General features: G+C 39.1%; 7 protein-coding genes and 1 long non-coding RNA gene across 19 annotated transcripts; 4 read left to right on the plus strand and 4 right to left on the minus strand.

Annotated features, from left to right (window-relative positions):
* Nucleotides 1-6,473: 6,473 nt before the first annotated feature.
* LOC110531525 (zinc-binding protein A33) lies at nucleotides 6,474-15,797 on the plus strand. Of its 4 annotated transcripts, XM_090183650.1 has the most exons (8): nucleotides 6,533-6,635; nucleotides 10,431-10,492; nucleotides 11,033-11,071; nucleotides 11,375-11,419; nucleotides 11,640-11,657; nucleotides 13,038-13,159; nucleotides 13,701-14,048; nucleotides 15,610-15,797. In XM_090183650.1, the coding sequence occupies exons 6-8, from the start codon at nucleotides 13,042-13,044 to the stop codon at nucleotides 15,660-15,662; spliced, it is 519 nt and encodes a 172-aa protein (XP_090039776.1). In that variant the 5' UTR covers nucleotides 6,533-6,635; nucleotides 10,431-10,492; nucleotides 11,033-11,071; nucleotides 11,375-11,419; nucleotides 11,640-11,657; nucleotides 13,038-13,041; the 3' UTR covers nucleotides 15,663-15,797. The 4 variants fall into 4 exon arrangements, with proteins under 4 accessions (XP_090039775.1, XP_090039776.1, XP_090039774.1 ...); XM_090183648.1 differs by having other exon boundaries at nucleotides 13,701-15,797; XM_090183651.1 differs by lacking the exon at nucleotides 13,038-13,159.
* Nucleotides 15,798-25,185: 9,388 nt separating this feature from the next.
* Nucleotides 25,186-26,996, plus strand: LOC149980785 (uncharacterized). Its single transcript, XR_016483127.1, has 2 exons — nucleotides 25,186-25,571; nucleotides 25,953-26,996. It is a non-coding gene; the product is annotated as an uncharacterized LOC149980785 (long non-coding RNA).
* Nucleotides 26,997-27,116: 120 nt separating this feature from the next.
* On the minus strand, nucleotides 27,117-36,359 carry LOC110531523 (butyrophilin subfamily 2 member A1). 4 transcript variants are annotated; one of them, XM_036989179.2, is made up of 12 exons: nucleotides 36,129-36,156; nucleotides 33,294-33,373; nucleotides 32,511-32,849; nucleotides 32,078-32,365; nucleotides 31,700-31,795; nucleotides 31,434-31,553; nucleotides 31,205-31,231; nucleotides 30,987-31,022; nucleotides 30,832-30,879; nucleotides 30,710-30,736; nucleotides 28,882-28,908; nucleotides 27,117-28,501 (listed from the first exon to the last, which is right to left on the minus strand). In XM_036989179.2, the coding sequence occupies exons 6-12, from the start codon at nucleotides 31,540-31,542 to the stop codon at nucleotides 27,696-27,698; spliced, it is 1,080 nt and encodes a 359-aa protein (XP_036845074.2). In that variant the 5' UTR covers nucleotides 31,543-31,553; nucleotides 31,700-31,795; nucleotides 32,078-32,365; nucleotides 32,511-32,849; nucleotides 33,294-33,373; nucleotides 36,129-36,156; the 3' UTR covers nucleotides 27,117-27,695. The 4 variants fall into 4 exon arrangements, with proteins under 4 accessions (XP_036845074.2, XP_036845069.2, XP_090039727.1 ...); XM_036989174.2 differs by lacking the exon at nucleotides 31,700-31,795 and having other exon boundaries at nucleotides 36,129-36,359; XM_090183601.1 differs by lacking the exon at nucleotides 31,700-31,795 and having other exon boundaries at nucleotides 30,667-30,736; nucleotides 36,129-36,291.
* Nucleotides 36,360-41,207: 4,848 nt separating this feature from the next.
* On the plus strand, nucleotides 41,208-51,954 carry LOC149980786 (butyrophilin subfamily 1 member A1-like). Of its 2 annotated transcripts, XM_090183626.1 has the most exons (8): nucleotides 41,208-41,333; nucleotides 43,008-43,088; nucleotides 43,334-43,489; nucleotides 43,794-43,841; nucleotides 47,816-47,848; nucleotides 48,928-48,960; nucleotides 49,766-49,783; nucleotides 50,902-51,954. In XM_090183626.1, the coding sequence occupies exons 2-8, from the start codon at nucleotides 43,019-43,021 to the stop codon at nucleotides 51,453-51,455; spliced, it is 912 nt and encodes a 303-aa protein (XP_090039752.1). In that variant the 5' UTR covers nucleotides 41,208-41,333; nucleotides 43,008-43,018; the 3' UTR covers nucleotides 51,456-51,954. The 2 variants fall into 2 exon arrangements, with proteins under 2 accessions (XP_090039752.1, XP_090039753.1); XM_090183627.1 differs by lacking the exon at nucleotides 48,928-48,960.
* A 244-nt stretch (nucleotides 51,955-52,198) lies between these two features.
* Nucleotides 52,199-61,447, minus strand: LOC149980787 (butyrophilin subfamily 2 member A1-like). The gene is made up of 11 exons (XM_090183613.1): nucleotides 61,343-61,447; nucleotides 58,520-58,599; nucleotides 57,759-58,097; nucleotides 57,316-57,613; nucleotides 56,605-56,724; nucleotides 56,379-56,405; nucleotides 56,153-56,188; nucleotides 55,998-56,045; nucleotides 55,876-55,902; nucleotides 53,871-53,897; nucleotides 52,199-53,582 (listed from the first exon to the last, which is right to left on the minus strand). Exons 4-11 carry the CDS (start codon nucleotides 57,407-57,409, stop codon nucleotides 52,777-52,779), a joined length of 1,185 nt encoding a protein of 394 aa, XP_090039739.1. The 5' UTR covers nucleotides 57,410-57,613; nucleotides 57,759-58,097; nucleotides 58,520-58,599; nucleotides 61,343-61,447; the 3' UTR covers nucleotides 52,199-52,776.
* A 5,306-nt stretch (nucleotides 61,448-66,753) lies between these two features.
* LOC118966141 (putative E3 ubiquitin-protein ligase TRIML1) lies at nucleotides 66,754-78,964 on the plus strand. Its single transcript, XM_090183657.1, has 8 exons — nucleotides 66,754-66,828; nucleotides 68,503-68,583; nucleotides 68,829-68,984; nucleotides 69,289-69,336; nucleotides 73,304-73,336; nucleotides 74,414-74,446; nucleotides 76,264-76,281; nucleotides 77,833-78,964. Exons 2-8 carry the CDS (start codon nucleotides 68,514-68,516, stop codon nucleotides 78,393-78,395), a joined length of 921 nt encoding a protein of 306 aa, XP_090039783.1. The 5' UTR covers nucleotides 66,754-66,828; nucleotides 68,503-68,513; the 3' UTR covers nucleotides 78,396-78,964.
* Nucleotides 78,965-92,809: 13,845 nt separating this feature from the next.
* Nucleotides 92,810-101,498, minus strand: LOC149980788 (butyrophilin subfamily 2 member A1-like). Of its 5 annotated transcripts, none has more exons than XM_036989173.2 (12): nucleotides 101,336-101,450; nucleotides 100,993-101,112; nucleotides 98,808-98,887; nucleotides 98,023-98,361; nucleotides 97,590-97,877; nucleotides 97,251-97,370; nucleotides 97,025-97,051; nucleotides 96,799-96,834; nucleotides 96,644-96,691; nucleotides 96,522-96,548; nucleotides 94,646-94,672; nucleotides 92,810-94,358 (listed from the first exon to the last, which is right to left on the minus strand). In XM_036989173.2, coding segments are annotated over exons 2-12 (1,800 nt in total). In that variant the 5' UTR covers nucleotides 100,995-101,112; nucleotides 101,336-101,450; the 3' UTR covers nucleotides 92,810-93,552. The 5 variants fall into 5 exon arrangements, with proteins under 5 accessions (XP_036845068.2, XP_036845073.2, XP_036845067.2 ...); XM_036989178.2 differs by lacking the exon at nucleotides 100,993-101,112 and adding an exon at nucleotides 99,228-100,065 and having other exon boundaries at nucleotides 92,810-94,288; nucleotides 101,336-101,430; XM_036989172.2 differs by lacking the exon at nucleotides 100,993-101,112 and adding an exon at nucleotides 99,228-100,065 and having other exon boundaries at nucleotides 101,336-101,430.
* A 24,146-nt stretch (nucleotides 101,499-125,644) lies between these two features.
* Nucleotides 125,645-127,585, minus strand: LOC110532994 (endonuclease domain-containing 1 protein-like). Its single transcript, XM_021617133.3, has 2 exons — nucleotides 127,233-127,585; nucleotides 125,645-126,274 (listed from the first exon to the last, which is right to left on the minus strand). Exons 1-2 carry the CDS (start codon nucleotides 127,533-127,535, stop codon nucleotides 125,774-125,776), a joined length of 804 nt encoding a protein of 267 aa, XP_021472808.3. The 5' UTR covers nucleotides 127,536-127,585; the 3' UTR covers nucleotides 125,645-125,773.
* Nucleotides 127,586-128,333: the final 748 nt, after the last annotated feature.

Here is a 128,333-nt window from a genome sequence, read left to right on the forward strand (position 1 = left end):
AGAAATGCTCACCAACAGGGATGTAAACAAATGTGTGCACAAAAGCTTTGTGAATATCTAACATTTCTGGCGTATTTTATTTCAGCTCATTAAACATGGGACCAACACTTTACATGTTACGGTTATATTTTTGTTCAGTATATGTACAACTATATACAGTTGATGCCAAATATATTAGTACTATATTAGCATTTCTCTTAAATAAGTCCCTGTTTCTTCTAAAATACTATTTATGTGTAAATTGAAATATACATTTGGTCTTCAGACATAGTTATTGGATTTTTAGCATTTCAGAACCAATTTAGGTTTTTGAAACTTAAGTTTATACTTTTTATTTATAATAGGGAAATTATTAACCCCCAAGACTCCACACAGATTTTGGCCAAGTTAACTGCTGACAAACACTTCTTGTAGCCATCAAGGAGCTTGCAGCATCCTTCTACTGGACGTTTGGATCACTCTTCAGCCGCAAACTGATCCAATTCTGCAATGTTTAAGGATTGCTCTCAACCATCTGCTGTTTTCAGATCTTATCATAGGTTTTTAGATTGGATTCAACTGTGACCATTCCAGAACAGATGGTTACAAGAAGCTTTTGTCACCAGTTATCTCAGGTGAGGGCTGTGCAACCAAGTATAACATGATGACCACACCACCCACGTTGCTTGTGCGAGCGTTGCAAAATAAATGTACACACGTTATTCACTAATTTCATCCAAACTGCTTGCGCTCATCAACGAGCGTCTACATAGCCAGGCGCTAAAATAGAACTTGATTTTATTTTTGATGCATGATGCTCTGCAAGCCCCGCCTCTCTCATCTGCTCATTGGTTTTTATGAGCATATACCCATGTGGGTGATCGAAAGATGAACTGAGGTCCCTACTCCAGTCCAGTTGGTGGCCGTAATGAACCTTAACGTTGGTTGTCAACCGCCATTTAAAATCTAGAGAAAAATAAGGCTGAAGGAGGATAGATTACTAGAAACAAACTACTTTTCCCTTTTTATCTGTGGATTAATTGTTGGGGTAGAGAACAAAAATTATTTTGTGTGACTCAAAATGGCTGAAAATTCTACAAAGATCCTGAAAAAAGGACCTTGTGCATTTCAGGTAAAATAACAACACAAGGTTTATATCCCAGGACAAATGAACTAGCAACAGCAAGCTAGCTAGCTAAACGTCCATGAATGTTTCATGTGTTTCGACCTGTCCCAAAATGAATATAGTTGCTTCAGAGTTAATATTGATATTTCAAACTGTGAGTCCCAATCTCCTCTGATGTGGATGGACAAAACCAACATGCGCGCAATGGCGTGCCCTGTCTAGCCAGCATATAAGCTCTTGGGTGCTAATTTTTTGTCCATGCCATTTGTTTTTCCATTTCTAAATTAAAATGGTAAACTTATGTTTTAAAAAACTGCTTAAAATAGTTTCTATAATGATGTCGAAAATATAACAATGTGGACCAAAACCTTTTTAAATTTCAACTTATTTGAGAAGAAATATAAATGTCCAAGGGTGCCAATTTACTTGGCCATCACCGTATATAGCATAACTAGGTTTGCATTCAACATTTAGGTTTTGTCTTTGTCTTAGTAGGACAACTAATTTATGTCAATTGTCTGCCTCAACACTCATAAATGTAAAGCCAAAATTAGGATTGCGTTTATATTGTGTAAAGGAATGTTATCATTCGATTGGTTAATGATTATCATAGCTTATGAATTACAACATGCAAAGGTCAGGTGTAGCATGCGACCTTTGATCAAGGACGTCTATTCCTTAGTTTGCCTCATCATCTTTTATCCCTGTTTATTGTGCTCCCGAGTGGCGCAGTGGTCTAAGGCACTGCATGTCAGTGCTAGAGGCGTCACTACAGACACTGTTTTGAATCCAGGCTGTGTCACAACTGGCCATGATTGGGAGTCCCATAGGGCGGGGCACATTTGGCCCAGCATTGTGATGGTTTGGCCAGTGTAGGCCATCATTGTAAATAAGAATTTGTTCTTTGCTGACTTGCCTAGTTAAATAAATGTTTAAAGTAATCTTATACAGCCTTGCCAAGGCTGTGACTAAGGTGGTAGTTTCACCTGATGTTAGGCCTACATTCTTGGCTGCGGACCATTATTGTGTCCTCTTTAATCTGCCTCAGTGTCTCCCCCACTGTTGAACATGTACAATGTTAAAATTAAGTGCTTTGTAATATCAAAACTAGAGGTGTGCCGGGTGGCACAGTGGTCTAAGGCACAGAGATTCTGGGTTCGAGCCCAGGCTCTGTCGCAGCTGGCCGCGACCAGGAGGTCCATGGGGCAGTGCTCAATTGGCCCAGTGTTGTCTGGGGTAGGGAGGGTTTGGCCGACAGGGATATCCTTGTCTCATCCTGCACTAGCGACTCCTGTGGCGGGCCAGGTGCAGTTCAAGACTGTAACTACTACCAATTGGATACCACAAGATTGGGAAGGGAAAAAGGGGGTGAAAAAAAAATATATATATAAATGTATAACAAAAAACGGATGGCCTTGAGATAGAAGCTGTTTTTCAGTCTCTCTGTCACAGCTTTGATGCACCTGTACTGACCTCGCCTTCTGGATGATAGCGGGGTGAACAGGCAGTGGCTCGGGTGGTTGTTCTACTTTATGATTTTTTGGGCCTTCCTGTGACATCGGGTGGTGTAGATGTCCTCAAAGGCAGGTAGTTTGCCCCCGGTGATGCGTTGTGCAGACCTCACTACCTTCTGGAGAGCTTTATGGTTGTGGGTGGAGCAGTTGTCGGACCAGGCGGTGATACAGCCCGACAGGATGCTCTCGATTGTGCATCTGTAAAAGTTTGTGAGTGTTTTTGGTGACAGGCCAAAATTCTTCAGCCTCCTGATGTTGAAGAGGCGCTGTTGTGCCTTTTTCACCACACTGTCTGTGTGGGTGGACCATTTCAGTTTGTCCATGATGTGCAAGCCGAGGAACTTAAAACTTTCCACCTTCTCCACTACTGTCCCGTCGATGTGGTTAGGGGGGGTGCTCCCTCTGCTGATTCCTGAAGTCCACTATCATCTCCTTTGTTGTGTTGACGTTGAGTGTGAGGTTATTTTCCTGACACCACACGCCAAGGGCCCTCACCTCCTCCCTGTAGGCCGTCTCGTAATGGTTGGTAATCAAGCCTACCACTGTAGTGTCGTCTGCAAACTTGATGACTGAGTTGGAGGCGTGCATATGAATAGGGAGTAGAGGAGAGGGCTGAGAACGCACCCTTGTGGGGCCCCAGTGTTGAGGATCAGCGGGGTGGAGATGTTGTTTCCCACCCTCGCCACCTGGGGGCGGCCGGTCAGAAAGTCCAGGACCCAGATGCAAAGGGCGGGGTCGAGACCCAGGGTCTCGAGCTTAATGACGAGTTTGGAGGGTACTATGGTGTTGAATGCTGAGCTGTAATCGATGAACAGCATTCTTACATAGGTATTCCTCTTGTCCAGATGGGTTAGGGCATTGTGCAGTGTGATTGCGATTGTGTCATCTGTGGATCTATTGGGGCGGTAAGCTAATTGGAGTGGGTCTAGGGTGTCAGGTAGGATGGAGGTGATATGATCCTTTACTAGTCTCTCAAAGCACTTCATGATGACGGAAGTGAGTGCTATGGATCGATAGTCAGTTAGCTCAGTTACTTCAGCATTCTTGGGAACAGGAACAACAGTGACCTTCTTGAAGCATGTGGGAATAGAACACTGGGATAGGGATTGGTTGAATATGTCCGTAAACACAATCAGCCAGCTGGTCTCTGCATGCACTGAGGACGCGGCAGGATTTCTTATAAGCGCCCAGATTAGTGTCCCGCTCTTTGAAAACGTCAGCTTAGCCTTTAGCTCGATGTGAATGTTACCTGTAATCCATGGCTTCTGGTTGGGATATGTATGTACGGTCACTGTGGGGACGACGTCGTCGATGCACAATGCCATTGGATGAATCCCGGAACATATTCCAGTCTGTGCTAGAAAAACAGTCCTGTAGCATACCATCTGCGTCATCTGACCACTTCCGTATTGAGTGAGTCACGGGTACTTCCTGCTTTAGTTTTTGCTTGTAAACAGGAATCAGCAGGATAGAATTATGGTCAGATTTGCCAAATGAGAGCTTTGTATGCATCTCTATGTGTGGAGTAAAGGTGGTCTAGAGTTTTTCTTTTAAAAAATCTTCTCTGGTTGCACATGTGACATGCTGCTTAAAATTTTGTAAAACTGATTTAAGTTTGCCTGCATTAAAGTCCCCTGCCACTTGGAGCGCTGCTTCTGGATGAGCATTTTCTTGTTTGATTATGGCCTTATAAAGTTGGTTGAGAGCGGTCTTAGTGCCAGCATCGGTCTGTGGTGGTAAACAGATGGCTATGAATAATATAGATGAGAACTCTCTTGGTAGATAGTGTGGTCTACATCTTATCATAAGCTATTCTACCTCAGGCAAGCAATATCTCGAGACTTCTTTAATTTTAGACATTGCTGTTATTGACTAAAACACACACACCCCCACCCCTAGCTTCTTCGCTGTTCTGCCGGTACATGTAAAATCCCGCCAGCTCTATATTATCTGTGTCATTGTTCATCCACGACTCAGTGAAACATAAGATATTACAGTTAATGTTTTGTTGGTAGGATAATCGTAATCGTAGGTCATCAATTTTATTTTCCAATGATTGCATGTTAGCCAGTAGAATGGATGACAGTGGGAATTTACTCGCTCGCCTACGGATTCTCAGAGGCAGCCTGCCCTTTTTTATTTTCTTCATGCAAATGACAGGAATTTGGGCATGTTCCCAGGAAAGCTTCTTCCAGTTTGTGGTGAGTAATTGTTGTTCTGATGCCCAGAAGTTATTTTCGATCATAATAGATGGTAGCAGAAACATTATATATACAGTAAGTAAAAAAAGAAGTTATAAACAACGCAAAAAAACTAACAAAGTTAGTTGGTTAGGCGCATGTAAAATGTCAGCAATCCTCTTAGGCGCCAGTAGAGCTCCGAGACAGGATTGTGCCTCGGCATAGATCTGGAGAAGGGTACCAAAACATTCTGCAGTATTGAAGGTCCCCAAGAACACAGTGGCCTCCATTTTTAAATGAAATAAGTGTGGAAGCACCAAGACTTCCTAGAGCTGGCCTCCCTGCCAAACTGAGCAATTAGGGGAGAAGGGCCTTTTTCAGGGAGGTGACCAAGAACCAGTTGGTCACTCTAATAGAGATCCAGAGTTCCTCTGTGGAGACTGGAGAACCTTCCAGAAGAACAACCATCTCTGCAACACTCCACCAATCAGCCCTTTACGGTAGAGTGGCCAGACGGAAGCGACTCCTCAGTAAGGCACATGACAGCCCACTTGGAATTTGCCAAAAGGCACCTAAAGGGCAATGACCATGAAAAACAAGATTCTCTGGTCTAATGATAACCAATATTAAACTATTTGGCCTGAATGCCAAGCGTCACGCCTGGAGGAAACCTGATACCTTTCCTACGGTGAAGCACGGTGGTGGCAGCATCATGCTGTGGGGATGGTTTTCAGCTGCAGGGACTGGAGCTGAAACGATGGAAGGGAAAGATGAACAGAGAAAAGTACAGAGAGATTCTTGATGACAACCTGCTCCAGAGAGCTCAGGACCTCAGACTGGGGCGAAGATTCATCTTCCAACAAGACAACGACCCTAAGCACACAGCCAAGACAATGGAGGAGTGGCTTCGGGACAAGTCTATAAATGTCCTTGAGTGGCCCAGCCAGAGCCCGGACTTAAACCAGATTGAACATCTCTTGAGAGACCTGAAAATAGCTGTGCAGCGATGTTCCCCTCCAAAGCTGATAGAGCTTGGAAGGATCTGAATAGCGAAAAGCGCTTTTATTAATAAATGTGATCTAGCAGAGGTAAATGGCAAGTACGAACCATGTATGCTGTCTATAGTGCTTATAATTGATTTAAGTCAACATCTAAGTATTGTTATTGTTATGGCAGTATTGTTTTTAAAAACCCAATAATGTTGTGGGTCCATCAGACCTGCGAACATTGGGTGAATAACAAAAACATTACCACCACACGTTAAAAATGGAAAAAGTGTCTCCGCCAACAAAAGTGGTGTGAACAGTTTGTGTCGTGGACGAATGGGTCCTGAGGTGTTTTTTTACTATGCCAATAAATGAAAAAATCCATCTTGAGCTTTGCAACATAGAACATTTGTGTGACTGGACCGCTGACGTAGTACCACACAGCTTTATATTAATAATACAGTATCCAGATACCTTGCTTTTGGTTAAACAGTAATTAGCTGAAATGAAGTGATTACTTATCTCCAGCTTTTGGTTATCATATGACCACTTCCTAGCATTAAGAAAAAGTATAAGATATCAGAGGATGAAGTGATTAAACTCTGTATGTGAAAACAGGTTGTATCTCTCCCAAACTGAAATGCATAAAAATTCAACACTATAAATCAGGTCATGAAAACATTAGCACAACTGCTCGCTGTATGGTGTTTGGGTCATTGTGGACTTTGTGCACAACTGTAATGGTGCTGTCAATCTGTTAGCTGCTATTAATGATTACCTCCTGAATCTGAGTAGATTCCCTTCCGAGGGCACATTCATGAACGAGACACTCGTATCAGAGAGAACCAAGGTAAAGCCTTTTTGATTATTATTACTGAACATGACCATGTTTTATAACAAATCCCTTGAAATATCAAATCAAATTGTATTAATCATATGCGCCGAATACAACAGGTGTAGACCTTACAGTGAAATGCTTACTTATGAGCCCCTAACCAACAATGCACTTAAAAAAAAATATATGAATAAGAATAAGAAATAAAAGCAACAAGTAATGAAAGAGCAGCAGTAAAATAACAATAGCGAGACTATATACAGGGGGGTACCGGTTCAGAGTCAATGTGTGGGGGCACCAGTTAATTGAGGTAATATGTAGGGTGAGTTATTAAAGTGACCATGCCTAGATGATGACAACAGAGAGTAGCAGCGGTATAAAAGATGGCGGGGGGGTGACAATGCAAATAGTCTGGGTGGCCATTTGATTAGCTGTTCAGGAGTCTGGCGCTCCGGTACCGCTTGCCGTGCGGTAGCAGAGAGAACAGTCCTTGACTTAGAGCTGGGCGAAATCGCCAAAATTTCATATCATGGTATTTAAAAAATGTATCACGGTATTTGACGGTATTTTATGTTTTTGATTAATACAAGTTATACATTTGCTTCATGAGTAGTGTGTGACCCTAGGCTGGCAACACGTAAACTCAGCAAAAAAAGAAATGTCCCTTTTTCAGGACCCTGTCTTTCAAATTTAATTAATGAAATTCCAAATAATTTAACAGATCTTCATTGATTAAACACTCTCTTTAATTACACATGTTTATTTCTTAACACTAAATCATTATATCACTATATCAAAAACATTTTATACCAATTCATTCAGTTATTATCTAAACCATTTGCGCCAAATATTGCTCACATTTGTAAGCATTATGGCGATTGCCTTAATTCCACAATTTCATCTCTCTGCCATTGGGTTTGAAACTACAGTATTATATCTCAGAATAGCATACAGAGTTTCCTGCAATGATACTTTCTTATCAATATTTTATGGTCAGCATTACCTTCAGTACAATCCGTGTTTCAGGGTATTACAATGATTATCTTGTCTTTTCACCTGAACAGATGCAAAGAATGTGCCTTCAGAAAGTTTTTCACAACCCTTGACCTTTTACACATTCTGTTGTGTTACAAAGTGGGATTAAAGTGTATTTAAGTCTCTAACAGCCTTTTCACACCTGGATTGTACAATATTTGCCCATTATTTCAAAAATTATTCAAGCTCTGTCAAGTTGGTTGTTGATCATTGCTAGAAAGCCATAGATTTTGAAGCTGATTTAAGTCAAAAGTGTAACTAAGCCACTCAGGAACATTCAATGTCATCTTGGTAAATAACTCCAGTGTATATTTGGCCTTATCTTTTAGGTTACTGTTCTGCTGAAAGGTGAATTAGTTTCCCAGTGTCTGGTGGAAAGCAGACTGAACCAGATTTGTGTCCTGTTTTCCGTTTCTATTTATCCTAAAAAAGTCCATAGTGCTTGCTGATAAAAAACATACCCATAACAGCCTATTGCTTGACAATATGAATAGTGGTACTTCATGATGTGTTGTGCTGGATTTGCTCCAAACATAACGCTTTGTATTCAGGACGAAAAGTTAATTTCTTTTGACACACCTTTTGCAGTGTTACTTAACACTAGGAGCAGCGCAATTCCATAACTACTAGAACGGTCATGACGGTCATCATGACCGTTACATTTTCAGTTATGTAAATATTCGATAATAAATAATAAATGGCTAAATTTACCATGGCTCTGTGTGAGTTCCTCATGGGAAAAGGCTACAGGTGATGATCAGCAATAGCCATTTGGGAAAAATATATTTTCTTCTGTTAAATTCCATTATATTTTTACTGTAAAATATGTGTGTTGACTATGGTAGGGCAGGGACTGTGATGCTAAATTAACAAGTTGATTACATTGACATGGTGCAGCATCTAAGCACAGATAATTGCAACTCAAAACATGCTATTCTGTTCTTTTTAAATAAATAGTCTTGGATCTTGTATATGTCCTTCCTGAACAAAAAATGAATGGTTTTCTTTGTGATTGTGTATATTAACACTAGAAAGACAGAGAGCATCATAATGTAGCAAAATTAATCGAAATGTTTAAGTGCTCTGCCATTTTTAAAGTCATGTCCCCCTTATCCTTGACTTTCCCCAAATACACTACATACACCTGCTTGTCGAACATCTCATTCCAAAATGATGGGCATTCATACGGAGTTGGTCCCCCCTTTGCTGCTATTACAGCCTCCACTCTTCTGGGAAGCCTTTCCACTAGATGTTGGAACATTGCTGTGGGGACTTGCTTCCATTCAGCCACGAGCATTAGTGAGTGCAGGCACTGATGTTGGGTAATTAGACCTGGCTCATAGTCTGTCTTCCAATTCATCACAAAGGTGTTCCATGGGGTTGAGGTCAGGGCTCTGTGCAGGCCAGTCAAGTTCTTCCACACCGATCAACAAACCATTTCTGTATTGATCTTGCTTTGTGCACGAGGGCATTGTCATGCTGAAACAGGAAAGAGCCTTCCCCAAACTGTTGCCACAAAGTTGGAAGCACAGAATCACATAGAATGTATGCTGTAGCGTTAAGATTTCCCTTCACTGGAACTAAGGAGCACGAACCATGAAAAAATAGCCCCAGACCATTATTCCTCCTCCACCATACTTTACAAATGGTACTATGCAGTCGGGCAGGAGAGTTCTCTTGGCATCCGACAAAAACCCAGATGATTCATCACACCAGAGAACGCGTTTCCACTGCTACAGAGTCCAAAGGCGGCAAGCTTTACACCACTCCAGCCTACACTTGGCATTGCGCATGGTGATCATAGGCTTGTGTGTGGCTGCTAGGCCATGGAAACCCATTTCATGAAGCTCCCGACAAACAGTTATTGTGCTGATGTTGCTTCCAGAGGCAGTTTGGAACTCGGTAGTGAGTGTTGCAACCGAGGACAGACAATTTTTACACGCTATACGTTCAGCACTCATTGGTACCGTTCTGTGAGCTTATGTGGCCTACCACTTCACGGCTGAGCTGTTGTTGCTCCTAGACGTTTCCAATTCACAGCACTTACAGTTGACCGGTGCAGCTCTAGCAGGGCAGAAATTTGACAAACTGACTTGTTGGAAAGGTGGCATCCTATGATGGTGCCATGTTGAAAGTCACTGAGCTCTTCAGTACGGGCCAATCTACTGGCAATGTTTGTCTATGGAGATTGCATGGCTGTGTGCCTGATTTTTTTTTACACCTGTCAGCAACGGGTGTGGCTGAAATAGCCGAATCCACTAATTTGAAGGGGTGTCCACATACCTTTGTGTATATGTAGTGTTTGTCTATTTATTAACACACTGCCGTTTTTAGAATCTTAATATCACGACAGAACGGGAGATATAACCAGTTTTAGGAGGGCATGTCATTTTTTAAATGGTTTTCCCTGTTAAGCACATTTTTGGTCAAACTTATTTATTAAGCTTGCCATAAAAAAGGGGTTGAATACTTTTGTTCTTATTTTCTATTAATTTCCCAAAAATTCTACAAACAAAATTCCACTTTGACAATCTGGGGTACTGTGTGTAGATCAATTTGACAAAATCTAAATGTAATACATTTTAAATTCAGGCTTTAACAACAAAATTTGGAAAAAATCAACTTGGTGTGAACACTTTCTGAAGGCACTGTATGTCTCTACTTAGTGCAAAACTTGTAGTTGTTTTGCCTTAGCTAATTTTTGGTCATTTGTCCTACTGCTTGTTGAATTTAGCAGTATCTCTCCTCACTTCTTCCCTGTGTTTTTATCCACAGAAGAATAATACAGTACACAGCTGTTTCTGAACTTGGTCCCCATCTACTGTTAGCTATAATGGGTAAATCTGCTGCACAGATTAAACTGTACACTCTTAAAATAAAAAAAAGCCAATTAGGGAGGGAGATATATTTTGGGGTTATACATTTCAGTCCCAAAAATGATATAGTCCCAAAATGTTCTATATGTCAGCAATCAAGTTTAAGAAATGTAACTTTCAAAATACAGAAATCTATCCCATATGATGCATTTTCCATCATGTGATGCAAATTACATAATGCAGGCCAGATGTCTGTGTTTAGAAAGTTACATATCTTGAAAACGATTGCTGACATATAAAACATTTTGGGACTATATCAACAATTTACTAATGAAATAAATACTAAAATATAGTTTTGGGTGGAGTTTTCCTTTTAATAATGTAAAAAAAGAAATGTATAACCCAAAAATATATCTCCCACCCTAATTAATATCATTAATCAACTATTACTAATATACTCATGTATGAAGAAAGAGATGCACACATTTTGAACTAAAGAAAGTACATACTGTATATCTCTTTATCAGATCACGATTACACTGCAATTTCTTCCTTGTACAGGTGGCTTTGTCAGTAGAAGAACTGTTGAAGACGACACAGGTACATTAAGTTGATTGTATTTGCTGCATTAAAATCATAATGGTGGATTTAGTAATTGTCTAGTTCAAAAGAGCAAAGTAATATCTTTGGACATTTGGTCATAACTATGTGATTTGAACAACACGTTGTACAGGAGCAGACATCCAAAATAACTATAGTGAACATTTTTTTACTTCAAAAGTAGAGAATCCCCATGTACATTTAAAATATGATTTCTAGGATTTAAGTATATCAGATGAAAACTGTTTTATCAAATTATGAGGAAGTCTTTTTTTTTTTTACATGATTCATATAACACCGCAGTTATTAAACAGCCAAAGACGTCTACCACATCACCCCGTAAGCAAGGTACTGTAAGGAATGTAAACTACACACTCATACATGCACACTCATAAGACATACATTTAAATTAAGATGTACCATACAGTAAGTACAGCATTATAGGAATACCTGTTATTTACTGTGTATTTCCAGGTTAATATATTTGAATTATGTTTGATTCACTTGTAGATGCATCAGTGCTTTGCTATTGCACTTCTCTGTTTTCAATTTCTTATTTTTTTTTCAGATGAGAAGTTACATGAAGGTACTAAGATATTTACTATCATTTTTCTTACATGTGGCTATTCATATTTTGTCACGTTTTCTAATCAACAGTCAAACGTTTTTGACACACCTACTCCAGGGTGATTCTTTACTTTTACTATTTTCTACATTGTAATATATTAGTGAAGACATCTAAACTATGAAATAGCACACATGGAATAATGTAGTAACCAAAAAAGTGTTAAACCAGTCAAAATACATGTTAGATTTGAGATTCTTCAAAGTAGCCACCCTTTGCCTTGATGACACCTTTGCACACTCTTGGCATTCTCTCAACCAGCTTCATAAGGTAGTCACCTGGAATGCATTTCAATAAACAGGTGTGCCTTGTTAAAAGTTAGTTTGTGGAATTTATTTTCTTCTTAATGCATTTGAGACATTCAGTTGTGTTGTGACAAGGTAGGGGTCGTATACAGAAGAAAACCCTACTTGGTAAAAGACCAAGTCCATTTTATGGCAAGAACAGGTCAAATAAGCAAAGAGAAACAACAGTTCATCATTACTTTAAGACATGAAGTTCAGTCAATCTGGAAAATGTCAAGAATTTGGAAAGTTTCTTCAAGTGCAGTCGCAAAAACCATCAAGCGCTGAAACTGGCTCTCATGAAGACCGCCACAGGAAATGAAGACCCAGAGTTACCTCTGCTGCAGAGGATAAGTTAATTAGAGTTATCAGCCTCAGAAATTGCAGCCCAAATACATCCTTCACAGAGTTCAAGTAACAGACACATCTCAACATCAACTGTTCAGAGGAGACTACGTGAATCAGGCCTTCATTGTCAAATTGCTACAAAGGAAGCACTACTAAAGGACACCAATAATAAGAAGAAACTTGCTTGGGCCAAGAAACACGTGCAAAGGACATTAGACCGGTGAAAATCTGTTCTTTGGTCTGATGAGTTCAAATTTCAAATTTGAGGTATTTGGTTCCAACCGCCGTGTCTTTGTGAGACGCAGAGTAGATGAATGGATGATCTCCTCATGTGTGGGTCGGCAGGCACCCTAGTGGTTAGAGCATTGGGCCAGTAACCGAAAGGTTTTTGGATCGAATCCCCGAGCTGACAATGTAAAAATCTGTCGTTCTGCCCCTGAACATGGCAGTTAACCCACTGTTCCCCGGTAGGCAGTCATTGTAAATAAGAATGTGTTCTTAATTAACTTGCCTAGTTAAATAAAGGTTTAACAAATGTGAAGTTGCAAGCATGGAGGAAGAGGTGTGGGGGTGCTTTGCTGGTGACACTGTCAGTGATTTGTTTATAATTCAAGTCACACTTAACCAGCATGGCTGCCAAAGCATTCTGCAGCGATACGCCATCCCATCTGGTTTGCGCTTAGAGGGACTATATTTTGTTTTTCAACAGGACAATGACCCAACACACCTCCAGGCTGTGTAAGGGCTATATGAAGGAGAGGGATGGAGTGCTGCATCAGATGACCTGGTCTCCACAATCACCCGACCTCAACCCAATTGAGATGGTTTGGGGTGAGTTGGACCACAGAGTGAAGGAAAAGCAGTCAACAAGTGTTCAGCGTATGTGGGAACTCCTTCAAGACTGTTGGAAAATAATTCTTCATTAAGCTGGTTGAGAGAATGCTAAGAGTGTGCAAAGCTGCATCAAGGCAAAGGGTGGCTATTTTGAAGAATCACAAATATATTTTAATTTGTTTAACACTTTTATGGTTAATACATGATTCTATGTGTTATTTCATAGTTTTGATGTCTTCACTCTTATTCTACAATGTAGAAAATATAAATAATTAAGAAAAACCCTTAAATGAGTCGGTGTCTCCAAACTTTTGACTGGTATTTTTTTAATCAAATATGATTTCTAATTGTTGTACCTTTTAAATGGGTCCTACAACTCTAAATCAAACAGCTAAATGATCCATGGTATTACCGTCTTAAAACAATGCCATATGTTAGCTTAGTACCCTTCCCCCTCCACCCCAACGGCTTAGAGGTTTTTAAGATCAAAATAAGAAAAATGTTTCTTCAACATTATGTATGTGTTTTCTTTCCTCAGTGGATGTAACTCTGGATGTGGACACAGCTCACCCTAACCTACTGATAGATGGGAAAACAGTAAGCTGGATAAAGGAAACACCACAGAGACTGTGTAGTGAGAAGATGTTTGATGAAGATCCCTATGTGCAGGGCATTATGGGCCGTGCTTGGAGGGCCTACTGGAAGGTGAATGTGGAGAAGAAGGATGACTGGGTACTTGGTGTTACCAAGGTAACATCTAACAGGAAGGGACAATTGGTTCTCAGCCCTGCCAATGGCTTCTGGGTAATCAGGCTGTCCAATGGGGGAACACTGAAAGCCATGGATGATAAGGAGCATGTTCTTGACAGGGACAAAGATATTCCAGGTAAAGTCGGTATCTATCTAGATTATCAGGAAAGGAAGGTGACTTTCTTCAATGCAGAAGAAAGCTCACTCATCTACTCATTTACCAACGGACCAAGTTATCAGGATGAGGTCCGCCCACTTTTCTCACCCTGCAACAATGATGCAGATCCAATCAAAATATTGTCCATTGAAATCTGAATCATCTAAAGCATGAAGGATCACCTCTGCATCAATCAATAGGGTACTTTATTGTGATGGAGAGGTAAACTTGACTGGTCTTAACTACACTAATGATGATTAATATGCCATACATGAATAGGAGTAATTGTCACTACAGTAATATTTAGGCATTTGCTTTATGGATATAATTGTATGATTCTTTGTGCTGCTCATCAAAATGTGTCTCTTCGTCACATCTAAAAATAATTGCAGACGCTCCTCTCCAGAGTGACTTACAGTACTGAGTGCATACAGTTTTATATGTTTTTTAACTGGTCCCCTTTGTGAATCAGACCCACAACCCTGGCATTGCAATCACCATGCTCTACCAACTGAGCCACACAGGACCAGCAAGGAATTGACTTTATATTCTTCGTCCTAATATAATGGACAGCTATTTCAGTCGTATTTTTTCCAAACCACACGGATGTTACAAATACAAATCATAGTGAACAGGTCATGTTACGCCTCCCTTCATGCACATTTACTGCACGCTGTATTGAATAGTGAAGAAGAAAATATTGCTTTTAAGACTTGGATGTGTATCAGTTCATGTCTTGGGATCATGAGGATCAATCAGTTTATGCCAGCTCTTACATAACAAAGTATGTATTTGGAGGGTTTGTAATAAGCTATAATAAGTAACCATGTACAAGCAAAGAAAGGCTCATAGAAGCAGGAGCCTATCTCCTGTTTCTGTAGCGAAAAGCAGCATGATGTACAAGTACACCATCTAGACTGGACACAAGTCTATCGCAGGGCCTTGTCCCAAATGCATCGCCTTGATGCTGAGAGACAAGTAGAGACGCATCAGGTCTCATTTTAAAAGCCTTTGGTAGGACTTGGTCGGATATCAAACCACAATATTAGCCATAGGTAAGCACACATTATAATGTCAAGACTGCTGTTCTGCGATCTAATACATATTTTAAAAATACATTTGAAGACAGTGTCACACCCTGATCTGTTTCACCTGTCCTCATTAATGAGTAGGCAGGGTAGTTAGTGGTTAGAGCGTTGGACTTGTAACCAAAAGGTTACAAAAAGGTTGCAAGTTCAAATCCCTGAGCTGACAAGGTACAAATCTTTCATTCTGCCCCTGAACAGGCAGTTAACCCTAGGCTGTCATTGAAAATAAGAATTTATTCTTAACCGACTTGCCTAGTAAAATAAAAATCTCTCCACCCCCTCCAGTGTCACTTGCTTTTTCCAGTCTATTTATCCCTGTATTTCCTGTCCCTCTGTACAAGTGTATTTATCTATGTGTTTCCTGTCTCTCTGTGAAAGTTTGTCTTGTATGTTCCAAGTCAACCAGTGTTTTTTTCCCCGTACTCCTGCCTTTGCTATTCTCCTTTTTCTAGTCCTCCTGGTTTTGACTGTTGACTGTTTCTGGACTCTGTACCCGCCTGCCTGACCATTCTGCCTGCATTGAACACGAGCCTGTCTGCCACTCTGTACCTCCTGGACTCTGAACTGGTTTTGACTTTTTGCCTGTCCACGACCATTCTCTTGCCTATTCCCTTTGGATTTATTAAACATCTTAAACTCCTACCATCTGCCTCCTGTGTCTGCATCTGGGTCTCGCCTTGTGTCATGATACACAGATTTAATCATAAATTGTTTGTTTAAAAATATTGTAACAAAGTGATTTTGAAATCATGAACTAGACATGGAAATATGCAATTCAAATAGATTCTGCATGAAATGTTGTGATTTATAAATTAAACATTATTTTATGTGTGACTAAGGGCAGGTTTCAATCAGTTGCAGCATTAACCTGCGTTGGCCAACAACTGCATAGCTCTGTTTTGGCAGTGTTGGAGGTGTAACTGCGGTAAGAGTTGACAAATAGGTGAGCTGCTGCTCTTGTGGATCTTGTCACAAACCACTCCCCTCCTTATTGCGTTAGTAGTATATCTGAATATATATCCCTGCCGCATTAGTAGTTTAACCAGCTATATATATCCCTACCGTGTTAATAGTTTAACTGGCTATATATATATCCCTACCATGTTAGTAGTTTCACTGGCTATATACAGTGGGGAGAACAAGTATTTGAATCACTGCCGGTTTTTGCATGTTTTCCTACTTACAAAGCATGTAGAGGTCTGTAATTTTTATCATAGGTACACTTCAACTGTGAGAGACGGAATCTAAAACAAAAATCCAGAAAATCACATTGTATGATTTTTAAGTCATTAATTTGCATTTTATTGCATGACATAAGTATTTGATATGTCAGAAAAGCAGAACTTAATAGGTTGGTACAGAAACCTTTGTTTGCAATTACAGAGATCATATGTTTTCTGTAGTTCTTGACCAGGTTTGCACACACTGCTGCAGGGATTTTGGCCCACTCCTCCATACAGACCTCCTCCAGATCCTTCAGGTTTCTATTGGGTTCAGGTCTGGAGATTGGCTAGGCCACTCCAGGACCATGACATGCTTCTTACGGAGCCACTCCTTAGTTGCTCTGGCTGTGTGTTTTGGGTCGTTGTCATGCTGGAAGACCCAGCCACGACCCATCTTCAATGCTCTTACTGAGGGAAGGAGGTTGTTGGCCAAGATCTCGCGATACATTGCCTCATCCATCCTCTCCTCAATACGGTGCAGTCGTCTTGGCCCCTTTGCAGAAAAGCATCCCCAAAGAATGATGTTTCCACCTCCATGCTTCACGGTTTGGATGGTGTTCTTGGGGTTGTACTCATCCTTCTTCTTCCTCCAAACACAGCGAGTGGAGTTTAGACCAAAAAGCTCTATTTTTGTCTCATCAGACCACATGAGCTTCTCCCATTCCTCCTCTGGATCATCCAGATGGTCATTGGTAAACTTCAGACGGGCCTGGACATGCGCTGGCTTGAGCAGGGGGACCTTGTGTGTGCTGCAGGATTTTAATCCATGACGGCGTAGTGTGTTACTAATGGTTTTCTTTGAGACTGTGGTCCCAGCTCTCTTCGGGTCATTGACCAGGCCCTGACGTGTAGTTCTTGGCTGATCCCCCACCTGCAAAATCGGCAGTGTATCTAATACTTGTTCTCCCCATTGTATGTATATATATAAATATATATATATATATATATATATATATATATATATATATATATATATATATATATATATATATATATATATATATATATATCCCTACCGTGTTAGTAGCTTAACCGGCGATATACTGTGAAGTGATAGAAATGACACTCAAATGTAAAATCGTCAAAGTAAATGGCAGCCTACAAAAGCCACTTGGCTATGTTCACCTTAGGCTATTTGTGCAGATGAAAAGCACCAACGAGGCTATATTTTCTCAACTAAAATTGTCATACATAAAACATAATAAAAAAATATGAAAGATAATAAAAATTATTTCTAGCCTATATTCTTTATGGGTTCTTTAAATAAGCTATGGCTATCCAGCTAATGATCACACTTGAAGAAGCAAGTAGCCTAAACGGATGATTACATTCCCCAGCCACAAACCAGGATTTTATGAGGGCTTGTGAAAGACACTCATGGGGGTGTCCACTGAAAAGTCACTAGCAACAACAATTCAGACCTGAAAGACACCCACACGTGAGCGCCCACTAAATCGGCCCAATAATAGGCAAACCAAATTAAAAAACACTAACAAAACTTAAAGAGAGGGAGCAAACCAAAAAGTGGAGCAAATTGAAAACAGGAAAGACTAGATAAAGGATTGTTTTTCTAGAAATCAAATATTGAGCGCCATCTAAACCCTCCTCATCCCTCAAACTGGACCGTTTTATCTCAATCTCTTCATTCAAAGACTCAATCATGGACACTCTTACTGACAGTTGTGGCTGCTTTGTGTGATATATTGTTGTCTCTACCTTCTTACCCTTTGTGCTGTTGTCTATGCCCAATCATGTTGGTACCATGTTTTGTGCTACCATGCGTTGCTGCCTGTCACGAGTCCGACCGAGGGTGGCTTCCCTTCCCAGTCGGGTGGCGCTCAGCGGTCGTCGTCACCGGCCTATTAGCTGCCACTGATTGTCTTTCTTCCCCCTCCTTGTATGTTTATTGGTAGCACCTGTTTGTGATGATTAGTTGGGCTTCTTTAGACAGCCTGCCGCCTGTTTGTTGTGCGGGATTATTCATTGTAACCTTCGGCTCTGTAGTAGAGGAACGTGTTAGTGCCTGGTCGTGCATTTTTCAGTTGTACATTTTTCATTCCCTGTGTTTGGGGCCGTTATTATTGTGAGCACCCTGTTGGTGCAATTAAAGAGCACAGCATTGCACTCTCTGTCTCCTGCGTTTGACTCCACACTCACGACACCCGGAGCATTTCACTGCCTTGCTATGTTGTTGTCTTAGGTCTGTCTTTATGTTGTGGTGTCTCTCTTGTTGTGATGTGTGTTTAGTCCAATATTTATATAATATTTTAGTTTTTATCCCTGGACCCTGTCCACGCAGGAGGCCTTTTGCTTTTGGTAGGCCGTCATTGTAAATAATAATTTGTTCTTAACTGACTTGCCTAGTTAAATAAAGGTTAAATAAATTATAAATAAACAAAAATCTAATTTCTTCAATTGGGTTACAAGCAAAATAAATAAATATTGACTCTAAACACACATTGGCCATGACAATCAACCATTTGTGCCTCTTACAAGTGCTAAAATTATACCAGCTAAATTACATTTACATAAATACAATCACAATTTGTCTTCAAAACTGGTAATTAAACCAATGTGTTTTACACCATTAATGCTGTAGATAGCACTGTATTGTAGATAAAATGCTGAATGATACTGTTATTAAGTGTAATTGGAAGGCTCCTGTAAAAATTACTCTAACATACTATATTTCTTTACAGTAAAAGCATATGCCTACTGTTGATTCAAATTATCATTTTCATGCACCAACTTCATTCTATTTTAGAAATATTTTCTTTAGCGGCTGTGAAGGGGAGGAATATTTCCAGCAGCTGCTGGTAAGGTGCCTTGACTTGTTTCTAGCCAATGTTGAATTACTGCATATTTTCTTATCTAAACTAGCTATCTGGTTGGCTAATGTTTGCAAGCTAGCTAGCTAGTTAGCTAACTTAAGTTGACACAGCCATTTCGGTCAAATCTAAATTGCTTGTAAATATCTTGCTGCGCAACGTAGAATCCAATCTGACAGAGTTTCATATAGAGAATGAACTGAGTGCAGATATGTGCATGTTATGTTTTCACTACTGAGAAAATGGTGTGTTTCTAGTAGTTCAAAAGATAAGACCCATACTGTATTATTACTATCACGAAATTGTATTTACAGATTGACAGGCTTAATTTGACATAAAACCTTGTCGTGGTCTGATAAACTACTCGCGAGCCACTAAATCCAATGTGAATGACGAGTGGACCGGTGTTGTATCAGGTGCCTGTCGGCTATAGGGTGCTTGACACTGGGCAGCTGTAACAGTGTCGCTGGCAGTAGCTAGAAATGTGGACAATATTTTTCCCTCCCAGGATTATATTTCAAATAGTATTGCAGTTTACAAAATAAATAAATAATATTAGTATCCATCTAGATGTCATCGTGATACAGTCTACTCAATGGGGAGGCATGAATGGCAACAACACCATGACATAGTGTCCTCCTTAGCTGTCACAACCCTGTGTGATTCGGTTCACTCGGCTCTCAGCTGTGCTACATATGCCATTGTTTTGCAGGCCAGGAGTGTCCGAATAGCCTCATCCCGCTAAACAACATTTTCCCATGATGTTACAATATTAACACTCTTCACTTTATTATTCGTATGCAAATGTTTGGTGGCACAGAAAGAAAGGAAAATATTATGAATCTGGTAAAATAATCTGTGGTATTGTGTATGCTATAGCAATGTTTTATTAGTTAGCTGTCTTATTTGTATTTATCAATGCCTCAATTGATTTCATTAACCTTACTGGATATATGGCTGTACAGACTCCTGGTCCACATCAACCCAAGAAACAAGAAAGAATCCTCCTTAGCTGTCACAACCCTGCGTGATTCGGTCTGTAGCCATGAACTGCTTTGAAAGACTGGTCATGGCTCACATCAACACCATCAATCCCAGAAACCCTAGACCCACCCCAAAAGATTTACAGATGATGGAGTCTCTATTGCACTCCACACTGCCCTTTCCCACCTGGACAAAAGGAACACCTATATGAGAATGCCATTTATTGACTACAGCTCAGCGTTCAACACCATATTGCCCTCACAGGTCATCAATAAGCTAAGGACCCTGGGACTAAACACCTATCTCTGCAACTGGATCCTAGACTTCCTGACGGGCCGCCCCCAGGTGGTAAGGGTAGGTAAAAACACATCCGCCAGCTGATCCTCAACACAGGGGTCCCTCAGGGGTGTGTGCTCAGCCCCTTTCCTGTACTCCCTGTTCACTCATGACTGCACGGCCAGGCACGACTCCAACACCATCATTCAATTTGTCGATGACATTAACAGTGGTATGCCTGATCACCGACAACGATGAGACAGCCTGTAGGGAGGAGGTCAGATGCCTGGCTGTGTGGTGGCAGGACAACAACCTCAACCTCAACGTGATCAAGACAAAGGAGATGATTGTGGATTACAGGAAAAAGAGGACTGAGCACGCCCCCATTCTCATTGACGGGGCTGCAGTGGAGCAGTTTGAGAGCTTCAAGTTCCTTGGTGTTCACATCACCAACAAACTAAGATGGTCCAAACACACCAAGACAGTCGGGAAGAGGGCACGACAAAGCCTATTACCCCTCAGGAGACTGAAAAGACTTGTCATGGGCCCTCAGATCCTCAAAAGTTTCTACAGCTCCACCATCGAGATGGTTGCATCACTGCCTGGTATGGCAACTGCTCGGTCTCCGACTGCAAGGGTAGTGCGAACGGCCCAGTACATCACTGGGGCCATGCTCCCTGCCATCCAGGACCTCTATACCTGTCGGTGTCAGGGGAAGGCCCTAAAAAGGTCAAGGACTCCAGCCACCCTGGTCATAGACTGTTCTCACTGCTGCTACTGCACGGCAAGCGGTACTGGAGCGCCACGTCTAGGTCCAAGAGGCTTCTAAACATCTTCTACCCCTAAGCCATAAGACTCCTGAACATCTAGTCAAATGGCTACCCCCCCCTCCCCCTTCACACCACTACCCCTCTCTGTTGTCATCTATGTATAGTCACTTTAAAAACTCTACCTACATACTACCTCAACTAACCGGTGCCCCTGCACATTGACTCTGTGCGGGCACCCCCCTGTATATATTGTTTCTGCTGCTCTTTAATTACTTTTATCTCTTATTCTTATCCATTATTTTTTTTAACTGCAATGTTGGTTAGTTGCCTGTTGTATTCGGCATATGCTTGGTACTTATGGTCTGCACTTTAAGAGATCTTCTGTACATCAATCAAGCTGCATTATGATTATTTTTGAAAGACCTCAAAGGTGAACCGGAGTACCTTTGGATAGTTCAAGTTAGAGCATACATGTCAGCAAACAGCATGGCACCCATTACACTACCATATCTAAGTACAGTTACTTTAAGTGATTTATACTGAACAAAAATATAAACACAACATGTAAAGTGTTTGTCACATGTTTCATGAGCTGAAATTAAAGATCCCAGAAATGTTCCACATTCACAAAAAGCTTATATCGCTAAAATGTTGTGCACAATTTTGTTTACATCCCTGTTAGTGAGCATTTCTCCTTTGCCAAGATAATCCATCCATCTGACAGGTGTGGCAGATCCAGAAGCTGATTAAACAGCATTACACAGGTGCACCTTGTACTGGGTACAATAAAAGGCCACTGTAAAATGTACAGAGTGAAAGAGACAACATACTGTATCACTGCGGTTTAAGAATATCAAGGTGTCAGATAGGGGGCACTACAATGTCAAGGTGTCAGATAGTGGGCACTACATTGTCAAGGTGTAAGATAGGGGGCATTACAAATGCCAAGCTAGCTACTTGGATTGGATTCAAGAACCAGCCGTTATGCTACAGGTTACACGTAAGTTAAGACAAAGTATTTAGCAAAGCTAAACTTCTTAATTCAGTGTGGTGCTTACTGTAATTCAGTGTGGTGCTTACTGTAATTCATTGTGGTGCTTACTGTAATTCAGTGTGTCTGGTACACAAATCATCAACAATGATCCGTTATGATATGGTAATACTGTTCTTCTGCCCATCTTGAGCAGAGTAGGGCAGTGTCCCCAGGATCTCCATGAGGAAGCACCACAGAGTGTTCATCCAGCTCAGCTGTAGCTCAGAGAACTGGTACCCAGAGCCTCACATGCTGTGGACGGATAGCAGTGGGAAGGAGATCACCTCAGCAGAGACAGAGAGACCCAAACAGAAGGAGGGGGTGACCTGTACTTCATCACCAGTCACATGAGAATAGGGATGGACCAACTGGAGGGGGTCACATGTGTGGTGATGTCAGAGTACCAGGGAAGCAAGATGGAGTCTGCGCTGCAGATGACTGGTGAGTTGAGGCACTGGATTGTATTGTCAGCTGATACCCCTAAACAAATTATCTAGGTCCTTTTTGTAATGAAGTTTGTCATGCTTAAGTTTGGTACATGTGGTGGTACACTTAGTTGTCATTTGACCCTGATTGTTTCCTATGGAGGAGCTTTACCTCAGCAGTCTGCCTGACTGGGTTTACAGTATGTTAGGCCCCAATATGTTCAGTTACAGATAAAGGCCTAGAACATACCGTAGGTTCACTTAGAATCTAAATTGACACACACAAACCGCACCTCGCAGACATTGTATTTGGACAGTGACAAGAAAATCACACAGATTCTACAGTGACGTTTTTCTTTAATGTATTCAGTTAGGTATTTCACAAATGTCGATATTATTACTATTATTACATTATGTCATTGTTGTGTGCCATATTTCGTCTAGAACATAAACATATATATTTCTTCACTTCCAGTTTGTCAGGAGAAAAATAAGTAATTCAGTAAGATCTGGCAGATACTGTACATGATGCAACACATTTGTGATTAATTTTGGGGACAAAACTCCCATTTCTATTTGTGTTACAGTACATGCAAAGTTAATTACGTGAATTAACATGATTTTTTAAGCAATTGAGGCTTAATTTGTTTTTTTAAATATTTATTTCACTCTTTTCAATTCCAAGAGTTTTCACTAAATCCATTTTCTGATTAGATATCATTAAAGATGAAGAGAAAGCAAGTTCTTGCAGAAATCACCAAAAAAGATACAGTCCTTGTTAAAAACAATGCTATGAGTATACACAGTATTATAAATGATAGTTACCATCATTTCTTACATCAATGCCCAGTACTTATTTATATAGTATTGAGCATTGATGTAAATATGATTATGTATAGAGGACTTATTTAAATAGTATTGAGCATTGATGTAAATATGGTTATGTATACAGGACTTATTTATATAGTATTGAGCATTGATGTAAATATGGTTATGTATACAGGACTTACTGGAAACATTTCTGGCTTTTATGTTATTTGGAAAAATAAATGTTATTTATCATTTTGTTTACCATACCATTTAGATGAGCAATTGTCTTTTCCATCATAGTTTGGAGTCTATTTGTTGATCATGCAGTTGATTTCAAACCAACCACTTTCTTTTCACACACACACACACACACACACACACACACACACGCACAGCACGCACGCACGCACGCACACACACACACACACACGCACACGCACACGCACACGCACACACACACACACACACACACACACACACACACACACACACACCAGTGTTTTATAAATATATATATAGTTTTTTTTTCAAAATATTACTTATCATATTTTATTATATGCTTTTTAAATATATAATAGTTCTAAAGACACTAAATATGTTTTTAAGCATTTGGATTACCAGTTTATGATGGGGGGTGTTGAATCGCAAAGCATCTGAAACTACTTTATTTCAGTGGATCGACCCTGACATTGCGCAACCCCAGTCTCACAGTAAATCAGGACAGGACAAATGTGTGAAGTTTAAAGAAAAACACAAAGAAGAGAGTACTGGGACACCTGGGAAGAACAACGAAGAAAAGGGTCCTGGGAGAGGTTTTTGGGAAGGAAGTTTGTCTTGGGAATGGAGGGATATGATACAGGTAAACATTAGTGGGAGGTTGACTTGGGGAGGAAGACTCAGTGAAGTGTTGGAGTCACACAGGATCCAGAGAACAGCTACTGGATGCTATATTATCCAGAGAATGGCTACTGGAGCATGTTATCATGGAGAACTGAGAAGTGTTGATGAGCTTCCCATAGAACTGGAACCTGAGAAGCTGTGAGTGTTAGTGGACTAGTAGGGAGGACAGATACCATTTTTCAACGTGGAGAAGAGGTGCCACATCCACTCCTTTTTGGAACATGGACTAAGATAGTCTATCTTTCTTTGGCCCTAATGAAATTTGTAAAGAGTAACTCAAAATCTTTGCATAAATGCATAAATGTATATTGGGAAACTTCATCCAAAGATGAAAATGTAAATTGTAATTTATGCTCATCCATTAAAGCTACACATCTTTAATTTGTAAAAATAAAATAAAAGACTGTTCCACCACTCGGATTCTCTTTAATTGAACAATTTTACAAAATATAAGTATTGAGTGACTGTGTTGTTTGTAGTGTTGTAATGTAGTTCTGTAATATTCTGTCACCTGTATCTAATATCTAGTAAACCCCTCAAGCTCTGAGAACTGATGACAGGTGAGATGCAAGACCACAGTAAACCAAAATACTTTATAAAGGAATATCAAATGTGTTGGAGTAGTATCTTATCTATAGATGGACATGTACATTCTAAATTCTGCTAGCGTGAGGCAAACCAGGGATAAAGAAATACATAATAAAGTAGATCCTCTTGTTGCTATAGCAACCTTAGATCAACACAATGACACTTAGTGATTTTATGCTCTTGGGGAGGTTAAAAGAGGCATAGTTCAGCCATAATCAAAGTGGAAGTTGTATCTCTTTAATGGAAGCTTGAGGGAATCATTTTTGCTATAATAATGCACTTTTTCAGTACAATTTTCAATATCTTCAATTTGTATTTAATAAAATTATTTGTCAAACGTGAAGAGGGTCATTCGTTAAAAATATAATTACATTTGAATGGCCTGACCTGTTTTAACGTGTACTGCTGGAGAAACCTCTAGTCTAGAGGGAGCCTCTGAACCTTCGAGCCTCAAAAGTCTCATTGTGGTTAAACACTATTCTCATTGTTATAAGAAGCTCTGGAGAGAATATAACGTTTATTTCATATCTGAAACATACACTCCGTTATAGCTCCGTGCTCTGATATCTGCATTCAGGTAAGAGGTTCTAGTTAATTCATTCATTTCTGAAAGCTTATCTTTATCTATTGCGAAATCATGTGATATGTAAAGTACATGTAATAATGCTTTGAAATGTCTTGATGGTTTAATTGTATAATACCGCGTGAACAAATACATACATGTAATTTATTGTACCTCAGAAGTACTGCAGTGCTTAATTTGTAAATCGGGAGGTGCTGTGACAAAAAGTGAGCGCTAGAAGGGGGTGACTTGGAGAGTTCTGAGCTACGCATGAGAAAAAAGTCAATAGCCCAGGCCTAGGTTAAATAAAGGTTAAATAAACAAATACAAATAGTTTTGTGGAGACACATTGTAGGCTACAATATGAGGAAATGATGTCTTTAAAATGTGTTCCAGTTTCACTGACACACCCGCTGGGCTGGTCAAGGAGAAAAAGGACTGGGTACTTGGTGTTACCAGGGCAACAGCTAACAGGAAAGGACAGTTGGTTCTCATCCCAGCTAATGGCTTCTGGGTAATCGGGATCTCAGATGGCAAAGACTTTACAGCATTCATGGATGATGATGATGATGTCCATAAAGAAAGAATTCCACACCGAGTGGGTATCTATGTGGATTATCAGGAAGGGAAGGTGACTTTCTACAATGCAGAAGATAATTCACTCATCTATTCATTCACCAAAGGACCAAGTTATGAGGATGATATCCGCCCACTTTTCTCACCCTGGAATAACGATGCAGATCCAATCACAATTTTGTCCATTGAAACTAAACAATCTAAATCATCTGAAGCATTAAGGATCACCTCTACATCAATCAATAGGTTACTTTGTGTTGGAGAGCTAAACTTGAGTAGTGATTGACTAATGGTGGTCAATCACTAATGATTGTCACTTCAATAATATTTACACTTTGCTTGAAGTTGTTTAAATTTTATGATACTTTTTTGCTTATTATAGAAATGTGTTGCTTTCTCACATTGACTTTATATTTGTTGTCTTTGACTTGAATAAAATTGAAATGCTATTTCAGTTGTTTTTTCAAACCACGAGGATATTGTCAGAGAAATCATGCATAGTGAATAGGTAATGTCATGCCTCCTTTCATACACATATTCTGTACACTGTATTGATTTGTGAAAAATGTAATATTGCTTTTAAGACTTGGATGTGTATCAGTTTATACCTTGCGATCATGAGGATCAATCAGTTTGTTAGATTAGGAAGGTTTGTAATCCGCCATTGGTCAGCACAAGCATCAGAGGCCTTCGTAAAGACTGCTATTCTGGGACCTCATTAATAAAATGTTTGCACCCACAGATTTGATTGTAAATTGTACATATAACATCTACAGGAACATGTGATTCATAAATCGTGAACTTGAAATGAAAATATGGAATTTACATAAATTCTGCAATAAATTTTGGGATTTATAAATGAAACATGTTTTTTTGTGATGAACACACATTTTAATAAATGTAAAAACAAATAATACTTAGCAAATGAGGCCTTTGGGCCTTTAAACCAATATCCGCTAACATACAAGGACTTTTCATGACACATTTTTATTAAAATGCCTTTTATTATTGTCACAAAACTGTTTACATTTTTACAGATTTTGTAAAAATGTGAGTGAAAAGCTTTTAAACAGAATATTACACATAATTACAGTGAGTGAGTCAATTATTCTATAATGTCATATGTATTGTAATTAAAACAACTGCGACTTTACATTTAAATAGATTAACACAGTGTACAAAACATTAAGAACACCTGCTCTTTCCATGACATAGACTGACCAGGTGAATCCAGGTGAAGCTATAATCCCTTATTGATGTCACCTGTTATACCAGTTTAGATAAAAGTGGGAGACAATGCTTAAAAATCCTTCTTTAACCTAAGACAATTAAGACATGGATTGTGTATGTGTTCCATTCAGATGGTGAATGGGCAAGACAAAAGACTGAGGTGTATTTGAACGGGGTATGGTAGAAGGTACCAGGCGCACCGGCTTGAACTTTTCATGCTAAACAACATTTTAGGATTTACATTTTAAATCTTAAATTTAAGTGTCTATAATATACTTTGTGTTCTAAATACCTTTCTGTTTTCACTGACTTTGTCATCTTCCATTATTTACACTAACAGTTCTTGGAGGTTGAGGGTTTGTCTCTTTTTACCACAGGTGAGATTTTGAGTTCCTCTTTACAATCAATCAAAGGACCAAATAATGGATAGAGTTTCTTAGTAAACTTGCCACAGAAGGAGTGTATGTGGCATTTCTTCTCCACGTTGAAAAATGTTATCTGTCCCCCTTCATAGTCCATGAAAACTCCCAGCTTCTCAGGTGTCAGTTCAATGGGAAGGAAAGTGGAAGACGGTTCAATTGTTTTCAGTTCTCCATCTTTGTAACATATGCTCCAGAAGCCAGTATCTGGATACATTTGGATGTTGTCTCTCTTCTCTGTGTCCTGAGCGATCCCAACACTCCACTGGCTCTTCTTCCCCAGGTCAACCTCCCAGTAATGTGTACCTTTGTCATATCCTTCCATTCCCAAGACACATTGATTATATTTAAACTTGTTTTTAGTTCCTTTGCATTTTTCTTCTAAATTCTCAGTGGCCTCGTCTTTGCGTACTTCCTCAACCTTCAGAGTACCTTCGTTGTTTTGTCCTTTTTTCATCATCCAGTTAAATAATCCAGTTCTCTTGTCTTTGTCTATTCCTGAAACATTTAACATACTATTTTCTGTAGGTTTTCCTCCAAAACGCTCTGTGTCTTCTTCTTTGTGTTCTTCTTCAAACTTCATGCTGCCGCTTCCTTTGCATTTATCTTTGAAATTCTCACAATCCTTTTTTTCTTTTAATTCAACAAATTTGAGACATTTGTTATCATCAGATAAAGATAGTCTGAGATGTGCAGTGTCAGGATCGAATGTCACATCCACTGAAAAAAAATGTCAATGTAATTTTTGTTTCAATGTTAAAAATAATTCTGATATTTTAACACAAGATATAAATCCTATAACATTAGCATATTTCGACATGCTATGTTTGTTCTATAAATGAATTAGCATGACCATTGAAAAAACAATACAATTTAATTGAATTTATGGTAGGCAATGTGATCACGTTAATGTTAAAAAGATAAAATATCAAACATTGTTATTGAATTGAATCTTATTTGTGGTTGGAAATGTGATCACATGTTAAAAATGAAACATACAATGATATAGGCGTGTGTGTGTGTGTGTGTGTGTGTGTGTGTATATTCTATTAGTGCCAAACATCATGACACATATGAATTATAAAAGTGTTCATAATTACCTGCATGATCAACCATCAAGCTCCAAACTAAGAAGGGACAACAAAAGGAATTGATGTAACATACATACAAAAGTATTGTGACAGTGACACATTTTTGGTTGTTTTAGCTCTGTATTCCAACACTTTGGATTTTAAAAGACACAATGAGTATTCGGTTATGAGGGTCATTTTGGAGACAATTTTATTGTAAATAAGAATAGAAAATGTTTCTAAACACTTAGTTTTGGTTGTGTTTCAGATCATTTTGTGCCCAATAGAAATGAATGGCAAATAATGTATTGTGTCATTTTAGAGTCACTTTTATAAGAATACAATTAGAAGTGTATAAAAGCACATTTTATTCTTATTTCTAATAAAAGTGACTCCAAAATGACACGATACATTATTTACCATTCATTTCTATTGGGCACAAAATAATCTAAAACACAACCAAAACGAATTGAAAATGTATCCAACAAGTTTGTAGATTCACAAGCTTGATGTACTCATTACGTTCTAGGAATATGGGACCGAATACTAAATATTAAACTACTTTATTCATAAGAATCTTTATGGGTGTCAACAATAATTATCAAAAATGTTGACCTCTACCTTTTTGACAAAAAAAAAAAGGTAAATCACTTGTTCAACAAAATCTATTTCTCTGAGATATTGTATCTGTATAAAATAATATAATTTCAGGATTTTTTAACGTACAACATAGCTCAGTATCTGAATTATTTTTTGAATACAGTTATTATTGCTCATCTTTATCAAGGGTGTCAATAATTGCAGTCCCCTTTAAGAAGTAATCTTTTCTGCTTATGCATTCTCATTTTGACACCAAACCCACCACTGGTGCACGTGGCCAAAGAGCTCTAATTTCATGTCATCCATAAAATGTAAAAAACTGCAGTTTGCTAAACTACACTGGCATTTGGATTGGAACCAGTGCTTTGTTCAGATTCCATGAAAATAGAGCTATATGGCCACGTACACCTGTGGTGGGTTTGGTGTCGAAAAGAGAATTAATGAGCAGAAAATAACCCCATAACTGCTATAACATATGGTGGATCTTTGATATTATTGGGGTTATTTTGTTCCAATGGTCCTGGGGCCCTTGTTAAGGTGCAACGGCATCATGAACTTTACCAAGTACAATGACATTTTATCAAAAAACCTGGTTTCCTCTGCCAGGAGGCTGACACTTGGCCGCAAGTGAACTTTTCAGCAAGACAAGCACACGACAATGTCAGTCTCCGGACTTGAAACCCATTGAAAACCTATGGTTTGAATTGAAGAGGGAAGTCCAGACGAACTATATCAAATATCTGGAAGGTTTCTGTATGGAAATCCCTCCCAATGTGTTTTCCAACTAATCCTCGCAAGGTGAGGTAATGAAATGTATGGAAAACAGGTGAGTCAATCATTTTTACCTCATTTTTATCATCATTTTTACCAATACCTAAAGTTATTGTTAATCAAAATATGTTTCTCTGTGAAATTAAATAATATATTTCCTTTGAGCATACAATATTACTCAGTATTAGATTTTTTTTATCTAATCATTGTTGCACATCTTTATCAAGGGTGTCAATAATTTCGTATCACATTATATATATGAAAACCAAACTGCACGGATTATAATATAACAGCCCTGGGTTTATAAACGCGGACATCTACTCTGCCATATGAGCATGCTTTTGCGACACAGTCGATAGCGCCCCAGACATCGGGCTAGAAGGTTTGAGGGTTCGAGACCTGCTCCCTGCTGTTTCATTACAATATATTTAGATGACAAATTACTTGAAGTTTGTGCAGCATTAATGTGAAAGTAGCCGATAGTTACCAGAGTCTGGGATTGTTTCAGTAATTCCTGTGAAAATACAAAATCATATTTCTGTATCAATTCACTTTTAATACTTGTGAAAAAAATAATGGTCCATCAACTGTAAAACACATAATACGTACCCATTAACTTATCCTTATAAGTGAGTTCCTCTGTCTTTTTGATGAGCTCTGTAATATACAGTAGAGGAAAGTTGTTATTTTGGTTTGAATTAAAACAGTTTTAAATGATTCATTTTAAGGAAATACTGTATATAGGTAATATAAATATTGCATACCTTGATCCATAGCTTTTAATTTTGATTTCATATCATCTATTGTAAAAAAATATATATAAATATATATTTGTGAAAGTTCAATATACAGCATATGACTTAATATTTTAATTCCTTTTTGACAATAGTTTTTTATTTATAAAGAATGATACTTGAGATGTTAGTGTTTTTCAAATATGTTACAAAACTAAGTTAATGCATCTTCCAGTATCTGTTCTTACCCAAAGGCTTCAGTGTTTCTCGAACAACTGGAGGTGAATATATAATATCATCATCATTGCACAAAGTACTTGCACAACAATATTGCATTCCACAATGAAAGTATATAGAATTTAATTCCAATAACATCTGAAATGGCCTACAACAATGTTGTATCACAGAACCTACTAATAAACATGATTGTGTATAATTATAACCTGATATCATATTTAGATAACAAGTGAGATCCACCTCTTCTCTGATGGAATAAGGAGAGCACAGATGCAGTGATACACAGCAGTCCCAAAAACACAGGAATCATAAATGCAGAGATATACACCCTGTCAGGCAGACTGCTCATGTAGAATTCCTCTGTAACACAAGCAGGGTTAAAGATTAGATTTGATTACCATTGCAATACATTAGTCCTGCAAAATGTATGAGGTTCAGCATTCCACATTTTTACAAATGTCACATAATTACACTCAAACCTAATCTTAGTCTTATATAAGATGTACCTTGAGTTGGTAACTTTACACATTATCACCATGATGAACAAACCCTGGACCCTGGACCACTTGTTAAGGGCATTGGTCTACAGCAGGGATGGGCAACTTTGATGGGGGTATAGGCCACAAAAAACAGAACTCAACATTTTGCCATAGGGTGGAGGCAAATGTTAAAAGTTTTTAATGTGATAATTCGGTCAGTAATTCGACCATGCTTACAACAAGTTTAGATAGCTGGCCGCAAGACTAACTTACCAATCAAAATGTTTGCTGACATGGGCTAATTGAGTGACTGCTGATGCACAATCAAATTTAGAAATTACACCTTGTGTATTCTATTATTCTAACTCTCAACAGTAAGTTGAGACCTAAAGTTCCTAAACTCACCAGTCATCTGCAGCGCAGACTCCATCTTGGTTTCCTGGTTCTGTGACATCACTACACAGGTGATCCCTTCCAGTTTGTCCATCCCTATTCTCATGTGACTGGTTATGGAGTACAGGACGCCCCCCTCCTTCTGTTTGGGTCTCTCTGTCTCTGCTGAGGTGATCTCCTTCCCACTGCTGTCTGTCCACAACATGTTAGGCTCTGGGAACCAGTTCTCTGAGCTGCAGCTGAGCTGGATGAACACTCTGTGGTGCTTCCTCATGGAGATCCTGGGGACACTGCCCTGCTCTGTAAAGAAACAGGTGAAAGAATAGTTTTACCCTATTGTAAAATCTAAAATACTCTACATTCTGTTGATCTGCTTTGATGATTCTGCATTAGACAGGAATGGATTAAAATGATCTTCTTACTGAGTAAGTTCATATTTACGTACGTTTAACCTGTAGCACAACAGGCAGTTCCTGAATCCAGTCCATGTAGCTGGCATGGCATTTGTAGATTCCCCTTTCAGAAGCCATGACATTATTCAGCAGCAGTGATATATTGCCTTTCTCCAACTCCTGAGTGAACACACTCACTCTTCCCTCATAGCCTTTCCCCTCTGTTACCTTTCCACCATCATACAGGTACAGGGGGCTAGCGAATTCTCCTTCCTTAAACCACCTGATATCCATGTTAACAGCACTGGTTTGAGGAGAGAGATGACAAGGAAGGATGACATCATGACCAGCAGAGGTAACTACAGGGTCAGGAGGGACAACAAGCTGCTTATCTGGAGGGAGAGACGAGAAAGTGTTGCAATATCAGTCTGACGGACAAAAACATAAGAGCGGCTCATATCGGGCAATAACTTATCAAGACATTTACACAAAGTTTGCTTTTAACATAGGTGACTATCAAACTAATGTATACAGCGTACTACTAATACCAAAGAAGTAGACATCTATATTTTTTATCAATAGGCTAACTTATTAGTAAGACCTACTGAATACAACATGATAATAACGTTCAAGAGCATCAAATTGGTGATGCATTTACATATAATAATAAACTGTTGTTTAATAAGATGCAAAGTGATTTGTAGATCACTCTGCAATCGCCGACTGCAATGCAGTCAATCTCAAACAAAACCACTGACACATTTAAATGTGTTTATTATATTTAAGTTGTAGGTAAACGTTTACATGGATAAAACATTGCTTGTAATCTTAATTACCTGCAACAGATGAACAGGCATTAAAGAAGATGAGGAATGTTAACAAACAGACTTGCCGGATCAAAGGTCCCATGATGCACCTGACATGGAACATAAAACCAGGTCCTGTTAATCACATGGTTCATTAAGTCTACAAAAATATATATTAAGCTATTAAAAAGTCAAAAGATACCAATATTTTACTTGGTATCACAAAAAAAGCATTCTGTGGGGAGGATATTTAAAATGAATTGACATCCATGTGTGAAAAGGTTACAGCGTTCTTCTAAAATGTTTTACATTACTTATTTACTCAATCTACACACAATACCCATAATGACAAAGGAAAAACTGTTCTTTAGAATTTTTTGGAAATGTAAAAAAAATAATGGAAATATCACATTTACATAAGTATTCATACCCTTTACTCAGTACTTTGTTGAAGCACCTTTGGCAGCAAATAAATCCTTGAGTCTTCTTGGGTATGACGATACAAGTATGGCACACATTTATTTGGGGAGTTTCTGTCAGGTTTGATTGGAAGCATTGCTACCTGTTGGAATGTGAACCTTTGCCCCAGTCTGAGGTCCTGAGCACTCTGGAGCAGATCTTCATTAAGGATTTATCTGTACTTTGCTCTGTTAATCTTTTCCTCGATCCTGACTAGTCTCCTAGTCCTTGCCACTGAAAAACATCCCCACAGCATGACGCTGCCATCACCATGTTTCACTGTAGGGATGGGTCCATGTTTCCACCAGACGTGACGCTTGGCATTCAGGCCATATTGTCCAATCTTGGTTTCATCAGACCAGAGAACCTTGTTTCTCATGGTCTATGAGTCTTTAGGAGTCTTTTACTGAGGAGTGGCTTCCGTCTGGCCACTCTACCATAAAGGCCTGGTTGGTGGAGTGCTGCAGAGATGGTTGTCCTTCTGGAAGGTTCTCCCATCTCCACAGAAGAACTCTAGAGCTCTGTAAGAGGTTCTTGATCACCTCCCTGACCAAGGCCCTTATCCACCGATGTTTCAGTTTCGCAGGGTGGCCAGCTCTAGGAAGAGTCTTAGTGGTTCCAAACTTCTTCCATTTAAGAATGATGGAGGCCACTGTGTTCTTGGGACATCATGGCATGGTTAATGCTCTGACATGCACTGTTAATTGTGGGACCTTATATAGACAGGTGTGCGTCACGCCCTGACCTGAGTATTCTTTGTTTTCTTTATATATTTTGGTTAGGTCAGGGTGTGACGAGGGTGGTATGTGTGTTTTTGTCTCATCTAGGGTTTTTGTACTGTCTAGGGGTTTTGTAGATGGGGTTGTTTCCATCGAGGTGTTTTTGTAGGTCTATGGTTGCCTAGATTGGTTCTCAATTAGAGGCAGGTGTTTATCGTTGTCTCTGATTGGGAACCATATTTAGGCAGCCATCTTCTTTGGGTATTTCGTGGGTTATTGTCTATGTTATGTTGCACGTTAGCTCAGTGATTCGTTAGCAGTCACTGTAGTCTTATCGTTTTGTTGTTTTGTTTAAGTGTTCTTCCTTCAATAAAGAAGTATGTATTCTAACCACGCTGCGCTTTGGTCTACTCCAGACGACCATCGTGACAGTGTGTGCCTTTCCAAATCATGTCCAGTCAATTGAATTTCTAAAAACCTGTTTTCGTGTTGTCATTATTGGGTATTTGGTGTAGATTGACCTTTTATTCATTTAATCCATTTCAGTATAAGGTATAAACGTAACAAAATGTGGACAAAGTCAAGGGGTCTTGTAATATAGACACAAGGAGTCAGAAAGTAAATGCAGTTAGTGAGTTCACTAATAATGTACATCGCGCGATACAACGCAAGAGAAGCGTCTGACATAGAAACAAATACACTACCACCCGATGACTGATAACAAAAGAGTGCTTTATAACGGGTAAGTAATCAAGGGTGTGATGAAGTCCAGGTGTGAGTGATGATTAGACGCCGGTGTGCATACTGATGGTTGCCAGGTGTGTGTAAAGATGTGTTGGCAGGACCGGTGGTTAGTAGACCGGCAACGTTGTGCGCCGGAGAGGTGGAGCGGGAGTGGGAGTTGACGTGACAGGTCTGAGTACTTTCTGAATGCACTGTATATCCATTATAGTCTAGCTGGTGGTGGTAATGCAACATATATTGGATGCCAACCACCGTTAAACCTCACCAAAGAAGAAGAAGCAATGTATTACAGACCAAAACAAGGATGTGGTGAATACAAAAATGGTTGAATGTATTAGAAGGTATAAAAATACCTTTTGAGCAGATGACAAGATTACCATCTCTAAATCTATTATTTCCATATCTACAATATTTTTGTATTTATTTGTGTTGTAGAATGCTGTATATGCATTGTTTAGCTGAGGTGGAATGTTTGTATCCTGTATATTTGACTGTGATATGTGGTTAAGATGATTGCACTTACTGTAAGTCACTCTGGGTAAGAGCATCTGCTAAATGACTAAAATGTCAAATCTAAATGATTTACATACAGTACAGATCTCACATTACTCTATTGAATACTATTTATTTATGATGTCACAAATGTATAATTTGTTCCCTGAGAGTGAGGAGGATATATAGCATTTTGTACCAATTTTAAAAAAATGATTATTTGACTCTGGAATGTAACCCATCAAGTGATAGATTTTAAACAAATGTATGTCTGTCATTGAACAACTCCAGGGCATGACTAAATAGTGAAAAAACACCACAAATCAATCTCTCACATCAATTTCTTGAAACAATAAACGCGAATTTACTATCATTTCTGAAAATGGATATATAGCGTTATGGAATGAAACTCATCATATGCATTTATAAATGAATGGATAGAAATTGTTACCTGAACGCTGCTACAGCATGTTTAAAATGGAGAGTCTGTTGAAGATAAGTTAAACTCTTTCCTTTTCTCCGTTGAACATTTTATTGCAAAGATTAATGTTTAACCATCAATAGACTTTGGATATCCTTGAGCAATTAATGTGTCGGGAGCTTCCAACGTTGAGCTGAAATGGGGAATCATAGAAAACAACAAGGTTAAATCGAATCCAACAAAAGTGTGAAATGGTTTGAAGAAACTAAGGTTCAAGCAGATGGGTTTTAAAGTTAGAATGTCTTTATTTACTCTGCATAGACCATAATAAACACCAACTTGTATATTAAGTTACCTTTCGCATAACTTAACTTCCAAATATGTGGTTTAGAGGCTCCCTCTGGAGGAGTCTGAAGAGTGAAGGTGAGTGCAGTCATGACTAAACAGATCTAAACAGATTTGCATAGTGCCACTGTAATGGGGAAAGTACCCAAAGTCACCAGTAAAAACTTGAACAAAAGTTGAAAAGTTTGTTGTAAATATACTTCAGTATCTAAAGTAAATGTAATTGCTAAATTATACTTCCTTATCAAAAGTAAATGTAATTGGTAAATTATATTTTAGAATCAAAAGTAAAATAATTAATCATTACAAATTCAAACCAGACAGCACCATTTTTTATTTTATTACATTTCCGGATATCCAGTGGCATCCTTCAACACTCAGTACTTTCAAGTATTTTTACACCACTGGGTACTTTATAGGTAAGAGAGAGGAGGTCAAAGGCCTATCCAATTTGCTCCATTAATTACCCCTATGTAATGAGTAACCTAGCCTGTAGTCTGGTATCCCAGAGATCTCATACTATACTCATATTCTAGAATGAACGGCCAAGAGGCTCCCTCTGGAGGCTGATTCAGTCTAAAGACTAAGTTACACATTAACCCTGATATTTGGCATTACAGTCAAGTAGTTCAGTGTAAATGAGATCACTGAGGTTGATTCTTGTTGACATTTTTTTTATGTTAGATTCTAGTCTCAGTAGGTAGCACCAAGGTTTTGGTTTCAGGTCCACATTCAAACACAAAAGTGTACAAAAGATGATAAAACAAGATTACAACAAATGACTGTTAATCACCATGTTACTCATACTGTTAATAAGTAACTTCTGAGTCTGAGTAATATTCCTTGTCTCTAACAAGAATAGGATGCTCGTATCAGGACAACTGAGTTACATCCTTATGCAAAATTAAACCAAATACTAATTTCAAATCTCATGTCTATTCTACATCAATAAAATAAGTGTTTTCATCAGGCAATCTTATGAGGTGGGGTTGACGGGGAGACCCTGTGATATAATAGACAGCCAAGAGGTAAATTGTATTTTGTTAAAAAGAAAGGACTAATCTTTTAGCTAATGCACTTCACAGACAAAATAATACACAAATATTTCTGTAAACTCTACAAAGTTGTGTTCTCTGAGTAGGCTGATACCCCATGTCATGAGTGCACAATCTCTAGCTTAGACTGTACAGTCCAAGATGTATGTTGAATACGCATAATAGGCTTTATAGTCAAAGTCCTGCAATAAGAGCTAAGATGCTAATATTTGTGTAAACTCTACAAGGTTGTGTTCTGCGAGTGTCACTGAGTAGACTGATACCAGGTGCTTAATGTGTAAATCGGGAGGTGCTGGAACATGTAGTGAGCGTGAGAGGGTGGGGGGGTTATCCGGGCTGGAACACATTGAGAAAAAAAAGTGTCAAACACAACATAGCAGCCAAGTAGCCTACTATCTATGGTGGTGAAAAGGACAGCACTCTCGCTAATTCATTTCAAGCATTTTAGACGTCACTGAAGTATCCCCACATACTTGAGTAGAGCTACAGGGTTTACACATGTCGGAATTTCCTAAAGCCTAATTTTCTAGACATCAATGTACCACAACATTTTTAGATGACACTGCAGAACACCCGCCATATCAAATCAAATCACATTTATTTATATAGCCCTTCTTACGTCAGCTGATATCTCAAAGTGCTGTACAGAAACCCAGTCTAAAACCCAAAACAGCAAGCAATGCAGGTGTAGAAGCACAGTGGCCAGGAAAAACTCCCTAGAAAGGCCAAAACCTAGGAAGAAACCTAGAGAGGAACCAGGCTATTAGGGCTGGCCAATCCTGTTCTGGCTGTGCTGGGTGGAGATTATAACAGAACATGGCCAAGATGTTCAAATGTTTATAAATTACCAAAATGGTCAAATAATAATAATCACAGTAGTTGTTGAGGGTGCAGCAAGTCAGCACCTCAGGAGTATATGTCAGTAGGCTTTTCATAGCCGATCATTAAGAGTATTTCTACCGCTCCAGCTGTCTCTAGAGAGTTGAAAACAGCAGGTCTGGGAAAGGTAGCACGTCCGGTGAACAGGTCAGGGTTCCCTAGCCGCAGACAGAACAGTTGGAACTGGAGCAGCAGCACGGCCAGGTGGACTAGGGACCTCAAGGAGTCATCATGCCAGGTAGTCCTGAGGCATGGTCCTAGGGCTCAGGTCCTCCGAAAGAGAAAAAGATAGAGAGAGCCTACTTAAATTCACACAGGACACCGGATAAGACAGGAGAAGTACTCCAGATATAACAAACTGACCCTAGCCCCCGACACAAACTACTGCAGCATAAATACTGGAGGCTGAGACAGGAGGGGTCAGGAGACACTGATACCTCCGGACAGGGCCAAACAGGAAGGATATAACCTCACCCACTTTGCCAAAGCACAGCCCCCACACCACTAGAGGGATATCTTCAACCACCAATTTACCATCCTGAGACAAGGCCGAGAATAGCCCACAAAGATCTTCGCCAAGGCACCACCCAAGGGGGGGCGCCAACCCAGACAGGAAGATGACGTCAGTGACTCAACCCACTCAAGTGATGCACCCCTCCTAGGGACGGCATGAAAGAGCACCAGTAAGCCAGTGACTCAGCCCCTGTAATAGGGTTAGAGGCAGAGAATCCCAGTGGAGAGAGGGGAACCGGCAAGGCAGAGACAGCAAGGGCGGTTCGTTGCTCCAGAGCCTTTTCGTTCACCTACACACTCCTGGGCCAGACTACAGTCAATCATATGACCCACTGAAGAGATGAGTCTTCAGTAAAGACTTAAAGGTTGAGACCGAGTCTGAGTCTCTCACATGGGTAGGCAGACCATTCCATAAAAATGGAGCTCTATAGGAGAAGGCCCAGCTGTTTGCTTAGAAATTCTAGGGACAATTAGGAGGCCAGCGTCTTGTGACCGTAGCGTACGTGTAGGTATGTACGGCAGGACCAAATCGGAAAGATAGGTACCTACACACTCCTGCCTATGTAATGCTTTGTAGGTTAGCAGTAAAACCTTGAAATCAGCCCTTGCCTTAACAGGAAGCCAGTGTAGGGAGGCTAGCACTGGAGTTATATGATCAAATGTTTTGGTTCTAGTCAGGATTCTAGCCGCCGTATTTAGTACTAACTGAAGTTTATTTGTTTATCTGGGTAGCTGGAAAGTAGAACATTGCAGTAGTCTAACATAGAAGTAGCAAAAAAGCATGGATTAATTTTCTGCATAATTTTTGGACAGAAAGTTTCTGATTTTTGCAATGTTACGTAGATGGAAAAAATTGGTCCTCGAAACAGTATTGATATGTTAAAAGAGAGATCAAGGTCCAGGTAAAAATCTGTTTTTCTGCCCCTGAACAAGGCAGTTAACCCACTGTTCCTAGGACATCATTGAAAATAAGAATTTGTTCTTAACTGACTTGGCTAGTTTACATGAGGGTAAAAAAACAAACATTTTATACATAAATTATTTCAGTAGTTTGTGTGTGACGTTAAACAAGCGTTTATTTGTGAAAAATACAAGATGTTATTTGGTATCTGGATGTAGTACATTATCGACCCTGTGTTTGATCTATTGATGACTAGGATTGAGAGAAACAACTACCTTCTACTGGTTGTATGTAGTTGTTTTGACACATTTGGTAATCATCCATCACATTAAAAATACTATCTTGGTCATTGTGAAGATAATAATCTTTACAATGACCAAGAATGAAAGCTAGTTAGCCAGAGACTTGACACAATATATTGACCCATATTTTTATTAGAGATATTTCTACCGACATGCTAGTTCAAACAGTCTGTGCCTGTACATATCTAGCATTTAATAAACCCCTCAAGCTCTGAGAACTATCACAGGCAACACTAAACCAAAATAATCAATAAAGGAACAGGAAATGTGTATCTTATCTACAGATGACAATGTACTGTAACGACCCTGTGTTTATAAGCGTGGAAATCGACTCTACCGCTTGAACATGCTTTTGCTGCACAGTAGATAGCGCTCCGGACTTCGGGCTCGAAGGTCGAGGGTTCGAGACCTGCTCCCTGCTGTTTCATTACAGTACATTCCAAATTCTGCTTGCATAAATTAAATACATATATTTTTTAAATTATTTAACAGGTTTTGCAAGAGGAAGAATAATTTAAAATGACAACTCTTACATTTCTGACAATAGAAAGCATTACTGAACACTAATTACTTCTCCTTGAGTGATTAGCGTACTTCCATGTTAACAGACATATGAAATAAGCAAAGACGAAATGTTGGACATTTACGTGATTGTGTTACTTTGCCAGTCAGAGTGTACTGCATCTGTTTGGCCATAAGGCCATACACATGGTATTAAATGTTGAACAGATTTCTTCGTTTGTTTATTAAGTGAGGCAAGCAACAGAAAAATAAATAAATAAAGTAGATCCTCTTGTTGCTATAGCAACCCTAGTTCAACACTTAACAACACCTAGTGATTTTATGCTCTTGGGGAGGTTAAAAGAGGCATAGTTCAGCCAAAATCAAAGTGGAAGTTGTATCTCTTTAGTGGAAGCTTGAAGGCATAATTTTTGCTATAATAATGCACTTTTTCAGCATAACTTTTCAGTATCTGCGATTTTTATGTAATTAAATGATTTGTTAAATGTGAAGAGGGCCATTGTTAAACATTTAATTACAGTTGTATGGCCAATCCTGTTTTAACGTGTACTGCTGAAAGAAACCTCTAGATGGAGCCTCTGAACCTTTGAGCGTCAAAGTCCACAGTAGGTGTGGTTAAACACTACTCTCATTGTTATAAGAAGCTCTGGGGAGAAAATAACGTTTATTTCATATCTGAAACTCCGTTATAGCTCCGTACTCTGTTATCTGCATTCAGGTAAGAGATTCTAGTGAATTAATTCATTTCTAAAAGCGTGTCTTTATCTATTGCGAAATAATGTGATATGTAACTTACATTTAATAATGCTTTCAAATGTCTTGATGGTTTAATTGTATATTACTCTGGTTCATAGTGAACCACAAAAAGTGAGTGGTAGAGGGGGCTGAACTGGGGAGTTCTGAGATACCCGCACGCATGAGGGGAAAACAACACCTTTGTCATAAAGCATTTCATGCATATCATCGCATTTTCGTAGTGGCATTGAGCAGTAGAGTAGAGGCACTTACAGAAATTGAACAAATGGGGAACATTTTTTGTAACCTACGGTCCGGGAAAATGTTGGCCTTTTAAAAATGCATATCATGCAATTCTACGTCATTTTACTTGACCGGAGACTTTGTCAGAATCACATTTTTAATATCGCACAACTGATCAAAATGGCAGGTTACTTTGACACTGACAAACTGAGATCAATAAAAACGACCTTGTCTTGAATCCATCAATAGCCTACACCTAGGTTAAATAAAAGTTAAATGCAATTTAACTTACAATAGTTGTAGGCTACAATATGAGGATATTATAGTCCTAAAAATGCTTTCCAGATTCACTGACTCACCCAATGATGCGCAGTTCACAAAAACTTATCTCCCTCTCTCTTTCTTTTGTAAAATATATTTTCAAGTTGATCAAATATTTTGGTGGCCTACAGCATAGAGTCTTCTCTTTTCATCAGGAGTCGTAGCTTTTCAACCTGTATTCTTTCATTTGTATATGAAATGTTTTGTCTGCATGCTGTTTTTTCACTGACCGATTTGCCATGCGTTCCCGACTGTAGGCTATGCCTTATTATTGGGCTACAATCCACAACTAGGCTAAATTAAACTATTTAACCTATGTGGCTAAATTATAGGCCTTCTCTTTGTGTAGTGGGCTATTCTGAATGATTTCATTTATTTCTGAACAGCCAGAGGTAATTATATAACTTTGGCAAATGTATTTCAATGTATCAGGTGTACTGCCAGGCTGTGGTACTGCAGTTCCCCCAGAAACCTTCGCGCAGCTGTGATTCTATACGGAAATAAATGATGAAGTGCAATGCTGGAGAAATGAGAGTTGCAGGCTCATGTCTACCAGGGCAGAGAGGGAGAGAGTTCATAGAAAGTTAATCTCATTCCAGTTATGTGAGAGATACTGGCGCGCTTCTCACACAACCACGCGTTGGTCTTAAACATATATGGTTACAATGCTGCGAAAACCATAAACCCGGGCCGGCCCAACCCAAATCAACTCATATGATATTAGGCCCGGTCTGAAAATCTACTTTTTCACATGACGTTATTTGTGGCGAAAGGAATATTAAAGAGGAGGCAACTCGAATGATATTCGATAGCTTTTATTTATAAATGATTTGTCATGCCACGATAGGTACTGGATCCGGCCAATTATGTTCCAAACAAAACAGTCCAAAATGGAGAGGTGCCGGATCCTCTTCTGACAGGTTCTGGCTCAAATTAAGCATTGAAGTACTGGCACAAAAGTATATCTGAGTAAACTTGTTGACAAAGATTTTGTTGAAAGAGTATTTGTAAAATAAAGGAATGCTATCCATACTTATTATTTTACAACATTAGTTTAATAATCTTGATGCAGGTCATGTTTTTATGTTCCCAGGCAGGTGCATCATGGGACCTTTGATCCAGCATATCTGTTTGGTAACATTCCTTATCTTTTTTGCCTGTTCATCTGCTCCAGGTAATAAGCTCATAGTAAAGTATAAGGAAGGGCTATGAGGGCAGACTAAGTCATTCATCTAGGTACCACATGTCCAAATGTTGGTTGTCAGTCTCCATTTGAACCATAAAGCAACATCAAAAAACAACATATCATGTCCCACACCACTTATTTTAATCAACAGCTGAGAGATTGTTTATTTTCTAACAAAGAGGACACGTATTTAAATGTTGAGTTCAAGACCTAATTCTGATTAACTATTGCAGTTGCAGATGGAACAGAGACTGAGAGGCAATCAACTTGCGAGTCAACCAGTACACTGTATGGTTTGAATTGCACTGTGTGGTTTGCTGGATGTGTTACATTTGGGATCATTATTATCCTGGGAGTGGTTTTCTTGGTATGGTATAAGTGCTGTGGAGGTAAAGCTTAATTCATTATACTTTATTACTTTTTAAAACAATAGATTTATCACTTAAATCAGGGAATCCCACCACATTACTTTTTAACATAATTTTCATTATCTTCAGCATGTTTAGACTATGAGGTTATAAAGTAGTGGAAATACCCTTAAATTAAAACTGACAGCTTTTTCAACTCTTTTGCAGATATGAAACAAGCAGACAATCATAATATTAGTAAAAAATATAAAATTCCCAGTTTATCTTAAAAAAATTACTTTAGAAAAGGATACACTTAAATGACATGTGTTGTCATTTTTAACAGATGCAAATCAAAAGCTGCTGGGAAGATTTAATGTCATTGGAGGAGACGGTGAGTGACCAATTTTGAATGTATGGCTAAAATGTTACGTTGCTTCTGCAGCCCTTTCCTGCAGTCAAATGACCAAATCGCTCTCTACTGGCCTCATGAGTGGAATGTTATTCATATTTTTTATAATTTCATAATGAATAAACATTCATAACAAAAACCGAAATCTGGTGTTTCTATGTCAAATGGTTTAGTTATATTTCAGTCTTCTGTGATGTATATAAAGTGTAATATTGGAATGCAAACCCAAAATTGAATACATTTAAGTTTTATATCTGCCATGGTACAGGTCTTCTTTTTTAAAAGCCCATAACCATGTACAGTGCCTTGCGAAAGTATTCGGCCCCCTTGAACTTTGCGACCTTTTGCCACATTTCAGGCTTCAAACATAAAGATATAAAACTGTATTTTTTTGTGAAGAATCAACAACAAGTGGGACACAATCATGAAGTGGAACGACATTTATTGGATATTTCAAACTTTTTTAACAATTCAAAAACTGAAAAATTGGGCGTGCAAAATTATTCAGCCCCTTTACTTTCAGTGCAGCAAACTCTCTCCAGAAGTTCAGTGAGGATCTCTGAATGATCCAATGTTGACCTAAATGACTAATGATGATAAATACAATCCACCTGTGTGTAATCAAGTCTCCGTTTAAATGCACCTGCACTGTGATAGTCTCAGAGGTCCGTCAAAAGCGCAGAGAGCATCATGAAGAACAAGGAACACACCAGGCAGGTCCGAGATACTGTTGTGAAGAAGTTTAAAGCCGGATTTGGATACAAAAAGATTTCCCAAGCTTTAAACATCCCAAGGAGCACTGTGCAAGCGATAATATTGAAATGGAAGGAGTATCAGACCACTGCAAATCTACCAAGACCTGGCCGTCCCTCTAAACTTTCAGCTCATACAAGGAGAAGACTGATCAGAGATGCAGCCAAGAGGCCCATGATCACTCTGGATGAACTGCAGAGATCTACAGCTGAGGTGGGAGACTCTGTCCATAGGACAACAATCAGTCGTATATTGCACAAATCTGGCCTTTATGGAAGAGTGGCAAGAAGAAAGCCATTTCTTAAAGATATCCATAAAAAGTGTAGTTTAAAGTTTGCCACAAGCCACCTGGGAGACACACCAAACATGTGGAAGAAGGTGCTCTGGTCAGATGAAACCAAAATTGAACTTTTTGGCAACAATGCAAAACGTTATGTTTGGCGTAAAAGCAACACAGCTCATCACCCTGAACACACCATCCCCACTGTCAAACATGGTGGTGGCAGCATCATGGTTTGGGCCTGCTTTTCTTCAGCAGGGACAGGGAAGATGGTTAAAATTGATGGGAAGATGGATGGAGCCAAATACAGGACCATTTTGGAAGAAAACATGATGGAGTCTGCAAAAGACCTGAGACTGGGACGGAGATTTGTCTTCCAACAAGACAATGATCCAAAACATAAAGCAAAATCTACAATGGAATGGTTCAAAAATAAACATATCCAGGTGTTAGAATGGCCAAGTCAAAGTCCAGTCCTGAATCCAATCGAGAATCTGTGGAAACAACTGAAAACTGCTGTTCACAAATGCTCTCCATCCAACCTCACTGAACTCGAGCTGTTTTGCAAGGAGGAATGGGAAAAAATGTCAGTCTCTCGATGTGCAAAACTGATAGAGACATTCCCCAAGCGACTTACAGCTGTAATCGCAGCAAAAGGTGGCGCTACAAGGTATTAACTTAAGGGGGCTGAATAATTTTGCACGCCCAATTTTTCAGTTTTTGATTTGTTAAAAAAGTTTGAAATATCCAATAAATGTCGTTCCACTTCATGATTGTGTCCCACTTTTTGTTGATTCTTCACAAAAAAATACAGTTTTATATCTTTATGTTTGAAGCCTGAAATGTGGCAAAAGGTCGCAAAGTTCAAGGGGGCCGAATACTTTCGCAAGGCACTGTATATGAGGTTTATACTTTTCATTCAAAGTAGATTTGTTTAAGACTACCAAGAAAGACTCTGCGTGACCCTGATATAGCCCAATGCAGTAAAAGATTATAAATGCACAGTGGACTGCCCTTCAGTAATTTAGAATTGAGTATTCAACAAAAATGTGATGTGAGAAGATGTACTGTGTATGTTTACCTTCAAATAAAAAACATGTTTTTGTGGTTTGGTTATACAGTACCAGTCAAAAGTTTGGACACATCAACTCATTTAAGGGTTTTTCTATGTTTACTATTTTCTACATTGTAGAATAATAGAGAAGAAATCAACACAATTAAATAACACATTTGGAATCCTGTAGTAACCAAGAAAGTGTTAAATAAATCAGTATAATTTACTTTTGAGATTAGTCAAAGTAGCCACCCTTTGCCTTGATGACAGCTTTCCACACTCTTGGCATTCTCTCAACCAAGTTCATGAATGCATTTCAATCAACATTGCCTCCTTGTTAAAAGTTAATTTGTAGATTTTTTTTCTTCTTATTGCGTTTGAGCCAATCAGTTGAGTTGTGAAAGGTAGGAGTGGTATACAGAAGATAGCCCTATTTGGTCAAAGACCAAGTCGATATTATGGCAAGAACAGCTCAAATAAGCAAAGACTAATGACAGTCCATCATTACTTTAAGACATGAAGGTCAGTCAAAAACGTTGAAAGTTTCATCAAGTGCAGTTGCAAAAAACCATCAGGCGCTAACATAAAACAGTCTATCATGAAGACTGCCACAGGAAAGGAAGACACAGAGTTACCTCTGCTGCAGAGGATAACTGAGTTAAGTACAACTGCCACGCAGCCCAAATAAATGCCTCACAGAGTTCAAGTAACAGACACATCAAAACATCACCTGTTCAGAGGAGACTGTGTGAATCAGGCCTTCGTGGTCAATTTGCTGCAAAGAAATCACTATTAAAGGACACCCATAAGAATAATAGACTTGCTTGGGCCAAGAAACACGAGCAATGAACATAGATTTTTGGTTCCAACCGGCATGTCTTTCTTTATGAGATGCAGAGTAGGTGAACGGATGATCTCCGCATGTGTGGTTCCTACCGTGAAGCATGGAGGAGGAGGAGGTGTGGGGGTGCTTTGCTGGTGATTCATTTAGAATTCAAGGTACACTTAACCAGCATGGCTACCACAGCATTCTGCAGCGAATTGCCATCCCATCTATTTTGCACTTTCTGGGACTATCATTTGTTTTTCAACAGGACAATGACCCAAAACACACCTCCAGTCTGTGTAAGGACTATTTGACCAAGGGGAGTGATGGAGTTACCTGGCCTCCACAATCACCTGACCTCAATCGATTGAGATGGTTAGGGATGAGATGGACCGCAGAGTGAAGAAAAAGTAGCCAACAAGTGCTCAGAATATGTAGGAACTCCTTCAAGACTGGTGAAAAATAATTCCATGTGAAGCTGGTTGAGAGAATGGCAAAAGTGTGCAAAGCTGTCATCAAGGCAAAGGGTGGCTACTTTGAAGAATCTCAAATATACAATATCTTTTGATTTGTTTAATACTTTTTTGGTTACTACATGATTCCATATGTGTTGTTTCATAGTTTAGATGTCTTCACTATTATTCTACAATGTAGAAACTAGTACAAATAAAGAAAAACCCTTGAATTAGTAGGTGTGTTCAAACTTTTGACCGGTACTCTATATTTTCAGTTGGTCACATGGATATACTGCCATTACAGACAAAAATATCTCTCCCCATCCCAAGATGCTTAAGGCAGTTTCAATGAAAGATGAGGCTAAATGAAGGTTACTTAACCATGCTGATATCATTAGGAAATAATCATTTTGTCACAGGACACTTCAATGAAGAACATCTTGAATAAGCAACAGTCAACCAGAAATGAATCTGTTTCAAGTACAGTTTACAAAATAAATAACAGTACTAGAATAAGAGTGAATTGTGAGATGTATTACTTTTCTAATGTATTTTTATTATGTTCTAATTGTATTGTATTTTTTCCAGATACGAATACGAATTTGGACCTCCCACATAATGGTAATGTGCTAATCAGTATTAACCATTGTATTTACGATACATAAATTAACTTAACCCAATGAGTCCCACCATATCACTGACACATTTTGGACTTCTAACCCCTTTTAAACTCCTTGATTGTTTCTTCCACATCCGTAAATACCAACCATTAGTCTGTGTGATTAACGGGGACTGAGCTAGAGCAGTGTTGATGAGACAAGGGCAGGTCCTGAAGGGGCCCGGGGCCAGGGTTGAAAATCTGAGACTCTCACAAACATGCACGTGTAACATGTTTTGCTCTATGACCTCACAAGCTACATAAGAGTTGTTAGAAGATAAGGGGTTGTTCTACAATGAACATCCTAGGAAATCCCAGGACATAGTGTCTATAACACTGTAATAAGCTCACATAGTTTCTGTCACAAACTTCAAACTCCACACAGTTGTAACTGACTAGTTGGATATCCATTTCCTTGTGAGCAAACTGGAACTCCTTCAAGACTGTTGGAAAAGTATTCCAGGTGAAGTTGGTTGAGAGAAAATGGCAAAAGTATGCAAAGCTGTCATCAAGGCAAAGGGTGGCTACTTTGAAGAATCTCAAATATTCAAATATATTTTCATTTTTTAAAACACTTTTTTTGGTTACTACATGATTTCATATGTGTTATTTCATAGTTTAGATGTCTTCACTAATTGACTACATGTAGAAAATAGTACAAATAAAGAAAAACCCTTGAATTAGTAGATGTGTTCATACTTTTGACTGGTACTGTATATTTTCAGTTGGTCACATGGATGGATATACTGCCATTACAGACACAAATATCTCTCCCCATCCCAAGATGCCTAAGGCAGTTTCAATAAAAGATGAGGCTAAATGAAGGTTACTTAACCATGCTGATATCAATAGGAAATAATCATTTTGTCACAGGACACTTCAATGAAGAACATCTTGAATAAGCAACAGTCAACCAGAAATGAATCTGTTTCAAGTACAGTTTACAAAATAAATAACAGTACTAGAATAAGAGTGAATTGTGAGATGTATTACTTTTCTAATGTATTTTTATTGTGTTCTAATTGTATCGAATTTTTTCCAGATACGAATACGAATTTGGACCTCCCACATAATGGTAATGTGCTAATCAGTATTAACCATTGTATTTACGATACATACATTAACTTAACCCAATGAGTCCCACCATATCACTGACACATTTTGGACTTCTAACCCCTTTTAAACTCCTTGATTGTTTCTTCCACATCTGTAAATACCAACCATTAGTCTGTGTGATTAACGGGGGCTGAGCTAGAGCAGTGTTGATGAGACAAGGGCAGGTCCCGAAGGGGCCCGGGGCCAGGGTTGAAAATCTGAGACTCTCACAAACATGCACATGTAACATGTTTTGCTCTATGACCTCACAAGCTACACAATAATTGTTAGAAGGTAAAGGGTTGTTCTACAGTGAACATCATAGGAAATCCCAGGACATAGTGTCTATAACACTGTAATAAGCTCACATAGTTTCTGTCACAAACTTCAAACTCTACACAGTTGTCACTGACTAGTTGGATATCCATTTCCTTGTGAGCAAACCATTTCTGTACATACAGCATTCATATACATTTATTTTATCAGGTTGTTGTTTTGGCTGACCTTTTTTTTATTATTGACATTTGTCAATACAACTCATGAGTGCAACTGTTTATGTCAACTTGTTTTGTGTTCTATTTGTAGCCCTGGTTGTCATGAAAAGGAAATGGTAAAACACTTAATCGTGAGACTAAATAGAAGTGTTGGACATGAAGATAAATGAAAGTCAGATAAAGGAAAATTATGATTTTTGCTGCGGCCTTGGGACTGATAGGGTTAACAAATCATAGTACTATAATAAGACTGAAACATGTTAAACCTGTCTGTTTCCTTTTCTTTTCTAGAGGCGCGCTCACATGAAGGTAATCAGCTTTAATCATATTCTTTCTATGTCTAAATATTCAACCCTGCTGTGAAAAAGTATTTCCTGTTCTGATTTTCTCTATTTTTGCAAAGGATTTACACTGAATATTATCAGATCTTCAACCAAAATGATGTTGTGCACAATATAAATTAATGGTAAATTATGTATTTTCTCATTTTGGAGTCACTTTTATGACAAATAACAATCAAATATGAATTGAAACATATCTACATGAATGTGGATGCTACCATTAGGGAAAATCCTGAATGAATTGTGAATAATGTTGAGTGAGAAAGTTACAGAGGGTCAAAGATCATACCTCCAAGACATGCTAACCTCCCCTGTTATTGGTAATGATGAGAGGTTAGCATGTGGAAAGACATTTTAAGCTGCCATGCCCTTATTAGTCCCATGTTGAGACAGCTTCCTAGCAATCTGTATCTCATCTAACTTGCTCTTTAAGAGTGCAGTTTTTATTTTTATTTTCAAATCATCACTGTATATCTGGTAAATGTGTTTATTTCATGAAAATAACGGTGTGTATAAATGTATATACATGTATTTCCCTGATACTCATTTTGCCAAATAAATGCTCAGCCTGATGATGATGATACAAATGTAAATATATTTACATAAACAGCGTTGATTGGTGGATAGGATCGTCTAGACTCAGAGCCTACCTCGCTAGCCCCTTCAAAGTAGGAGGATACATTATGCAAATTAAAGATAAGAATCAGAACAGATCGTGATGTCATGCTGTAGGACAAAAACTCCATCCTACCTGAACTGGCTGAAATTCCAAGCTCTTACACTAAAATGGCATTATCATAATTTTCGCAATTTCAGAGTCTTATTTTGACTTCATAGTGTGGAAATATTATTAACAAAACAGGAGAATCACGTTTTTGACTGCACTGCCCCTTTAAAGGTATAATGTTTGAATAAGAAAACACTGGATTAAGGCCTACTATATGGCTAGTAAGACATACTCCGGGCCTTATTAGCTACTCATATACACACTTATGAACCACAAATCAGTTGCTAATATGTGTACCTTAAAATGAAGTCTTACCAAATATGACATAATTGGTTGACTCTTTTTTTTGTTATTATCAGTGGATGTTATTCTAGATGGAAAAACAGCTCACTCTCAGCTGAAGATATCACACAATGGGAAAGTTGTGGAGTGGGTGACACAAAAAGGAGAACCACAGACAGAGATTGACAAGAATGACATTGACAAGCATTTTGATGAAGACCCCTACGTGTTGGGCAGTATGGGCCGTGCTATGAGGGCCTACTGGGAGGTGTGTGTAAAGGAGAACAAGGACTGGGTACTTGGTGTAACTAGCGCAACAGCTAACAGGAAAGGACAGTTGGTTCTCAGCCCTGACAATGGCTTCTGGGTAGTCAGGATCTCCAATGGCGAAAACCTTAAAACATTCATGGGTGATGATGTCCTTAAAGAAATAATTCCACACCGAGTGGGTATCTATGTGGATTATCAGGAAAGGAAGGTGACTTTCTACAATGCAGAAGACAGCTCACTAATATACTCATTTACAAATGGACCAAGTTATGAGGATGATGTCCGCCCACTTTTCTCACCCTGGAAGTATGAAAAACAGCCCATCACAATTTTGTCAATTTCAACTAAAAACTGGAAATAATGTAAAACATGAAAGGATCCCCTCTACACCTGTCAGTAGGATACTTTATTGTGATAGAAAGCTTAACTTGGCTGAGTGGTCTTACAGTAATAATGGTCAATATATATATTGAATGTGAATAATTGTCACTTCAGTAATATTTAGGCATATGCTTGAAATTGTTGAAAATGTATGATATTTTTTTCCTCAAATTTACTTTATATTCTTCAACTTTGTTGAACGTAAAACAGCTATTTCAGTTGTATTTTTCTCAAACCACACGGATATTAGAAGAGAAATCATGCATAATGCACAGGTAATGTTATGCCTCCTTTCATACACATATATACTGTACACTGTATTGATTTGTGAAAAACAAAATATTGCTTTTAAGACTTGTATGTGTATCAGTTTGTTAGATTAGGAAGGTTTGTAATCAGCCATTGGTCAGCACAAGCAACAGTGGCCTTCGTAAAGACTGCTATTCTGGGACCTCATTAATAAAATGTTTGCACCCACAGATTTGATTGTAAATTGTACATATAACATCTACAGGAACCTGTGATTTATAAATCGTGAACTTGAAATGAAAGTATGGAATTTACATAAATTCTGCAATACATTTTTGGATTTATAAATTAAACATGTTTTTTTTGTGATGAACACACATTTTAATAAATGTAAAAACAAATAATACTTAGCAAATGAGGCCTTTGGGCCTTTAAACCAATATCCGCTAACATACAAGGACTTTTCATGACACATTTTTATTAAAATGCCTTTTATTATTGTCACAAAACTGTTTACATTTTTACAGATTTTGTAAAAATGTGAGTGAAAAGCTTTTAAACAGAATATTACACATAATTACAGTGAGTGAGTCAATTATTCTATATTGTCATACATATTGTAATTAAAACAACTAAGACTTTACATTTAAATAGATTAACACAGTGTACAAAACATTAAGAACACCTGCTCTTTCCATGACATAGACTGACCAGGTGAATCCAGGTGAAGCTATAATCCCTTATTGATGTCACCTGTTATACCAGTTTAGATAAAAGTGGGAGACAATGCTTAAAAATCCTTCTTTAACCTAAGACAATTAAGACATGGATTGTGTATGTGTTCCATTCAGATGGTGAATGGGCAAGACAAAAGACTGAGGTGTATTTGAACGGGGTATGGTAGAAGGTACCAGGCGCACCGGCTTGAACTTTTCATGCTAAACAACATTTTAGGATTTACATTTTCATCTTAAATTTAAGTGTCTATAATATACTTTGGGTTCTAAATACCTTTCTGTTTTCACTGACTTTGTCATCTTCCATTATTTACACTAACAGTTCTTGGAGGTTGAGGGTTTGTCTCTTTTTACCACAGGTGAGATTTTGAGTTCCTCTTTACAATCAATCAAAGGACCAAAGAATGGATAGAGTTTCTTAGTAAACTTGCCATAGAAGGAGTGTATGTGGCATTTTTTCTCCACGTTGAAAAATGTTATCTGTCCCCCTTCATAGTCCATGAAAACTCCCAGCTTCTCAGGTGTCAGTTCAATGGGAAGGAAAGTGGAAGACGGTTCAACTGTTTTCAGTTCTCCATCTTTGTAACATATGCTCCAGAAGCCAGTATCTGGATACATTTGGATGTTGTCTCTCTTCTCTGTGTCCTGAGCGATCCCAACACTCCACTGGCTCTTCTTCCCCAGGTCAACCTCCCAGTAATGTGTACCTTTGTCATATCCTTCCATTCCCAAGACACACGAATTTTGATTAAACCTAATTTTAGTTCCTTTGCATTTTTCTTCTAAATTCTCAGTGGCCTCGTCTTTGCGTACTTCCTCAACCTTCAGAGTACCTTCGTTGTTTTGTCCTTTTTTCATCATCCAGTTAAATAATCCAGTTCTCTTGTCTTTGTCTTTTCCTGAAACATTTAACATACTATTTTCTGTAGGTTTTCCTCCAAAACGCTCTGTGTCTTCTTCTTTGTGTTCTTCTTCAAACTTCATGCTGCTGCTTCCTTTGCATTTATCTTTGAAATTCTCACAATCCTTTTTTTCATTTAATTCTCCAAATCTGAGAGATTTGTTATCATCAAATAAAGATAGTCTGAGATGTGCAGTGTCAGGATCGAAAGTCACATCCACTGAAAATATTTTTGTGTTATTTTTTTTTTCAATGTTAAAAAGAATTCCGATACATTTCACACAAAATATGAATCCAATAACATTAGTATATTTCAAAATGTTATATTTGTTCCATAATGAATTAACATGATTATTGAAAAAAACAACACAATATAATCTTATTTGTGGTAGGAAATGTGATCATATGTCAAATTGAAACAAAAATGATATAGATGTGTGTGCCTGCACATTATATTAGCGTCAAACTTCATGACACACATTTTAAATATAAAAGTGTTCATAATTACCTGCATGATCAACCATCAAGCTCCAAACTATGAAGGGACAACAAAAGGAATTGATGTAAGTATATATGTATACAAAAGTATTGGGACAGTGACACATTTTTGGTTGTTTTAGCTCTGTAATCCAACCCTTTGGATTTGAAATGATATAATGACAATGAGGTTATGAGAGTCATTGTGGATACACCTTTATTGTAAATAAGAATAGAAAATATTTCTAAAAACATAGTTTTGGTTGTGTTTCAGATCATTATGTGCCCAATAGAAATGAATACTAAAAAATGAATTGAAACATTTTGGAGTCACTTTTATAAGAATACATTGTGCTTCTATACACTTTTACATTAATGTGGATGCTACCAGGATTACGGATAATCCTGATACAATTATGAATAATGATGGGTGAGAACATTACCCCCAAGACATGCTAACATTAGCATGTCTTTAGGATATATGTGACCCTCTGTAACTTTCTTACTCATCATTATTAACAATTCATTCAGGATATTCCCTAATCATGGTAGCATGTAGAAGTGTATAGAAGCACATTTTATTCTTATTTGTAATAAAAGTGACTCCAAAATGACACAAGACATTATTTACCATAAATATCTATTGGGCACAAAATAATCTGAAATATAACCAAACTAATTGAAAATGTATCCAACAAGTTTGTAGAGTCACAAGCTTGATGTAGTCATTGCGTTCTAGGAATATGGGACCGAATACTAAACATTTTACTACTTTATTCATAAGAATCTTTATGGATGTCAATAATAATTGTCAATAATTTTGACCCCTACCTTTTTGACAATAAATAATAATAATTACTTTTTCAATTCTATAAACATTTCAAATACTGAGTTGTGTTGTATACAGTTTTTATTGCTCATCACTATCAAGGGTGTCAATAATTGCAGACCCCGCTAAGAAGTAATATTTTCTGCTCACACATTCTCATTTCGACACCAAACTCACCACTTGTACATTTGGCCAAAGAGCTCGATTTTCATCCATGAATTGTAAAAGCCTGTAGTTTTCTAAACTACATTGACATTTGGATTGGAACCAGTGCTTTGTTCAGATTCCATGAAAATAGAGCTATATGGCCACGTACACCTGTGGTGGGTTTGGTGACGAAATGAGAATTCATGATCAGAAAATAACCCCATAACTACTATAAAATATGGTGGATTATTGATGTTATGGGGTTATTTTGTTCCAATGGTCTTCGGGCCCAAGTTAAGGTGCAACGGCATCATGAAATTTATCAAGAACCAGGACATTTTAGCCAGAAACCTGGTTGCCTCTGCCAGAAGGCTGACACTCGGCCGCAAGTGGACCTTTCAGCAAGACAATGAACCCAAGCACACGACAATGTCAGTCTCCGGACTTGAAACCCATTGAAAACCTATGGTTTGAATTGAAGAGGGAAGTCCAGACGAACTATATCAAATATCTGGAAGGTTTCTGTATGGAAATCCCTCCCAATGTGTTTTCCAACTCAAAAAAAACATTTTAGAAATAGTCTCAGTGTCATAATCTTCGCAAGGTTTAGGTATTGAAACATATTGAAAAAAGGAGTGTAAATAATTTTGACATCTACATTTTTGAAAAAAAAGAGTAGTTCTTAACCTGTTTACGATACTGGTTCCCAATTGGGAATCAACCCTCCCACGTGCAGCTGGAACGGTGGCGCATGGAACGCAAAAATATTCTTAAAAATATTTAACCTCCACACATTAACAAGTCCAATAGCTCAAAATCTCTTTCTCTGAGCAATTGTATTAGTATAAAATAATATAATTTCCAATTTATTTGAACATAAAACATAGCTCAGTATCTGAATTATTTATTTTATCCAGTCATTGTTGCTCATCTTTATCAAGGGTGTCAATAATTCGGTACCACACTGTATATATGAAAAAGAAACTGCATGGATTATATGCTTAGATGACAAATCACTTTAAGTTTGTGCAGCGTTAATGTGAAAGTAGCCGATAGTTACCAGAGTCTGGGATTGTTTCAGTAATTCCTGTGAAAATACAAAATCATGTTTCTGTATCAATTCACTTTTAATACTTGTGAAAAAAATAATGGTCCATCAACTGTAAAACACATAATACGTACCCATTAACTTATCCTTATAAGTGAGTTCCTCTGTCTTTTTGATGAGCTCTGTAATATACAGTGGAGGAAAGTTGTTATTTTGGTTTGAATTAAAACAGTTTTAAATGATTCATTTTAAGGAAATACTGTATATAGGTAATATAAATATTGCATACCTTGATCCATAGCTTTTAATTTTGTATTCATATCATCTATTGTAAAAACAATAATAATATTAATATATATTTGTAAATTAGTTCTATATACAGCATATTACTTGATATTTTAATTCCTTTTTGACAATTGCTTTTTATTTATTTATAAAGAATGAAACTTGAGATGTTAGTGTTTTCAAAAGTGTTACAAAACTCAGTTAATGCATCTTCCAGTATCGGTTCTTACCCAAAGGCTTCAGTTTTTCTCGAACAACTGGAGGTGAAAATATAATGTCATCATTGCACAAAGTACTTGCACAACAGTATTGCATGCAATAATGAAAGTATATGGAATTTAATTCCAATAACATCTGAAATGGCCTACAACAATGTTGAATCATAGAACCTACTAATAAACATGGTGATCTATAATTATAACCTGATATCATATTTTAACAACAAGTAAGACCGACCTCTTCTCTGATGGATTAAGGAGAGCACAGATGCAGTAATACACAGCAGTCCCAGAAACACAGGAATCATAAATGCAGAGATATACACCCTGTCAGGCAGACTGCTCATGTAGAATTCCTCTGTAACACAAGCAGGGTTAAAGATTAGATTTGATTACCATTGCAATACATTAGTCCTGCAAATTATATAAGGTTCAACATTCCACATTTTTCCAAATGTTACCTAATCACACTCCAACCTAATCTTTGTCTTATATAAGCCGTACCTTGAGTCTGAACTTTACACATTATTAACATCCCCTAGACCACTTGTTAAAGGCATTGGTCTACAGCAGGGGTGTGCAACTGTGATGAGGGTGGGGGCCACAAAGAAACAGAACTGATCATTTTGCCATAAGGTGGAGGCAAATGTTTGCAGTTTTTTTATGATCAATAGGCCCCACGCCAATCAATAATTCAACTATGCTTACTACATGTTTAGATAGCTGGTTACTAGACTAATTTACAAATAAATAATAAAATAGATGACATGGGATAATTGAGTGACTGCTGATGCACAACCAAGTTTATAAATTTCACCTCCAGTATTTTATTATTCTATCTCTAAACAGTAAATTTAGATTTTTTGGAGGTGGTCAAATTGGTCCAACACAAGGGGGGCTGCCAGTTGTCAATTCCTGGTCTACAGTATATTCCAGTTCCTAAACTCACCAGTCATCTGCAGTTTAGACTCCATCTTGGTTCCCTGGTACTGTGAAATCACCACACATGTGACCCCCTCCAGTTGGTCCATCCCTATTCTCATGTGACTGGTTATAGAGTACAGGACGCCCCCCTCCTTCTGTTTGGGTCTCTCTGGGTCTCTCTGTCTCTGCTGAGGTGATCTCCTTCCCACTGCTGTCTGTCCACAACATGTTAGGCTCTGGGTACCAGTTCTCTGAGCTACAGCTGAGCTGGATGAACACTCTGTGGTGCTTCCTCATGGAGATCCTGGGGACACTGCCCTGCTCTGTAAAGAAACAGGTGAAAGAATAGTTTTACCCTATTGTGAAATCTAAAATACTCTACATTCTGTTGATCTGCTTTGATGATTCTGCACTAGACAGGAATGGATTAAAATGATCCTCTGCCTGAGTAAGTTCATATTTACGTACGTTTAACCTGTAGCACAACAGGCAGTTCCTGAATCCAGTCCATGTAGCTGGCTTGGCATTTGTAGATTCCCCTTTCAGAAGCCATGACATTATTCAGCAGCAGTGACATATTGCCTTTCTCCAACTCCTGAGTGAACACACTCACTCTTCCCTCATAGCCTTTCCCCTCTGTTACCTTTCCACCATCATACAGGTACAGGGGGCTAGCGAATTCTCCTTCCTTAAACCACCTGATATCCATGTTAACAGCACTGGTTTGAGGAGAGAGATGACAAGGAAGGATGACATCATGACCAGCAGAGGTAACTACAGGGTCAGGAGGGACAACAAGCTGCTTATCTGGAGGGAGAGACGAGAAAGTGTTGCAATATCAGTCTGACGGACAAAAACATAAGAGCGGCTCATATCGGGCAATAACTTATCAAGACATTTACACAAAGTTTGCTTTTAACATAGGTGACTATCAAACTAATGTATACAGCGTACTACTAATACCAAAGAAGTAGACATCTATATTTTTTATCAATAGGCTAACTTATTAGTAAGACCTACTGAATACAACATGATAATAACGTTCAAGAGCATCAAATTGGTGATGCATTTACATATAATAATAAACTGTTGTTTAATAAGATGCAAAGTGATTTGTAGATCACTCTGCAATCTCAAACAAAACCACTGACACATTTAAATGTGTTTATTATATTTAAGTTGTAGGTAAACGTTTACATGGATAAAACATTGCTTGTAATCTTAATTACCTGCAACAGATGAACAGGCATTAAAGAAGATGAGGAATGTTAACAAACAGACTTGCCGGATCAAAGGTCCCATGATGCACCTGACATGGAACATAAAACCAGGTCCTGTTAATCACATGGTTCATTAAGTCTACAAAAATATATATTAAGCTATTAAAAAGTCAAAAGATACCAATATTTTACTTGGTATCACAAAAAAAGCATTCTGTGGGGAGGATATTTAAAATGAATTGACATCCATGTGTGAAAAGGTTACAGCGTTCTTCTAAAATGTTTTACATTACTTATTTACTCAATCTACACACAATACCCATAATGACAAAGGAAAAACTGTTCTTTAGAATTTTTTGGAAATGTAAAAAAAATAATGGAAATATCACATTTACATAAGTATTCATACCCTTTACTCAGTACTTTGTTGAAGCACCTTTGGCAGCAAATAAATCCTTGAGTCTTCTTGGGTATGACGATACAAGTATGGCACACATTTATTTGGGGAGTTTCTGTCAGGTTTGATTGGAAGCATTGCTACCTGTTGGAATGTGAACCTTTGCCCCAGTCTGAGGTCCTGAGCACTCTGGAGCAGATCTTCATTAAGGATTTATCTGTACTTTGCTCTGTTAATCTTTTCCTCGATCCTGACTAGTCTCCTAGTCCTTGCCACTGAAAAACATCCCCACAGCATGACGCTGCCATCACCATGTTTCACTGTAGGGATGGGTCCATGTTTCCACCAGACGTGACGCTTGGCATTCAGGCCATATTGTCCAATCTTGGTTTCATCAGACCAGAGAACCTTGTTTCTCATGGTCTATGAGTCTTTAGGAGTCTTTTACTGAGGAGTGGCTTCCGTCTGGCCACTCTACCATAAAGGCCTGGTTGGTGGAGTGCTGCAGAGATGGTTGTCCTTCTGGAAGGTTCTCCCATCTCCACAGAAGAACTCTAGAGCTCTGTAAGAGGTTCTTGATCACCTCCCTGACCAAGGCCCTTATCCACCGATGTTTCAGTTTCGCAGGGTGGCCAGCTCTAGGAAGAGTCTTAGTGGTTCCAAACTTCTTCCATTTAAGAATGATGGAGGCCACTGTGTTCTTGGGACATCATGGCATGGTTAATGCTCTGACATGCACTGTTAATTGTGGGACCTTATATAGACAGGTGTGCGTCACGCCCTGACCTGAGTATTCTTTGTTTTCTTTATATATTTTGGTTAGGTCAGGGTGTGACGAGGGTGGTATGTGTGTTTTTGTCTCATCTAGGGTTTTTGTACTGTCTAGGGGTTTTGTAGATGGGGTTGTTTCCATCGAGGTGTTTTTGTAGGTCTATGGTTGCCTAGATTGGTTCTCAATTAGAGGCAGGTGTTTATCGTTGTCTCTGATTGGGAACCATATTTAGGCAGCCATCTTCTTTGGGTATTTCGTGGGTTATTGTCTATGTTATGTTGCACGTTAGCTCAGTGATTCGTTAGCAGTCACTGTAGTCTTATCGTTTTGTTGTTTTGTTTAAGTGTTCTTCCTTCAATAAAGAAGTATGTATTCTAACCACGCTGCGCTTTGGTCTACTCCAGACGACCATCGTGACAGTGTGTGCCTTTCCAAATCATGTCCAGTCAATTGAATTTCTAAAAACCTGTTTTCGTGTTGTCATTATTGGGTATTTGGTGTAGATTGACCTTTTATTCATTTAATCCATTTCAGTATAAGGTATAAACGTAACAAAATGTGGACAAAGTCAAGGGGTCTTGTAATATAGACACAAGGAGTCAGAAAGTAAATGCAGTTAGTGAGTTCACTAATAATGTACAACGCAAGAGAAGCGTCTGACATAGAAACAAATACACTACCACCCGATGACTGATAACAAAAGAGTGCTTTATAATGGGTAAGTAATCAAGGGTGTGATGAAGTCCAGGTGTGAGTGATGATTAGACGCCGGTGTGCATACTGATGGTTGCCAGGTGTGTGTAAAGATGTGTTGGCAGGACCGGTGGTTAGTAGACCGGCAACGTTGTGCGCCGGAGAGGTGGAGCGGGAGTGGGAGTTGACGTGACAGGTCTGAGTACTTTCTGAATGCACTGTATATCCATTATAGTCTAGCTGGTGGTGGTAATGCAACATATATTGGATGCCAACCACCGTTAAACCTCACCAAAGAAGAAGAAGCAATGTATTACAGACCAAAACAAGGATGTGGTGAATACAAAAATGGTTGAATGTATTAGAAGGTATAAAAATACCTTTTGAGCAGATGACAAGATTACCATCTCTAAATCTATTATTTCCATATCTACAATATTTTTGTATTTATTTGTGTTGTAGAATGCTGTATATGCATTGTTTAGCTGAGGTGGAATGTTTGTATCCTGTATATTTGACTGTGATATGTGGTTAAGATGATTGCACTTACTGTAAGTCACTCTGGGTAAGAGCATCTGCTAAATGACTAAAATGTCAAATCTAAATGTTTTACATACAGTACAGATCTCATATTACTCTATTGAATACTATTTATTTATGATGTCACAAATGTATAATTTGTTCCCTGAGAGTGAGGAGGATATATAGCATTTTGTACCAATTTTAAAAAAATGATTATTTGACTCTGGAATGTAACCCATCAAGTGATAGATTTTAAACACATGTATGTCTGTCATTGAACAACTCCAGGGCATGACTAAATAGTGAAAAAACACCACAAATCAATCTCTCACATCAATTTCTTGAAACAATAAACGCGAATTTACTATCATTTCTGAAAATGGATATATAGCATTATGGAATGAAACTCATCATATGCATTTATAAATGAATGGATAGAAATTGTTACCTGAACACGGCCACAGCAAGTTTAAAATGGAGAGTCTGTTGAAGATAAGTTAAACTCTTTCCTTTTCTCCGTAGAACATTTTATTGCAAAGATTAATGTTTAACCATCAATAGACTTTGGATATCCGTGAGCAATAAATGTGTCTGGAGCTTCCAACGTTGAGCTGAAATGGGGAATCATAGAAAACAACAAGGTTAAATCGAATCCAACAAAAGTGTGAAATGGTTTGAAGAAACTAAGGTTCAAGCAGATGGGTTTTAAAGTTAGAATGTCTTTATTTACTCTGCATAGACCATAATAAACACCAACTTGTATATTAAGTTACCTTTCGCATAACTTAACTTCCAAATATGTGGTTTAGAGGCTCCCTCTGGAGGAGTCTGAAGAGTGAAGGTGAGTGCAGTCATGACTAAACAGATCTAAACAGATTTGCATAGTGCCACTGTAATGGGGAAAGTACCCAAAGTCACCAGTAAAAACTTGAATAAAAGTTGAAAAGTTTGTTGTAAATATACTTCAGTATCTAAAGTAAATGTAATTTCTAAATTATACTTCCTTATCAAAAGTAAATGTAATTGGTAAATTATATTTTAGAATCAAAAGTAAAATAATTAATCATTACAAATTCCTTATATTAAGCAAACCAGACAGCACCATTTTTTATTTTATTACATTTCCGGATATCCAGTGGCATCCTTCAACACTCAGACATCATTTACACACAAAGCATGTCTTTTGTGAATCTTCCAGATCAGAGGCAGTAGGGATGACCAGGGATGTTCTCTTGATAAGCGTGTGAATTAGACCAGTTTCCTGGTCCTCCTGTCCTGCTAAGCATTCAAAATGTAACAAGTACTTTTGGATGCCAGGTAAAATGTATGGAGTAAAAAGTACATAATTTTCCTCAGGAAAGTAATGAAGTAAAAGTTGTCAAAAATAGCAATAGTAAAGTACAGATACCCACAAAAACTACTTAAGTAGTACTTTCAAGTATTTTTACACCACTGGGTACTTTATAGGTAAGAGAGAGGAGGTCAAAGGCCTATCCAATTTGCTCCATTAATTACCCCTATGTAATGAGTAACCTAGCCTGTAGTCTGGTATCCCAGAGATCTCATACTATACTCATATTCTAGAATGAACGGCCAAGAGGCTCCCTCTGGAGGCTGATTCAGTCTAAAGACTGAGTTACACATTAACCCTGATATTTGGCATTACAGTCAAGTAGTTCAGTGTAAATGAGATCACTGAGGTTGATTCTTGTTGACATTTTTTTTATGTTAGATTCTAGTCTCAGTAGGTAGCACCAAGGTTTTGGTTTCAGGTCCACATTCAAACACAAAAGTGTACAAAAGATGATAAAACAAGATTACAACAAATGACTGTTAATCACCATGTTACTCATACTGTTAATAAGTAACTTCTGAGTCTGAGTAATATTCCTTGTCTCTAACAAGAATAGGATTCTCGTATCAGGACAACTGAGTTACATCCTTATGCAAAATTAAACCAAATACTAATTTCAAATCTCATGTCTATTCTACATCAATAAAATAAGTGTTTTCATCAGGCAATCTTATGAGGTGGGGTTGACGGGGAGACCCTGTGATATAATAGACAGCCAAGAGGTAAATTGTATTTTGTTAAAAAGAAAGGACTAATCTTTTTGCTAATGCAATTCACAGCCAAAATAATACAAAAATATTTCTGTAAACTCTACAAAGTTGTGTTCTCTGAGTAGGCTGATACCCCATGTCATGAGTGCACAATCTCTAGCTTAGACTGTACAGTCCAAGATGTATGTTGAATACGCATAATAGGCTTTATAGTCAAAGTCCTGCAATAAGAGCTAAGATGCTAATATTTGTGTAAACTCTACAAGGTTGTGTTCTGCGAGTGTCACTGAGTAGACTGATACCAGGTGCTTAATGTGTAAATCGGGAGATGCCGGAACATATAGTGAGCATGAGAGGTTGGGGGGGTTATCCGGGCTGGAACACGTTGAGAAAAAAAGTGTCAAACACAACATAGCAGCCAAGTAGCCTACTATCTATGGTGGTGAAAAGGACAGCACTCTCGCTAATTCATTTCAAGCATTTTAGACGTCACTGCAGTATCCCCACATACTTGAGTAGAGCTACAGGGTTTACACATGTCGGAATTTCCTAAAGCCTAATTTTCTAGACATCAATGTACAGCAACATTTTTAGATGACACTGCAGAACACTGCAGAACATATCAAATCAAATCACATTTATTTATATAGCCCTTCTTACGTCAGCTGATATCTCAAAGTGCTGTACAGAAACCCAGTCTAAAACCCAAAACAGCAAGCAATGCAGGTGTAGAAGCACAGTGGCCAGGAAAAACTCCCTAGAAAGGCCAAAACCTAGGAAGAAACCTAGAGAGGAACCAGGCTATTAGGGCTGGCCAATCCTGTTCTGGCTGTGCTGGGTGGAGATTATAACAGAACATGGCCAAGATGTTCAAATGTTTATAAATTACCAAAATGGTCAAATAATAATAATCACAGTAGTTGTTGAGGGTGCAGCAAGTCAGCACCTCAGGCGTATATGTCAGTAGGCTTTTCATAGTTGATCATTAAGAGTATTTCTACCGCTCCAGCTGTCTCTAGAGAGTTGAAAACAGCAGGTCTGGGACAGGTAGCACGTCCGGTGAACAGGTCAGGGTTCCCTATCCGCAGGCAGAACAGTTGGAACTGGAGCAGCAGCACGGCCAGGTGGACTAGGGACCTCAAGGAGTCATCATGCCAGGTAGTCCTGAGGCATGGTCCTAGGGCTCAGGTCCTCCGAAAGAGAAAAAGATAGAGAGAGCCTACTTAAATTCACACAGGACACCGGATAAGACAGGAGAAGTACTCCAGATATAACAAACTGACCCTAGCCCCCCGACACAAACTACTGCAGCATAAATACTGGAGGCTGAGACAGGAGGGGTCAGGAGACACTGTGGCCCCATCCGATGATACCCCCGGACAGGGCCAAACAGGAAGGATATAACCTCACCCACTTTGCCAAAGCACAGCCCCCACACCACTAGAGGGATATCTTCAACCACCAATTTACCATCCTGAGACAGGGCCGAGAATAGCCCACAAAGATCTCCGCCACGGCACCACCCAAGGGGGGCGCCAACCCAGACAGGAAGATGACGTCAGTGACTTAACCCACTCAAGTGATGCACCCCTCCTAGGGACGGCATGAAAGAGCACCAGTAAGCCAGTGACTCAGCCCCTGTAATAGGGTTAGAGGCAGAGAATCCCAGTGGAGAGAGGGGAACCGGCAAGGCAGAGACAGCAAGGGCGGTTCGTTGCTCCAGAGCCTTTTCGTTCACCTACACACTCCTGGGCCAGACTACCGTCAATCATATGACCCACTAAAGAGATTAGTCTTCAGTAAAGACTTAAAGGTTGGGACCGAGTCTGAGTCTCTCACATGGGTAGGCAGACCATTCCATAAAAATGGAGCTCTATAGGAGAAGGCCCAGCTGTTTGCTTAGAAATTCTAGGGACAATTAGGAGGCCAGCGTCTTGTGACCGTAGCGTACGTCTAGGTATGTACGGCAGGACCAAATCAGAGAGATAGGTAGGAGCAAGCCTATGTAATGCTTTGTAGGTTAGCAGTAAAACCTTGAAATCAGCCCTTGCCTTAACAGGAAGCCAGTGTAGGGAGGCTAGCACTGGAGTAATATGATCAAATGTTTTGGTTCTAGTCAGGATTCTAGCAACTGAAGTTTATTTGTTTATCTGGGTAGCTGGAAAGTAGAACATTGCAGTAGTCTAACATAGAAGTAGCAAAAAAGCATGGATTCATTTTCTGCATAATTTTTGGACAGAAAGTTTCTGATTTTTGCAATGTTACGTAGATGGAAAAAATCGGTCCTCGAAACAGTATTGATATGTTAAAAGAGAGATCAAGGTCCAGGTAAAAATCAGTTTTTCTACCACTGAACAAGGCAGTTAACCCACTGTTCCTAGGACATCATTGAAAATAAGAATTTGTTCTTAACTGACTTGGCTAGTTTACATGAGGGTAAAAAAACAAACATTTTATACATAAATTATTTCAGTAGTTTGTGTGTGACGTTAAACAAGCGTTTATTTGTGAAAAATACAAGATGTTATTTGGTATCTGGATGTAGTACATTATCGACCCTGTGTTTGATCTATTGATGACTAGGATTGAGAGAAACAACTACCTTCTACTGGTTGTATGTAGTTGTTTTGACACATTTGATAATCATCCATCACATTAAAAATACTATCTTGGTCATTGTGAAGATAATAATCTTTACAATGACCAAGAATGAAAGCTAGTTGGCCAGAGACTTGACACAATATATTGACCCATATTTTTATTAGAGATATTTCTACCGACATGCTAGTTCAAACAGTCTGTGCCTGTACATATCTAGCATTTAATAAACCCCTCAAGCTCTGAGAACTATCACAGGCCACACTAAACCAAAATAATCAATAAAGGAACAGGAAATGTGTATCTTATCTACAGATGACAATGTACTGTAACGACCCTGTGTTTATAAGCGTGGAAATCGACTCTACCGCTTGAACATGCTTTTGCTGCACAGTAGATAGCGCTCCGGACTTCGGGCTCGAAGGTCGAGGGTTCGAGACCTGCTCCCTGCTGTTTCATTACAGTACATTCCAAATTCTGCTTGCATAAATTAAATACATATATTTTTTAAATTATTTAACAGGTTTTGCAAGAGGAAGAATAATTTAAAATGACAACTCTTACATTTCTGACAATAGAAAGCATTACTGAACACTAATTACTTCTCCTTGAGTGATTAGCGTACTTCCATGTTAACAGACATATGAAATAAGCAAAGACGAAATGTTGGACATTTACGTGATTGTGTTACTTTGCCAGTCAGAGTGTACTGCATCTGTTTGGCCATAAGGCCATACACATGGTATTAAATGTTGAACAGATTTCTTCATTTGTTTATTAAGTGAGGCAAGCAACAGAAAAATAAATAAATAAAGTAGATCATCTTGTTGCTATAGCAACCCTAGTTCAACACTTAACAACACCTAGTGATTTTATGCTCTTGGGGAGGTTAAAAGAGGCATAGTTCAGCCAAAATCAAAGTGGAAGTTGTATCTCTTTAGTGGAAGCTTGAAGGCATAATTTTTTGCTATAATAATGCACTTTTTCAGCATAACTTTTCAGTATCTGCGATTTTTATGTAATTAAATTATTTGTTAAATGTGAAGAGGGCCATTGTTAAACATTTAATTACAGTTGTATGGCCAATCCTGTTTTAACGTGTACTGCTGAAAGAAACCTCTAGATGGAGCCTCTGAACCTTTGAGCGTCAAAGTCCACAGTAGGTGTGGTTAAACACTACTCTCATTGTTACAAGAAGCTCTGGGGAGAAAATAACGTTTATTTCATATCTGAAACTCCGTTATAGCTCCGTACTCTGTTATCTGCATTCAGGTAAGAGATTCTAGTGAATTAATTCATTTCTAAAAGCGTGTCTTTATCTATTGCGAAATAATGTGATATGTAACTTACATTTAATAATGCTTTCAAATGTCTTGATGGTTTAATTGTATATTACTCTGGTTCATAGTGAACCACAAAAAGTGAGTGGTAGAGGGGGCTGAACTGGGGAGTTCTGAGATACCCGCACGCATGAGGGGAAAACAACACCTTTGTCATAAAGCATTTCATGCATATCATCGCATTTTCGCAGTGGCATTGAGCAGTAGAGTAGAGGCACTTACAGAAATTGAACAAATGGGGAACATTTTTTGTAACCTACGGTCCGGGAAAATGTTGGCCTTTTAAAAATGCATATCATGCAATTCTACGTCATTTTACTTGACCGGAGACTTTGTCAGAATCACATTTTTAATATCGCACAACTGATCAAAATGGCAGGTTACTTTGACACTGACAAACTGAGATCAATAAAAACGACCTTGTCTTGAATCCATCAATAGCCTACACCTAGGTTAAATAAAAGTTAAATGCAATTTAACCTACAATAGTTGTAGGCTACAATATGAGGATATTATAGTCCTAAAAATGCTTTCCAGATTCACTGACTCACCCAATGATGCGCAGTTCACAAAAACTTATCTCCCTCTCTCTTTCTTTTGTAAAATATATTTTCAAGTTGATCAAATATTTTGGTGGCCTACAGCATAGAGTCTTCTCTTTTCATCAGGAGTCGTAGCTTTTCAACCTGTATTCTTTCATTTGTATATGAAATGTTTTGTCTGCATGCTGTTTTTTCACTGACCGATTTGCCATGCGTTCCCGACTGTAGGCTATGCCTTATTATTGGGCTACAATCCACAACTAGGCTAAATTAAACTATTTAACCTATGTGGCTAAATTATAGGCCTTCTCTTTGTGTAGTGGGCTATTCTGAATGATTTCATTTATTTCTGAACAGCCAGAGGTAATTATATAACTTTGGCAAATGTATTTCAATGTATCAGGTGTACTGCCAGGCTGTGGTACTGCAGTTCCCCCAGAAACCTTCGCGCAGCTGTGATTCTATACGGAAATAAATGATGAAGTGCAATGCTGGAGAAATGAGAGTTGCAGGCTCATGTCTACCAGGGCAGAGAGGGAGAGAGTTCATAGAAAGTTAATCTCATTCCAGTTATGTGAGAGATACTGGCGCGCTTCTCACACAACCACGCGTTGGTCTTAAACATATATGGTTACAATGCTGCGAAAACCATAAACCCGGGCCGGCCCAACCCAAATCAACTCATATGATATTAGGCCCGGTCTGAAAATCTACTTTTTCACATGACGTTATTTGTGGCGAAAGGAATATTAAAGAGGAGGCAAATCGAATGATATTCGATAGCTTTTATTTATAAATGATTTGTCATGCCACGATAGGTATTGGATCCGGCCAATTATGTTCCAAACAAAACAGTCCAAAATGGAGAGGTGCCGGATCCTCTTCTGACAGGTTCTGGCTCAAATTAAGCATTGAAGTACTGGCACAAAAGTATATCTGAGTAAACTTGTTGACAAAGATTTTGTTGAAAGAGTATTTGTAAAATAAAGGAATGCTATCCATACTTATTATTTTACAACATTCGTTTAATAATCTTGATGCAGGTCATGTTTTTATGTTCCCAGGCAGGTGCATCATGGGACCTTTGATCCAGCATATCTGTTTGGTAACATTCCTTATCTTTTTTGCCTGTTCATCTGCTCCAGGTAATAAGCTCATAGTAAAGTATAAGGAAGGGCTATGAGGGCAGACTAAGTCATTCATCTAGGTACCACATGTCCAAATGTTGGTTGTCAGTCTCCATTTGAACCATAAAGCAACATCAAAAAACAACATATCATGTCCCACACCACTTATTTTAATCAACAGCTGAGAGATTGTTTATTTTCTAACAAAGAGGACACGTATTTAAATGTTGAGTTCAAGACCTAATTCTGATTAACTATTGCAGTTGCAGATGGAACAGAGACTGAGAGGCAATCAACTTGCGAGTCAACCAGTACACTGTATGGTTTGAATTGCACTGTGTGGTTTGCTGGATGTGTTACATTTGGGATCATTATTATCCTGGGAGTGGTTTTCTTGGTATGGTATAAGTGCTGTGGAGGTAAAGCTTAATTCATTATACTTTATTACTTTTTAAAACAATAGATTTATCACTTAAATCAGGGAATCCCACCACATTACTTTTTAACATAATTTTCATTATCTTCAGCATGTTTAGACTATGAGGTAATAAAGTAGTGGAAATACCCTTAAATTAAAACTGACAGCTTTTTCAACTCTTTTGCAGATATGAAACAAGCAGACAATCATAATATTAGTAAAAAATATAAAATTCCCAGTTTATCTTAAAAAAATTACTTTAGAAAAGGATACACTTAAATGACATGTGTTGTCATTTTTAACAGATGCAAATCAAAAGCTGCTGGGAAGATTTAATGTCATTGGAGGAGACGGTGAGTGACCAATTTTGAATGTATGGCTAAAATGTTACGTTGCTTCTGCAGCCCTTTCCTGCAGTCAAATGACCAAATCGCTCTCTACTGGCCTCATGAGTGGAATGTTATTCATATTTTTTATAATTTCATAATGAATAAACATTCATAACAAAAACCGAAATCTGGTGTTTCTATGTCAAATGGTTTAGTTATATTTCAGTCTTCTGTGATGTATATAAAGTGTAATATTGGAATGCAAACCCAAAATTGAATACGTTTTATATCTGCCATGGTACAGGTCTTCTTTTTTAAAAGCCCATAACCATGTACAGTGCCTTGCGAAAGTATTCGGCCCCCTTGAACTTTGCGACCTTTTGCCACATTTCAGGCTTCAAACATAAAGATATAAAACTGTATTTTTTTGTGAAGAATCAACAACAAGTGGGACACAATCATGAAGTGGAACGACATTTATTGGATATTTCAAACTTTTTTAACAATTCAAAAACTGAAAAATTGGGCGTGCAAAATTATTCAGCCCCTTTACTTTCAGTGCAGCAAACTCTCTCCAGAAGTTCAGTGAGGATCTCTGAATGATCCAATGTTGACCTAAATGACTAATGATGATAAATACAATCCACCTGTGTGTAATCAAGTCTCCGTTTAAATGCACCTGCACTGTGATAGTCTCAGAGGTCCGTCAAAAGCGCAGAGAGCATCATGAAGAACAAGGAACACACCAGGCAGGTCCGAGATACTGTTGTGAAGAAGTTTAAAGCCGGATTTGGATACAAAAAGATTTCCCAAGCTTTAAACATCCCAAGGAGCACTGTGCAAGCGATAATATTGAAATGGAAGGAGTATCAGACCACTGCAAATCTACCAAGACCTGGCCGTCCCTCTAAACTTTCAGCTCATACAAGGAGAAGACTGATCAGAGATGCAGCCAAGAGGCCCATGATCACTCTGGATGAACTGCAGAGATCTACAGCTGAGGTGGGAGACTCTGTCCATAGGACAACAATCAGTCGTATATTGCACAAATCTGGCCTTTATGGAAGAGTGGCAAGAAGAAAGCCATTTCTTAAAGATATCCATAAAAAGTGTCGTTTAAAGTTTGCCACAAGCCACCTGGGAGACACACCAAACATGTGGAAGAAGGTGCTCTGGTCAGATGAAACCAAAATTGAACTTTTTGGCAACAATGCAAAACGTTATGTTTGGCGTAAAAGCAACACAGCTCATCACCCTGAACACACCATCCCCACTGTCAAACATGGTGGTGGCAGCATCATGGTTTGGGCCTGCTTTTCTTCAGCAGGGACAGGGAAGATGGTTAAAATTGATGGGAAGATGGATGGAGCCAAATACAGGACCATTCTGGAAGAAAACCTGATGGAGTCTGCAAAAGACCTGAGACTGGGACGGAGATTTGTCTTCCAACAAGACAATGATCCAAAACATAAAGCAAAATCTACAATGGAATGGTTCAAAAATAAACATATCCAGGTGTTAGAATGGCCAAGTCAAAGTCCAGTCCTGAATCCAATCGAGAATCTGTGGAAACAACTGAAAACTGCTGTTCACAAATGCTCTCCATCCAACCTCACTGAGCTCGAGCTGTTTTGCAAGGAGGAATGGGAAAAAATGTCAGTCTCTCGATGTGCAAAACTGATAGAGACATTCCCCAAGCGACTTACAGCTGTAATCGCAACAAAAGGTGGCGCTACAAGGTATTAACTTAAGGGGGCTGAATAATTTTGCACGCCCAATTTTTCAGTTTTTGATTTGTTAAAAAAGTTTGAAATATCCAATAAATGTCGTTCCACTTCATGATTGTGTCCCACTTTTTGTTGATTCTTCACAAAAAAATACAGTTTTATATCTTTATGTTTGAAGCCTGAAATGTGGCAAAAGGTCGCAAAGTTCAAGGGGGCCGAATACTTTCGCAAGGCACTGTATATGAGGTTTATACTTTTCATTCAAAGTAGATTTGTTTAAGACTACCAAGAAAGACTCTGCGTGACCCTGATATAGCCCAATGCAGTAAAAGATTATAAATGCACAGTGGACTGCCCTTCAGTAATTTAGAATTGAGTATTCAACAAACATGTGATGTGAGAAGATGTACTGTGTATGTTTACCTTCAAATAAAAAACATGTTTTTTTGGTTTGGTTATACAGTACCAGTCAAAAGTTTGGACACATCAACTCATTTAAGGGTTTTTCTATGTTTACTATTTTCTACATTGTAGAATAATAGAGAAGAAATCAACACAATTAAATAACACATTTGGAATCCTGTAGTAACCAAGAAAGTGTTAAATAAATCAGTATAATTTACTTTTGAGATTCTTCAAAGTAGCCACCCTTTGCCTTGATGACAGCTTTCCACACTCTTGGCATTCTCTCAACCAAGTTCATGAATGCATTTCAATCAACATTGCCTCCTTGTTAAAAGTTAATTTGTAGATTTTTTTTCTTCTTATTGCGTTTGAGCCAATCAGTTGAGTTGTGAAAGGTAGGAGTGGTATACAGAAGATAGCCCTATTTGGTCAAAGACCAAGTCGATATTATGGCAAGAACAGCTCAAATAAGCAAAGACTAATGACAGTCCATCATTACTTTAAGACATGAAGGTCAGTCAAAAACGTTGAAAGTTTCATCAAGTGCAGTTGCAAAAAACCATCAGGCGCTAACATAAAACAGTCTATCATGAAGACTGCCACAGGAAAGGAAGACACAGAGTTACCTCTGCTGCAGAGGATAACTGAGTTAAGTACAACTGCCACGCAGCCCAAATAAATGCCTCACAGAGTTCAAGTAACAGACACATCAAAACATCACCTGTTCAGAGGAGACTGTGTGAATCAGGCCTTCGTGGTCAATTTGCTGCAAAGAAATCACTATTAAAGGACACCCATAAGAATAATAGACTTGCTTGGGCCAAGAAACACGAGCAATGAACATAGATTTTTGGTTCCAACCGGCATGTCTTTCTTTATGAGATGCAGAGTAGGTGAACGGATGATCTCCGCATGTGTGGTTCCTACCGTGAAGCATGGAGGAGGAGGAGGTGTGGGGGTGCTTTGCTGGTGATTCATTTAGAATTCAAGGTACACTTAACCAGCATGGCTACCACAGCATTCTGCAGCGAATTGCCATCCCATCTATTTTGCACTTTCTGGGACTATCATTTGTTTTTCAACAGGACAATGACCCAAAACACACCTCCAGTCTGTGTAAGGACTATTTGACCAAGGGGAGTGATGGAGTTACCTGGCCTCCACAATCACCTGACCTCAATCGATTGAGATGGTTAGGGATGAGATGGACCGCAGAGTGAAGAAAAAGTAGCCAACAAGTGCTCAGAATATGTAGGAACTCCTTCAAGACTGGTGAAAAATAATTCCATGTGAAGCTGGTTGAGAGAATGGCAAAAGTGTGCAAAGCTGTCATCAAGGCAAAGGGTGGCTACTTTGAAGAATCTCAAATATACAATATCTTTTGATTTGTTTAATACTTTTTTGGTTACTACATGATTCCATATGTGTTGTTTCATAGTTTAGATGTCTTCACTATTATTCTACAATGTAGAAACTAGTACAAATAAAGAAAAACCCTTGAATTAGTAGGTGTGTTCAAACTTTTGACCGGTACTCTATATTTTCAGTTGGTCACATGGATATACTGCCATTACAGACAAAAATATCTCTCCCCATCCCAAGATGCCTAAGGCAGTTTCAATGAAAGATGAGGCTAAATGAAGGTTACTTAACCATGCTGATATCAATAGGAAATAATCCTTTTGTCACAGGACACTTCAATGAAGAACATCTTGAATAAGCAACAGTCAACCAGAAATGAATCTGTTTCAAGTACAGTTTACAAAATAAATAACAGTACTAGAATAAGAGTGAATTGTGAGATGTATTACTTTTTTCATATTTTTTTATGTGTTCTAATTGTATTGTATTTTTTTCAGATAGGAATATGAATTTGGACCTCCCACATAATGGTAATGTGCTAATCAGTATTAACCATTGTATTTACGATACATACATTAACTTAACCCAATGAGTCCCACCATATCACTGACACATTTTGGACTTCTAACCCCTTTTAAACTCCTTGATTGTTTCTTCCACATCTGTAAATACCAACCATTAGTCTGTGTGATTAACGGGGGCTGAGCTAGAGCAGTGTTGATGAGACAAGGGCAGGTCCCGAAGGGGCCCGGGGCCAGGGTTGAAAATCTGAGACTCTCACAAACATGCACGTGTAACATGTTTTGCTCTATGACCTCACAAGCTACATAAGAGTTGTTAGAAGATAAGGGGTTGTTCTACAATGAACATCCTAGGAAATCCCAGGACATAGTGTCTATAACACTGTAATAAGCTCACATAGTTTCTGTCACAAACTTCAAACTCCACACAGTTGTAACTGACTAGTTGGATATCCATTTCCTTGTGAGCAAACTGGAACTCCTTCAAGACTGTTGGAAAAGTATTCCAGGTGAAGTTGGTTGAGAGAATGGCAAAAGTATGCAAAGCTGTCATCAAGGCAAAGGGTGGCTACTTTGAAGAATCTCAAATATTCAAATATATTTTCATTTTTTAAAACACTTTTTTTGGTTACTACATGATTTCATATGTGTTATTTCATAGTTTAGATGTCTTCACTAATTGACTACATGTAGAAAATAGTACAAATAAAGAAAAACCCTTGAATTAGTAGATGTGTTCATACTTTTGACTGGTACTGTATATTTTCAGTTGGTCACATGGATGGATATACTGCCATTACAGACACAAATATCTCTCCCCATCCCAAGATGCCTAAGGCAGTTTCAATGAAAGATGAGGCTAAATGAAGGTTACTTAACCATGCTGATATCAATAGGAAATAATCCTTTTGTCACAGGACACTTCAATGAAGAACATCTTGAATAAGCAACAGTCAACCAGAAATGAATCTGTTTCAAGTACAGTTTACAAAATAAATAACAGTACTAGAATAAGAGTGAATTGTGAGATGTATTACTTTTCTAATGTATTTTTATTATGTTCTAATTGTATTGTATTTTTTCCAGATACGAATACGAATTTGGACCTCCCACATAATGGTAATGTGCTAATCAGTATTAACCATTGTATTTACGATACATACATTAACTTAACCCAATGAGTCCCACCATATCACTGACACATTTTGGACTTCTAACCCCTTTTAAACTCCTTGATTGTTTCTTCCACATCTGTAAATACCAACCATTAGTCTGTGTGATTAACGGGGGCTGAGCTAGAGCAGTGTTGATGAGACAAGGGCAGGTCCCGAAGGGGCCCGGGGCCAGGGTTGAAAATCTGAGACTCTCACAAACATGCACATGTAACATGTTTTGCTCTATGACCTCACAAGCTACACAATAATTGTTAGAAGGTAAAGGGTTGTTCTACAGTGAACATCATAGGAAATCCCAGGACATAGTGTCTATAACACTGTAATAAGCTCACATAGTTTCTGTCACAAACTTCAAACTCTACACAGTTGTCACTGACTAGTTGGATATCCATTTCCTTGTGAGCAAACCATTTCTGTACATACAGCATTCATATACATATATTTGATCAGGTTGTTGTTTTGGCTGACCTTTTTTTTATTATTGACATTTGTCAATACAACTCATGAGTGCAACTGTTTATGTCAAATTGTTTTGTGTTCTATTTGTAGCCCTGGTTGTCATGAAAAGGAAATGGTAAAACACTTAATCGTGAGACTAAATATAAGTGTTGGACATTAACCTCTAGCGTCGCAATCCCGTATCCGGGAGCGTAATCATAGCCTCAAGCTCATTACCATAACACAACGTTTCCTATTCATGAAAATCGCAAATGAAATGAAATAAATATATTGAAACACAAGCTTAGCCTTTTGTTAACAACACTGTCATCTCAGATTTTCAAAATATGCGTTACAGCCAACGCTAGACAAGCATTTGTGTAAGTTTAGCATGGCATAAAGCTATGCTAGGCTGGGCTGGCAGCAGGCAACATTTTCACAAAAATAAGAAAAGCAACCAAATTAAATAATTTACCTTTGAAGAACTTCAGATGCTTTCACTCAGGAGACTCCCAGTTAGATAGCAAATGTGCCTTTTTTCCAAAAATAATATTTTTGGAGGCGAAAAACGTCACGTTTCTTTATCCTGCTTGGTTGAGAAATCGACCGAAAATACTTCAACTATAACGCCAAACTTTTTTCAAAATGTTCTCCATAATATCGACAGAAACACGGCAAACGTTGTTTAGGATCCATCCTCAAATTGTTTTTAACATTTTGTATTCAATAATATATCCGTGGAGGCAGTTGGTTTCTCATAAGAAACTATTGGAAAAATGGCTACCTCAGTATTTTACGCAAAGTTTTCTCCGGGAGACACCATGCGTCCACTCGCCCTATATGGTCTCTAAAAGCCATTCTCCAATGGAAATGCCTAAAAAGATGTCACAATGCTGCAGACACGTTGGGGAAAACGTGGAAAACGTAAGCTGACTCCTAGCTGCTTCACAGCCATATAAGGAGTCATTGGCATGAGGCTGTTTCAAAAAATGCGGCACTTCCTGATTGGATCTTTATCTGGGTTTCGCCTGTAACATCAGTTCTGTGGCACTCACAGACAATATCTTTGCAGTTTTGGAAACGTCACAAGGTTTTCTTTCCAAAGCTGTCAATTATATGCATAGTCGAGCATCTTTTCGTGAACGTTTTTCATCCAAAAATTAAAGTAGCGCCCCCTATATCCAAGAAATTAAGATAAATTAAAGTCAGATAATGGAAAATGATGATTTTTGCTGCGGCCTTGGGACTGATAGGGTTAACAAATCACAGTACTATAATAAGACTGAAACATGTTAAACCTGTCTGTTTCCTTTTCTTTTCTAGAGCCGCGCTCACATGAAGGTAATCATCTTTAATCATATTCTTTCTATGTCTAAATATTCAACCCTGCTGTGAAAAAGTATTTCCCCTGTTCTGATTTTCTCTATTTTTGCAAATTATTTACACTGAATATTATCAGATCTTCAACCAAAATTATGTTGTGCACAATATAAATTAATGGTAAATTATGTATTTTGTAATTTTGGAGTCACTTTTATGACAAATAACAATCAAATATGAATTGAAACATATCTACATGAATGTGGATGCTACCATTAGGGAAAATCCTGAATGAATTGTGAATAATGTTGAGTGAGAAAGTTACAGAGGGTCAAAGATCATACCTCCAAGACATGCTAACCTCCCCTGTTATTGGTAATGATGAGAGGTTAGCATGTGGAAAGACATTTTAAGCTGCCATGCCCTTATTAGTCCCATGTTGAGACAGCTTCCTAGCATCTTCTATATCTCATCTAACTTGCTCTTTAAGAGTGAACGTTTTAAGAGTGCAGTTTTTATTTTTTATTTCAAAGCATCACTGTATGTCTGGTAAATGTGATTATTTCATGAAAATAACTGTGTGTATATATATATATATATATATATATAACATTTATTTCCCTAACACTCGTTTTACCAATGAAATTATCAGTTCTGATGATGATACAAATGTAAATATAGTTACATAAACAGCGTTGATTGGTGGATTGGATCGTCTAGACTCAGAGCCTACCTTGCTAGACCCTTCAAAGCAGAAGGATACATTATGCAAATATAAGATGATAATAAGAATCAGATCAGATTGTGATGTCATGCTGTGGGACAAAAACTAAATTTTACCCGAACAGGCTGAAACTACAGGCTCTTACACTAAAAGGGCATCATAATTTTCACAATTTCAGAGTGTTATTTTGAGTTCATATAGCGGAAATATCATGAACAAAACAGGAAATCAACTTTTTGACTGCACTGCCCTGTCACGTTCTGACCTTTATTTCCTTTGTTTTGTTTTTATTATGTATGGTCAGGGCGTGAGTTGGGGTGGGCAGTCTGTTTGTGTTTCTATGTTTTTCTATTTCTGTGTTTGGCCTGATATGGCTCTCAATCAAAGGCAGCTGTTTATCGTTGTCCCTGATTGAGAACCATATTTAGGTAGCCTGGGTTTCAGTGTTGGTTTGTGGGTGTTTGTTTCCGTGTGTAAGTTTGTCACCACATGGTACTGTTTCGGTTTGGTTATTTCACGTATTAGTTTATTGTTTTTGTATTTCATAGTGTTCAGTGCTTTTGTTATTAAAATCGCCATGAACACTTACCACGCCGCATCTTGGTCCGATCCTTACTCCTCTTCAGACGAAGAGGAGGAAATCTGCCGTTACATGCCCCTTTAATGTATGTTTGAATAAGAAAACACTGGATTAAGGCCTATTATATGGCTAGTAAGGCATACTCAGGGCCTTATTAGCTATGTATATACACACTTGTGAACCACAAATCAGTGGCTAGCTAATATGTGTACCTTAAATCTTACCAACTATGACGTAATTGGTTGACTCTTTTTTTTGTTATTATCAGTGGATGTTATTCTAGATGGAAAAACAGCTCACTCTCAGCTGAAGATATCACACAATGGGAAAGTTGTGGAGTGGGTGAAGCAGAAACAAGAACCACAGACAGAGATTAACAAGAATGACATTGACAAGCATTTTGATGTGGCCCCATATGTGTTGGGCAGTATGGGCCGTGCTATGAGGGCCTACTGGGAGGTGTCTGTCAAGGCGAAAAAGGACTGGGTACTTGGTGTTACCAGGGTAACAGCTAACAGGAAAGGACAGTTGGTTCTCAGCCCAGCCAATGGCTTCTGGGTAATCGGGATCTCCGATGGCAAAGACTTTACAGCATTCATAGATGATGATGATGATGATGTCAATAAAGAAATAATTCTACACCGGGTGGGTATCTATGTGGATTATCAGGAAGGGAAGGTGACTTTCTACAATGCAGAAGACAGGTCACTCATCTACTCATTTACCAAAGGACCAAGTTATGAGGATGAGGTCCGCCCACTTTTCTCACCCTGGAATAACGATGCAGATCCAATCACAATTTTGTCCATTGAAAGTAAAAAATCAAAATAATCTAAAGCATAAATTATCACCTCTACATCAATCAATAGGCTACTTTATTGTGATGGAATGCTAAACACGAGTGGTCTTAACTACACTAATGATGGTCAATCACTAATGATTGTCACTTCAGAAATATTTACACATTTGCTTGCAGTTGTTTAAATTGTATGAAACATTTAGTTTATTATGGAAATGTGTTGCTTTCTCACATTGACTTTCTATTCTTTGTCTATGACTTGAATTATAATAGACAGCTATTTCAGTTGTTTTTCTCAAACCACAAGGATATTATAAGATAAATCATGCATAATGCATAGGTAATGTTATGCCTCCCTTCATACACATATACTGTACAATGTATTGATTTGTGAAGACTGTAATATTGCTTTTAAGACTTGGATGTGTATCAGTTTATTCCTTGTGATCATGAGCATCAATCAGTTCATGCTCTTACAGAACAATGTATAGATTGGGTAGGTTTGTAATCAGCCATTGGTAAGCACAACTCTGCATCAGAGGCCTTTACAATGTAAAGACTGCTATTCTGGGACCTCATTAATAAAATGTTTGCACGCACAGATTTGATTGTAAATTGTGCATATATAAAAATCTACAAGAACAATGCTATTTATAAATCATGAACCTGACATGCAAATATGGAATTTACATAAATTCTGCCTGACATTTTCTGATTAATAATCGAAAAAACTTTTTTTGCGACTAACACAACTTTATTTATGGGTGTAGACATTATTATAAGGACATTTGTCTCATATTTAAAAAAAATAAATTAAAATGCTCTTACAGAGACATGTAAAAATGAATAATATTTTGCAAATGAGGCCTCTGGGCCATTAAACAGATATCCACTAACATACAAATACTTTGATCAGTTAATGACACATTTTAAAATGCCTTTTATTATTGTAACAAAAATGTTACACTTTTACATATTTTGCTGCATTGAGTATAGTGAGTGAGAGCTTTTTTTAACACATAATTACAGTGAGTGAGTCAATTATTCTATATTGTCATACAGTACTAAAAACAACTAATACTTTATATTTAAATAGATTAACACTGAGTGTACAAACATTAAGAGTGTCTCTTTCCTGAACAGGGGAAAGATATGACCCCTTATTGATGTCACTTGTTAAATCCACTTCAGTCAGTGTAGATGAAGGGGAGGAGACAGGTTAAAGAAGCCTTGAGACAATTGATTGTGTATGTGCGTCGTTCAGAGGTTGAATGGGCAAGACAAAATATTTAAGTGCCTTTGAATGGGGAATGGTAGCAGGTGCCAAGTGCAACGGTTTGTGTCAAGAATTGCAGCGCTGCTGCGTTTTTCATGCTCAACAGTTTCCCGTGTGTATCAATTATGGTCCACCACCCAAAAGACATCCAGACAACTTGACACAACTGTGGGAAGCATGTAGACATGAAATGAGGCTGTTCTGAGGGCAAAATTCCGAAGTTCTTAATATTTTGTACACTCAGTGTATATTCTACACTATAAAACTAACACGTGTAAAAGCTACAATTTAGGATTGACATTTTCAGCTTTAAATTAATCGTCTATGATAAGCTTTGGGTTCTACCTTTTTTTTCAATGACTTTGTCGTCTTCCATTATTTACACTAACAGTTCTCGGAGGTTGAAATCAGTGCGTCCTTGCTGGGATGACAAAATCAGTATACTACCGGAGAATATCAACACCAAACACATTGGTTCACCGTTCCACGGGAGAGGACAGTACACAGCATACCATAATGTTCTGAATAATGGCCAAGTCTACCTCGCTCCCTATTCCACTGAACCGCTTAGGCGAAACAAACACAAGTCCAACATTTATCAGAAACTGTTAAACTACCTGTTCACTACCCTCCTACTCTCCGGGGATGTGCAACTCAATCCTGGGCCTAACATCACCGAGCCAGCGATACTCACCGGAGTGGAAAGCAGTGGATGGCCTCGTCCACTGGTCGTCGCCGCTGTGGAAGTGAGTGAGTGCTATGGTCCCATGGTTTCTCTCGACTCACCCGGCTCCAGGATAGATTTTGACTCTTCAAACATATCAGAGTCGCTATATACGATCCCTGACTCTGTTTCTGGTACGCAAGCTGTTTTAATTAGTTCCCCGCATCCAGTGCAGGCGGGAGGGAGTGTTAATTGTGCTACCGAACTGCCCCTAATCAAAACTAAACAAAACGGCCTAAACCCAGCCGTCAGAAAACACAGACAATGTAACTTTTTTCAATGTGTCAATCACTCTCGAGTCATCTGGGACCCACGAGCTAAGCCCAAGGGACTACTAGGGGGGCACTTGAACATTCGTAGTGCCATTCGAAAAAGTGATCAAATTCAACATCTACTCACAGACTCCAACCTTGACTTCCTCTGCCTCTCAGAGACATGGCTCCATAAAACCTCTCCATATGCTGCTTTGATTGTGCCTGGCTACAATGTTTTCAGTAGAGACAGGACTGAAGGAAGAGGAGGGGGTGTGATGATTTACATTAAAGAACATATCCGATGTAAACAAATTGAGTGGTCATGTGATAATGAACTAGAATGTATTGGCCTGAATGTTACACTGTCTCCCCAAATGTCTTTTACCCTTATTGGAATGTACAGGCCACCTTCCACCAAAAGTGTGTTTTTTGATCAGTTTAATAACATGCTTAGGGAATGTGATTTTGGGAAAGAGGTCATCTTAATGGGAGATTTTAATATTAATTATGAAGACAAGTCTTGTAGGAAAACCCTCAAACGGATCACTAATACCTTTGACCTTACACAGCTAGTTAAAGGGCCAACCAGGGTGACTTGTTGCTCTAAAACACAGATTGATTTGGTGTTCAGTAATAAACCAGAGAGAATGACTAAATCATTCAATATGGTTACTGGGCTATCTGATCATAATCTGACACTTACAGTATAGCCAGAAATCTGTGTAAGAGCAGGTTTAACCTCTCTACTGTTAGAAAGCCGGATCAACTAAGAATACATAAGAGTGAATTAAACTATTTTGAAAACGCAATTAAGGGAATTAACTGGAATGATCTCTTGTCCTATACAGACGTGGAAGCTGATAGTCAGGTTTTTCTATCCACAATCCAGACTACAATAAATGGTTTCCTAAAGAAAACCAAATCCAAACCTGGCCATAAGAGCACTCTTCCTTGGCTAAATGGAGAAATCTGGAAATTGATGAAAGAATGAGATTGTGCTCTAAAAATAGCCCTAAGATCCAAATTAGAGCATGACAGACGTAGGTTTACCATGTTGAGAAATAAGGTGATGAAGGAAATCAGACAGGCCAAGGCAAACTTTTTTATGAACATAATTGGTGAAGCAAAGGGAAATTCTAAATTGATCTGAGAGAATCTAAAAAAGTTAACAGGGAAAGACCATAGTAACACTGCAAAAAGACTAGAAATCATGGTGAATAACAATCTAACACAGGATGCAGTCGAAATAGCAATAGCCTTCAATTCCTACTTTTTTCACTCTGTCAGGGTACTGACACAGAACCCCTCCACTGGATTCTTGGGCTCAGTGCTAGTAAATGACACTCAATCTGTCTTCATCATAAGGGAGGTTTCTGAGTCAAAGGTGAACAAGATGATTAGCTCACTAAATAACTCTAAAGCCAAAGATGTGTTTTCGAAACACTCCACAGAAACGGCCAACTGCTTTCTTCTGGAAAATGTGAAGTCCAAGATGGATAAAGGGGGCATTGTTGGGGCTGTGTTTCTGGACCTAAGGAAGGCTTTTAATACTGTTAACCATGAGATTCTCATCACAAATTTGTCCAAGTTCAACTTTTTCGCTGATGCCTTGAGATGGATGAAATCATACCTTGAAGGCAGAACACAGTGTGTCAGAGTGAGCAATGAGCTGTCGCCCACTCTTAGCTATGATGTGGGTGTAACGGATGTGAAACGGCTAGCTTAGTTAGCGTGGGCGCTAAATAGCGTTTCAATCAGTGACGTCACTTGCTCTGAGACCTTGAAGTAGTAGTTCCCCTTGCTCTGCAAGGGCCGCGGCTTTTGTGGAGCGATGGGTAACGATGCTTCGAGGGTGACTGTTGATGTGTGCAGAAGGTCCCTAGTTCGCGCCCGGGTATGGGCGAGGGGACGGTTTAAAAATTATACTGTTACATTGATGCTGTTGACCCGGATTACTGGTTGCTGCGGAAAAAGGAGGAAGGTCAAAAGGGGGGTGAGTGTAACGGATGTGAAACGGCTAGCTTAGTTAGCGTGGGCGCTAAATAGCGTTTCAATCAGTGACGTCACTTGCTCTGAGACCTTGAAGTAGTAGTTCCCCTTGCTCTGCAAGGGCCGCGGCTTTTGTGGAGCGATGGGTAACGATGCTTCGAGGGTGACTGTTGATGTGTGCAGAAGGTCCCTAGTTCGCGCCCGGGTATGGGCGAGGGGACGGTTTAAAAAATATACTGTTACATGGGCATGCTCCAAGGGTCAATACTGGGGCCCCTCCTGTTCAGTCTGTACGTTAATGATCTGCCTTATGTCTGTACTGGGTCTGAAGTTAAAATGTATGCAGATGATATAGTGATATATGTGCATGCAAAGAGCAAACAACAAGCTGCACAAGAACTCACTACTGTAATGGTCCAGGTTACAAAGTGGCTCAGTGACTCGTGTTTGCATCTCAATGTGAAAAAAACTGTTTGCATGTTCTTCACAAAGAGGGCAACAGATGCTACTGAGCCAGATGTCTATGTGTCAGGGGAGAAGCTCCAGGTGATGTCTTATTTTAAGTACCTTGGCATCATACTTTATTATTTTTTTTTATTATAAAAAAAAAAAAAAAAAAAAAAAATGACGTTTTCGTCTTTTGAGCTTCTAGTCATGAAATCTATGCAGCCTACTCAATCACTTTTTATAGCTACTGTTTACAGGCCTCCTGGGCCATATACAGCGTTCCTCACTGAGTTCCCTGAATTCCTATCGGACCTTGTAGTCATAGCGGATAATATTCTAATCTTTGGTGACTTTAATATTCACATGGAAAAGTCCACAGACCCACTCCAAAAGGCTTTCGGAGCCATCATCGACTCAGTGGGTTTTGTCCAACATGTCTCTGGACCCACTCACTGTCACAGTCATACGCTGGACCTAGTTTTGTCCCATGGAATAAATGTTGTGGATCTTAATGTTTTTCCTCATAATCCTGGACTATCGGACCACCATTTTATTACGTTTGCAATTGCAACAAATAATCTGCTCAGACCCCAACCAAGGATCATCAAAAGTCGTGCTATAAATTCACAGACAACACAAAGATTCCTTGATGTCCTTCCAGACTCCTTCTGCCTACCCAAGGACGCCAGAGGACAAAAATCAGTTAACCACCTAACTGAGGAACTCAACTTAACCTTGCGCAATACCCTAGATGCAGTTGCACCCCTAAAAACTAAAAACATTTCTCATAAGAAACTAGCTCCCTGGTACACAGAAAATACCCGAGCTCTGAAGCAAGCTTCCAGAAAATTGGAACGGAAATGGCGCCACACCAAACTGGAAGTCTTCCGACTAGCTTGGAAAGACAGTACTGTGCAGTACCGAAGAGCCCTTACTGCTGCTCGATCATCCTATTTTTCTAACTTAATTGAGGAAAATAAGAACAATCCGAAATTCCTTTTTGATACTGTCGCAAAGCTAACTAAAAAGCAGCATTCCCCAAGAGAGGATGACTTTCACTTTAGCAGTGATAAATTCATGAACTTCTTTGAGGAAAAGATTATGATTATTAGAAAGCAAATTACGGACTCTTCCTTAAATCTGCGTATTCCTTCAAAGCTCAGTTGTCCTGAGTCTGCACAACTCTGCCAGGACCTAGGATCAAGAGAGACACTCAAGTGTTTTAGTACTATATCTCTTGACACAATGATGAAAATAATCATGGCCTCTAAACCTTCAAGCTGCATACTGGACCCTATTCCAACTAAACTACTGAAAGAGCTGCTTCCTGTGCTTGGCCCTACTATGTTGAACATAATAAACGGCTCTCTATCCACCGGATGTGTACCAAACTCATTAAAAGTGGCAGTAATAAAGCCTCTCTTGAAAAAGCCAAACCTTGACCCAGAAAATATAAAAAACTATCGGCCTATATCGAATCTTCCATTCCTCTCAAAAATTTTAGAAAAGGCTGTTGCGCAACAACTCACTGCCTTCCTGAAGACAAACAATGTATACGAAATGCTTCAGTCTGGTTTTAGACCCCATCATAGCACTGAGACGGCACTTGTGAAGGTGGTAAATGACATTTTAATGGCATCGGACCGAGGCTCTGCATCTGTCCTCGTGCTCCTAGACCTTAGTGCTGCTTTTGATACCATCGATCACCACATTCTTTTGGAGAGATTGGAAACCCAAATTGGTCTACACGGACAAGTTCTGGCCTGGTTTAGATCTTATCTGTCGGAAAGATATCAGTTTGTCTCTGTGAATGGTCTGTCCTCTGACAAATCAACTGTAAATTTCGGTGTTCCTCAAGGTTCCGTTTTAGGACCACTTTTGTTTTCACTATATATTTTACCTCTTGGGGATGTTATTCGAAAACATAATGTTAACTTTCACTGCTATGCAGATGACACACAGCTGTACATTTCAATTAAACATGGTGAAGCCCCAAAATTGCCCTTGCTAGAAGAATGTGTTTCAGACATAAGGAAGTGGATGGCTGCAAACTTTCTACTTTTAAACTCGGACAAAACAGAGATGCTTGTTCTAGGTCCCAAGAAACAAAGAGATCTTCTGTTGAATCTGACAATTAATCTTAATGGTTGTACAGTCGTCTCAAATAAAACTGTGAAGGACCTCGGCGTTACTCTGGACCCTGATCTCTCTTTTGAAGAACATATCAAGACCATTTCAAGGACAGCTTTTTTCCATCTACGAAACATTGCAAAAATCAGGAACTTTCTGTCCAAAAATGATGCAGAAAAATTAATCCATGCTTTTGTCACTTCCAGGTTAGACTACTGCAATGCTCTACTTTCCGGCTACCCGGATAAAGCACTAAATAAACTTCAGTTAGTGCTAAATACGGCTGCTAGAATCCTGACTAGAACCAAAAAATTTGATCATATTACTCCAGTGCTAGCCTCTCTACACTGGCTTCCTGTCAAAGCAAGGGCTGATTTCAAGGTTTTACTGCTAACCTACAAAGCATTACATGGGCTTGCTCCTATCTATCTCTCTGATTTGGTCCTGCCGTACATACCTACACGTACGCTACGGTCACAAGACGCAGGCCTCCTAATTGTCCCTAGAATTTTTAAGCAAACAGCTGGAGGCAGGGCTTTCTCCTATAGAGCTCCATTTTTATGGAACGGTCTGCCTACCCATGTCAGAGACGCAAACTCGGTCTCAACCTTTAAGTCTCTACTGAAGACTCATCTCTTCAGTGGGTCATATGATTGAGTGTAGTCTGGCCCAGGAGTGGGAGGTTGAACGGAAAGGCTCTGGAGCAACGAACCACCCTTGCTGTCTCTGCCTGGCCGGTTCCCCTCTTTCCACTGGGATTCTCTGCCTCTAACCCTATTACAGGGGCTGAGTCACTGGCTTTACTGGGGCTCTCTCATGCCGTCCCTGGAGGAGGTGCGTCACCTGAGTGGGTTGAGTCACTGATGTGGTCATCCTGTCTGGGTTGGCGCTCCCCCCCCCCCCTTAAGTTGTGCCGTGGCGGAGGTCTTTGTGGGCTATACTCAGCCTTGTCTCAGGATGGTAAGTTGGTGGTTGAAGATATCCCTCTAGTGGTGTGGGGGCTGTGCTTTGGCAAAGTGGGTGGGGTTATATCCTTCCTGTTTGGCCCTGTCCGGGGGTGTCCTCGGAGTGGGCCACAGTGTCTCCTGACCCCTCCTGTCTCAGCCTCCAGTATTTATGCTGCAGTAGTTTATGTGTCGGGGGGCTAGGGTCAGTTTGTTATATCTGGAGTACTTCTCCTGTCCTATTCGGTGTCCTGTGTGAATCTAAGTGTGCGTTCTCTAATTCTCTCCTTCTCTCTTTCTCTCTCTCGGAGGACCTGAGCCCTAGGACCATGCCCCAGGACTACCTGACATGATGACTCCTTGCTGTCCCCAGTCCACCTGGCTGTGCTGCTGCTCCAGTTTCAACTGTTCTGCCTTATTATTATTCGACCATGCTGATCATTTATGAACATTTGAACATCTTGGCCATGTTCTGTTATAATCTCCACCCGGCACAGCCAGAAGAGGACTGGCCATCCCACATATGCTCTCTCTAATTCTCTCTTTCTTTCTCTCTCTCGGAGGACCTGAGCCCTAGGACCATGCCCCAGGACTACCTGACATGATGACTCCTTGCTGTCCCCAGTCCACCTGACTGTGCTGCTGCTCCAGTTTCAACTATTCTGCCTTATTATTATTCGACCATGCTGGTCATTTATGAACATTTGAACATCTTGACCATGTTTTGTTATAATCTCCACCCGGCACAGCCAGAAGAGGACTGGCCACCCCACATAGCCTGGTTCCTCTCTAGGTTTCTTCCTAGGTTTTGGCCTTTCTAGGGAGTTTTTCCTAGCCACCGTGCTTCTTCACCTGCATTGCTTGCTGTTTGGGGTTTTAGGCTGGGTTTCTGTACAGCACTTTGAGATATCAGCTGATGTACGAAGGGCTATATAAAATAAATTTGATTTGATTTGATTGAAATTTGATATTCCAACCTCTCTTTTAAAAAGCATGTGAAAAAGGTAATTCAGATAACCAAATTCAACCTAGCTAATATCCGATTTATACTAAATTGTTTGACTACAGAGGTAGCAAAACTGTACTTCAAATCTATGATACTCCCCCACTTAACATACTGCTTGACTAGTTGGGCCCAAGCTTGCTGTACAACATTAAAACCTATTCAGTCTGTCTACAAACAGGCTCTCAAAGTGCTTGATAGGAAGCCCAAAAGCCATCATCACTGTTACATCCTCAGAAATGATGAGCTCCTGAGTTGGGAAATTCTTGTGCAATACACTGACGCATGTCTTGTATTCAAGATCCTAAATGGCCTGGCTCCCCCTCCACTCAGTATTTTTGTTATACAGAAAACCCAAACATATGGCAGCAGATCCACAAGGCCTGCCATGAGAGGTGACTGTATAGTTCCCTTAAGAAAAAGCACCTTTAGTAAATCCACTTTCTCTGTGAGAGCTTTCCATGTCTGGAATACACTACCATCAGACACACATAACTGCACCACATATCACACTTTCACAAAATGCATGAAGACATGTAATTTAGGAAAAACTACTTAAGTAGTACTTTCAAGTATTTTTACACCACTGGGTACTTTATAAGTAAGAGAGAGGAGGTCAAAGGGCAAACCGGTTGGCTCCATTAACCTGTTGATCCTACTTGAGACGCAGACGTCTCAAGTAGGCACCTGGAAATGCAAATGCGCTACGCTAAATGCTAAATGTACTCGTTAAAACTCAAACGTTCATTAAAGCTACACTCGTTGTGAATCTAGCCAACAAGTCAGATTTTTAAAATGCTTTTCGGCGAAAGCATGAGAAGCTATTATCTGATAGCATGCAACACCCCAAAATGCCTGAAGGCGACGTAAACAAAATAATTAGCGTAGCCGGCGCTACACAAAGAAGCAGAAATAAAATATAAAACATTCATTACCTTTGACGAGCTTCTTTCTTGGCACTCCTATATGCCCCATAAACATCTCTATTGGGTCTTTTTTTCGATTAAATCGGTCCATATATACCCAAAATAGCCATCTATGGAAACTGTGTAATTCAGAAAAAACATTGTTTCAAAACGCTGCGTCATTTTTTTAAATTAAAAAAGTTGACGATAAACTTTCACAAAACACTTCGAAATACTTTTGTAATCCAACTTTAGGTATTAGTAAACGTTTATAATCTATCAAAATGATCACGGGGCGATGTGTATTCAATAGCTCCACGTCTTCAAATCATGGTCGAAAATCTCGACTCCAAAACATCCTGTCGGAGACGGGAAGAAATGGAATGTCTTTCCTTTGTTTGACTAAGAAATAACTCTCAGGAAAATGACGACAATGGCGACATCGTGTGGAATCTGTAGGAATTGCATCCTATTTAATTTGGTGTCCTTTAAACAATACATGAAAGTGGTGCATGGATATTATTTTCAGCTTTCAGTGACCAGTTTTTCTTGCGCTTTTCGATGAAACACAGGCTCTGTTATAGTCACAGCCGTGATTTAACCAGTTTTAGAAACTTCAGAGTGTTTTCTATCCACACATACTAATCATATGCATATACTATATTCCTGGCATGAGTAGCAGGACGCTGAAATGTTGCACGATTTTTAACAGAATGTTCTAAAAAGGAGGGGGTAGACTTAAGAGGATTACCCTTGTATAATGAATAACCTAGCCTGTAGTCTGGCATCCCAGACATCACATACCATACTCATATTCTAGAATTCTAGCCCTCTGGAGTCTGATTCAGTCCAGAGGCTTATTACACGGAAACCAAACCGTGCGCTATCGTGCATACATTTATTTTGTCCCCTTACACCAAACGCGATCACCACATGTAGGTTAAAATATCAAAACAAACTCTGAACAAATTACATTAATTTTGGGCCAGGGTAGCCTAGTGGTTAGAGCATTGGACTAGTAACCAAAAGGTTGCAAATCCCCGAGCTGACAAGGTACAAATCTGTCTTGTTGCCCCTGAACAGGCAGTTAACCCACTGTTCCCAAGCCGTTATTGAAAATAAGAATTTGTTCTTAACTGACTTGCCTAGTTAAATAAAGGTAAAACATTAAACATGTATGGCTAGTTAGCTTGCTGTTGCTAGATAACTTGTCCTGTGATAAAAAATATTGAGTTGTTATTTTACCTGAAATGCACAAGGTCCTCTTCTCCGACAATGAATCCACACATAAAACGGCCAACCGAATCGTTTCTAGTCATCTCTCCTCCTTCCAGGCTTTTCATCTTTGAACTTAAATGGTGATTGGCATCTACACTTTCATAGTATTACCATGACGACCGGCAAAACATTTAATCTTTCAATCACCCACGTGGGTATGACCAATGAGGAGATGGCACGTAGGTACCTGCTTCTATAAACCAATGAGGAGATGGGAGAGGCAGGACTTGCAGCGTGATATGCGTCAGAAATAGAAAGGAGTTCTATTTTAGCTCTTGGCGTCGCAGACGCTCCTTGGCGCACGAGAGCAGTGTGGGCGCAATAATTGAATAACATGGATTTCTACATTTATTTTGCGACGCTCGGGCACGTGGCGTGTCCAGTCTGGTCAGCATGTGAAGTCACATATTAACCCTGATATTTGCCATTACAGTCAAGTAGTTCAGTGTGAATGAGATCACTGAGGTTGATTATTGTTGACATTTTTTTTATATTAGATTCTAGTCTCAGTAGGTAGCACCAAGGTTGTGGTTTCAGGTCCACATTCAATCACAAAAGTCTACAAAAGATGATAAAACAAGATTACAACAAATGACTGTTAATCATCATGTTACTCATACTGTTAATAAGTAACTTCTGAGTCTGAGTAAAATTCCTTGTCTCTAACAAGAATAGGATGCTCGTATCAGGACAACTGAGTTAGATCCTTATGCAAAATTAAACCAAATACTCATTTCAAATCTCATGTCTATTCTACATCAATAAAATAAGTGTTTTCAGCAGGCAATCTTATGAGGTGGGGTTAACGGGGAGACCCTGTGATATAATAGACAGCCAAGAGGTAAATTGTATTTTGTTATAAAGAAAGGACTAATCAATTTGCTAATGCACTTCACAGCCAAAATAATACACAAATATTTCTGTAAACTCTACAAAGTTGTGTTCTCTGAGTAGACTGATACCAGGTGCTTAATGTGTAAATCGGGAGGTGCTGGAACATATAGTGAGCGTGAGAGGTTGGGGGGGTTATCCGGGCTGGAACAGCCAAGTAGCCTACTATCTATGGTGGTGAAAAGGACAGCACTCTCGCTAATTCATTTTAAGCATTTTAGACGTCACTGCAGTATCCCCACATACTTGAGTAGAGCTACAGGGTTTACACATGTCGGAATTTCCTAAAGCCTAATTTTCTAGACATCAATGTACAGCAACATTTTTAGATGACACTGCAGAACACCCTCCATATGCACACATACTCAACTGGGGGGGGGGGGGGGGGGGGGCTTACAAGACCTGAATTTCATATAATTTTCAAGACATCAATGTAGCAGTAGAACAAATATCACAATATCGGAATAGAACTTCAAATAAAATATGTCTCCTGCCTATTTGATAATATGAAGCACATATTTAGATTTACTAACTTGTTCTGTTGGGGTATTGTCACTTCTAGGTTAGACTACTGCAATGCTCTACTTTCCTGCTACCCTCATAAAGCACTAAATAAACTCCAGTTAGTGCTAAATACGGCTGCTAGGATCCTGACTAGAACCCAAAAATGTGATCATATTACTCCAGTGCTAGCCTCCCTACACTGACTTCCTGTCAAAGCAAGGGCTGATTTCAAGGTTTTACTGCTAACTTACAAAGCATTATATGGGCTTGCTCCTACCTATCTCTCTGATTTGGTCCTGCCGTACATACCTACACGTACGCTACGGTCACAAGACGCAGGCCTCCTAATTGTCCCTAGAATTTCTAAGCAAACAGCTGGAGGCAGGGCTTTCTCCTATAGAGCTCCATTTTTATGGAATGGTCTGCCTACCCATGTAAGAGACACAAACTCGGTCTCTTTACTGAAGACTCATCTCTTCAGTGGGTCATATGATTGAGTGTAGTCTGGCCCAGGAGTGGGAAGGTGAACGGAAAGGCTCTGGAGCAACGAACCGCCCTTGCTGTCTCTGCCTGGCCGGTTCCCCTCGTTCCACTGGGATTCTCTGCCTCTAACCCTATTACAGAGTCACTGGCTTACTGGGGCTCTTTCATACTGTCCCTAGGAGGGGTGTGTCACTTGAGTGGGTTGAGTCACTGATGTGATCTTCCTGTCTGGGTTGGAACTTTGAATGTTTCTTTAAGTGCAGTTGCAAAAATCATCAAGAGGTATGATGAAACTGGTTCTCATGAGGACCGCCACAGGAAAGGAAGAGCCAGAATTACCACTGCTGCACAGGATAAGTTCATTAGTTACCAGCCTCAGATTTAGCCAAACCTCATTATTTTTCAGTTGATAATGCATTGCCTTATTTAACACTGATGGTGTCTCTAGTATTTCTATGTCTGTATTTTTTAAGTTTTTAGAACTGGTCAGCACTGTGAAATACATGGCTTTTAAAACTTGCAGTTGAATAAGGTCTTGGGTCAGCAACAATGAGCAGGTCGTACTCAGATCTGAAGGGTAAACCTAACTTACAGGTGGATCCGGTGTGTGAGTCATGGGAGTTGGAAATCATCAAACCAGTGTGGTTAATGTTTACCACATGACCCTGTGCCGTAAGTTATGAGGATGATATCCGCCCACTTTTCTCACCCTGGAATAAGGATGCAGATCCAATCACAATTGTGTCCATTGAAACTAAACAATCTAAATCATCTGAAGCATTAAGGATCACCTCTACATCAATCAATAGGTTACTTTGTGTTGGAGAGCTAAACTTGAGTAGTGATTGACTAATGGTGGTCAATCACTAATGATTGTCACTTCAGTAATATTTACACTTTGCTTGAAGTTGTTTAAATGTTATGATACTTTTTTGCTTATTATAGAAATGTGTTGCTTTCTCACATTGACTTTATATTTGTTGTCTTTGACATGAATAAAATTGAACTGCTATTTCAGTTGTTTTTTCAAACCACGAGGATATTGTCAGAGAAATCATGCATAGTGAATAGGTAATGTCATGCCTCCTTTCATACACATATACTGTACACTGTATTGATTTGTGAAAAATTTAATATTGCTTTTAAGACTTGGATGTGTATCAGTTTATTCCTTGTGATCATGAGCATCAATCAGTTCATGCTCTTACATAACAATGTATAGACTGGGAAGGTGTGTAATCAGCCATTGGTAAGCACAACTCTGCATCAGAGGCCTTTACAATGTCAAGACGGCTATTCTGGGACCTCATTAATAAAATGTTTGCACACACAGATTTGATTGTAAAGTGTGCATCTAAGAAAATCACCAAGAACAATGGTATTTATAAATCGTGAACCTGACATGCAAATATGGAGTTTAAATAAATTCTGCATTATATTTTTTTGCAACTAACACAACCTTATTTATGGGTGTAGACCTTATTATAAAGGACATATGTCTCATATTTTAATAAATCTTAATAAATGTTCCTACACAGAAATGTACCAATAAATAATATTTTGCAAATGAGGCCTCTGGGACTTTAAACAAATATCCACTAACATACAAGGACGTTGATCAGTTCATGACACATTTAAAAATGCCTTTTATTATTGCAACAAAAGTTTACATTTTTACAGATTTTATCACATTGAGTGCAGTGAGTGAAAAGCTTTTTTTTAACACATAATTACAGTGAGTGAGTCAATTATTCGATATTGTCATACAGTACTAACAAACAACTAAGATTTTATATTTAAATAGATTAACACTGAGAGCACAAAACATTATCAACTGCTCTTTCCCGATCCCTTATTGATGTCACTTGTTAAATCCACTTCAGTCAGTGTAGATGAAGGGGAGGAGACAGGTTAAAGAAGGATTTTTAAGCCTTGAGACAATTGATTGTGTATGTGTGTTGTTCGAGGGTGAATGGGAAAGACAAAATATTTAAGTGCCTTTGAATGGGGAATGGTGGTAGGTGCCAAGTGCACCGGTTTGAGTCAAGAATTTGCAGCGCTGCTGCGTTTTTCATGCTCAACAGTTTCCTGTGTGTATCAAGAATGGTCCACCACCCAAAAGACATCCAGTGGGAAGCATCTAGACACCTTGTAGAATGAAATGAGGCTGTTCTGACGGCAAAATTTGGAAGGTGTTCTTAATATTTGTACACTGAGTGTATATTCTACACTTTAAAGCTAACATATGTAAAAGCTACATTATAGGATTTACATTTTCAGCTTTAAATTAAGCATCTATAATAAGCTTTGAGTTCTAAATACTTTGTTTTTCAATGACTTTGTCATCTTCCTTTAATTACACTAACAGTTCCTGGAGGTTGAGGGTTTGTCTCTTTGTACCACAGGTGAGATTTTGAGTTCCTCTTTACAATCAATCAAAGGACCAAAGAATGGATAGAGTTTCTTAGTAAACTTGCCACAGAAGGAGTGTATGTGGCATTTCTTCTCCACGTTGAAAAATGTTATCTGTCCCCCTTCATAGTCCATGAAAACTCCCAGCTTCTCAGGTGTCAGTTCAATGGGAAGGAAAGTGGAAGACGGTTCAACTGTTTTCAGTTCTCCATCTTTGTAACATATGCTCCAGAAGCCAGTATCTGGATACATTTGGATGTTGTCTCTCTTATCAGTTTCCTGAGCGATCCCAACACTCCACTGGCTCTTCTTCCCCAGGTCTACCTCCCAGTAATGTGTACCTTTGTCATATCCTTCCATTCCCAAGACACACGTATTTTGATTAAACCTAATTTTAGTTCCTTTGCATTTTTCTTCTAAATTCTCAGTGGCCTCGTCTTTGCGTACTTCCTCAACCTTCAGAGTACCTTCGTTGTTTTGTCCTTTTTTCATCATCCTGTTAAATAATCCAGTTTTCTTGTCTTTGTCTTTTCCTGAAACATTTAACATACTATTTTCTGTAGGTTTTCCTCCAAAACGCTCTGTGTCTTCTTCTTTGTGTTCTTCTTCAAACTTCATGCTGCTGCTTCCTTTGAATTTTTCTTTGAAATTCTCACAATCCTTTTTTTCGTTTAATTCTCCAAATCTGAGAGATGTGTTATCATCTAATAAAGATAGTCTGAGATGTGCAGTGTCAGGATCGAAAGTCACATCCACTGAAAATATTTTTGTGTTATTTTTTTTTTTAAATGTTAAAAAGAATTCCGATACATTTCACACAAAATATGAATCCAATAACATTAGTATATTTCAAAATGTTATATTTGTTCCATAATGAATTAACATGATTATTGAAAAAACAATACAATATAATCTTATTTGTGGTAGGAAATGTGATCATATGTCAAATTGAAACATAAAATGCTATAGATGTGTGTGCCTGCACATTATATTAGCGTCAAACTTCATGACACATAGGAAATATAAAAGTGTTCATAATTACCTGCATGATCAACCATCAAGCTCCAAACTAAGAAGGGAAAACAAAAGGAATTGATGGAAGTATATATACAAAAGTATTGGGACAGTGACACATTTTTGGTTGTTTTAGCTCTGTAATCCAACCCTTTGGATTTGAAATGATATAATGACAATGAGGTTATGAGAGTCATTGTGGATACACCTTTATTGTAAATAAGAATAGAAAATATTTCTAAAAACATAGTTTTGGTTGTGTTTCAGATCATTATGTGCCCAATAGAAATGAATACTAAAAAATGAATTGAAACATTTTGGAGTCACTTTTATAAGAATACATTGTGCTTCTATACACTTTTACATTAATGTGGATGCTACCAGGATTACGGATAATCCTGATACAATTATGAATAATGATGGGTGAGAACATTACCCCCAAGACATGCTAACATTAGCATGTCTTTAGGATATATGTGACCCTCTGTAACTTTCTTACTCATCATTATTAACAATTCATTCAGGATATTCCCTAATCATGGTAGCATGTAGAAGTGTATAGAAGCACATTTTATTCTTATTTGTAATAAAAGTGACTCCAAAATGACACAAGACATTATTTACCATAAATATCTATTGGGCACAAAATAATCTGAAATATAACCAAACTAATTGAAAATGTATCCAACAAGTTTGTAGAGTCACAAGCTTGATGTAGTCATTGCGTTCTAGGAATATGGGACCGAATACTAAACATTTTACTACTTTATTCATAAGAATCTTTATGGATGTCAATAATAATTGTCAATAATTTTGACCCCTACCTTTTTGACAATAAATAATAATAATTACTTTTTCAATTCTATAAACATTTCAAATACTGAGTTGTGTTGTATACAGTTTTTATTGCTCATCACTATCAAGGGTGTCAATAATTGCAGACCCCGCTAAGAAGTAATATTTTCTGCTCACACATTCTCATTTCGACACCAAACTCACCACTTGTACATTTGGCCAAAGAGCTCGATTTTCATCCATGAATTGTAAAAGCCTGTAGTTTTCTAAACTACATTGACATTTGGATTGGAACCAGTGCTTTGTTCAGATTCCATGAAAATAGAGCTATATGGCCACGTACACCTGTGGTGGGTTTGGTGACGAAATGAGAATTCATGATCAGAAAATAACCCCATAACTACTATAAAATATGGTGGATTATTGATGTTATGGGGTTATTTTGTTCCAATGGTCTTCGGGCCCAAGTTAAGGTGCAACGGCATCATGAAATTTATCAAGAACCAGGACATTTTAGCCAGAAACCTGGTTGCCTCTGCCAGAAGGCTGACACTCGGCCGCAAGTGGACCTTTCAGCAAGACAATGAACCCAAGCACACGACAATGTCAGTCTCCGGACTTGAAACCCATTGAAAACCTATGGTTTGAATTGAAGAGGGAAGTCCAGACGAACTATATCAAATATCTGGAAGGTTTCTGTATGGAAATCCCTCCCAATGTGTTTTCCAACTCAAAAAAAACATTTTAGAAATAGTCTCAGTGTCATAATCTTCGCAAGGTTTAGGTATTGAAACATATTGAAAAAAGGAGTGTAAATAATTTTGACATCTACATTTTTGAAAAAAAAGAGTAGTTCTTAAACAAAATCTCTTTCTCTGAGCAATTGTATTAGTATAAAATAATATAATTTCCAATTTATTTGAACATAAAACATAGCTCAGTATCTGAATTATTTATTTTATCCAGTTATTGTTGCTCATCTTTATCAAGGGTGTCAATAATTCGGTACCACACTGTATATATGAAAAAGAAACTGCATGGATTATATGCTTAGATGACAAATCACTTTAAGTTTGTGCAGCGTTAATGTGAAAGTAGCCGATAGTTACCAGAGTCTGGGATTGTTTCAGTAATTCCTGTGAAAATACAAAATCATATTTCTGTATCAATTCACTTTTAATACTTGTGAAAAAAATAATGGTCCATCAACTGTAAAACACATAATACGTACCCATTAACTTATCCTTATAAGTGAGTTCCTCTGTCTTTTTGATGAGCTCTGTAATATACAGTGGAGGAAAGTTGTTATTTTGGTTTGAATTAAAACAGTTTGAAATGATTCATTTTAAGGAAATACTGTATATAGGTAATATAAATATTGCATACCTTGATCCATAGCTTTTAATTTTGTATTCATATCATCTATTGTAAAAACAATAATAATATTAATATATATTTGTAAATGAGTTCTATATACAGCATATTACTTGATATTTTAATTCCTTTTTGACAATTGCTTTTTATTTATTTATAAAGAATGAAACTTGAGATGTTAGTGTTTTCAAAAGTGTTACAAAACTCAGTTAATGCATCTTCCAGTATCGGTTCTTACCCAAAGGCTTCAGTTTTTCTCGAACAACTGGAGGTGAAAATATAATGTCATCATTGCACAAAGTACTTGCACAACAGTATTGCATGCAATAATGAAAGTATATGGAATTTAATTCCAATAACATCTGAAATGGCCTACAACAATGTTGAATCATAGAACCTACTAATAAACATGATTGTGTATAATTATAACCTGATATCATATTTTAACAACAAGTAAGACCGACCTCTTCTCTGATGGATTAAGGAGAGCACAGATGCAGTAATACACAGCAGTCCCAGAAACACAGGAATCATAAATGCAGAGATATACACCCTGTCAGGCAGACTGCTCATGTAGAATTCCTCTGTAACACAAGCAGGGTTAAAGATTAGATTTGATTACCATTGCAATACATTAGTCCTGCAAATTATATTAAATTTATTAAATTTCACCTCCAGTATTTTATTATTCATCTCTAAACAGTAAATTTAGATTTTTTGGAGGTGGTCAAATTGGTCCAACACAAGGGGGGCTGCCAGTTGTCAATTCCTGGTCTACAGTATATTCCAGTTCCTAAACTCACCAGTCATCTGCAGTTTAGACTCCATCTTGGTTCCCTGGTACTGTGAAATCACCACACATGTGACCCCCTCCAGTTGGTCCATCCCTATTCTCATGTGACTGGTTATAGAGTACAGGACGCCCCCCTCCTTCTGTTTGGGTCTCTCTGTCTCTGCTGAGGTGATCTCCTTCCCACTGCTGTCTGTCCACAACATGTTAGGCTCTGGGAACCAGTTCTCTGAGCTGCAGCTGAGCTGGATGAACACTCTGTGGTGCTTCCTCATGGAGATCCTGGGGACACTGCCCTGCTCTGTAAAGAAACAGGTGAAAGAATAGTTTTACCCTATTGTGAAATCTAAAATACTCTACATTCTGTTGATCTGCTTTGATGATTCTGCACTAGACAGGAATGGATTAAAATGATCTTCTTACTGAGTAAGTTCATATTTACGTACGTTTAACCTGTAGCACAACAGGCAGTTCCTGAATCCAGTCCATGTAGCTGGCTTGGCATTTGTAGATTCCCCTTTCAGAAGCCATGACATTATTCAGCAGCAGTGATATATTGCCTTTCTCCAACTCCTGAGTGAACACACTCACTCTAGCCTCATAGCCTTTCCCCTCTGTTACCTTTCCACCATCATACAGGTACAGGGGGCTAGCGAATTCTCCTTCCTTAAACCACCTGATATCCATGTTAACAGCACTGGTTTGAGGAGAGAGATGACAAGGAAGGATGACATCATGACCAGCAGAGGTAACTACAGGGTCAGGAGGGACAACAAGCTGCTTATCTGAGTGGAGAGACGAGAAAGTGTTGCAATATCAGTCTGAAGGACAAACATAAGAGCGGCTCATATCAAGACATTTGCACATGTATCAAGACATTTACACAACGTTTCACCAAAAGTGTATATCATACTACTATATATACCACTAATACCAAAGAAATAGACATCTACATTGTTTTACAAATCTATAAGCCTACTTAATAGAAAGCCGTGCTGAATACAACATGACACAAATGTTTGAGCGATTCAAAAATTTGTAAGGCGTTGTGCTACGCAAGGAAAATCTGATTGATCTACCGTACATATAATAATATTTTATTGTTTTTTAAGATGCAAGGTGATTTTTAGATCCGCAATGCAGTCAATCTCAAACATACGTTTATTATACTTAAGTTGTAGGTGTAGATAAATGTTAACATGGACAAAATATTACTTGTATTTGTAATTACCTGCAACAGATGAACAGGCATTAAAGAAGATGAGTAATGTTAACAAACAGACTTGCTGAATCAAAGGTCCCATGATGCACCTGACAGGGAACATAAATCCAGGTCCCGTTAAACGCACAGTTCATTAATCTACAAAAACAAATATTAAGATTTTAAAAAATCACATGATACCATGAACTTACTTGGTATCACACATTTTCGGGGAGGATATTTAAAATGAATTATGCATTGACATCCATGTGTGAAAACACAGCAATTCATATACATTTGATTTCTCACAAAAAAAATAAAAATATTCTGACGACAGAAAGGGAACTGAGGAAGAAAGAAATATACCGAAGTCAAAGTGAGGACGTTGGATAAATCACAACACTTGGGTGGAGGACGAAAATGAATCTGTCAAGACTGACGATGAATTACCTGCGGTGGCAGGTGTGGTGAAGATGGTCGAGGTTGAGCCTCGTCCCAATGATGATGAGGATGAGTTGGAATGAGATCTTTGGAGAGAATGGATCCTTGCCTTCTGGCGGATGCATGAGTGGTGTCAGGTTGGGTGGAGGTAGGGGACTTCTGAGTCAATGAAAGTAACTTGAGGTAGACTCATGATGGTCTTTTTGTCCAGAGGGAGTGGGCACTCCGAACCAAGCGCCTAGGGACAAGAACTCCGGAGCAGGGTGCCATTGAAAGGAGTTATAACTGGGTGGCATTAAGTGTTGAGGAGCAATTGAAATGGAAGATTCCTGGTGTATGTGTTGCCCAACGTTTGGTGCGAAGCAGACCTGGTGGAGAGCGTGGTGACAGGGAAGACTGTCTGTCCTGATGAGTTTTTACCCGACAAAGTTAGGATGTGTCAGTTATCCCGTGAGAGCTTTTGTCCCGAACCCATTACGTTGTTATAGGTATACTGGCAGTTGGATGTGTCTGGTGAGAGAATGGCAGGTTGAGGTTGCCAGGGTCAGAGTAGTACAGAAGGTGTCATGCTGAGGCAGTGGTAGAGGATGATGGGTACAGGGCGAGGGATACTGAGAGGATTCCGGTGAGTAGGCCAATGGGGGGTGATAGGAATAATATGTGCTTCAGTGAGGTCTTAGCATCCAGAGCCATGGTTATCAACTCTACTGCAGAAATGGAACGTTAGTTATAGAAGGTAGAGGTTGTGGTGGCAGCTGCAGAGAAGTACTTGGGATTGCGAGGTTTTACTGCAGAAGCGTTGCTGCGGGTGTTGAGTGGTAGTGCTCCGTCCTCCCAGGCGGTAGGCCTGGTGTAGGATTATATAGGGGAATAGGATTGTGGGTTTTTAATGAGTGTAGGGTTAGTTGGCATGGTAGTTTTTTTCCTGTTCCCATTTTGTATCACAGAGTATAATGAATATATACTGTATACTCCAGTCTAGTTGGTGGTGGTAATGCAACATATATTGGATGCCAACCGGCGTTAATCCTCACCAAAGAAGAAGAAGCAATGTATTACAGACCAAAACAAGGATGTGGTGAATCTAAAAAGTCCTGTTGCAACAGATGACAAGACTAGCATATCTAAATATATTATTTCTATATCTACACATTTTTCTAAGTGGTGTTTTTTCATCAGAAATTATATCTTATGGGTACCTTTATGTGTGTGTAAAATATTACTGTTCTTAGATTTTGTATTGATAGATTTTAGATGTGTATGATTCATTTTCTTTTTTTTTTCAGAAATCTGTATATCCATTGTTTAGCTGGATTGGAATGATTATATCAAATATATAAATATATATATATATATATATATATATATATATATATATGACTGTGAAATGAGGTTCTCATCTATTTATTTTAAGAGGAATGCACCTACTGTTAGTTGCTCTGGATAAAATGTCAAATGTAAATGGTTTACATACCGTACAGATATCATATTACTGTATTGAATACTTTTATTTAAATAATGTCACAAATGTATAATTTGTACAGTTCATATCAAATGTTTTGTTATTTGTTCAAATTGACTTTGTAAAACCTAGCAGAGTGAGGCGGACATACAGTACCAGCCAAAAGTTTGGACACACCTACTGAATCAAGGGTTTTGATTTATTTTTCTATTTTCTACATTGTAGAATAACAGTGAAGACATCAAAACCATGAAAAAACATGTGGAATCATGCAGTAACCAAAAAAGTGTTAAACAAATTAAATATATTTACATTTGAGGTTCTTCAAAGTAGCCACCCTTGACAGCTTTGCACACTCCCTTGAATAATTAGGTGGGTCCAATCTTTTGACGGATACTGTATAGCATTTTTATAACATGATGTTTTGTCTCTCTGGAATGAAACCATTAAGTGATAGATTTTAAATAAAAACATGTCAGTCATTGAACAACCCCATGCCATGATTAGATAGTGAAAAAACACACCACACCAATCTCTTTCATACATTTTTGAAACAATAAAAGTGAATTTACCAACATTTCTGAAAATGGATATATAGCGTTATGGAATGAAACTCATCATATGCATTTATAAATGAATGGATAGAAATTGTTACCTGAACGCTGCTACAGCATGTTTAAAATGGAGAGTCTGTTGAAGATAAGTTAAACTCTTTCCTTTTCTCCGTTGAGCATTTTATTACAATGATTAATGTTTAACCATCAATGGACTTTGGATATCCTTGATCAATCAATGTGTCTGGAGCTTCCAACGTTGAGCTGAAATGGGGAATCATAGAAAACAACAAGGTTAAATCGAATCCAACAAAAGTGTGAAATGGTTTGAAGAAACTAAGGTTCAAGCAGATGGGTTTTAAAGTTAGAATGCCTTTATTTACTATGCATAGACCATAATAAACACAACTTGTATATTAAGTTACCTTTCGCATAACTTCAATTCCAAATATGTGGTTTAGAGGCTCCCTCTGGAGGAGTCTGAAGAGTGAAGGTATGAGCAGTCATTTTTTATTTATTTAACCTTGATTTAACTAGGCAAGCCAGTTAAGAACAAATTCTTATTTACAACAATGGCCTAGGAACAGTGGGTTAACTGCCTTGTTCAGGGGCAAAACAACAGATTTTTACCTTGTCAGCTCAGGGATTTGATCTAGCAACCTTTCAGTTACTGGCCCAACTCTCTAACCATTAGGCTCCCTGCCGCCCCAATCATGACTAAACAGATCTTCAAAACACTATTTTGCATAGTGCCACTGTAATGTAGGTACTTTATAAGTAAGAGCGAGGAGGAGGAGGTCAAAGGGCTAAGAAGATGGCTCCATGAACTACCCTTGAGTAATGAACATTCATATTGCAACGTACAGCCTAACCTATGGATCGTGCACCCGTGAAATGGGGTATCAACCTACTTAGTGACACACACAGAACACAACTGTGTAGAGTTTACACAAATATTATCTTCTTAGCTCTTAGCGCAAGACTTTGACTGTGGGAAATCAGCTCACTATGAAGCCTGCTATGCGTATTCAACATACATCTTGGACTGTACAGCCTAAGCCAGAAATTGTGCACCCATGACATGGTATCAGCATTTCAGTGACACACACGAGAACACAACTAACATTCATATTGTAGTCTGGCGTCCCAGACATCACATACTATACTCATATTCTAGAATGAACGGTCAAGAGGCTCCCTCTGGAGGCTGATTCAGTCTAAAGACTAAGTTACACATTAACCCTGATATTTGGCATTACAGTCAAGTAGTTTAGTGTGAATGAGATCACTGAGGTTGATTCTTGTTGAAAAAAACATGTTAGATTCTAGTTTCAGTAGGTAGCACCAGGGTTGTGGTTTCAAGTCCACATTCAAACACAAAAGTTTACAAAAGATGATAAGACAAGATTACAACAAATGACTGTTAATCATCATGCTACTCATACTGTTAATATGTCACTTCTGAGTCTGAGTAATATTTTTTGTCTCTAAACAAGAATAGGATGCTTGTATCAGGATAACTGAGTTACATCCTTATGCAAAATTAAACCAAATACTCATTTCAAATCTCATGTCTATTCTACATCAACAAAATAAGTGTTTTTCAGCAGGCAATCAATCTTATGAGGTGGGGTTAACGGGGAGACCCTGTGATATAATAGACAGCCGAGTGGTAAATTGCATTTTGTTATAAAGAAAGGACTAATCTTTTTGCTAATGCACTTCACAAACAAAATGACTCTACTAGCTGTAAATGCTTGGCTGGGAAATTTGCCTACTAGTTTATCAAGCAAGGTATTTTTGAATACAACTTTTCAAATATATATAACCAGATACATAACCAGCAGTCAGTCTATGGTCTAGCTACCGGTATACTCAGCAACACTGCACTGGGGACTAACGAACTCCAACCACCTATTCGACATAATAGTCCTTCAGCAGGGCATGCTATGTAAACTCTACATAGTTGTGTTCTCTGACTGGCACTGGAATGCTGATACCCCATGTCATGAGTGCACAATCTCTAGCTCAGGCTGTACAGTCCAAGATGTATGTTGAATACCCACAATAGGCTTTATAGTCAAAGTCCTGCAATAAGAGCTAAGATGCTAATATTTGTGTAAACTCTACACATTTGTGTTCTGTGTCACTGAGTAGGCTGATAATCCATTTCATGGGTGTACGGTCCATACCTGAAGATGTTCAGTGTACGTTTGTCCCCAATGCAATTCTAAATGCTATTACATTCACAGTTTGAAATTAACTAATTATTGCATTTTGTTTAATTTATATAACACCCCGATCTTGGTAATCATTATCTAGTTCAAATATGGCATGATTCCACTATATGTATCCGTTTGAATTACTTTCAATGGGGGACTTTAATTTTGAAAGCGAACCACAAATTCCAATATTGTGGCTAGTCCTTGTTGTATCCAACTTCACACAGGTGTGCATGGCAGAGATGTTGACAAATGTCCAACACATGGCGCAGTTGTTAATTTGGCACTGTTGATCAGCACACATTTGGATTAAAATGTCCAGAAGACAGGAGAAGGAGCGTAGCGGAATGTGTTATGCATGTTAAAAACTTAGTTTTTCTAACGATAGAGTAGCAACCCGTATTATCGGCATATTCAACAGCTTTTAAGACATATTACCTTCAACACTGTTATCTTGTGATCAAGCCATCAATGTTTTGTGATTATTGGTGTTGTAAAAATGTTAGCTAACGTGTTAGAAATTAGCATGTTTAACATTTCAGTGGAAATACTACGACTAGCAGATTTTTGATAAACGGTTTAGCAAAAAAATATGTCCAGTATTATTGGCCACCTTACTGTTTTGTTCAATTACAAGATATATCCGTTTAATTTTGATACAAAAATAGTGACCAACCTCGTATCCGAAGTGTTTACTAGATAGTTGGCTAGCCTTCCGATAAAACAAAACATGACTTGTGTGAAATCCGCTAGCTACATTTAGGAGGTAAAAAGTTTGATTTTAAAGGATGTGTGGTCTGTCGTACAGTCAAATGTTTAAATATACAGCGTGTCCCCAAAAAATTGAAAACTCTCAAAACCTAACGTACATAAATTGCAATGAAAATCGGTGGTCAGCTAATTAGCTAGAAGGTTGTCTGTAGTTGCAAAACTTACCTTAATTTTCCAGTCCATTTAAATGTTGAGCTCGATGTGATATAATCCTTTAATCTCTAGAGTGTCCTAAATTAGGGGGTGTCCGATGTTGGGGAAAAATAGCTAACAAGTATGCATTTGCACACTGCAGTCAATGCACAACAGACAGATGCGCTGTTTGTTTATTTGTAACGTTGGCTAGAAATTTTTCTCAGCAGTTTGAGATGTGTCATACCGTAGCTTGGACTATGGAGTAGCTAGCTAGATAGTGTTTCAAAATACCATTGTATGCATTGTAAGGTGACAATTTTAATAAGTTTGATGTTGGTTTTGAACTGATTTACATTCGCTAGCTAGCCATGTTTCGTGGGAAACTGTAGGACTGGCATTTGGAATTGAGCTAGCTATCAATAGCTTGCTTCTGTGTTGAGGTCAGATGTTGTTGGGCTATAGCAAATAGCTGAAGTAATTTGTGTAAAAACCATCCATAATCAAATATAGCTACCTTTATTTTCCTGTTCGTTAGCTAGAGGTGTGGTTAAGGTTACGTTTAAAATCAGATTTTATGAAGAACAATTCTAGAACTAGGCGTTACCGTGTTAGTCACGTGGGCGATAGCGCGGAGCTCTCCTGTCAGGCAGCTTCTGGCGATACCTTTCAAAGTAACCAGGAAGACAACGGTTACGGATGACATCACAGGCCACGATAACAGGCTGGGGAGTACACGCAGAAACTCGTCAGCCAAGAGGACCTGCAATAGGTGTGCAATATGTATAATGCATGTGGCTGTACGAGACAATGTATGTATTATGTTGAATGTATTTTGTTTACAGCAGTACTCTGCCTCTAAGACAATTTCCCCTCTGGGACATTAAAATGAATGCTATCCTACTTCTTGTAGGACGTGTTGATGTAAACCGTGTACACAGCAAGCGGCCTGGCGCTGATTCAACTTGTTGCGGTTGTACGTGCCCTGGTGGGTCCACAGGCTGGTGCCATGGCCTTTGCAGATCTGCTGGACGTCAAGGTCGTGTTTCTGGTACTGGTTCTTCCGCAGAGGCAGTTTCTCTTCAGGTGTAGTGTGTTTCAGGGTAATGATCCCAACTTCTCAAACAATATATTTAACACTAGTTACAGCTAGCTCACTATCACTTAGCTAGCCTAGCAATCTTAGTCCAGATGTTAATGTTGCACTTACTGTTATTAATCCATGTAGTTTCTCTGTTTTCCTCAAATATTGGGTAGCCTAGTGGTTAGAGTGTTGGACTAGTAACTGGAATGTTGCAAGTTCAAATCCCTGAACTGACAAGGTACAAATCTGTCTTCCTGCCCCTGAACAGGCAGTTAACCCACTGTTCCTAGGCCACCATTGAAAATAAGAATCTGTTCTTAACTGACTTGTCTAGTTAAATAAAGGTAAAAAAAAAAAAAACACAATAAACAATATATAACGTAAACTCACCCCATTCCGTGCAAATGTGCGCAACCGCAACATTCAAACGAGGCTACAAAGAAAACTAATGGGACTGTAGAGACTGTGTTGACTTCAAAATCGGGGGTGTGAACTAGGTTTCTATTCAAGCGTTGATCGACATGGTAATGGCTCTATAGTATGGGAGAAAAGTTGAAAAAACGGACCCTCTGTTACATCGTGACGTGTCATGTCGTATTGTACAGCATGCATAAAGCAACTATTTCTGTTATACAATCTCTCTCCACTTGGTGTAGCACTTCTCTCATCGTTTAAAAACAAGAAATGGACAGTAAGGGGGGGTTACCTTCTCATTTTTTGCGTCATCATTGCATGCGATCATCATTCCCAAAGCCGCTGTTTACTTCTTAGATCACTTTAGCACCGCCCTAAAAACCTGATTCAAATTCGACACAAACCTTCAAATAGGTATGTAATGACACATTATATAAACTCTTTATTGTGTTTTATTTACATTTTAGAGGCGATAAGGTGATAAGTTGGACAGATCGAGTGAAAAAAAGCTATTTTCCCACACATCATCTCTCCTTCTCACTATCACGCCTTAGTTTCGCTACCCCACCCAACATTTTTAAAAAGACCCGACGGGGCTCATTGCCTGCTTGAATTGCAGAACCGGGCAGCGTTTAGGTCATGTAATTGATTATGTTGGAAAGGGGAGAAATTGTGCTTTACAATGGTATTGACATTACAGTTGATCTGGAAGTATTACTTTTTGGGTGCTAAAATAAGGGCAATTGTACGGACAAACGCGATGTTACGAGTTTACGTGAGTTTACGTTACTTGTAGTCTTTTATCTATAAGCTATGTAGTCAGTCGGGTTCCTTCTCCACTTATGCCGGGAATTGGTGTTGAAGGACAAAGTTGTTGTAACTGTTGTTGTTGTGGCACGTCCTCTGACATGGTCGGCGGTTGTAGGGAGGCTGAGCGATGCTGATTGTTTCGTTGCTGTCATTTGTTGTTGTTCTGGTCACTGCTGCATGAGCTCTCCTTGAGTGACGTGAGTGATAGCCAAAAGAAGGATTGCAGTGAGACGAGTGATGTTCATTCTGTCTGCTTTGACCAGAGAGAGAGAAAGAGAGAGAAGGAAGGAAGGAAATAGTTAGATCATGTAAATGAAAGTATGTTAAACTGTAATAGGCCTACATCAGGTTTGGGGTCAATTCAAATTGTAGGTTATTTTGATTTGAAATTCAAAAATAGAAAAACTTTTGAAATGAATTGTTTCTACTTTTTAGTTTATTGAGAAGTCATTTGAAAATAGTTGACTTTTTTCAAATTTTCGAATTGTAATTTAAGTTTGCTTCCTAAATTGACTGCCGTCAATTCCGATTGACCCCAACCTGGCCTCACTATGGAATCCTTACACATTCTCTTCCTCCCAAAAATTGGACCTGGAGTTGTTCTGTCTGATGCCATTCTCGTTATCTTGCTCAAAATCCATTTGAGCACGCGGAAGGGCCTTCTATATATTAGTGGGAAAACACTGACACCACCTGGGAGAATTCGTACACTAAAATGTTATGGGATGATCCTAAAACTGATGTGTGAATTATTGTCAACATCATCTTTTCCTGTACTTGTTTGCATTATACAACAAATATGTTGGCTTACTGCTACTAGTAAGTATATAGTACAATTGTTTCCTGGGGCTCTATTCAATCTGTATCATTGAAGCGTTACGGATTGCGCGATAGCTTTTTAAAAGTAATTTCCGATTGAGCTGACATATGCAGTGTTAACCGTGAATGCAATCTCCGCTAAAGTGGGAACATTGTTTTTAAATTGTAATCACGTAACTCTCGCTATAAGGACTGAATAAAGCCCTTAGTTGCATAAAACTAGGTCTACCAGCAGCATTGGTTTTAAATTGTATAGCTAGGCTTATTAATTTCTCGTAAGCTATTTATTTATGCAACTCTCGTATCTTATGTTTGTGTATTTATGACATAACACAGTTAAGAATTCACGAGTATAGCTACAGTATACTGATTATACATTACTTAATATGAGTATAGTTACACTATACTGATTACACATGGGTTTACAGTGGGGCAAAAAGTATTTAGTCAGCCACCAATTGTGCAAGTTCTCCCACTTAAAAAGATGAGAGGCCTGTAATTTTAATCATAGGTACACTTCAACTATGACAGACAAAATGAGAAAAAAAATCCAGAAAATCATATTGTAGGATTTTTTATGAATTCTTTTGCAAATTATGGCGGAAAATAAGTATTTGGTCAATAACAAAAGTTTATCTCAATACTTTGTTATATACCCTTAGTTTGCAATGACAGAGGTCAAAAGTTTTCTGTAAGTCTTCACAAGGTTTTCACACACTGTTGCTGGTATTTTGGCCCATTCCTCTAGAGCAGTGATGTTTTGGGGCTGTTGCTGGGCAACACGGACTTCAACTCCCTCCAAAGATTTTCTATGGGGTTGAGATCTGGAGACTGGCTAGGCCAATCCAGGATCTTGAAATGCTTCTTACGAAGCCACTCCTTCGTTGCCCGGGCGGTGTGTTTGGGATCATAGTCATGCTGAAAGACCCAGCCACGTTTCATCTTCAATGCCCTTGCTGATGGAAGGAGGTTTTCACTCAAAATCTCACGATACATGGCCCCATTCATTCTTTCCTTTACACGGATCAGTCGTCCTGGTCCCTTTGCAGAAAAACAGCCCCAAAGCATGATGTTTCCACCCCCATGCTTCACAGTAGGTATGGTGTTCTTTGGATGCAACTCAGCATTCTTTGTCCTCCAAACACGACGAGTTTAGTTTTTAGCAAAAAGTTATATTTTGGTTTCATCTGACCATATGACATTCTCCCAATCTTCTTCTGGATCATCCAAATGCTCTGTGTTACTAATGGTACTTTTAGGCTTTGTTACTTATGTCCCAGCTCTCTGCAGGTCATTCACTAGGTCCCCCCGTGTGGTTCTGGGATTTTTGCTCACCGTTCTAGTGATCATTTTGACCCCACGAGGTGAGATCTTGCGTGGAGCCCCAGATCGAGGGAGATTATCAGTGGTCTTGTATGTCTTCCATTTCCTAATAATTGCTCCCACAGTTGATTTCTTCAAACCAAGCTGCTTACCTATTGCAGATTCAGTCTTCCCAGCCTGATGCAGGTCTACAATTTTGTTTCTGGTGTCCTTTGACAGCTCTTTGGTCTTGGCCATAGTGGAGTTTGGAGTGTGACTGTTTGAGGTTGTGGACAGGTGTCTTTTATACTGATAACAAGTTCAAACAGGTGCCATTAATACAGGTAACGAGTGGAGGACAGAGGAGCCTCTTAAAGAAGAAGTTACAGGTCTGTGAGAGCCAGAAATCTTGCTTGTTTGTAGGTGACCCAATACTTATTTTCCACCATAATTTGCAAATAAATTCATTAAAATCCTACAATGTGATTTTCTGGATTTCTTTTCTCATTTTCTCTGTCATAGTTGAAGTGTACCTATGATGAAAATTACAGGCCTCTCTCATCTTTTTAAGTGGGAGAACTTGCACAGTTGGTGGCTGACTAAGTACTTTTTTGCCCCACTGTAGTTGGTAAACCAGGCTAGGCAATCATTTGAGAAACCAAAGCTGTCGAGTCTGCCAATAAGAATGTTGTGATTGACAAGGTCGAAAGCCTTGGCCAGGTCGATCAATACGGCTGCACAGTAATGTCTCTTATCGATGGCGATTATGATGTTGTTTAGAATCCTGAGCTTTGCTGAGGTGCACCCATGACCAGCTCTGAAACCAGATTGCATAGTGGAGAAGGTATGGTGGGATTCGAAATGGTCAGTAATCTGTTTGTTAACTTGGCTTTCGAAGACCTTAGAAAGACAGGGTAGGGTAGATATAGGTCTGTAGCAGTTTGGGTCTAGAGTGTCACCCCCTTTGAAGAGGGAGATGACCGCGGCAGCTTTCCAATCTTTGGGAATCTCAGATCATACGAAAGAGAGGTTGAACAGGCTAGGAATAGGGGTTGCAACAATTTCGGCAGATCATTTTAGAAAGAGAGGGTCCAGATTGTCTAGCCAGGCTGATTTGTAGGGGTCCAGATTTTGCAGCTCTTTCAGAACATCAGCTATCTGGATTTGGGTAAAGGAGAAATGGTGGGGGCTTTGGCGGGTTGCTGTGGAGGGTGCCGGGCAGTTGACCGGGGTAGGGGTAGCCATGTGGGAAGCATGGCCAGCCGTAGAGAAATGCTTATTGAAATTCTCAATTATAGTGGATTTATCGGTGGTGACAGTGTTTCCTAGCCTCAGTGCAGTGGGCAGCTGGGAAGAGGTGCCCTTATTCTCCATGGACTTTACAGTGTCCCAGACCTTTTTTAAGTTAGTACTACATGATGCAAATTTCTGTTTGAAAAAGCTTGCCTTAGCTTTTCTAACTGCCTGTGTATATTTGTTCCTAACTTCCCTGAAAAGTTGCATATCACGGGGGCTATTCGATGCTAATGCAGAACGCCACAGGATGTTTTTGTGCTGGTGAAGGGCAGACAGGTCTGGCGTGAACCAAGGACTATATCTATTCCTAGTTCTACATTTTTTGAGAGGGGCATGCTTATTTAAGATGGTGAGGAAGGCACTTTTAAAGAATAGCCAGGCATCATCTACTGACGGGATGAGGTCAATGTCATTCCAGGATACCCCGGCCAGGTCGATTAGAAAGGCCTGCTCGCAGAAGTGTTTTAGTGAGCGTTTGACAGTGATGAGGGGTGGTCGTTTGGTCGCAGACCCGTCACGGATGCAGGCAATGAGGCAGTGATCGCTGAGATCTTGATTGAAAACAGCAGAGGTGTATTTGGAGGGTGAGTTAGTTAGGATGACATCTATGAGGGTGCCCGTGTTTACTGATTTGGGGTGGTACCTGGTGGCTTCATTGATCATTTGTGTGAGATTGAGGGCATCAAGCTTAGATTGTAGGATGGCCGGGGTGTTCAGCATGTCCCAGTTTAGGTCACCTAGTAGAACGAGCTCAGAAGATAGATGGGGGAAATCAATTCACATATGGTATCGAGGGCACAGCTGGGGGCAGAGGGAGGTCTATAGCAAGCGGCAGCAGTGAGTGACTTGTTTCTGGAAAGGTGAATTTTTAGAAGTAGAAGCTGAAATTGTTTGGGTACATACTTAGAGAGTAATACAGAACTCTGCAGGCTATCTTTGCAGTAGATTGCAACACCGCCCCCTTTGGCAGTTCTATCTTGGCGGAAAACATTATAGTTAGCGATGGAGATTTCACGGTTTTTGGTGGTTTTCCTAAGCCAGGATTCAGACACGGCTAAGACATCTGGGTTGGTAGAGTGTGCTATTGCAGTGAGTAAAACAAACTTAGGGAGTAAGCTTCTAATGTTAACATGCATGAAACCAAGGCTTTTACAGTTACAGAAGTCAACAAATGAGAGCACCTGGGGGGTGGGAGTGGAGTTAGGCACTGCAGGACCTGGATTAACCTCCACATCACCAGAGGAACAGAGGAGAAGTAGGATAAGGGTGAGGCTAAACGCTATACGAACTGGCCGTCTGGCACGTTCGGAACAGAGTAAAAGGAGCAGGTTTCTGGGCAAGATAGCATATATTCAAGGCATAGTGTACAGACAAAGGTAAGGTAGGATGTGAGATCTAGAAGAAAAAGAAACGCACACCTATTTAGGTGAGGTGCTGGCTAGCGGAATAAAAGAGAGCCGCACACTCTAGGAGCTCAGATGCAAAAATTTAGTAAAATGTTTGCATCTGAGCTCCTAGAGTGTGCGGCGCTCTTTTATTTTCAAGGTAGGATCTGAGTACATTGGAGGTAAACCTAGACATTGAGTAATGATGAGAGAGATATAGTCTCTAGAGATGTTTAACTTCTTGCTCCTACTTGAGACGCAGATGTCTCAAGTAGACACCTGGAAATGCAAATGCGCTACGCTAAATGCTAAATGTACTCGTTAAAACTCAAACGTTCATCAAAATGCACATGCAGGGTATTGAATTAAAGCTACACTCGTTGTGAACCTAGCCAACAAGTCAGATTTTTAAAATGGGTTAGCAAGCAAGCAGTTAGCAGGGGCTAGCAGTTACAGACCGGGCAGGCAAGCTAGCAGTTAGCAGACCGGGTTAGCAAACAAGCAGTTAGCAGGGGCTAGCTGTTAGCAGACTGGGTTAGCAAGCAAGCAGTTAGCAGGGGCTAGCAGTTAGCAGACCGGGCAGGCAAGCTAGCAATTAGCAGACCGGGCAGGCAAGCTAGCAGTTAGCAGACCGGGTTAGCAAGCAAGCAGATAGCATGGGCTAGAAAGTTAGCCTTTGGGGGATGTCGCGATGGGGGTAAGTCTGTTTTTGCCTCTTCGTGCGGTGACATCGATAGACCAGTCGTGGAATTAGTAGGGTTCCAAGTAGCTCTAGGTAGCTAGCAGGCCTAGCTGGTTAGCAGAATGGGCCTTCAGCGGGCGTTGCGCCTGAGGGGCCTGTTCGAGTCCTCGGGCAGATTATGTTGGTATTCCAGTCGTAGGGGATCTGCAGGGTTCCATGCCCCATACCGGCTGTAGAAGCTGTCCGGATATTGTAGCCCAGGAGTCTGCTACGGTGGTAGCACAGGAGCCCTGGCCGGGCTAGCTTCAAGCTAACTGGTGCTTGCTCTGGGATGGAAACGCTAGCCAGGAGTAGTCATCCAGGATTGCGGTTAGCTAGTTGTGAAGATCCAGATGAAAATGTTCAGGTTGCGGTAGGGATCCGGGGGTAAAAATAATAGGTCCATTATGCTCTGGTTAGAGTCACATTGTTCAAACTGGCGAGAGCTTTCCGAGCCGAAGGTTAGCTGATGACCGCTGGCAATGGTTTGCTGACTGATAGCTGGTAGTTAGCTGGCTAGCTTCAGTTGAGGGATTCCAGATCCGAAGTAAATATGAATACTTTAGAAAAAAAAGCAGATCCACGCCACATTGGGTGAGGCGGGTTGCAGGAGAGTATTTAGATGTTGAGGTTTAGCTAAATATTTGTAAAGATATGTGAAGAAAAAGATGTAAAACCATATATACAAGGGACACGACAGGACATAGACGTCTGACTGCTACGCCATCTTGGAATTTCAGGCTTGATGATACAGTGGTAGCAATACATAATATCTGTTGCCGTTTATATTCAGAACCACGTTCCTATGAAGCTTAGAGAGGATCTCATATTAAATACTGTTGAAGAAATGTCTTCAAATTCATCTGCCTCACCTAAGCCCATTCTGGTGGGAAGCTGCTATAGACCACCAATGTCTAGCAGACAGTCTCTGGATAACGTGTGAAATACTTGATAATGTATGTGATATCAACAGAGAGGTATATTTTCTGAGTGATTTCAATATTGACTGGCTTTCATTAAGCTGCCCACTCAAGAAAAAGCTTCAAACTGTAACTAGAGCTTGTAACCTTGTCCAGGTTATCAGTCAACCTACCAGGGTAGTTACAAACAGCATGTATTGATCTCATCTTTACTAATGCTGTAGAAATTTGCTTTAAAACAGTATCAAAATCAATTGAATGCAGTGATCACAATATAGCAGCCATAGATAGGAAAACCAAAGTTCCAAAGGCTGGTCTAAGAATAAAAGGTAACACAATAGGGATTCCTATGTTGTTGATAAATAATGTTTGTTGGTCTGTGGTGTGTAATGAGGAGGAACCAGACGCTGCACTTGACACATTTCTGAAAATTGCTTATTCCAGTTACTATTAAGCATGCACCCATGAGTGAGTTTGGAAAAAGTGAACAAATGATTAGAAAGTGTTTGCCCTTAGGCCTGGAGGGAAGCAAAAGTACTTCTGCTACCCAAGAATAGGAAAGCCCCCTTTACTGGCTCAAGTAGCTGACCAATCAGCTTGTTACCAACCCTTAGTAAACTTTTGAAAAAAATTGTGTTTGACCAGATACAATGCTATTTTACTTTCAGATTTTCAACACGCTTATAGGGAAGGACATTCAACAAGCACGGCACTTACATAAATGACTGATGATTAGCTGAGAGAAATGTACGATAAAAAGATTGTGGGGGCTGTTTTGTTAGACTTCAGTGCAGCCTTTGACATTATCCACCATAGTCTGCTGTGGATAAAGAGTTACCTGCCCAACAGAACTCAGATGGTGTTCTTTAATGGAAGCCTCTCCAACATAATCCAGGTAGAATAAGGAATTCTCCAGAGCAGCTGTCTAGGAGCCTTACTTTTTTCAATCTTTACTAATGACATGCCACTAGCGTTGAGTGTAGCCTGTGTGTCTATTTCACAGCGAGTGAAATGACTGCAACACTTAACAAAGAGCTGCAGCTAGTTTCAGAAATGATGGCAAGGAAAAAGTTAGTCCTAAATATTTCTAAAACTGAACACATTTTATTTGGGACAAATCACTCACTAAACCCTAAACCTGGAATTGTTAGTTAGATTACTTGTTGGTTATTACTGCATTGTCGGAACTAGAAGCACAAGCATTTCGCTACACTCGCATTAACATCTGCTAACCATGTGTATGTGTGACAAATAAAATTTGATTTTTCGCTACACTCGCATTAACATCTGCTAACCATGTGTATGTGACAAATAAAATTGTATTTTATTTGATTTGATTTGATTTGACCTAAACTAAATCTTGAAGTAAATAATGTGGAAATTGAGCAAGTTAAGGTGACACATTTTTGGACTGTAAACTGTCATGTTCAAAACATGTTGACACAACAGTAGCTAAGATGGGGAGGAATCTGTCCATAATAAAGCTCTGCTCTGCCTTTTTAACAACACTATCAACAAGGCAGGTACTACAAGCTCTGGACTACTGTTTAGTCGTGTGGTCAGGTACCACAAAGAGGGACCTCGAAAAATTACAATTGGCTCAGAACAGGGCAGCACGGCTGGCCCTTAAATGCACACGGAGAGCTAATATTAATAATATGCATGTACATGGCTCAAAGAGGAGAGATTGACTTCATCACTAATTGTTTTTGAAAGAAGTGTTGACAGGCTGAATGCACCAAGGTGTCTGTTTAAACTACTAGCACACAGCTCGGACACCCATGCATACCCCACAAGACATGCCACCAAAGGTCTCTTCACAATCACCATGTCAAGAACATACTATGGGAGGCTCACAGTACTACTTAGAGCCATGGATGCATGTAACTATTCCACATCAGGTAACTGATGTAAGCAGTAGAATCAGATTTAAAAAACAGATACAAATACACCTTATGGAACAGCAGAGATTGTGAAGAGACACAGACAGAGACACACATACAGATGATAAGACAAGCACTCTACACAAACGTACACATGGATGTTGTATTGTAAATATGTGATAGCGGAGTAGTGGCCTGAGGGAACACACTAAATGCATTGGGTAAATTGTTAGGAAATGTAATGTCATGTAATATTTAAAGTATATATAACTTCCTTAAAGTTTCTGGACCCCAGGAAGAGTAGCTACTGCCTTGGTAGCAGCTAATGGGGATCTTTAATACAAATAGCCTACTTTATGTGGTTGAAATACCTTCAGCTTTTATGATGAAGACAGCACCTCAACAGATGGTGTCAAACTGAGCATTGTATTCTCTTAATTAAATAAATCACATTTCTCCACTCCTGTTCCCAAGTCCAAATTCTGCCTACATTTGATGTATCATTTTCATTAATTTATTAATTTTTTTAATAAGGCTATGTGAGAGGTTATAGACATACAGTCAGTGTCCAGATTTAAGTTTCCATGTAACCCATCTAGACAGTAGACTACATTTTCCTGGACATTCCATAGGCCTATTAGGAAGATGGCGCCGACAGACATGGCAGCTCTGCTCCTGAGCAACTTTGCAGTACTTCGTTTTTTGTGTGTTTTGTGTTATTACATACAGACTGAAAGAATATGGATATAAGAGTGACGGTAACTCACCAGCATTACAACCAGGTTATCATGCGGTGCTTTTAAGAGGCTAGTTAAGGATCATATTACCTCCACCTTACCTGATACTCTAGACCCACTTCAATTTGCTTACCGTCCAAATAAACCCATAGACGATGAAATCGCCATTGCACTGTACACTGCCCTATCCCATCTGTACAAGATGAAAATATTTGCGTCTGAATGCTTTTCATTTACTATAGCTCAGTCTTCAACACCATATTACCCTCCAAGTTCATCATTGAGCTCGGGGCTCTGGGTCTGAACCCCTCCCGGTGCAACTGGATCCTGGACTTCCTGAAAGGCTGCCTCCAGGTGGTGAAAGTAGGAAACAACACCTCCATATTGTTGATCCTCAACACAGGTTCACCACAAGGTTGTGTGCACAGTCCCTTCCTATACTCACTGTTCACCTATGACCCATGACGAGACAGCCTGAGGGCCATGGCGAGGTGGTGCCAGGAAAATAACCTCTCCCTCAATGTAAAAAAAACAAGGGAGCTGATTGTGGACTTCAGGAAACAACAAATGGAGCACGCCCCTATCCACATCGACAGGACCGTAGTGGAGAAGGTGGAAAGCTTCAAGTTCCTAGGCGTACACATCAATGACATTCTGAAAAGGTTCACCCACACTGACAGTGTGGTGAAGAAGGCGCAACAATGCCGCTTCAACCTCAGGAGGCTGAAGAAATCAATCTTGGCCCCTAAGACCCTCATATACTTTTACAGATGCACAATTGAGAGCATCCTGTCGGGCTGTATCACTGCCTGGTATGGTAACCAGAGGGTGGTGCGGTCTGCCCAACGCATCAGCGGGGGCACACTGCTTGCCCTCCAGGACACCTACGGCACCCGATGTCACAGATAGGCCAAAAAGATCATCAAGAACATCATCCACCCGAGCCACTGCCTGTTCATCCTGCTATCATCCAGAAGGTAATGTCAGTACAGGTGCATCAAAGCTGAGACCAAGAGACTGAAAATCAGCTTCTAGCTCAAGGCCAACAGACTGTTAAATAGCCATCACTAGCCGGCTACCACCCGCTTACTCAACCCTGCACCTTAGAGGCTGCTGCCATATGTACATAGACATGGAATCACTGTCTGCTTTAATAACAGAAAACTAGTCACTTTAATAATGTTTACATAGTGCTTACTCATCTCATATGGATATACTGTGTTCTATGCTACTGAACTTTTGTCAATGCCACGCCGACATTGCTCGTCCTAATATTTATATATTTCTGATGGAAAACCTGTGTAAGACAACCGCATTCTTTGAGAACCTGTAACAGCTGTTGGAAGGAGAGGACCAAGGTGCAGCGTGGAATGTGTCCATATTTATTTAATGAACACTGAAATCACAAAAATAACCACGCGACCGACCGAAACAGTTCTGGCTGGTGCAGACACACAACAGAAAACAACTACCCACAAATCATAGAGGGCAAACATGCTGCCTAAGTATGGTTCTCAATCAGAGACAACGATTGCCAGCTGCCTCTGATTGGGAATCATACCAGGACAAACACATAGAAATAGAAAACCTAGCAAACACAACATAGAATGCCCACCCCAACTCACGCCCTGACCAAACTAAAACAGAGACATAAAAAAGGAACTAAGGTCAGGACATGACAGAACCTCTGCAGCTTTATCTGTCTCTGGCTCCTAGTATAACACTCCTTCTACAGGCATATACAGCATGGCACCAGTGTAGAAAACAACAAAAATGAAAAGTATTATATTAATACTTTAATTTATGAATACTTGTGATATTCATATAATATTAAAACATAATAATAAGCTAATGTCACCTACCAGTCCTTTAAGGAGGAGAATACAAAGTCAAGCCCTAGGCCTACGGTGGCACAACAAGTGTGTGAGTGTGTGTGCTGTAAAGTGGCACACTCATTGGTGATCTCCTCACCCAATCAAAAGGGTGAGGACACGCCTTGTCACTGTCGATTAAAGGGAGGCACATTTGGACTACTCCATGCAGGAAATGACCAATGCCTCTGACTTTTTGGCCTTGCTATACACGTAAAAGTAAGGGTAGAGTTTCTCAGTGAAAGACTGGTTTGTGAAAGAGTAGATGTGAGATTTTTCATCCACGTCGTAGAAGGAGACCTGACCCCTCTCATAGTCCACATAGATCCCAATTTTTCTAGGCCTGGGGTTCAGATAAAGATTCTTAAGGGGGAAGGAATGAACCTTATAATCAAATCCATATTTTCCCAGTGCAAAGAACCCATGCGCTGAGTTAATTTGAACCTCTTCCTTCCTGTTAATTAAGTCTACCCCTTCCTTTTTCGAACATTCTGTTAAAAATCGCGCAACTTTTCAGCGTCCTGCTACTCATGCTAGGAATATAGTATATGCATATGATTAGTATGTGTGGATAGAAAACACTCTGAAGTTTCTAAAACTGGTTAAATCACAGCTGTAACTATAACAGATCGTGTGTTTCATCGAAAAGCGCAAGAAAAACTGCTCTCTGAAAGCTAAAAATAATTTCCACGCGTCACTTTCATGGGTTGTTAAAAGGGCACAAAATTAATTATGGACCAGCATGCAATTCCTACAGATTCCACACGATGTCGCCATTGTCGTCATTTTCCAGGGACTTTTTTCTTGGTAAATCCAACTAACTGGATTCAATTTCTTCCGGTCTCCACCAGGATGTTTTGAATGTGCACATTGGCAGCCATTGATTTGAAGACGAGGAGCTATTGAATACACATCGCCCTGTAATCATTTTGATAAATTATAAACGTTTACTAATACCTAAAGTTGGATTACAAAATTATTTTGAAATGTTTTGTGAAAGAGACATCTGCGTCTCAAGTAGGAGCAAGAAGTTAACTGTTTCCTTGGCAATGCCTACATCCCAGTCATTTCTTAGGCCCACCTGAACCTCCCAGTAATGACATCCAGAGTTAATGCCTTTCTACCCCAAGACTATGGTGTAGATGTCAAACCTCTCTGGGTTGTTGGATAAGACCTGGGTGTTTTTTGTGCCTTTGAGACGTTTGCCACCATCAGATAGACATAGCCACTGACTTTTCAATTCCAGGGTGACGTCCTCTGTGGAAAGAAATTGAAAACTATTATTTTCATGGCTGAGTACAATCAATAATCTGATTTAAATGTAGTTGTTCAAGAATGTATCCTCTCACCTTTGAACCCTTTCATTCTCTTCAGTTCTGAAAAAAATGATATTGATCAAGCTTGCTTGACATTCAGAAGTTAAGGTAAAAGTTATTTTCAACAATTACACTACAAACAACACTGTAAGTCTGTAAGTGTTTTCAATACTCTCTTGAATATCTCCACTTTGATGGACAAGGCCCTCCTCACTGTCCCAACACACAGATCAGAGTACACACAGATCTCAGACCAGTCCTTGGTGAGTGGAGGGGCACGTAGGGCCAGGTAAGTATACAGCAAAGGAGATCAGAAAGCTATTTACATGAAGATATGTATAGCAGTCTTCTGATACATTGACATCAACCACTGAGAGTGATACTGGCCTGTAGGAAGTGGAGGTGATCCTCAGTGTGTGAGAGCTGCTCCAGCTCAGTGCTTCTCCTCTGTAACTCAGTGATTTCCTGCTCCAGGTCATTGACAAGCCCTTCAGCCCTTTTCTCTGCTGCTGTTTGCATCGCCTCCATCACCTGCTTTAGATTGGTTCGTCTTTCTTCAACCGAACGCGACAGATTGGTGAAGAGATTCTCACTGTCCTCAATATCTTTGTTTGTACTTTTCTGATGTAATGGAAAGATGTTTACACACTATTTATTAACTGATTAAATTGTTATACCCATTTTCCCATTGATTACATTGACATTGTGAATTGGTGATATTATTTTTTTATGATGACATTTCTAAAGACTTACCCTACTGAGTGTAACGGATGTGAAACGGCTAGCTTAGTTAGCGTGGGCGCTAAATAGCGTTTCAATCAGTGACGTCACTTGCTCTGAGACCTTGAAGTAGTAGTTCCCCTTGCTCTGCAAGGGCCGCGGCTTTTGTGGAGCGATGGGTAACGATGCTTCGAGGGTGACTGTTGATGTGTGCAGAAGGTCCCTGGTTCGCGCCCGGGTATGGGCGAGGGGACGGTCTAAATTTGTACTGTTACATGAGCTCCACTGAGTGTTTGATTTCATCCACCTTCTTCTGTCTGACCTGGACCATCTTTTCAACCTCTGCTTTAGCGGCCGCAAGCTCACCCTATAGACAGACAATATTGAAATAAATCAATTTAATAAACAGTTTTTGCAGAAAAATAAATGTTAACTGTGTGGTTTCAACAAATCTCACCTTCTGGTGTGCTCCCATGTCTTCAATGGGCACAGTATCATGAGACTTGTGGTCTGTCTCGGGGGGAACAAAACACACACACATCTGGTCAGTCCTACAGAACAGCTCCAGGAGTCTTTCGTGCTTCTTACTCATTCTGTCCTCCAGGTTCTCCGCTGGGTCGATCAGCTTGTGTCTCTTCAGATTCACCACTCTCTGATGATGCTCCAGGTGAGTCTCACAGTAAGAGGTGAGACACACCAGACAGGACTTCAGGGCCTTGAGCTTTCTTGTCGAACAATCATCACAAGCCCAACGGAAATTGAGCATTCATCTAAATTATACATCTAAATTACGTATATAAAACTTATATATATACATTTTATTTTCTTGACAGGCACCATTGATGTCACCAGACTCTGGCTTTCGGGCCTTCCGCCCTGAATGATTTTGTCTCAGCCCCGAGTCCTTTGCCCTGCTGGGATGTTGTAAAACAAACTAGTCTACACTGCATTACACACTGCAATGAATACGGAAGGGGGTAACTACATCCCAATATGGCAACTGGAGTATGGGCGAGTGGGTGTGTCGAAAGGAAAGTGGTGGGCGTGTGGAAGGAGTGGGAGTGTCAAAAGCGCTCTGCTATAGGTTAGACTGTTTTGATTGAGATGTTTTTCTCTCGTTTCTTACCATGCAACGTCACTTCTTCAATACATTAAGCTACCATACTGCGAAAGTTCGGACTTCTGTTTGTAAGACAGAATCTTGAATCTGTCGCATTTCACTGTTAGTTCTACACAAATAATTGTGCATTTTCAGTTGTAAAAGTATTCATGATTTACCTACACTCCATGTTGAACGAACAAATTGTCTGTGTACATTTATAAAATTGTACCGGCATTTCCTGTTTCCATCAGCCTGATTTTTCCTGTGTCAGGTAATTCATCCACATGAAATGGTTGGATGGAAACCTGGTTATTGACTGATATAAGAAGAGGAAATCTGCACTAACACATTTCTAAATTGCACCTTGGGCATTCTACTACTACAACTATCAAAAGTAGGTTGAAAGTATATCTATATATGTACACACTGTACACACACCTACATACATTCACACTGTGCACCGAATGGGATTGATCAGTCTAATCAACCATACCTCGAGAATTTGGACTTCTGTTTTTACGCCAGAGGCTGCAGCTAAACAAAGCTGGAGAGCGGAGTTAACATTGTTTTTCCAACTTATAGAAGATGGACTTACGGAATTTCTTCTTCAGAAAAAACTAGATGTAGGAGTAAGTAAATAGATGTGTGTGTGTTTTCAAAACAATTGTAAATGAACTGATATTATTCTGCATCTACATAGTGTCGTGGCAGAATCAGAAACCTTTAGGTAACATTTATAAATAAGATGTTTTATTCATTTTCATAAGCATGCTTATGTGGGCAAAGTTACTTTGGCCCAGAGAGGGGAGAGGTCGGGTTAGTCTTATCTGTGAATGTGTCTGTAAACTATTCCTAAAGCATGTGAAGGGATGGTGTGATTAATGGGGAACCAGTTAGGTGGCTCCACAATGTCTGTGTGCCAGTCACTTCTCTCTGTAAGCTTGTCCAGGAGGGGGTGTATTTGATATATGTCATTGGATGAAGTAATGTCTGGGTCCTAAGTGGTACCAAGAACGAGATAAGAGCTTCGTTTAGGAGACCAAACTGAACTATAATTTATAGCCAATGCTGTCTAGCTATGGGATACTCCTCTCTGAAGTAAAGTCTTTCTTTGTATAATGTTCTTAAGATCGGTTATTTGTTATGTCGACTAGGGGGGTGGATCTTTGCTATAAAGGACCTCAGTTGCCAATATGTTGACACTCTCAGAGAATTCATTTATAAACACTGATTTGATCTGAGAGTCACAGGGTTGTGATGAAGCTCATATAATCAAAGATGGACTTTATGATAACTCTGACTTGTGTGTCTTTTGCTCTCTCATGATTTGGTAATACAGGAAATTTCCACGACAATAGAGAGACATAGGCCAGACAGAGCTGCATACAGGAGAACACACAGAAAGAGAGCGAGAACACAGGTATTGTGGTTATAGGTTAAAACCAGTTAAATGTAACTAAATGTAATCAAAAAGGTAATCTACATAATCCCCAGAAGTAATTATTAGGCCATAAACAATAACTAGTAATGCTGTATATTCCAAGAAAGGTTACACATCACCTTTCTGGTCAAAATAGTAAAAACATTGCTGTGGTGTAGTCACTTCTGAGGACACAAGCTGAAGTACACAGTACGCCGGACGCTTTATCTGGACATGGTTCTACAGGACCTCCACCAGCCGAAGCTAAGTAGTAACATTAAACATCATGCCTTCTAATTGCTGAACTCATAATATACAGGAGAATGATCGCCTTACGGTGAGGATAGCCGTGCTGCAAGTCTAGCTTCAGACACAATTGTTAGGCGAGGGAAATGTAAGTGTAGGAAAGGATGAAACAGCATCTGTGCCACCAATAAGTACAGATAGTAGTATAAATCCCCTCGCACAGTCCCCGCAGCCGGACAATATTCTCATGGCTTCTGGAGGGAATGGCTGTAGGAATGCTCAACCGGTGTCGCTCATTCAGCTGGCAGAAATGTTCAACCGGTTCTCCCCATTAAGCAATGAGTCGGAGTCAGAGGCAGAGCCTTCTCTGGTCTCTCTTCCACCCGTTACGGGGTCTGAGACGCCGAAGCCTCCCACCATTAGCTCTGACAAATTGAAAACCCTTGTCATTGGCGACTCCATTACCGCAGTATTAGACTTAAAAATAATCATCCAGCGATCATACACTGTTTACCAGGGGGCAGGACTACCGACGTTAAGGCTAATCTGAAGATGGTGCTGGATAAGGCTAAAACTGGCAGGTGTAGAGAGTATATGGACATTGTTATCCATGTCGGCACCAAAGATGTGAGATGAAACAGTCTGAGGTTCTGACCTGGTTAGATCCTATCTGTCGGAAAGATATCAGTTTGTCTCTGTAGATGGTTTGTGCTCTGATAAATCTACTGTAAATGTCGGTGTTCCTGAAGGTTCCATTTTAGGACCACTGTTGTTTTCACTGTGTATTTTACCTCTTGATGATGTCATTCGGAAACATAATGTTAACTTTCCCTGCTATACAGATGGTACACAGCTGTAGATTTCGAAAAACATGGTGAAGCCCAAAAATTGCCCTCCCTGGAAGCCTGTGTTTCAGACATAAGGAAGTGGATGGTGGAAAATGATTTACTTTTAAACTTGGACAAAACAGAGATGCTAGTTCTAGGTCCGCAGATCGAATTATAAGCAAAAATTACGGTTATAAACGGTACCAGAACCACACAGTGACCGACATCAACATGAGGGGAGGGGTGGGGGGCAATCAAATATTGTACATGGTTTATGAAAACATTGCAACAAAATAATGATAAAAACACTTTTCCCCAAAAAAACGTATTCATGGGGAATTACTTTCTAGTAATTTGTACATGTTAATAGATTTTTTAAAATATGTTATCGTAGTAGTAACTACGCAATTACCAAACATCATATTCGATGGGTTTACTGACCACAATCACTGCTAGCACCCCATATCCTTCATCACAGTCTCACATAAAATTGTTTCTTACATTTTAGACATTAACATATTTCACTGTTAGTGTTAAGCACTAATACAGGCTTTGCTGAAGGTGTGGACACAAGGAGTAGTAACTGGGTCAGTGAACACATAAAGCTGGATATTATACTTTACATAAAGACAGCTCACCCTAAACTGCGGATAGAAGATGGGAAAACAGAATGCTGGATAGATGAAGCACCACAGAGACTGATTTACTTTTATATAGTTTTTTCTTCATGAAAATCCTTACCTGTTGGGGCAATAGGGTCCGTGCTTGAAGGACCTACTGGGAGGTGTGTTTCTTAGGAGGCTAGTTGGAGGAGATATAGGAGGACAGGCCATTATACTGGACTCCCGAGTGGTGAAGTCGTCTAAAGCACTGCATCTCAGTGCCTGAGGCATCACTAGACACCCTGGTTTGAATCCAGGCTGTATCACAACCGGCCGTATGCTGTCATTGTAAATAAGAATTTGTTCTTACTGACTTGCCTAGTTAAATAAAGGTTACACACACATATTGACTGGAATGGAATCAATGGAATGGCGTCAAACACATCAGGAGCTACAGGAGGACGGGCTCATTGCAATGGCGGGAATAGAATCAATGTAACGGAGTCAAACATGTTGTTTACATATGTTTGATACCGTTCCATTGATACCATTTCCGCCATTACAATGAGCCTGTCCTCCTATAGCTCCTCCCACCAGCCTCCTCTGGTGAGTATGAAGGAGAATGAAAGACTGGGCACTTGATGTTACCAGTGTAACAGCTAACAGGAACGGACAGTTGGTTCTCAGCTCTGCCAATGGCTTCTGGGTAATCGGTCTGTCCAACGGGGACAGGCTTGAAGTCGTGGATGAAGAAGAGCATGTCCTTTCCAAAGATATTCAAGAGAAAGTGGGTATCTATGTGGATCTATCTATCTCATGAGGAAAGGAAGGTGACTTTCTTTATTCCAGAAGACAGCACAGTCATTTACCAATGGACCCTGTTATTTTTTATTTATTTTTTATTTTACCTTTATTTAACCAGGCAAGTCAGTTAAGAACAAATTCTTATTTTCAATGACGGCCTGGGAACAGTGGGTTAACTGCCTGTTCAGGGGCAGAACGACAGATTTGTACCTTGTCAGCTCGGGGGTTTGAACTCGCAACCTTCCAGTTACTAGTCCAACACTCTAACCACTAGGCTACCCTGCCGCCCCTTATGAGGATGATGTCCTCCCACTTTTCTCACCCTGGAACAACGATGCAAATCCGATCACTATTTAATCCATTGTGATTACACAGGTTTAGAATAAACGTCAGATGGTATATTAAAGCTAACATTGATACTCTAACTGTTGATTGTTTGTTACATTGCTTGATGAACAACTTCCTTCCTTTCTAATGGACAAAAGCAGTACGATTTATATCATTGCATGTCTTGATTCTCCTGTTAGTCATATTCTGTTAGTAACTTTTGATTTTGAGTTGTAATACATAAACCTTCCACATGATGGCGGTAAGTGACTTTTGAGTTGTAATACATAAACATTCCACATGATGGTGGTATTGAAGCTATGAAGACTTTTCTTTTTCAGCCTGACTCCAATTCCTTCATTGTAACATTTGCTGAACTTGTACTAAAACAGTATGCAAATTAATTGTATTTACATTCTACTTGGGCCTATATGGTCAAATAGTGGTCCCGTTTAATTGTCAAATTACGCAATAATGTGGAAAGGTACATTCTAGCCAATAGTATCTTGACAGAAATATGAAGGAATGATGATGTGATAGATAATTCAATAGTTATGATTAATCATTCAAAATCACATATTTCTCAATTTTGTTTTTGTTTTAAATATGAATTAATTGGTCATTCTTGTAATTACCTAAATCAGCCAATGCACTTCTACTGGAGATACATATACCGTAATTACGAAGAACAATTGGTATTTTATTTAACAAAAATACAATTTTCATGTGTTAAAAACAGTAAAATGTGTAATTGTTGCAATACTAGTGTTGTTCAAGATTTAATTAGCATTAGCTAGCTTACTTAGCGTTAGCATCCGCCTTGGAACACAGAGAAAGTTGAACCATATAATATGCTGAGTTCTTTCTCCAGTTCTTGCACAGTCAGTGTTAACACTATGTCGTTGTTATCAGGACCTACGTACCCTTTAGACTCCTTAATTCCATTTATAATAACACAACAGTATGCACTCCAGTAGAACTTAGCCACTCTGACACCATTACCTATCGCTATGTTATCAGGCACTACACCAGTGACTACATAGACCTTTGAGCATTTTTGCAGTAGGCTAACCAGGTTCCTTTCATGTGTCTTCCATCCGCCCCTGTTGAAGCTTGAGCCTTGTGGGGCTGCGTTGGTCAGGGTAGAGGTGGCTAGCATGGATAAATATGTGGAGGTGTGGTAGACTGGGTAGAGGTGGCCCTTATCGTAGACTGGTCCCCCATAGTCGCTATTCAGGGCCTGGTGTTGACCCCAGTTTATGGTTGAGGGTTTCTGTGCGCCCATGCAGAGGTCTCTACCACCATCGAGCTGTGAGTCAAGGAATGTCATTGGTTATGAGCAACACATTTTATTACCAGTCTTATCAGTCTGTGGATATCTTTGGTAAATGGAAATTCATGAAGAAGTTAAAATTTACAGAGATTTGTGTGATAAACTTTAAAAAGATGTATAATATATATATTTTCAAAATGTATACATTTCTTCTGTTTGTGCAGCTTGTTGGTGAATACACAACATATGTTTGGGAAAATATAGGCATTATGGTAGCAATTTACTTGAAGCTTTATACTCAAAACATTGACACCTTTATGGATATTGCAGTTTCATTCATGCCAACCTTCAAAAAACATTTATTCAACATCATTCATACAGAGTTTTCTAAATAAATGTCCCTTCATGCAGATCTTTATTTATCCATTGTTCAACAGAAACTTCTATTTTTCAACCACAGTACCCAACTTCCCAATGTACCATAAAAACATGTTTTTGTCTTGGCAGATAATATACTGTATGCCTAAACTAAGTTGGTGCTCCAGAATTCACTGTAAGCCAGGTACTGCGTTCACTTCAAACCACCTTCTCCTGGATATCGTCTAAGAAAAGTAAATAGTTTAACGATATTTCATGATGATTCCAAGGAATGTTTACCCAGTGGCATCCTGTCACACTGAGAGATCACGAGAGAGGATTCACAACAGTTAATGCACTGCCACTTTTTGCTAGCCCTGTGCTGCTTCCAGCCTGTTACATGTGTCAGAGGGTGGGGTACGATGGCAGTAAAAAAACAAATGTACTTTGTACAAAGATCCAGTTGGAAAGCTCCTTTTGAATGAAGTTGAATAAACACGTTATGAAAGTTGTTATGAATTAATCTGCAACACTCATCAGGGCCTTATGTATACCTTGTTAAGTAAACAGTTCCCCAAGAATGTACAGCTTGAAATGAAATGCTATTCATGTCCGGGAAAAAAATGGGTATGCTTACCTGAGGTTCGACATACCAAGGGTTCTCTCGGGAAACGGTTGAATGTTGAAGCGTGTAGGCAGAATACACAGGAATCTTATTATTGGTATCGTAGAGCGTGGCATAGTAGTAAATTACTTGGTTTTTCTGGTCCATGAGACACTGGCATATCTGCTGGTAGCGATTGTTGTTCATAAGATCTCTGAGAACCGTGGGATGGACCCCATTCACAAAGAACTGAGGGCAATTTGTGAACGGGGTCACATTCCCCTGGGAAAGCAGAGGAAACAACAGCAAAACTAAAATGTCACAACGAAGCCCCATGATAAGACACGGCCAGCACTGGTGGAGATGAGATGATGACTGAGCAGAGTTTCTATGAAGATAAAGCCAAAGGCGATTGACTTATATGAGCTTCCACACATCCTACATTTTCTCTGGAAGTGTCCCACTGTCAACATTTTGTGTTCAGTGGCCTGGGGTGGTTTAGTGGTTTATTTACTGCTGCCAGTTAGTATGGGTTTGAATCTGGCCCAAAACTCTCCTACCAATGCTCTATCTCTCTTTTTTCCTTTCAATAAAACAATAAAATATACTGATGATAATAATAATAATAATATGTGTTCAATTTAACATTCAAAGCACACAATACAATCGTGAATATCGTACTAATCTGTATAAAAGACACTTGCGAATATAGCAATATTGTAATCTGGTTCAATAATTGTCTTAACTGTACATCATAATCAGCATGAATAATGTTATTCTGATCTACCATTCTAGTTGCACGTGGGACAATGCAGATCAGGAGACAGTCCTGTGGTAAAGTTTATATTTCTGAAAATATGATATGAAAACTTTTGATAATTACAGTGTACATTTTACACTTGCTGAACAGCTTCCTGATTTTTTTAAAGGACAAAATAACTATTAACTCTATCATGAAATCTCTTTATCGTACATTAACGTACATTAACAAATGTCACTTTTGAGTCATTATACAGAAACATTTCACAGGATTCCGCACTCAAGCCATGGAAAATGTTCAGCATGACTTCAGGTAACACTTTATTTTAAGGTATACATATTAGCCACTCAAGAAGAAACTCAATATGTTGTGTA

This window comes from Oncorhynchus mykiss, chromosome 9 (assembly GCF_057628025.1).
Source record: "Oncorhynchus mykiss isolate SJ-2025 chromosome 9, ASM5762802v1, whole genome shotgun sequence".
Lineage (NCBI taxonomy): Eukaryota > Metazoa > Chordata > Actinopteri > Salmoniformes > Salmonidae > Oncorhynchus > Oncorhynchus mykiss.

Bases quoted from the DNA above. Each gene is read 5' to 3' on its own strand.
- LOC149980788 (XM_036989172.2), bottom strand. From the start codon at position 99,343: ATGCATCCGCCAGAAGGCAAGGATCCATTCTCTCCAAAGATCTCATTC. The intron at 98,362-98,807 runs GTAATTACAAAT...CTCTCCACTCAG, and splicing joins TGCCTGTTCATCTGTTGCAG to ATAAGCAGCTTGTTGTCCCT. The intron at 96,835-97,024 runs GTAAGAACCGAT...TTTTTACAATAG, and splicing joins AGAAAAACTGAAGCCTTTGG to ATGATATGAATACAAAATTA.
- LOC110531525 (XM_090183648.1), top strand. From the start codon at position 13,042: ATGACCCAACACACCTCCAGGCTGTGTAAGGGCTATATGAAGGAGAGG. The intron at 13,160-13,700 runs GTGAGTTGGACC...TTCTTTCCTCAG, and splicing joins CCCAATTGAGATGGTTTGGG to TGGATGTAACTCTGGATGTG.
- LOC149980787 (XM_090183613.1), bottom strand. From the start codon at position 57,409: ATGAGAATAGGGATGGACCAACTGGAGGGGGTCACATGTGTGGTGATT. The intron at 56,406-56,604 runs GTCGGTCTTACT...TTTCACCTCCAG, and splicing joins CTTAATCCATCAGAGAAGAG to TTGTTCGAGAAAAACTGAAG. The intron at 53,583-53,870 runs GTAATTATGAAC...AAATATTTTCAG, and splicing joins CTTGATGGTTGATCATGCAG to TGGATGTGACTTTCGATCCT.
- LOC118966141 (XM_090183657.1), top strand. From the start codon at position 68,514: ATGGGACCTTTGATCCAGCATATCTGTTTGGTAACATTCCTTATCTTT. The intron at 68,985-69,288 runs GTAAAGCTTAAT...CATTTTTAACAG, and splicing joins ATGGTATAAGTGCTGTGGAG to ATGCAAATCAAAAGCTGCTG. The intron at 69,337-73,303 runs GTGAGTGACCAA...TATTTTTTTCAG, and splicing joins TAATGTCATTGGAGGAGACG to ATAGGAATATGAATTTGGAC.
- LOC110532994 (XM_021617133.3), bottom strand. From the start codon at position 127,535: ATGGGGCTTCGTTGTGACATTTTAGTTTTGCTGTTGTTTCCTCTGCTT. The intron at 126,275-127,232 runs GTAAGCATACCC...CTTGACTCACAG, and splicing joins CTTGGTATGTCGAACCTCAG to CTCGATGGTGGTAGAGACCT.
- LOC110531523 (XM_036989174.2), bottom strand. From the start codon at position 33,366: ATGGGACCTTTGATCCGGCAAGTCTGTTTGTTAACATTCCTCATCTTC. The intron at 31,232-31,433 runs GTGGATCTCACT...ATTCACCTCCAG, and splicing joins CTTATTCCATCAGAGAAGAG to TTGTTCGAGAAACACTGAAG. The intron at 30,880-30,986 runs GTATGCAATATT...TGTATATTACAG, and splicing joins ATTAAAAGCTATGGATCAAG to AGCTCATCAAAAAGACAGAG.
- LOC149980786 (XM_090183626.1), top strand. From the start codon at position 43,019: ATGGGACCTTTGATCCAGCATATCTGTTTGGTAACATTCCTTATCTTT. The intron at 43,089-43,333 runs GTAATAAGCTCA...TAACTATTGCAG, and splicing joins TGCCTGTTCATCTGCTCCAG to TTGCAGATGGAACAGAGACT. The intron at 43,842-47,815 runs GTGAGTGACCAA...TATTTTTTCCAG, and splicing joins TAATGTCATTGGAGGAGACG to ATACGAATACGAATTTGGAC.